At 42.8% G+C, this 125,534-nt stretch overlaps 1 protein-coding gene and 1 non-coding gene across 2 annotated transcripts; one reads left to right on the forward strand and one right to left on the reverse strand.

Annotated features, from left to right (window-relative positions):
- The first annotated feature begins 60,245 nt into the window (after positions 1-60,245).
- ZBTB20 (zinc finger and BTB domain containing 20) lies at positions 60,246-118,618 on the forward strand. Its single transcript, XM_068160587.1, has 3 exons — positions 60,246-60,429; positions 86,343-87,944; positions 92,620-118,618. The coding sequence occupies exons 2-3, from the start codon at positions 86,363-86,365 to the stop codon at positions 93,036-93,038; spliced, it is 2,001 nt and encodes a 666-aa protein (XP_068016688.1). The 5' UTR covers positions 60,246-60,429; positions 86,343-86,362; the 3' UTR covers positions 93,039-118,618.
- Positions 61,119-61,178, reverse strand: LOC137452343 (U6atac minor spliceosomal RNA). The gene has a single exon (XR_010990040.1). It is a non-coding gene; the product is annotated as a U6atac minor spliceosomal RNA (small nuclear RNA).
- Positions 118,619-125,534: the final 6,916 nt, after the last annotated feature.

Consider the following 125,534-nt stretch of genomic DNA (forward strand, 5'->3'; position numbering starts at 1 on the left):
TCATTGATAACTTCATGTGTCTTGGGCCTAACAGCTCTGTGGCTGCTAAGGTCCTCTGAACGTGTAGTAGAAGAAAATGTATTAATCCCAAGCTCTTCAGGATGCTTCTGGGGACCTCAGTGAGCCAAGGAGAACTAGGTCAGTTTTATTGGAAGCAGTCTGGAAGAGCACTGAGCAGAAGCTGGGGCAGTGACTGGACTTGTAAATAAGAAAAAGCTCTTGAAAAGTAAAAGTTGCTCTGTTTTCCTCTCTGAGTACTGGTGCATGGTTGGGGAATACATTTATTGAGGTCCTCACAGTCATTCTTTTTAAGGCAGCCGTGTAGTCCAGGCTTGGAAAAGGGTAGTCCTGCAGAAAGGGAGAGATATCCTTGTAGCCAAAAAGAGGAGGAGTTATCCCAAACTATACATCTACTAGCAGCTGGAGCAACAAGGGAGACTGCCAAACAGAGCTGGAGCCAGGTTGGACACTGGTACCTTTTCATCTCTGGAGATGGTCAAGCAGCAAGAGCCCTTCTGATAGTCCTATCTAGTTTCCTTCACATGATAAACCCCACTGAATTTCTTAAAGCTCCAATCTTCTAGTGAGCTGGAACACATCTTTCAGAAAGACAGGTAATCTTCAAGTCTTTAAGTAAGGGAGTGACCACATATTTAAGGCAATTATTCTGAAGCTTTGCAAAGTCTATTTCACTTCTTTTGAATCTGAATTTGACTAACTTCAGCTCTGCCTTTGTCTGATGTATTAAGGAGCCCTCTGCTGTCAGAAATCTTCTCCCCATGCTTGGTATTAATAAACTTTGATGGTCTGGCTGATAGATGGGAATTTTTGACACCAGGCATACAGCTTGAAGGTATGGGAAGGTGAGTAGTGGAAATTGAAGGGAGATGTGAGGAATTATTGGTGGCAGAAGAAATGGGTGAAGTGGTATGCAGTGAGTTTCTTTTTCTTCCCTAGTAGATGAGACAGAAATGAAAGAAATATATAGGTATTGGTGAAAATCTAGTTATAAAGAGGGAAAAAGATGGTAATACAAGAGAAAAGGTCCTGAGAATACATGCAGAGAGTGGTATGAAAAGAAAAGCATCATAAAGCTATTAAATGATAGAAAAGAGAAACAAATGTAGGCTGCAGTGGTCAATAAGGTCAGGACAAATGGGGAAATACCAGATTATGTTAAGAATGTAAAAAAATGAGGCAGTAATTCACCTCGGGTACTAAGGACCATGCTTCTCAAGCAGTGGGTAGTTTCCTATCTCACAGGAGGCCAGTGGGCTTAGCTCATTATGGCTTTGAAAGTGTACTGCTTAATCTTAAAGTTATAGAGGGGCTGGTACAGTTTTGAAAGGTCTGAACACATTCAGGCTTTTTGAAAAAGACTGGTCAAATTTTCTGCTCAAGGCCTCTCTGTGCTCAGGATTAAATCTCCAATGTTCAGGGCATAACGAAAGGGAGGCCTAATTAGGCGAGAGAAAACTCTTCTGACACACATAGCTGGGTTCTTTTCTACCGACAAAAGAACAAAGAGGGTAAAACCTTCTTAGGGTAAGTGTACTGTTGGTTTTCTCAATTTGTTTCTCTTCCAGTCCTCTCCAGAATGTTTCTTCTCTTTGGAGACTGGGACATTGCAGCTTGGACATGTTCCTCACCCACTGCCCACTAGGGCTGATCACTTAACCCTCTGGCTTCAATCTCTCCAAACAACTCTGAAACCAGCTGGTGGTTTCCTGTCTGAGGGCCAGTTGAGAAGATAGAATCACAAAATCGTTTTGGTTGGAAAAGACCTTTAAGATCATAGAGTCCAGACATTGTCTAACTGCAAAGTCTGGTTCTAAACCATGCCCTTCAGCACTGTATCTATGTGTCTTTAAGTACCTCCAGGGACAGAGAGTCAACCACTTCCCTGGGAAACCTATTCCAGTACTTGATAACATTTTCAGGGAAGACATTTCTTCTCATATCCAATCTGAACATCCTCTGATGCAATTGGAGGCCAAGATGGGATAAATGTGGCACATACAGCACTGCGAAATCACTAGGTTCAAGTGGCAAGGTTGCCTTTATCTTTGGTTTTCACACAGTTCAGTATGATGAATTCTTGCATCTTCACCTCAAATGTTGTGTCATTTCTCTCTCGTCTTTTCGTCTTTATCTCTGAAATAACTCTGATAACGTCACTGATGCTGCAAGAACACTGAGCGTGACTGTAATCAGTTCTTCTCACTTTGAAGGTATCGGGGTTCTCCTCTTAAACCTTGATTAAAAACCTTGTGCCAAGGTACAGTTCTGGTTGGTTTCTGTTAACAAAGTAGAAATAGGGACCTCGACTTTCTTTTCAAAACACATGCCTAGTCCTAACCCATCTGGGAAAATAGAGTGAGACAAAAGGTAATTTCTAAGTTGCCATTGTAGGCCAAGCACTGAAATGCTGTAACTCTGGACCAGTCAGACCAGCTTTTAAGAAGATAGGTGCTTTTAAGAAGATAGGTGCTTTTAAGAAGATGCAAAAAAGAATCAAAAGGTAGCCCAAACTGGCTTTGCATGTCTGACTTGCCTCAATTTGAATGAAACGTGTGGAAGTCAGCTCTGTGACACTCACTGCTTACTAGAAACACTTATTTGGGTGTTCTTGTTGATTGATGGATCATCAAGTGTCATATGCCAGCATCTTTCAAACAAGGCTATTCCCTTGCATTTTGTGCAAGCAAATGGGGGGGAAAAAATTTGCTCAGAAGAAGAAGAAAAAGGCAAAAACTGTTGGAAACATGAAAGTAATTTCTAAAGCCATTTCTCCCTGTCGCTGGTATGAGAAAAATTTTCATTCTCTTTAAGGCTATTTAAAATATACTTTGGGGCTAAAATAACAGAGGAGACAATCCAATCCATTCTCAGCCCTGAAACCACAATGGGGAACAGATCCTTGTTGCCACATCGCATCCAATGAGATAGCTTTACTGGAAGAATTGGTCAGAAAAACCTCATTACTGATTGCAATAAAAGAAAAGTAAAAGAAACAAAAATGTTCTCTTTTGCCTTCCTGTTATGCTGTTTTCAAGGCAGAAAAGAAGAAAAAGGGGGCAAAACACTGGGTTTATTGTTTAATTAAAAGTAACTGGTTTTCAGTGGGCTTAAGTTCTGTGAGTTTTAATTCTCCTTTTTTACATGATGTGAAATACCAGAAAACTGTGAAAGCAGTTAAAATTGTCATGATTTTTTTTTTTCCCTTTTTTTAATTCAGTATAAAAGATTGTTCTCTCACTTTCTGCTGCCCTCCTGCCTCTCTTTTCCATATTCATGCAGGCTCCTGGCTGACTCTGAATGGCACTTAACTGTTTCACTCATTAGAATGAGCAAGTGGCAGCCCCGTAACTTTGTTGATTTAAGGTGAGATCATAGTAGGGACCACTCTGGATTCTGTAAATGGCACAGCTTCTTGAAGATATTCTTTGAGAATCAAGTAAGGAATATGATAGCATCACTTCTAATCAGGATGAGTATCACTGCAGTCAGCAGTAGGTGTCACAAGCTATATGGGTACGCCAGGGATCTGACATGATAACCCTTGTGTTCGTAATGTTTCTGTCACTTACTCAATGCACAATCTCTGATTTCTCTATTTTGGCTTGTTTTCCACCTTAGGGCAGCTTGGCACAGGTAATAAACATGGGGTTTTTCTCATTTGTTTGGGAGATTACTTGAGGTTTTACCTTTTAAGTATGGGACCAGGATTTGGGGTTGTTCCTTTTGAAAGGCCAGTGCTGCTGGCTTGCTCTGAGGTAACATTTATCTCCATGTTGAAGGCATGCTGCTTTTCCAAAACACTGAATAATAGTGAAATTAGGATGCTGTGTGATGGTGGAATTAAACCTCATAATTTTAGAATATATGTTGATATTGTGTTGCTGTCCATCTGTAGCACCTTTCGTATTGCGGTGTATTAAATGTCAGTAGTGTTAAGGAAGAAAACTTAAGTGGGCATTATTGACCAGATGGGTGCAGCTGCTTTGTTACATTCCCACTGTTTTGCATTTGAGCTGCTTATTTTCACTCCCTGGCTGTCAGTCATCACAGGAACTGGAATTGAAAGACTCTTTCCCTGCTATAAGGATTTATAGTTACAGATCCTCTAACCTCTCTGACTGTCTGCACTGTTCTGGCTTCTACAGTTTCTGTCCTTTCCAGGTAGGGTTCTGAGGACTGGCATCACAGTTTAGTCTGCTTCCAAGAAATGCCAGACAAAAGAGAGACAGAAATTTTTCCCAGTAGGATTAGAGGAAATTTTGAGTGATCTGACCCAGTCAAAAACTGTCAGGAAGTATTGCCACTTGAGGAAAAATAAATGCTTCATTATTGCTGCTAGGCAGATGCACCTCCATAAAACACCTGGAAGTGGTCCACAGACCACAGACAGACTGTAACTGGGGTAGATCTTTAAGAAACGGGGAGAGATAGTGAACTTCATGGTTTTTAGACATAAATGGATCATCAGCTACAGGGAGGAAATAATCTATCACATTTCAGTCTCATGTAGAAATCAAGTGTGCTATAAGGTGATGTCCCTTTCATGAGATATTGACCGCAGTAGGGGGAAGGACATCAGACTGCCTGAACCATCACTTTGAAGAGACAAGCTCACAGGAGAGGTATGTTACTTGTGGTGAGGCTGAAGGTGAATGAGGTAACCACAGAATGAGATGCTAAGGATGTGGATTGTGGGAAGCACTACTGATAGGAGGCAGACAGTTGGATTGATTAGGGCAGCACCAGGGACTAGTTGTTTTCTTTCACCATCCTGGGGTGAAGTTAAACCTGCTACTGGTAGTAATGAAGAATAGCTAATACAGATCAGACTGCCAGCATTGGCGTTGGGAGCAGAAAGTTTTGCAGATTTCTCTGTGTGTGCACTTGCTACTGGTGTTCCTGGTGGGTGGCTGAATCATCCTGATGGCATTCAACAGGAACCAGCTGCTGAGAATATTAAAATGCAAGCATTTATTCCTCTAGAGAGACAGTAGCATCTGCAAAGTTTTCCTGTCTTGATAGTACAGATAATCCCAGGGAGTATTCTCTAGTAGTTTTTAACTCTCAATTCATTTATGGGATTTTTATTGTTCCTATTCTGTTGTGGTGGGCTTTTTTTTTGTTGTTTATGGGGGTTTGTTTGTTTTTATTAATTTTTGGTAGGTTTTTCATTTTGTTTTTAAAGCTATGTGTGCTTTCTGTCTGCAGTGAAAGTTGACCCTAGTCTTAGATCTGAAGCCAGAACTGTCCTAGGCAGGTAGTTTGCAAGCCTTGTGCTCAAGGTGAGGTACCTTACTTACCCAGCCACCCCTCCACCTTTTTTCTTTACCTCCCTGTTCTGAGGAATAACTACCTTAGAGGCTGACATTCCCTGGAGCAGGAGTCTTCTGCCAAGCAACAGTTCTCTAACTTCTCTATCTGTGTGAGCTTTGTCTTAAAATTCACAGTGGCAGCAATTGTAAGAAATGATAAAATCTGCAAGGAGGCAGTTTAATGGTTTGATAGAATAGGATGTTGGATGTACCAGTTATTTGTTTTATTTATTATTCCCAAAGTGGAACATATCACTTCATGAGCTCATAAGCAACACTTCTCAGCCCTAAACTGCTTGTCGTCTAGGGGACAACTCCTGGGAGGAAACTGAGCACTGCCAGCCTTTATTAACCTGATCAGGATCGTGGAGCACTTGGACCCCCCCCAGCAGCTGGTGCTTAGTCTAACATGACCATAACACTAAACATCATAACCAGCACAGATAAGGGAAGAGAAAAAGCAGATAGTAACAGCGGTGGGGAAGGGGCGGGAGGGGAAGATGGCAATTTCTTCCTTCAGTATTTTGCTGAGCTCTGTGCATCTCTTTTGCTTTCCTTAGAATGTGTTCTCCTGCTAATAGTGTGTGTATTCACATACTAAAGGTATTTACAGGAAGGGAAAGGCAGAGATTCTGCCCATGACATATGATGTGAGAAGAGGTACAGGATTGTTTTAAGGAGGAGATGCAGAGTTCTTTTGCAGCACGGCTGCGATGTTGGCACCGAGAGGAGAAACGAGCTGGAGGCAGCCAGAGCTACATGGTGAAAGAAGGGGTGAGGATTGTGGGTTTATTTAAAAGGCAGCATAATTCAGTGTGCTCATCACAGTAACATTTTATTAAGGTATTTTAGCCTCAGCTAAATAGCCTTAACATAAAATGCCTGCCTAATACCTGCAAGGCTGTGAATGGTTTGGCTCTTTTTTATTGTTAAGTTGGGATATGAGCATGTGAGATTAAAAGAACAAACTTGCCCAAGGCAGAAAACATCCATTCTGACTTCCACCTTTTGTCATCTCCAGTCATCCTCCGAGCCTGGCAGGGTGCATCAACGAGTCAAGGTTTTGACAGGATCTTACAGACACAAGAAAGACTGTAAACACCACTCTAGAGAGGTTATTGATGGCCTCTCTTGTGATGTGACAGGCCAAGGAAAGCTGTTGCAGGAGAGGCAACAGCAACAGCAGCACTTTTGAGCCCTTCCTGGTTTCAGTGTCTCCTTGGAAAGAGCTGCTGAACCCTCTTAGCAGTGTTAGACATACAGTTTAATCTCAGTGAGGCATCACAGTGATGATGCATACATCAAAGACTCTGTTGTGCTTTTCCCTTTTTGTGTGAGTTATGTTTGCTCATTTGTTTAAAAAAAAAATAGCATAATGATTTCAATTTTAAGAGGCTTAAGCCCAAAGCTTTGGAAAGTCAAAGAATGATTTAATGAACTGCCTATTGTGTTTATTGTTGTGCTCAGCTACTTAAGTATGTGGTAGGCTCTGCAATACAAACAATTAATGGTCAAGCTTCTGAGCTCAAGTGCTAAGGTCTTCTGCTTTCAGAAAAGGAGAAGTAGCATTTGAGGTCTGTTGCCACTTAAGCAGTAGTGCAATAAAACTCCAGTGGATTTAGACTAAATGCTTTGGGGTTGGATTTGTTGTCTGTTTGTTGATACAACAAAACAAAGTAGAACATAATCCTGAATAAGAGCACCACTGGAAAATTTCAGGAGAGTATTGAATAATGCTGAGACATTTTCACCCCGCCATATCCTCTAAGGACACATCTCTCCCTTAAAACAGTCAGAGGGAAGAAAAGATTCTTGAGCTTTGCCTTGACAGTGCTGAGGGTCTTTGCACAGGGAATATTGTACCCACCAAACTTAGGGATGGGTTAATCTGCATTGCATACCCCGAGAAGTCATGCTGTTCAACTACGGGGCATCAAACAGCATACAATGCAGCTCAGCTGATAGTATGAGGTTGGTATCCATCTCAAAAGCCACACAGCATGTATCCTAACAGCTCCTGGGGACTTAGGTTCTCCAGTGCCATGCAGGCTATGAATAATCTTTTAAAAGGATCAACTCACTTTTATTTTTTCCTCTTTTTTCTGAGAATACTTCTGCTTTTCAGCTTTATGATTTCTAGCATGTCAGCTAGCCAGTAGAGAAGGCAGGAAGCATCACTTTAACGCTTCTTTAGTTTGTCATGGGTACTTCATGCCTTCTGTTTTCACCCCTTTGTCTGCAGTTTGTATTTACCACTCCAAGATGATAATGAGGAGGTGGGGGTTAAAGAAAAATAATGAACTTTTAGAATTGCCATGATCCTCTAAGGCAATACCACCCACCTAGTCTAAGCAGACAGCAAAGAGACATTTGGACACAAATTCAGCCACTACGAATGAAGTCAGAGCACAGAGCTATGGTAATAAATTCCATCCTGGGAAGAAAGGAAAGACTGAGGCTGCCAGTGGAGCAACTGAGTATCTGCAGACTTGGTTCTGCCTTTGCCATCCCATGGCTGAAATCAAACTACATCTGTGAGTTATTTGCCTCTCTGGCCACAGGAAAATGGCAAGCTGGAAAATCCTGTCAGTGCTGTCCACATAGCAGGAACTGCCCCTTTTTCACCTCAGACTATTATGTCACACCTGAGTAGTACACTACAGGAACCCTGTTGTAAATATGACAGTGACAGTTACCCCTGCATTATATCTTACTGGGAATGCTTTGTGCAACCATTTTGGCCAAACTCTCCAGTCCAGTCAATGGATGCTTCACCTGACCATTGCCTGTTCTGTCAGGCCTGTAGTGTGGTAAATAAATGTGTAGTGTGCTGCCAACTTCACTCTTCGTCTCTAGTCTGTTTATGTTCAGTGTAATTCTTTGCTTGATGCCAGCTCACTCGCAGTATTCTGTCCTCAGCCTTTTGTTCTTCAACTTTCACTCTCTGGGTGAAAGGAATAAACAGCAGCTGCTGAAACTCAGCGGCCGAAGTAGTTGAGAGTTCACATTTCTTTAAGAACAGGATCTGTGAGGATATTTTTTTTGCTCCAATCTTCTTTTTCTTTCCCTTTTTTTTTTTTTCTTGAAGATTTAGAAAAAGTGTGAAATGTGTGCTCTGATGTGGCAGCTCTTCTTTGTCCCCTGAAACAGCAGTTGTTCCTACTGCTGTTTATAAGAGAAAACTTGAATTCAGCAAATCAACCAGGACCACTGAAAAAGGGCTGGCATAGCTCACAGACTTTCTTGCAGCCTGATAACTCACCAGGCATTATCAGGTTTTTCTTAAACTTTCTTTGTGCCATTACCTTTTCATAGGGAGATTTCCTTCTGTTCTGAAACTTCGCAAGTTCACCATTTCAAGTGGTTATTGTACTGGGGGGAAAAATGTAAACCCCTGGGAAAACACTGTTGCATAAAAGTGGAAGCAAAGGGAAGATAACATTACCCAGCTGGGGATGCAGAAGCCCTTGGATACTACAGAGAAGTGTGTTAGGACTGGAAGAGGGTAGATTACCACTATGGAAAACGTTCTGGACAGTGAGGGTGGTGATATACTGGAACACGTTGCCCAGGGAAGCTGTGTATGCCTTCTCCCTGAAAGTGTTCAAGGTCAGATTGGACAGGACCTTGAGAAACATGGTCTTACGGGAGGTGTCCCTGCCCATGGCAGGGGGGTTGGAACTAGGCGATCATCAAGGTCCCTTACAATCCAAGCCATTCTATGACTTCTTCATGTTCTCTTCCAGAAGAGAAGGGCAGCATGATCTCTGGCACCTCTAGACCATGCTGAACAAATGCACTAACCGAACTGTTGAACTGTTAGTTCCATGCTTTGCACAGGAAGGGAGAAAGACAAGTACCCACAGAGTGCAGGCTCGATAGCATCTTGTCAGGTAACATTGGTAAGGTGATCTTATACTTTGACTGTATTTTCTGGGAGAAAAAGACAAAGATATGGCTGGTGGAAGAGTTTATGGAACAACATTTTTCTTTATGCCCTAGGTAAACAGCATTTTCTTGCATTTTCAGAGGGTGAAGATAAACATTTAGTACCCTTTAAACACATATTTCAGAAGTGACTTCTAAAATTCTGGATAGTGTCTTTAGAAATGTAGGGTTTTGAACCAAGTAAAATTTTATTCTAAGCCCATGGGCAGTTTTATTTCAAACCCATCACAATGGAAATCTGGTTGTGAGCAGGTATCTGAAATTTAGCATATCAGACCAAAACCCCTGTGAAGGTGTGGCAAGGCCTTACACAGGGCAAAGGAGGGTGGATACCCGAGACCAGGACACAATGTTGTCTTTGTCATTAGATATCTGGGGGAAACCTGAGTGATCCTTCAGTGGGGTTTAGAGATTTAAAGGATCCAGGAAGCACAGAAGAGTTTTTGACTTCCTGCAATTCAGATACACTGAACGCTGTGAATAATGAAGAGCAAGTCAAGAGGGACATCTCTTCTCCCACGTTTTCTCTGCAACTCTCAATCATCTTTATAGGGTGACTTCTCCAGTAGTGGCTTTCAGTTCCAGCTACAAGCTACAGTGGTAGACATTCAGTCAAAGATGAGGAAGCCCTCATTGCTTTTAGGAAGTTCATCATAGCACATCTACTTGCATGCTGTAAAGTATTTTCACAAATTAAACCTAAGCAGTTGTCCAAATAAATGAAGAAAAGGGAAAAGCAAGTGTGCTCTGTGACGCTTTATCCTTTATTTATCTGTATTATGCATTGTCTATTCAAGTGTTTGAATTCAAAAATCCAGCTATTTTTGATGGGTCAGCATCCTAGCTGTTAGCTTGAATTAGCAAGATCACATAATTTTTTCTGACCACATAGGCTCCTGACAGCAAAAGTATTAGCTGAAACTCAGTTATGTTTTGGGCTGGAAGAACCCTGGTTGCTACAGATAATCCAAAGGATTATTCCGTGATGGATTATCCCAAATGAAGGTTTTTCCCAAACTGCCTGCCCTCGGAAAGGTCGTGTCACTTCTGTGCCAGACTCAGTGTCAAGCCACATTTCAGTGTTTGCAGGAGGAGGGATTCCAAAAGTAAGGGATGGAGGTGGCAGAACTGGGTGCCATGTGGTAGGCACGTCAGCGAAGGGAACGGCATGCCACACACCTGCTTTGGGTCTCTGCCATGCCACAAGTTAACATTTTGATGAGCAATTTCCATTCTGTTGTTTTCTCTCAACACATGGGGTTCAAAAAACAGTTAAAAGAAAACTGTACCCATTTGCTTATCCCAGAAGCCTGTGATTTCAGAGGAGTCTGCCAGAATAATTTTTGCATATACAGTATTTCAGAGTTGAAACACACAGAGGGCTGTGGTTTATCTTTTGAAATTGTGGTGTGATGGCCAAAGGAAAATAGATGTGCACCGCTCTAGCGACACGGAATGCCACTGGCTGACAGTTTAGAATTGTGTGGGGACACAACAAAAAAAATCTGTCTTTTGCTGTAATCAAAATCTTCAGAGTTTTCTCAAGCCTATATAATAATCATGAACACTCTACAGAAAGGGTCTTTTCCAGTGGCTATATAAAAAAATATTGCAGAAGTGCAACCATCTTTCTGCCAGTTGCACATCTGTGAGGAATTGTTTTCTATAATCACTGCACTGGAGCTAGACTTGCACTAGGATGATAGAATATAATCTAATGATCTGCCATGTTAAAACATTTCATTTTCGTCCCTAACACCCTCTTCGTGGAGGGGACAGGAGGGAAGGGAGGAGAAATACCTGCAGGATTCCGTTGAAGAGATGTGGGTCTCACAGAAATGCTGTTACCCCGACTAGGTATTTTAGTCAGAAATAGGCCAATCCTTTGCTCATTTACCCTGAGAAGCAGCTGTCATGCAGTTGAGGAAAGAATTAGACTTGTATTTCCTGGTTAAACCTCAAATCTGTTATTCATATAACCAATTTGGTCATAAATTTTGGCTACTGGAAATTTTCTGGCTTGCGGTAGGCCGGTATCTGTGTAATTGGAAAACAGAAGAGATTCCCTCACTTTAATCTGACGCTTATCTCCATCCTCCTTAAGGCAGAAGAAAAGCCAAGGGATTTAGCATCTTCTTTCTTTTCTTGCAACCTACTGAGACTAACTGTGGTTAGAAGCTCTTCTTGATGCATTTTATAGCAGGATGTCCATGCTGGTAGAAGCCTTTTATTGCTCAAGTCTGAAGCATTAAATCACTCCATAACCCCTTATTTTTGTCTTCCAGAAGAGCGTCAGCTTGTAAAAAGTGACATGATAACACAAAAGTCAGCCTCTGACATGCCCTTTCACCCACAGATCATGTTCATGTACTCACTGGTAGAGCAGTTTAAAGGTTTCCAGTAACCTTTTAATAGAGATAATTTCTCTGGTCCCTTTCAAGTGGTCTTTTCGATTATATAGCAGCAGAGATGGTATTTGAGAATGGTTGATATGCTCAGAATTTTTGTAAGCAAAGACCTTGACGAGTTCCTCCACAGTCAGTCTCCTTGGGCTAAAATTTCAACCTATTACATGGGGATTTAGCCACTCATTTCCCATAAACATCAATGGGAGTCATGTGGCTAAATCCCTGTGCAACACATTGAAAATGTATTCCCTTATGTTTAAACTCATTTTGATGCAGATGCTTTCTTCTGCAGGAAACAAGTGAAACGAAGAAGCCATTTATTTCTTTCATTTGTCTGCCCCAGATCACCAGACCCCCAAATTATCTTCTCTTCTGCCTAGGTACCAGAGTATCCCACAGGATTTGCTGAATCTGTGTGTGACACTAAGTTAGAGGCCAAGCTTCAAGACATTAGGACAATGGATGCTAATTTGTATTTATTACCTACTCGTGTGTGAGGAAAATTGGGCAGATGACAGGCTGTCCCTTCACCCATGAGAACAAGATTCTCATTTCTCTTCGTTCTCCATCACCTGCTGCATTACATATTAAAGGAGGGACCACATGCTGAGTTTAGTGGATTTTACTAGTGGTCTTTGCCTACAAGTTACAGCATAGGATCGCTGCTTGGCTCTCGGCTGGTATGTGCTTTGTGATACTCTCCCACGAGGTTAATGGATCTGTGATACATTCTACTTCACTAACTTTCTTAGCCAGGAAGAGTGTCCTTCAGACTAATTATTGGAGGGAGGGGAAATGAAAGGCTATCAGGATGTAGGCACAAATGTGAATATACTGTTTCAAAATCACCGGGCATGATTTTCAATAATGGCATATGTGTGCTAAGATGCAATTTTGTGCCTGGGAAGAATTGTGTTCATTATAAATGGCAGGTGCTTTTAAAACGTTTAAATATTGCATTTTCTATTTCCACCTGCACACCAGGTAACGGGGTATTAATATGCTACTAGTTGAGCCCATGATTCATTGCAGGTGCAGTGCTTGGGAAATCAAGGATTGCATTGAGGTCCTGATGAAAATCATGCCCTCAGGCACATCTGAGCTCCATTTTGATCAACAAGCCAAAAATAAGACTTTTATTTCAATTACAGTTCGTCTGATTTTGAACTTAATGATGCAACTTGAAGTCTATTGGCTTAGCTCCTGAGACCCAGGAAGGAGGATATCTGGGACCTTGTCTATTCAGTGGAATAGAGGTTCCCATTAAATTCACTCTGATCTCATTACATGTCTTTTATTTGGTCAGAAGCTCTATTTTTGCTCTTCCTGGCCTTATTGAATCTGTTGTTGATTCATTGTGCAGACTTGGTGTTAATGAAAAAGACTGCCTCACTCAGGTCTCTCTGGAGGGTGAGATTTTCCATAGCCCTGTGTCTGTACCACACGTTGGAAGCACAGACTCCGATGGGTTGCCTTGTGAAACTAGATTCGAGCAGAGCTTTATTAATAGGCTGATGAGATGTATCAGCCTGGCAAGGCTGCCTGCCTCCATAATGAGCCAGGGCTGTATTTTACTTCCCTTAACGAACAGAAAAATCCGCAGCGATGCCTTTCCTGTCCCCCTGCTATCCCTGCTCCACATTCCTCTTTCAAAGACTTCTTTAAAGGTCTCTATTATCCCAGCTGCCTTTAGGTGTCACTCGAAGCTTTGGGTTCCTCCTGTTCACCCGGCCCTTTGTGTGCTGAGCCCTGCCCTGCCATTCAGCTGCCCCAGCAGCCTGGGGACCCACTGATTACCCCCCAGTTACTGCCTCCTTCACTTCTCGATTGCACTGCTTGTCTGCACTAGTTGCACATAGTTATGGTTAAGCACTGAAATAGCATTAAAGATTGCTAATTAATTTTGGTAGTTTTCCCCTTTTAAGCCAAACTGCATGTCAAGGGCTGCACCTACCTCACTGGATTGGAAACTCTGACACAGGACAGCACAGTTGTCCTAAGATATGTTGTGGGCAGAAGACTTGCATTCTTTACTTGCTTAAGAGTGGAAGGGCTGACTTCTGTCCTGCTTTCATCAGACATTTTCAAGCTGTCCTAGCTCCTTTCACTACTTCCAGAACTATTAATCTGGTCTTTTCCTCTTCAAGATGAATCTGAACATTTTTTTGAGTGGGCTAAGTACTTCCTTGGCCTTCTGATGAAGCTTAGGTCGCTCATATGGTAAATCATTAATTTGGAGGCTACATTCCGCCTTTGCTGGGAGTTAAGAGTGGTGCTCTAATAGCTTCCTTCCATCTGGAACAGTCATAAACCAGATGGATAAAGGATTGGCACCACTGATTTTGAGCCCTTACCCAATTCACCCCGTGTAAATGGGCCTTGCAGTGTTTCCCAGACAATTGTTGCATGTATCCAGAATCACAAGCAAATAATACCGGGATCAGATATGTGGGGTGCCAATTGGAGAACACTTTATAGAGGTGAGCAATAAAACCAATACCTTCTTTAAGCAATATTACACTGGCATCCATGATTAGGAACCATAGGCAAGATTGGTTTGTGTCTAAGAATTACCTGAGAATGTAATCGTCTCGCTTGAATTCCAAAGTATATAATACCTTAGGTTAAGGCAGTGCAATATAGGATTTATTTCTTAACTAGAATGGGAAGAGAGAGGTTTTCACAGATGTTGTGTGTAAAGATCTTGGCATCTTGTCTTATAAGATCCATTATCTTCTTCCTTATTTTCATGAAAATAAATTCATCACGCTGCGTTTCTGTACACTCCTTTAATATGGCTTAGTAGGGATGAGAATATTGCCAGAAACCAGAAGTTGCACCTTTATTTATTTATTTAGGTAAATTAGAAATATTAATATTTTCATTAGTGAATGGCTAGAAGGAAGAAGTCAAGTGGTTCTGCCGGGTTGCAAAGAGCATCTGTTATGGAAAGCGTTTTCCTTTGTTGCCTATCTTTGAAGACCTACTCTTTGGCCATGCGGTAGTGTTGAGCAACTTTGAAGGAAATGCTTGTGATGCAGCCCAGAAAGCCAATCACATCCTGGGCTGCATCAAGAGAAGCGTAGCCAGCAGGTCAAGGGAGGTGATTCTCCCCCTCTACTCCGCTCTGGTGAGACTCCACCTGGAGTACTGTGTCCAGTTCTGGAGCCTCTATTACAAGAAAGATCTGGACATGCTGGAACATGTCTAGAGAAGGGCCACAAGGATGACCAGAGGGCTGGAGCTCCTCTCCTATGAGGACAGTCTGAGGGAGTTGGGGCTGTTCAGTCTGGAGAAGAGAAGGCTCCGAGGAGACCTTATTGTGGCCTTCCAGTATCTTAAGAGGGCCCACAAGAAAGCTGGGGAGGGACTCTTTAGGGTGGTCAGGTAGTGATAGGACTATGGGGAATGGAAAAAAAAAATACCAGTGGATAGATTCAGATTGGATGTTAGGAAGAGGTTCTTCACTGTGAGGGTGATGAGATGCTGGAACAGGTTGCCCAGGGAGGTGGTAGAATCCTCATCCCTGGAGGTTTTTAAGGCCAGGCTGGATGTGGCTCTGAGCAACCTGATCTAGTGTGGGGTGTCCCTGTCCATGACATGGATCTTTGTGGTCCCTTCCAACCGTAACAATTCTATGATTCTATGCTGCTGAATACCAGGACATAATTGTAGCCTACTTTATTTTGGCTTAAAGAAATAAATAATTAAAAAAATATGTAAAGACAAAAGAAGATAATTCAGGGAAGACTAAAATTCAAGTGACAAAATTGGAAGTTTCACAAAGACTTGTTGAGTATAGCAGAGGAGACGTGGAGACATGGGACTGCAAAGGAAAGTTTAGGCTTGAGATGAGGAGAAAGTTCTTCACAAAAAGAGTTGTTAGCCATTGGAATGTGCTGCCCAGGGAGGTGGTGGAGTCACCATCCCTGGAGGTGTTCAAGAGGGGATTGAACATGGCAGTTGGTGCCATGGTCTAGTCATGAGGTCTGTGGTGACAAGTTGGACTTGATGATCTTGGAGGTCTCTTCCAACCTTGGTGATTCTGTGATTCTGTGAAAGGAAGCAGGGAGCATGCCTAAATGAGTGAATGTGTAAGACAGTTTCACAGTATCAATGTGGGAGGACATTGTTCAAGCCAAACACAGTATCACAGTATAACTTAGGTTGGAAAGGACCTCGAGGATCATCGAGTCCAACCTAACACATTTCACTGAGCAGAAGTCTAGGCAAAGCAGAGCTCTAAGGAGGGTTTCCAAATCTCAAATAAAAGTTACTGAAAAAGAAAAGAGGATGTAACAGTGGTTGGAAAAGCAAAGAGCAAACCCATAGAAAGAGATTCTGTACTTAAGCTTGAGTCTGAGGAGGAATAGATAAAGCCACTATGGAAGAAGAGAGGAGCAATTTAAGAGTAGGAATACTGTGACATTATGAAGATTTTCTTTCAGTTTGCCATCATTGTATATGTTGGAGGAGACCTTTATGATTTTCAGTTGATTAAGATCCTTTTTAGACCACTTTTGCAGAGGGTGTGTGGAGAAAGACAATAACCTAAGTAGTGACTTTTCATCTGGGATCATGTTGCATATGAATCCTAGAGCATTCAGGGAACTGGAAGCTGTTGGTGCTCCTAGACAAAACCAAAATTCAGCCTGTTCTTTAAAACTAGCTGGAGGAACAAGGAGGTTGAAGGACTGCTCTATTACTTTGAAAGACCAGCTGGTCATCTTATAAAGGAATTTTGCAAACCTTGTTTCAGGAGTTTGCAAATTGTTAAAACTATAAACAATTTGTTGTAAGCTGATTAGCCTTCTCTGGTTTTGAACATGTGCTTGGAAGAATCTGTCTGTGGCTGAGTGCTTCAGTGCCTAATGCCTCCTGTCCTGACCAGGCCATCTCTCTGTTCCTGGCTATCTTCTCTGCAGAAGGGCACTTTTTGAAGCACTGAATGCCAGGAAGTTCTGCCACTCCCCACTACCAGCTAGGCACTGGTCTGTGAAGCAGTAATTGGCAGCTAGCATTGCATATTGCATCCAGAATCCATTTCCTAGGATATCCATGAGGATAGAAGACGTGGGGCAAATGTTATCACTACAGAAGTTGATAAATCAGTCCAGTCTGTCTTTGTGGTTTCACTGCATTAGAAGAGACAGTTCCTTTTAGCAGTTTCTCCCTGAAATGTGCTGGAATGTGAAGTGTTCAGATGAAATCCTTTGTGTTAGCACCTCTCTGTCTCCATCTTGTGCCATTCCTAAATTGAAAGTTTGTCTCAAGAAAGATGCTAAATTGAGGTATCAGGTCAAGAAACGTGTCCCTTAGAATAACTCCTTAGAAAACACTTCAAATACAGCTGTGCCTCTTGTTATAAAATCAAATGAAACCAAACTATAAAAAAACACCCCCAAAAAATTGGTAAGAGAAGCAATAAAGCAATAAGCAGAAACATATTGGCATTCAACATTGGTTCACCTGACCTTCATAATATGAAAATACACAATTCAATCAGTTATTTACAAACTGCAGAAGGGACACAGCCTGTTCAGCAGCAGTAGTCCAGTCTTCCCCTTGCCATGTTTGTTGCACCAGTACAAACCAGAACTAAAATTTAAACTTGCTCTTTGCTACTGTCTCCTTAAATTGGGGCTGGATGAATGCCAAAACCCCTGCTCAAACAAGGGGCAAGCAGGAAATGAACCACTTTTCTCTCTTATAGTGTCAGAGCTATAGAAGCTGCACGCCCAGTACTGCGATTCTCAGCTTTCTGAAGGCACATAGGCAGTTTTTCATTATTCATCCCAATCATTCCCAGTATTAAAATTGCATTAGTCTGGTGACCACCTTGCTTTTTGCCATTTTGGTTCAGTGCACCTTCAGTCATCTCTTGCCATCTAGAAAAATCAGGGGGGAAAAAAGGCTTGATACTGCTCAAAGGGCCAACGTCACTGGTGCCTGTGAGTCAAACAATATCAGAAAGGCCTCTCAGGATTAGGATCTTGGTGTTCACACCAACTGAAAATAGGTGGGGATCCCATTCAAATTGTAAAACTGTGGTGGCAGCTAGAGCTGCTTGATTTTGAAACCTGGCAGCTTCTAACTAATGTGTGTAAGAGGCATTTCTGTGACCCTGTAGTAAACCATTCAGTGCCAGTATCTTGGTTGATCACCAGTCACAGATTATGATTATTTTCTTTAAACCAAGCAGTTCTCTCTGCTGTCATCACAAGCAAACAGTGCAGAAAGAGTCTTGCATCTGCCATTTAGTGGAACAAAAGGCTGAACTGGTAAGGTTTGGCTTTTCTTAATTTGGACAAGCTAGGTCAGTGAGCTGAGGCCAGCTGTATGACATTCAACAAGGACAAGTGCAGGGTCCTGCACTTCAGTCACAACAACCCCATGCAATGCTACAGGCTTGAGGAAGAGCGGCTTGAAAGTTGCTTGGCAGAGAGGGATTTGGGATACTGCTTGACAGCTGCCTGAACATGAGCCAGCACTGTGCTCATGTGGACAAGAAGACCAACAGCATCCCAGACAGGATCAGGAATAATGCACCCAGCAGCAGCAGGGAAGTGATCCTACCCCTGTACTTTGCACTGGTAAGGCTGCACCTTGAGTATTGTGTTTAGTTTTGGGCCTCTCACTACAAGAAGGACATTAAGATGCTGGAGTGTGTTCAAAGAAGAGCAGTGAGGCTGATGAAGGATCTTGAGCACAAGTCCTGTAAGGAGCAGTTAAGGGATTTGGGGTTGTTCAGCTTGGAGAAGAGGAGGGCTGAGGGGAAACCCCATTGCTCTCTACGACTCCCTGAAAGGAGATTGGAGTGAAGTGAGGTGAGACCCAGGTGATAGAAGAAGAGGAAATGGCCTCAGGTTGCCTCAGGGGAGGTTTAGGTTGGATATTTGGGAAAACTTCTTCACCAAAAGAGTCATCAGACACTAGAACAGGCTGCCTAGGGAAGCAGTGGAATCACCATCCCTGGAGGTGTTCATAGGTGTTTGGATGAAGTGCGTAGGGACATGGTCTAAGAGTTGTGTACAGGGAGGTGTTAAGTTATGGTTGGACTCAATGATCTTAAGGTCTTTTCCAACCAGGCAAGTCTGTGGTTCTGTGATTCTTGCTTATGTTTGCCTGATTTCTAACCTTAGCATTAGTATAAACATAGCTCCTTTGCCTATCTGTGACTGTTGGTATCATCTGTAAAGAATTGTTAAAGCCATACAAAAGTGTTTTCATAGCTCACCATCATGATAAGTAGTTTGGAAATAGGGCTCTTTCAATATGGATTACTGGTGGGATCATTTGCCCCAGTTGCAACCTTTCTAGGTAATCTCTAATGCAACAGGCATTAAAGAATACAGCAGGTGATAACAGGAGCTGCTTAGTTACTCCCCAGCAGAGCTATGAAGAACTCTCCATTTTACATTGCAAACCCTGGTAAAGATATAATGCTCTATATGCCAAACTTTCATGAAGGATGAAATCCTGCTTTCATGGCCAAGAATAAAACAGCCTGAGGCACCAACCAAGGTAAGCCTAAGGTACCCCAAGAGCCTTGGATGCTGGGTTGTTTTTGTAATAGACTACAGCAGGACAAGGAGTCCTCTGGACTTTCCACTCTGAGAACTATAAAAATGAGCATCTGAAATTAAATGTAGCAGTAAAAATACCTTATCAGACTGTATCCTGATTTGACAAATTTTGAACTAAAATAAATAACATAGCTGAAATGCCAACCCCTGACAAAAATGGAGATGTTAGGAGGGGAAAAAAATGTCTCATCTAGATTAATAATTGCTCTCTCTCTTACTAAAATTGAAAAGACAAGTCAATTTACCTCCAGATCATTCAGCTGCTGGCTTACTTAATAGACCAACACAGAAGTTTTCCAAATTTCTCTCAATTTTACAAAACATCAGTTCAGTGCTGCAACCTGGAGTGAAGCTGTTTACAGCTCTGTGCTAAGTAGAAAGTTCAAATCAATTCTTGTCCATTAGAGTTAGGTATAACTGATGAAATATCCCCAGAGGACTATTGTAAATGTATCAAGATGTCCTCCCCCATTACAGAAATGGGGAGGCATGGTGAATTACTTACCTTCTCTCTTACACTTAATGTCTCTGAAATGCTGCCAGGCAGAAAAGGCTTATCTTGTCTCACTGGGTTTAAGAGAGGTCTATGCTGTAGTCTGGGATACAAGAGAGAAAAAAAAACTCAAGGTAGTGGTACTGAGGGCAGACCCACACTAAGCTTTATTCACAGCACCAAGAACAGGAAAAATGGAGAAAAGCTACTCAGTAACCACCACTGGATTCAGAATACATGCAGGAAATATCTGATCCAAAGATCAGTGCTTGAGAGTTTTTTATAATGCAATTGAAATTTTTGTGCAGTGAGCTATATAATAAATTCACTCATTAAAATGTACACTGAAATAGCATTGAGGCAGAACATACAAACAATAGAAACCAAGAAATCCATGCTTAAGGACGACTCCAAATGCCAAAGCACAATGAGCATGGCACTGAAAGTAGCTAGCATTCACTGTCTGCCTCCATCAGGAAAAGAGCCTTCAGCCTGCTTCTCATTTGCTATCAATGTGGCTCTAGGACTGTACTTGAAGTTGTGAAGCAATATGGATTGACAAGGGTCTTGCACCAAGGGAGTGTCATTCTGTATAAGGCCTCTGCTAGGGACATAATGAAGCTTATGGCTGCCAGACACAGTACTTTTTACAACACCTGACTGAGAAGTTCTTGGTCTACTGTTGCTTCTGGCATAGAAGATCATGCAGCTATGGGGCTTGAGTGATCTCAGCTGCACTTGATAGTCTGTGCCCCCAAGCACGAGGCCATAAAACCGATGGGGAAAAGCCACACACCGTCTTGAGAGGCTGAATGAAGCAGTGGAACATACTGTCAGAAAAGCAGGAAAAGAGATGCAGGACTGGGGAGCAGCTGTGTGCCTAACTGGTCTGTGACAGTGAATTGGTGTAGGCAAGGACCTCAGATTTGTCAAAGACTCAGTAAATTTCCAGTACTGTCTCTGAGAATCCAGAGTGGCACTCAGAAATACACCATGCAGAAGCATCCATCTCTCCTTAACATGCCCAGAAAATGTTGCCTTCATAAATGATAGCCTGTGCCGCCCACAGAGGAACTAGGCTCAGGCTTTGCATGATGCACGGAATTGTAAGAAATTCAATGAAGAAAAAGGATAAGGCAGGGTCAAAAGTTTCAAAATTGTCTATTAGGCTGCTTACTCTTGGAACTTAACAGCACAGCAGCTTCTGCTAGTCTCAGCTGCAACAAGTGGACACGGGAGGAAATACAGGTTCAGGTAGCTGAGTTCCAAAGCCACCTGCTGTGCATCGTGAATTCCACCCCCAAAATATACATGTGTGTTACAAGATACAAAGGGAAATTTGCATGAAGCTTTTAATTTCTTCAGTCTCCTTTAGAACCCAGTTGAGGAAATAATATGTTTGGGTTTTCCCCTTTAGAAGAGCATCAAAAACTACTTTTCCTTCTGAGAACTGTAGCAGAGGATATTAAAACAAAAACAAGGGGGAAATGAAATTATTAAAAGGGCATTGGCTGGTCTGGCTAAAAGTTAATGCTGGGGGGAAATTTCAACCCACCACAAGGAGGAAAGAGATTGAATCTAAGCACCTGGTGGAAACTAAGAACTGTGAAAGAAGGGGAGGAGAGTAAAAGAAATAGGAAAAGTGGAGGGGAAAACAGGAGTGGTGAAAGTGGGTGATGGGGGGGGGGAAAGTATTCAAAACAAAGTATTTGGTGAGTAAAACCTTGGGAAAAAACCTGATGAGAAATGACAAAGCTTCAAGATCCAGTTTAATAATGTGAGAGGGCAGGAGGAAAGGGTCTTGAGGGGGGACAGCATGGCTATTCCAATAGTTAAATAATTGACTTGGAATTCTAAAGTCTGATTTTCTGTATTCTCCTTACTACTTTCTTCTGTGACCCTGGCAAGAAACTGAAGATCACCAAGCTTTAGTTTCTAGCTCTGTAAGAGAGGAATGCTACCACTTCAGTAATAATCCTTCAGTACCAGGATTTTAAGAGACAATCTCTCTACAACTACCTGAAGGGAGGTTGTAGCCAGGAGTGGGGTGGTCTCTTCTCCCAGGCAACCAGCACCACAAGAGGACACAGTCTCAAGCTGTGCCAGGGGAAGTTTAGGCTGGAGGTGAGGAGAAAGTTCTTCACTGAGAGAGTTGTTAGCCATTGGAATGGGCTTCCCTGGGAGGTGGTGGCATCACCATCCCTGGAGGTTTTCAAGAGGGGATTGGACGTGGCACTTGGTGCCATGGTTTAGTAGTCATGAGGTGTTGGGTGACAGGTTGGACTTGATGATCTTTGAGGTCTTTTCCAACCTTATTGATTCTATGATGCTATGAATTTTATGTAAGGTCTTGAGATGAGCTGATGCTACAGCTGCATGATCTCAATAAGTAGCTATAAAAGGAAGGAAGGTTGGGAATGGAGGTCTGTTGAGTAAGACCTAATTTAAGAACAGCGGAGTGCAGATTTGGTAGCACAAAATGCTCTTCCCTCATTGAAGGATGAGGAGATGTATGGTGGGGTCTAGCTTTCCTACCACTCTTATTGTGCAAAAGAAGTTCATTTTGTGTCTCATATCAGAATGCACTAATCATGGAAGTGAATATTGGCATCTGGGTGGACATTGAGGTACACACAAACTTGTATTAATGTCAGTGGTATACGATCTCAGCACCCCTCAGAAGAAATCATTGTTGACAGCTTGGGGTTCATCTTCTCCATTTTTCTCCATTATTTTGCCTCCAAACCACAGTAGCTACTGTCGAGAATGCTAGTGAGCATGACAGTGGGTGCAATAAATTAATCTCATTGATCTGTATAGCTAAGAAGCAATCAGTTCACATGTATGAGGGACCTGGTGGTGTTCTTCAGCCGGGAAATCCTTTCCTGGCTGCTCTGTCCGTGGTCCTGGGAGGCAGCAGCCACTGCTCCCCTTGTGAGCTGCTCTTGTGTGTACGGCTACAGGCTTTGGGGGAAAGCAGCTGTTTGCCAGCCCTGTTCTTGAAATGCAGAGGGACTGCAGCACAGCTGAGTCCAAAGGCTCCTTCTTGTAGGCCAAGAAATAAGCCTTTATACTCCCTGAACTCCAAGATGTTTTTCCCAGCTGCTGTTACCTGTACAGGTATGAGAGAGCTGTATGTTGCTGTCAACCAACGGTGAGATTATTATCTACAATTCTCTTACTCTTTCTGGAAGGAGAAGGCTCAAGGATCTGAAACAGAATTGCCAGTAAGCAACAAAATTCAGCCACAAGCTAAACTGAATAATTACTAGGAAAGTTTCTGTTCTCTGCACTGTGATGTGGGTAGTCACATGTGGCTTACCCCTGGTGATGTGACTATGATGATAACATCTTTAAAGTCTGGGAGATTCACTTTCATGGAAAGTAAAACAAGTCTGTGATAAGTTAGTGAGATACATCTTCCCATATAAATGTGGAAAAGCCTTGATCCCACTCTGTACCACTCTCTTAATTCATGACATGCAATTCTTTGCAAATTAAAACCATTTATGAAAATGTCAGAGCTCCTTAGGCCACTTATTTGTATTTTGAGTCTTTACTCTTAGGCCTGAAAAAAAAACCACCACCAAATGGTGTCTGCATGCTTTTGTCCAGATTCTGACATATTTCTTCCCTAATGAACATTTCAGAAACGTTCAGGTGAAGACTTTTGTGGTTGTGGGCGCTTAGGAATCTCTCCTCCTGCTTGAAAAGTTTGTCATTCACTTGAAAACAGGAAGTGTATGCTGATGAGATGGCCAGATACATGCTATAAATACCATCTAGTAAAACCAAAATAATATCCTTGTATGTTACCAAAGGGACCTATACCATAGATCTAAGCTGTTCAGCTCGTGCAACTGATTAGCAACATCCCTTGAAAAAATTGAGACTTGGGTACCAAAAGTAAAAAGGGGATAAACTTTGCTGCTCTGAATCATTTGTTCAGTCAATTCTACCAATCCTTCATGATCAGCCTTAGAGATAGGGAGCAACTGGAAACATTTTGTAGAGTAGCTTGAAATTTACATCTATGGCTTTTCTGTACATAGTATTGCTATAAATAGTGCTGCTGATCTCTCAGGACCGTAGAGTAGAGTAGAGTAGAGCGGAGCAGAATAGACTAGGCTAGACTAGACTAGACTAGACTAGACTAGACTAGACCAGACCAGGGTGGAAGAGACCTTTGAGATCATTGCATCCAACCTATCATCCAACACCACCTAATCAGCTAAACCATGCAACCAAGCACCTATCAAGTCTCCTCCTAAACACCTCCAATGATGGTGACTCCACCACCTCCCCAGGCAGCCCATTCCAAGGAACAATCACTCTCTCTGTGTAGAATTTCTTCCTAACCTCCAGCCTAAACCTCCCCTGGCACAGCTTGAGACTGTGTCCTCTAAAAGCCACCTTAAAAGCCACCTCTAACCCTGTTCTGTGTATCCTCTTTGAAAGTGGAAGGAAATGTCATGCCTAGATGCAGAATTCTTATTTCTTGTCATTGCAAAATTCATACCCAGCATTTGTCTTTGCTCCAGGAGTTTTAAAAGTTGACATTCAGGAACTTTGGACCACTTTAGTTTATGGTCATATTCCACATTTAGGGAAAGAGAAAACCAAACCAAAACAAAAACCCCACATAAAGATGAAGGGAAGAAAAAGTAATTAGGGAACAGGAGAAGAGGTTTTTTTCCATGTAAGTTTTAAGAAGCTTGAGATGCTAAAAACTGCACTGTGGAGGTGAAGCTTTTGAGCAGAGCCAGAAGAATCTATCTGCTGTGGCTCCTCTTATGGAGAGTATTGTGGTAGAATTGGCAGACATGTATCAATGTAGCAGTAGCAGTGGATACCATAATCTATGGGTATTCAAGGATGTTTGTCCCTCCATCTTTTGGGCCTCATATCACCTTGGGCAGGTGTGTTCTTGCTGTGATCATGACACAAAAAATGTTCTCACTGATGCATTTCATCAAAGCCTGCTCTAACCCAGTCTGCTCCCTGTTGCCCTTGGAGATCATCTTCACTGGAAGGAGGAGTTTGAAGGGGCTATAGTACGTGTGGCTTTGTAAAAAGTGTAAAGAGGCCCTTTCTGTGTGTTTGGAGGGGAGGCTTGGTAGATCCTTGGGTCATCACTCTATCATTATAAATAGGCTGCTGTAAACAAGAGGACAAATCACTCTGACTTGTTCCAGACAGACATACAGTACGTGCAGCTTAGCAGGCAGCTTTCTGAGTCACTGTATGCAAAATAAGCTTCCCGTGAGACTTTGCGATAAAAGAAGCCACTTGTTGTTATTTCAGTCATTGTGAGCAACTGAGCTAAGTAAACCAAGGCTTCCCATAGAGCTGCTCAGAACCTGAGAGAAGGATTCCTTCTGGCTCGTGCTTTCCCTCAGATCATCACAGGCATGGGGATCCCTAAGAGTTGCTCAGGGCCATCTTGATTTAGTCAGCTTTTGTGTAAGGTTTGACTAGAAAGTGACCTGTTAAGAGATGAGTCTATCCTGTGCAGTCAAATGAAAACTTCACCTCTTCTGAGCTGGCTTCAGAGTCCTGACTAGCTGCTGCTGCTGCATGTTCTCTCTGGATGACATAGGTGCCAAAGCCTGCTTGCTGATTAATTAGCCATTGAAAACAGTGCATGATGCCTTGCAAGGAGCAGTCAGAAGAGTCTCAACAGGCTGATCAGCACCAATAGAGGGCTCCAATCTGATTGTGTAGATAAGGGAACAAGATTTTTCTATGAATCCAAGAGGTAGCCATCCAAGATAGATACCCCTGTAGAGGGGACTTGGTACATGAAATTGCAGGAATTGTTTTGAGAAACAGATCTTAAACAGGTGTTTAAGCCCAGGCTGGATGAGGCTCTGGCCAGCCTGATCTAGTGTGGGGTGTCCCTGCCCATGGCAGGGGGGTTGGAACTAGATGATCCTTGTGGTCCTTTCCAACCCTGAATGATACTATGATACTATGAAAATGTTTGCACAGATAAATGTAATGTATTTCCTCTTCTCTCTTTTCTCTTTGTCATCTTCCCAATCCATAGAAGGACACAGTTTATCTTGCTGTCCTCAAGAACAAGGAAGCTGCCAGGCACAAATTGAAGAGTCCTCACTCGCACAGAATGGAGCAAAACATTCTCCATCATCTGTACAGTTCTGGCCAGCTTGTATTTAAGTTTTCTCTCTGTTCAGGCACAAATGCAATTAGGAAACCTGTGATTTCTCCTGAGCCTTGCCAGTCCGACAGCTTGGGAGAAGAAAGTGAGGAGAATACAGGGAGTCACTGGGCTAACAGTGATCGGCAGCCACACTCAAAAGTGTCTGTTCAATCAAGGAGGGTGTACCAGGCACTAAGGAGGTCTCACTTCACTCTACAAACTGCAGCATCTCAGCACTTGCAGTCACCATGCTCAGTGTCAATCAATCTGTGACAACCAGCACTGCCTCCGCAAGCACGTCATTCTCCCTCCTGCCTTTTCTGGAGTGGTAGGAACTGAAGAGGATAGGAAATCAGAGTTAGACAAAGGTGAGGGTATGAGACAGTGGGAGTTTAGTGTAATAAATGCAAACATACAAATTACAGCCCAGGTGCTGTGGTGGCATGGGACGTAGATGGTGCCAGGAAGAGATAAACAGGAACAGCAGGGAAAATACTGCTATTAGTATTATAAAATATATACCTGAAAGCAGAAAAAAAAGTGGCAGGCTAAAGGTATGACTGGAAATTAGTAAAGAGACACAAAAAAGGGACGGGTAGAAAGAACAGTGTAGAAAGGGAGGAACACAACGCAATGGCTAGACATGACTTACACTACATTCTTTCCTGAGACTTTCTATCCAAAAGTGGTGGATAGGATCTTTGAAACCTTCAGAAGAGATTAAACACACAATTTACATTGAAATAAAATGAGAGTAGTGAGTGTAGCACGTTGAACTGGTCTTAAAAATTCTCTTTATTCATAGCAGCATGCAGTAACATCCCCATGAGCTGCATGACTTAAAGCCCTATAAACTGGGACCTAGCTTAATGGGCATGGTGGTGTTAGGTTGGTGGTTGGACTTGATGGCCTTACAGCTCCTCTCCAACCTTAATGATTCAATGATTCTATAAAATCAAAGTTGGCATGAACCCCTAACAATTCATTAAGTACTAATGTGTGTAGTATGTAATGCCAAGGTGTACCAAAAGGTTGGATACAAAAGCATGTATGCCTGTATGTACATGCTTCCTACATGCTAAAGAGAACTTCACATAGATGAAGTTGCCTCTAGGTGTCCATTCTAAGATTTTTTTATCACTTGCTGACTATTTTGCAGTCTTCTTACAATGGAAACTGTTCTGAACACATACATGCTGCATTCTTGTTTCAAATTTCAACAGAGATTTGCTTTTGAAGTTATATCTATGCCATTCATGGAGACATAAAACAAAGGCACTAATGTATTCCCTGAAGACAGTGTGATATATAAGTTTTTTATTGGAGGAAACAAAGGACTGGATGTGAGTGAACAGGCCTGTAATTTCCACAAGTGAAATTCTTACAACAGAAGTGGCAACAGAAGGCTGGAGGTCAGGAGGAAGTTTTACACAGAGAGAGTGATTGCCCATTGGAATGGGCTGCCTGGGGCGGTGGTGGAGTCGCCATCACTGGAGGTGTTCCGGAGGAGACTTGACAGGGTGCTTGGTTGCATGGTTTAGTTGATTAGGTGGTGTTGGATGATAGGTTGGACACGATGATCTTGAAGGTCTCTTCCAACCTGGTCTATTCTATTCTATTCTATTCTAGTCTAGTCTAGTCTAGTCTAGTCTAGTCTAGTCTAGTCTATTCAAATGGAGCCAACTCAGCTCTCACTTTGCAGAAAGGTTCATTAGGGCTGAGGAGCAGAGTCCAATCAGACATTTCTCTAGAGCCTCCTAACCTGTCCAGGGGAATAGGAAGGTCTTTAAATTGACAGCAGAGCTGTGGTGGTTTTAGGCTTCAATCCACCACAGGAGTTTTGCTCAGTATATTACATATAGCAAGTACCATAACCATGTAACAATACTGAATTATTACTGCTTTTCTTTATGCTGTTATGGGTTTAGGACTACCATAGAGATAAAAAGTCCTTCAAGGGCTACACAGCTCAGGGGGTGGACACAGGATATTGCAAATTTTGTTATCCCATGCCATCATCCTGCAACCTCTACATGAGCAGACATCACAATCTGTTCTCCCTCTTTTCTCCCTGCTCTCTGCTCCCTGCGTGGCAACTCTTATCTTTGTGGTTCATGGTTGAGTTTGTAGCTTTGGCTTGAAAGCTAGTTTCTTGCTGTGCAATTTCTGCCTAGCATGGATAGGCAGTGAAGCCTGGGGGGACACACATACACATTCAGGCCTGGTCAAGGCTTGGTGCATCCAGCCTGGGGGGGTGGCATTTAGGCTTGGTAAGCCTGTCCTGAGAGAAGGGGCAGTCTGGTCTGCTCCTGCGCCTTCTGAGGCTGAGTGGGGTCCTATCGCTCTGGGCAGCTCATGGCTCAAAATGAGGACATGTGCCAAGTGGATCAGTTAGGGCTTTAGGTAGTCAGATATTTCCCTTTCATTTTACATAGCTATCAATAATTTTAAAGGATGTTGGGTTTTTAATGTCCTAAAGGCTGCAGTGCTCCTTCAGGCTGAAGCCTCTTGCTGCAAGATTCAAAGGACAAGGAACTGCAATGACAATTATACTTTTCTGAAATAGAAGGTTTATTGTGTACAGCCAGGGCAGATGCTCACTTAGCTGTTAACTGAGCTGCTAAAACAAAAGCTGTGTTTTACCTGCTGCTGCCCAGCAGATTTGCAGTCTAACAGATCTGTTAGCTGCAGCGTGAGAGGAGGTATGTGCATGCTTTGGGTTTAATGGCACACCTCACGATGGGCCCTGAAATACTGCTCTGGGAGGTGAAAAGGAGGTGAAAATACATTCTGCTCAGTCAAAGAAAGAACACATCTCTGGACCATGAAATACACTTTGGATGGGAAAAGGTGCATGAGAAGAGTGTCACAAGGAGAATTAAAACAGGAGTGAATAAGGAGCCATGGACAAAATCTGGCAGATTTAACAGAACATTAATTCAACCTGCTAGGCTTTAAAACAGAGCTTTTCTTTAATTGGCTTTGTGGGAAGGTTGGTAAAGAAAGTAAATTGGAGCCCAGCTGATATGTCTGGGCATCTGTGACATGATTAATTTTTTTAAATAGTAAAAGGACTGTTTAGTAAAAGCTGACCTGTTACACTCTGCTTTAAAATAGCCTTTTTCAGAACCAGTTACTTTTCTAATATATAGCACATGGATTTCCATTAGCACCATCAGCATGACTTCATGCACATCCCAGGGCAAGTTTTGGCCCCAAATGTTCTAGAAATAAATTCTGGTGGCTCACACAGCAAGCTTGTGTTTTGGATAACTTACTTAAAGTTGTTAGGAGTTAAATGGACACAACTGGGGCCTTAATGTTAATGCCCCATTAATCCCTCTGCTCTGGGAGTCAGGTTTTCCTGCTTTCACATCTGTTGTACTATCAGTAGGTGCACCTGCATCAACAGCAGGCAGAAGGTCAGATACACAAGGGATGGTGTGCAGATCTCTACTAAGGGGACCATTGTCACAGACCACAGTTTGTATTGGGTGGAGCCATGCTCATTGCTTCTGCCTGAAAACCCATCTGCATCTACCGTAGCCAGGCAGGTCTGATAATGGCTAAAGAGCTCCTTGGACTGCCCTAGTCTCTCATTTGCATCTACCAGCATCTCCTGTTTTAGCAGCAGCTGAATCAGACATAAATTAGAGATTTAGGTATTCAAGTACCTAATACTTTCTGAGCCAGGAAAAAAATAAATGAAGAAGTCCTAATGCACCCTTTGGCTGTTAAGGTACCTGTATTTGGAAATAAAGACCTGCTTGTATTTGACTGGCTTTTGTTGCTGTGGTCTCAGAAATCTTAGAAGACTTGTCAGAGACATGGATGCTTTCTGAATATAGAAGCATGGTGTTGTTTACATTAGTATTTGGTGGGAAATTGTAACAGGATCTTTCTCGTTGTGGATCCTACTATGATTATCTCTGTGGGGGACAGTTTGAACACTTCAGCTCATGTGCAGAGTAAGTTCTTGCTTACACAGTATTTTTTTCTGCCATGAAATCTAAGATACTAGTACTCTGTGGATGATGGTGGCTTTCAGGTTGTTTTCAGGGAGATGCTTTTTGACTTTTGAGGGGCTTTGTGGGGTTTAGTCTCTTTCTTGGCAGCCTGATCAGCTCTGCCATTGATTCTCTTTCATGCCTTGTCTCACTAGTTACCCCACTGGTGTACCCTTCCTTAGAGGCAGTCAAAGATTTACAGTGAGGGTGGTGAGACACTGGAACAGGGTGCTGAGGGAAGTTGTAAATGGAAGTGCTCAAGGCCAGGTTGGACAGGGCCTTAAGCAACCTGATCTAGTGGAAAGCAGGGGGGTTGAAACTAGATGATCTTTATGGTCCTTTCCAACCCAAACCATTCTATGATTGTTATAGGGGAGGAGAGAGCCCTGTTTTCCCAGGCTTTGGGGGTAAAGGAGAGTGCAAGAGTGAGCTAAGTGGGAGACTATGTAAACTGAGGGACAGAGGACCAAGCTTGTTCCTGTGAGCTGGGAGGCCTTTCCTAATGCTTGATACGAGGCAAAGTCAGACTGTTCTTTGTATGTGATTTTAAACATCAAATGACATACATACATCAAACTTTTAGGTAAGCTTCTTTTATAAATCTTAGCAAATGTTTAAAATCTCTTTATGCTTAAAGGGAGTTGTCATAAGTATTGTCAAAGTGATAAAAATCACACCATTTTAGGCAGTTTGAGTTGCTAGCGACTGCTGTGCTGTACTTGGCGTTCAGAAAAGCTATCAGCTGTCAGTCATATTAGCAGTGCCCACAGGGCTAGGAGTGCTGGTTTGGAGTGCTGAAGGTAATTAAAGCATCCTATCAATAAGGACTTATAGTATTAACTTTAAAATTAGCTCGCACTTGGGGGAGTGAGCAGCATTGTATTTCCTCCTGATATTGAAGTGTTACCCTAGCCAGAATGGCTGTCAGAAGCGTTCTGTCCGTCAGCTGCTTGGAAGGTCCTCTGTGACGTACATGGGGTTTTAGGATACAGGGCCTGCAGAAGCCCAGCTAAGCAATGAAATATTACACAGATCCTTTAAGTGTAGAGGTCAAGTTATCAATGTACATCAGCTGCAAAATAAACACACAGCCTCAAGCCATGTTTGTGACAGGACTCCACAGCACCAGGCAGGCTCATAGTGGGCTTGTCTCCTGTTAGGCTCAGCAGGGATTCCTTTCTGTTCTTTTAGAAGAAGCTATATTTGGCTCTGCAGATGGACAGGTACAGGCCATTTGTTAGCAGGAAGCTGCAGAAAGCTAATAAGGTGCACAGGCTGTGGTTTGTCCATACAGGGGCTTCAGGAACCGAACCAGTTAAACAGATTTCCCTCTTTGGCCGCCCAGATTTGCCAACACATTCTACAACTCCCTCCACTCATGCCAACACAGAGGTTTCTAGAGTTGGGTTATGAGCAGAGACAACCCACCTTTCTCTAAATCATGGAGTTTTGCAGGGCCTGGGGAGCAATGAGAATACCTCATCTGGTATTGCTTCTGAAATCACTGTTTCAGACTCAGGACATGATTTGCAAGGGAATCAGTGCTGCAGTTAAGTTTACCATCTTGTTCAGGATGTACTATTGCTGGTACAAATAGCTTGTCTTCTCCAAAGACATCTTTTAATGCTGAACTTGAAGTCATGCTCCCCTGAAAGTAGAGCAAAGGGAAGGAGTCTTCTGGGTGTCATACTTGACCAATGAGAAATCCTAGAATGGTAGGGGTTGGAAAGGACCTCTGGAGATCTTGGAGTCCAACCCCCCTGACAAAGCAGGAAGGTTACTAGAAAGAAGGCTATTAGGAGAATAACTCCAAGCAAAGATAAAATTTGTATAATATCACCTGAAACTTCCTGAGATGTTTTCTCTTTACATCATGGAATCATCCCACAGTCAGCAGAACCATACTCATTAGACCTCTGGTTGAGCTAGAAGTGTTAGAAAGGTGCTTGTGGTAGTTTGGCCAGTAGAGAGAGAAAAGGAATGAAAAAAAAAGTGAGATTGTTAGAATACATCCCACACATCTGACCAGTGAAATTCATTTAGAACAAGCTCTTGTTTTCCTTTTTACACCCTACTGTGGATTTGTTTATACTTCTTCACTCTTCTGCTTGAAAATCTGCAGCTAACTTTTAAAGGCATAGCCTAAAACTGTCCCAGTGCTCCATTGTCAGCAGCATTAAATTGGAAGTAGCCCCTCCTAAGTAAGGTCACAGGGGAGTTAAATCACTTAGTGTCTATTGGCCCAAAAGAAGGTCATCTTTTTTCCCCTTTGTTCCAAAAAGTACAAAAACAGGTGCCAGTCAAATATACCACTAACCTCATTTTTCTCTTTCATAACATAACTGCTGTAGAGACAGTTTGTCCTTCTTGCTGAAAACTATCAGTAAAAACAAGCCTATCAGTGAAAACAACTCTATCCCTCTGTCTGTACCTTCCCCTTGCTGCTTCCCCATAAGCTATTTCCTGTTAAAAAAGCTAAGGCTTGTGTCCAGTGCCGGCTGAAATCAGTCAGGATCTGGTTTGCTTTACATAATAACTTTTATGTCTCAGGCGTGCTGGTGGTATTCCTGTCTGCACTTCTTGCTGCTGGGGGGGTCATGGATGGGAAGTGACAGTAGTGTTTCATCTCATCATGTCCAGATGCTGGTGTTCCACTCACTGCCACTCCCTGCACATCTCTGTGATACTTTTTGTCTGTGCATGCAGCCTTTGCCCCCAGTGTTTCCATAATCAAGTAAGAGGAGTTTTACTTTTTCATTTTGGGACTTATATCTACAAGTTCAATAGTATGGAAGAGTGCAAGGCTCATTCTGTCTGTCTGTCATTGACTTTCTTAGGATACTTTGGAGTGAAAGACCAGCTCCCTTTTTGCACACCAAGGTTTACAGATTTGTTGTGCAAGCATTTAAACTTTCCATAGACTAGATGGCCAGTTTATGGTCCAGGACGTCATGTATCCTTTAAAAGTCATTTCTCCCACTCCATTGTCACATTTTGTTTCCTGATCCATACATGCTCCCTTTTTATGCAATGGATTATCCACTCTGCTGTGTGACTGTTCCTCATTATACCATCTGATGCTCAAAGTGCCATTTCCTCAGCCTGCTACATTTTGCTCCTTGCTGGTCTACTCTTTCTTCTTACACAACCTGAGTCACCAGGCTATCCAGTGAACACAAATTTAGTCTCCTGGTTAATCATGATGTAACTTGCCAAAGTGCATGTCTTGGGTTTCCATAATTTTCTGAATGGTTTTTAGGCCAGAAAAACACAGTGTACCTTAGGAGTCGGCAACCTGGAAAAACAATCGAACCCAGCTCAGCCCAGCTCCCCAGGGCCCGTGAAGGATGGTGTGTGCATCATGTGCTTAGTGTTTTGTCTGGGGCAGTTTTAAGTAACTGGTCAACCTTCAGTTCCTCCCCTTAGGAGATTACTCTTCAGGCACACAGAATTTGTTACCTGAAATTCCAGCTTTATGTTACCAGTCTTGATTTCACCTGTACCCTGTTTTCACAGCATCATAAAATCGTCAAGGTTGGAAAAGACCTTTAAGTTCATTGAGTCCAATCATAACTCAGCTACCACGACCACTAAACTATATCCTGAAGGGCCACATCTGCATGCTGCATTAACATCTCCAGGGGTGGTGACTCTACCACCTCCCTGGGCAGCCTGTTCCAATGCCTCACCATTTTGTTATTAGCTACCCTCCTTCAAGCTCCTTCAACGTTCTCTTCTTTCCCCTCCCTTCTTTTTGTATTTGTTTTGAGGGGGATTTGTATGCAGCTTCTTTTCTTGCCTTCCCTTTGTCTGCTAGTCATTAGCATGTAACTATGTAGATGTAGCTCTTCATTTCTTTTCCTAGTAGCTAAGCCTTTCCACCACCCTGGTCATTTATGTGGCTCTTCTCTGAACTCTCTCAATCACTTTGATGGGGATGTGCCCAGAAACAAATGTCACATTCCAGGTGATTTCACCTCAGAGCAGAGACAGAGAGACTATTGCCGTATCTTGCTGTTACATGATGTGATTACTTAGCTTTTAATGGTGCTGATTTGTCTTGACTTTTCTCCCAGTGTGTGTTCAGTCTAGACTGTGGCCATTGTCAGTGGCTCTTAAAAGAGCCTCTTTAGCAGCCTCCAGGCCTGTTCCCATTGATCTGAATTTATTTATTTTCCTTGCAGGCTCCTTCACCCCCTTTTATCCCTCTTTTTCCTAAAGTGTAGTTGCCATAGAACTCAGTATAATCCTCTCATGGTATGTGTGTTTTGGATACTGCAGACAACAGCTCAGCTCCCTGTGCTTTTGGAGCCAGTCTGGTGGACTGAGATTTTGAGGCTGCTTGCTCCAATGTGTAGCAAATACCGACACTCACCTTTAGCTAATGAAGTCTGCCCAAGACTTCTTTGAAAATGTTAGGGTGAGTGCATTGTATTGTCCTGTAATGAGGCTTCATGAGACTAGGTTTTAGAGCAATGTGTACCTGTAGTAAAATGCTCATTCTGGGCACTTCTCCTCCGTCTTTGGGTGACTTGAACACAGATGTTTGACCTTTTGATGTTTATCCACGCAACTATATAAAAAGAACCAGAAAGAAACACCCCATTGAGATACCTTGGAATTTTTGAAGGTGTTTGTATTCCAGTACAAATTCTGCTCTAGCACTTTCTGTCAACAGAACTGAGGTCAGGTTAAAGTAAACAAATAATATGAGCAGCTTCTTAAAATTCATGAAATGTAAAAGGCAAGGCTTCGTTTCTCTCCACGGTGCTCACCACCAGGTAAATCTCTTTTTGTCCATCTGGCAGTTAGGTATTTTGATCACTGTTATGCTTACAGCCGTTGTTTTTCTTGTTCTCATGTTGTTTGTTCCTTAAACATTTACTCCGGGCATGCATATATGCATCCATGGAGGGGGAGGGGAAAAAAAGCTTACACACCTTATACATTTCCATACACAGAGTGCTTTGAGTTCATGATTATCTTTAGTGCAGAAATCCCTGGGTAGCTGTGCTGCTGTGACCTTTGTGCTAACTGCCATGTCATGACCTCCATACTAATTGCAGCTTAGTACTGAAAAGACAATATTTATGTCCTTGTTAGTGAGGCCTGTTGAGGATAAGATAGGAAAAAGATACATACCTTTGCACTGTCTGCTGACTTTGATAGTGCAAGATAAGAAAAACATGCAGAATACAGGGGAAAGAAATATATGCTGTAAACAAGCAGATGTAAATATATTTGCATTGAAGTGTATATTGAGCTCTCTAAGTGGTTTATGTGGCAGATGCAGTCCTTTTGGATTGGTAACATATCATTGCTTGGAGGTTTTGGTAGGAGAGATTCTTGAGTTTGTTTTTTGGGATTAACTCTTACTAGAGACAAGAGTTGTGGCAATGATGGATGCTACCAAAACAACACTGAATAGATTTGATTCTGCAGGTCTGACTCACGGCAGCTTGGTATCTTCTGTTCATCATTTATACCTAAGGGAAATGGTTTAGAAAAGTTGGATCAAATCAGAATAATTCTGGATTGGTTTTGTATTTCTCTTCATGTTAGTGTTCTCATGTTGCATCTCTTTGGTTTTCTTCCTACACTAGTTAACGGGCATAATATATCAAGGCCTTTTCTGCTATCCTTGCTATTACAGTACTCAGAAATTTTGGAAAGCTATATCCATTTTAAAACCAAGGAAAGCAGACTGGTGCCTAGGATTGTGGGCTGGTGGAATAGAGAGACTGGATGGTTGGTCCTCAAAACCTTACAGCAAAACTTGGACATCTTGCCTGAACTGCTGCTGGCAAGACACTGTGCAAGTTGCCAGATGTCCAAGTAGTCACAGCCTTTCCTCATCTCTCTTCCTACCACACCAGCAGCACAGTGTTGTCCTCCTGGGAATGGGCACATGCCCTGCTAGGCAGCATTGCAGTCCAGTAGGGAGTGAGGCTGAGCGAGCTCACAGCAAAGGCTCCTCATTATCACGTACTCACTGATTCTTCAACTGTTTTCAGGGGCAACGTCTTTGCTCATTTGACTGGGAAGCTTTAAGCTTCCTTTGGAAATAATAGCCAGAAAGGGAAATAGTAAGTTCTTTTCTGTGATTCCCAAGAGATGGTAGAGTTGTGGAATCTCTTTTTCGAGTGTTTCCCAAATCTTAACATTCCTTTCTGTATTTCTTTCTGCATAATAGTTTCTACATAAAGACCTGAAAGTGTTTCTCAACACTCACAAATTAAGTTTTGCGAAATGCTTTGAAGTCAGTCTGTTAGTATCTTGATTGGCCCTACAGAGAAGCAGAAGCACAGAGCACTGAAATATCTTTCTCAAGGCCAAGCATAGGTTCCCCCGGTAGAGGTGTAAGTAGGACCCAGATTTCCCCATTCCTAGTGCTGATCTTTAAAACAAACAAAACTCCCTTTTGACTTCTGAAGATGTTCTTTGATGGTGGTGATGGCAGCGTAGCAAGCCTTGCTTCGTATTTGTAGAATTTCTCTTTTCATTTTTGATCTCACATCCTTTAAACCTTCTCATCATCATTATTATTATTATTTTTGTTGATGCCTGCTCTAATCTATTTCTATTTTTATTTTGGCAGCCACGAGTTTTCCGTCAAATTGGTGGAACTGTCACTTACTAAACTTCTTCGTGGTATTAAAATTGATGAGATTGAGTTGAGGCTGCTTTTACTTTTCTTCTTTTTTCTTTTTTTCCAACCCCCCCTCTTTTAATAAAAGCAAATCAAACTGAGATGTTCCACATTTATTCCTGTACCTACCTTTTGCTTGGTATATTCTGATTGATGGCTCCGTTTCTTACTACTCCTTTTCTATTATCACACGTATCCATTTGTAGCAAACTACCTTGCTATCTTCACTGTTTTATTTCCATACTCCAGTCAAAAACTCATTGCCTCTCAGGCACCAATCGCAATCCCTTTTCTTTTCCATCCTTTCCAGGGGATTTGTGCAGCAGCTCAGTCCTGCTGCAGACTAAAACCTTTTGCTTATTTTTTCCTTACTCATGCAATGAAGTCATAGTTGTCTGTGATAGCACACTGGGCTGCTATGGGAAATCTTGTGATATCTGAAGGAGAGGATTATAACTAGGTTAACAAAGCTGTGGCAGGGCTGGAATGATAAAGGTGTTTATCATACCATAAAGCATCTCAGTAATTAGAAATTTAAGCACAGACGTTTCCTGGTTTTTGAGGGAGAGCTGGAATTTTATCTGCTTTTCTCTCTTGTGCTTCATCAAGGAAATTCACATTTTTAAAGCAAGGAGAATTGAGGCTGCACTTTGTTTTTCGCACAGTAAGAGGGAAGGGGGAAATGTGCAGGCAGGCTAGGTCTATAACATTGATTTGTAACCAACAAAGGAAATGTCTACTTATGAGACACAAATCAATGTAACCAGACTGTGAAAGTGCAAACAGAGATGTGAGAAAATTATTTGATCGTTAGTCTTCCTTTGGAAAAGATAGAGGGCCAAATTCAGCTCTCGTTTGCAAGGGTGTGCTGCCATGAAAACCAGAAGGGATTTGCCAGTGTAATGATGAACAAAATTTCAGACCATGTCCTTCTGATGGCTGGAGGTGTAAGGCATTAGAATGAGGAAGGGGGCTAGGTGGCAAGCAGAGGCAGAGGAAGGATGCTGTACCAAGGAGGATATGAACCAGGTTTTGCTATTAATGAATCGGAGATACAGGAAACATATTGATGTTGCTTCCCATGCAGAGGTGACCTGTATGAACTGTGCACCTGCTTAATTCAGCTGAAATCCTAAAAGGGTTCTCATTAACCTGAGATTTTGTTGCCACAGGCTGAGATTTTCTTGGAGAAGGACTGTTCCCCTTAGAATAATCTAGTCCTGTAGATTCTAAACTACAGGGTCTATTTTCTAGGAAACCCCCTGGGTTAAAAACAAAGCCACTGTACTTTGAAGGTAAGAAGAAAATTTGGTGGTCTAAGTCCTTTTGGCTTGTGGGAAGTAGGAGCTACTGATTTGGAAGTCTTGTAGTCTTTACAAGGACAGTTTGCTTCTCATGTGGGTGTGAGTTTGTCTTCCTTGGAGTTGTTTTACCCTGTAGATTGGTAGAATTGGTTGCAAAATCCCTGGGGCAAATAATTTCTGAAGCTGTGGTTTGATGGCACAGTGGATCTGGGTCAATAATACTCTATCAAAACTAGTGTAGCCATAGAACATAAAGTGTTGATCCAGGATAAATTCACATACTGGTTTGAATGTTTTCAGAACAAATGGATTAACTTTATATGGCAGGCTTTATGCCAGATCAGATATCACCTGTCTGCGCCACTCTGACTTCAGGCTAGATTATCTATCGTCTGTTCTTGCGCAGCGACACAAACTCTTGCTAATTTGATAGTAATGTGATCATGTGCCCATGGCCAAACCAGGTCAGATCTATATGGCTGAGTGATCCTCTGGTAGCAGTTATGGGCTGATAGCCTGAGTCTGTTCATTAGCAGGGAAATTCATCTCGACTTCAGCGTCAAAAATCCCCCAAAGTCGAGGCAGGCTGCCTTCCTTTAGCTACACACCCTGCTTCGCTCTAGGTTTCGGTCCCCCTTTGCCTTCAGCAGTTCCCTGTGCTGGCATGGATGCTGAGCTTTTCCCCTGTGTCTCCATTCAAGTCCATTAGTGCAGTGACTGGAAAGAGAAAGAGGCCAACACATACATACGTACGCAGTTGTAAAGGCTTTGAGACTCGTTTGGAGAGGTAGATATTTTTATGCTGCTTAAACTATTCTAATTCCTGTGGATATTGTTTTATTTATGCTGCAATACAAGATTAAATCAGGCCATGGCTTCCCAACAGGCAAACAAAGCGAGGCTAAACAAATGATATTTTTAAAAGCTTTGGGGATAAGAATAATTTTGAATCTAAAATGTGTTAAAGTGACATTAAATAACAACAAAAAGCTTACATTCATTGCAAATTAAACTTCCCTTTACTGAAGGAGATGCAACAAGTTAGAACATAGAACACAGAATCATTAAGGTTGGAAAAGATCTCCAAGATCAAGTCCAACCTTCCACCCAACACTTCCATGACTACTAGACCATGTTCCGAAGTGCCACATCTACTTGGTTTTGAACACCTCCATGGACAGTGACTCCACCACTTCCCTGGGCAGCCTGTTCCAATGCCTGACCACTCTTTCAGTAAAGAAATTCTTCCTAATATACAATCTAAACTTCCCTGCCACAGCACGAGGCCATTACCTCTTTTCTGGTATTGGTTACTTGGGAGAAGAGGCCAATATTGGCTTCACTCCAACCTCCTTTCAGGTAGCTGTAGAGAGCAATAAGATCTTCCCTCAGCCTCCTCTTCTTCAGGCTAAAGAATCCCAGCTCCCTCAGCCTTTCCCCATAAGACATACTCTCCAAACCCCTCACAACCTTCTGTCATGTCATTTTGTAAACCAAAACATGTCCTTTTTTCCCATTTTCTGTCTTCTGAACTGCACTTGGCCTTTCAAGATGGAGGCAAAACTCTCCCTGGCACTTGCCCTCAACTCTGTAGCTCTTATTTCCCCTTGAGTGCTCTTTGTGTCGTGATAGCTTAAAATAAGTGTCTTTCTGTCAGGCATTGCTCTTATATAATACATGTTGTCATCTGGAGTGAGGCACAGTTGTGCATATTTAGCTGGTTTGCTTTGTAATGCGTCATTACAAGTGACCAAAAACATGGTACAGGAAGTTGTTTGTGTGCTTTTTTTTCATTGCTTATGCAACTCCCAAGCAGAAAATGTTCTTGAGAGCAGATGGTACAGAACAGTCAATTGCAAGCTCCATTTTCCAGATGCATAGATGTTTCATGTCTACTTGAAGCCAGTTCAGATGGCTTTATAAACTTGAGTCCAACTTTGGCTTAACCCTTTACTGGGCCCCCAGTGAAAGTGTATGCTTCAGGAGTTTCAGTCCTCATCGAAATAATCTGAATGCACAAGATGTGTTGTGTTCTCAGATGCTTAGCCAGAATCTGGGACATAGTGTTATGATCAGCAATTAAAATATTAATACTGTTTTTCTAGCAGGAATGTTGCAAGTTCAGTAAGTGATGCATGATCTGTGGCTTCCATTTGTTTCTCTCTTTCAGCTTTCTAAATAGTATGTTGCAGCACAGAGTGGCCAATATCTGAATTTTGTACTGTTTGACAAGGGGATTACTAGATAGCAAAGGCAAATTAATTTGACTTTCTACAGAGAAGGTAAGAACTTCTTACCCTAGGGCAGTAACACAGTCAGCTCATGACTGCATGATACTGATAAACTACAGTTTACAACTCAGTGGGTTTCTTGTTTGATTTGTTTTTTTCACTTGCTTGGGTCTTTGGACTTTTCACAGTAGGCTTATTGCTGCTATACCACAGGCTTTTATTTGATAACAAATAAAAGTACCAGTCCAATTTTTTCCCCTGTTGCACCCACAGAAATCTGCCCGAGTTTATATGAGTGTTGTGGACTTACTTAGTGGGAGGGCATCCATGAAAGCTGGCCTGCAGCTGTTGGCCAGACCAGTCAGTTTGTGAGTTCAAACACAATTTAGGTTTAGTATGGTTCTAACTTTATTGTAAGGTGATGAGTGGATACAGGGACTCAAAATAAGTAAGAAGCTTGATCCCATAATAACCATACCAAGTTGTGAGCTATCACTCTTGGATCCTGAGAAACAGGCAAGTAACAACTTCTCCAAGGATACTGCCTGGTTATACAGTGCAGCTTGGTCAGAAGGAGGCATAGTACCAGAGTCTGACATCTCATCCACTAAGTTTTATTGTGTTGAAGTACTTCCAACAAACTTTCAAGATGAAAAAGATAATAGAAATAAAAGCTGAAGGAGAACATGTTTTATTATGTCATCAGTTAAGTTTTTAACTGTTTATTACATTCCCACAATGTGAAGAGATGAACCTACACTGAGCTCCCAAAGCTGAACAAATCCAGAAGTCAAATTGGCTTTCCAAATCCCTGGCTTAAATCCAGCTCTTAAACTGAGAGAATATAAAAATTTGGAGGAGCTGCAGTTTGGCTTTTGTGTAGGTAGTCAAATAATCCAAGCTTAGATGCCCAGGTATGCTGATTGATGATAAGAGAGGTTAGAAGAAACTAGTTTCTCTGGCTTCTGCCTCACAAGAAAGTGATCACAGCAACAAGGGATGTCACAGTTCAAGGAGCATCTGGATGATACTTAGTCATATGATTCAGTTTTAGCTAGTCATGCAAGGAGCAGGGAGTTGGATTTTATAATCCTAATGAGTCCCTTCCAACTTGAGATCTTGTATGATTCTTTCTCTTTGAAGCATTCTGTGTTTGTCAGAATCAGGGTACCAAAGCTGATGGACTTGATAGCGTGTTTCTCTGCAGCAAAATTTTGTCCCATTTGGCAAGAGGACAGGTAGTTCAATGCCTTGCAGAACACCAGCAGCATTACCAGCAAGAATTTCTTCTGTGACATCCTACTGAATTAAAGTTCAGAACTTTTGTGACATTATCATAATCTTCAGAAACTCTTCTTTCTGTGGGCAACTCATGGGTTACAATAGAAGTAATAGCTTCCATTTATGAGGAAATTTCATTTGAAACAGCACTATCTATCAGCCTTGCAGTAATGATGGAGTTGTCCTTTACTTTTCCAAGGTGGAAGCTGAGGGGTGGAAAAATAAAGGGGTTGTCAGAACTGTGAGAATTACCAACTGTGTCAATATGTGAGCCTTCTCTAAGAGACAGAAGTTAACATCTAGAAAGGGTCAAGCTTTAAGGTCAGGATCCAAAGAGGTCCTTTGCCATTCAGTGCTCTCTCAAAACCACACAGTGCTGTCAGGTTTTCTTTTTGCTGCCTCTTGCTGCTTGGGCTGTGAAGTAAATTCCACGTATTGGACTGGCTTCTGGAGAGAATAAGTGTTTAAAAAAAAAGGGCATTTTAAAATAATAGTTTCCAGGTCCTGCAGCTCAGAATTGTCATCTTGCACATTAAAAGCTCACTCCTTCCCTAAAGTGAGGCGTAAAGGGTAATTATGAAGATGCGTATGTGTTTGTGCATGTGCATGTGTCTGGGTCTGGGACACAGACAGATTCCCTACCTGGAAATGGCTTGCTATTATTAGACATGCAGTTACCAGGGGTTATGTAAGACAATTGAAGCTCTGTTTTTTAACAGAGACATGATTCATGCTACTTGTAGTAACAGTAACCACCTCCAAACCAGACAGAAAGCAGACACAGACAAAAGGCTGAAGAAATCAATGCTCGCTGAATGCAGCCACCTCCTGATACCTTCTGCCTAGCAGACAGCCATCGGGTCATCAGCAGCAGAGGTTGATGCTAATTCTGAACACTTTGTGGCGTTACTGAGCTGGTGCATCTGTGTCGGTGGCGGCGTTTGCCGGGTGCGGCTGAGGCTGCAGGGAGCTGCGAGGGGGGACAGCATTGGGCATACTTTGTCGTGTTCGCGGCAACGTCTCTGGTGTTCTGCAGGAGGCTGAGGGAGCTGTGAGCAGAACTAGCACTCCTACTCTATTTTCTCAGTTACTCCTGCTGGGAAAGGCTGGAACCAAAACAACTTTTGGCTCCTCTGTAGTTAACACTTTTACAGTCATTTTTATAGTAATGTGGAGAGAGAGTCGAGACCTGGAGTAGCTTTGAACTTCTGCCAGCAGTCTTCATTAGAGCAAATTGTGAAATCTGATTGAACTAGAATAGCTCTGAGCTCCCCTACAGCTAAGATTCCTGATCCATCTCCTATGGTACTTCTTGCCGGTCATGGCAGAGATCAGAGTATCTGCAAGAGCCTTCGTGATTGTGTTCATCTGGGCCATTTTCTTTATAACAATTTCTGTTGGGAGATAGCAGGAGTAAGGTATCTGCCAGATTGTCTACAGTCAAAGATCCAACCTCCTCCTCACAGAATTTCTTTCCTGATAGGAAAAAAGGTTATGTTCAGAATACTAAAGTGAACACAGGTTGGGAGCTAACTTCCAGAAATAAAAGTTGGGGAAGTTGCTATCAGGTCCCCTCAAGTTGCTGCCAGTCCCTACTGTGTTTCCTCTGGGAAGACTGTGGATCTCCTGTAAAATTTCATTTTAGCATCATCTAAACCATTCTGCATAGTAACTTGTGCTGTCAAGAAAGAAGATGCTGAAAATTTGGAAATGGTCTTTTTAGCACTCAGAAGACAGCCCTCCTACATTAGCAGAGCTTCTCCAAAAACCATAGCCAACTGCCTTCAGTTTCATTCAAGAAACTTCTGAAATGGTCAGAGAAATAGCCTCTAAGAGGCACAGAAGAGAGCTGAACACTGAACTCCAGGAAATCACGAGAGTTTATCACTTGCTAACACTGGAGTAAGATTAGCAATTATTACTATGTCATTTTCCTTGATGCATCATGCTGAAACACCCTGTATGGCATAGAAATCAGTTCCCTACTCATAATATTAGTAATCATTCTCCATCAGCCACACTGCATACAGTTTTAAGAGAAAAGAATGAAAAATAGCTCCAAAATGGCATTGTAGTCATTACCTGACTCTGTGCCTCCCTGGCACAGAGCATTTCAAACCCAAATCTGAACAACGCAGCCGGCACTGACATCTCTACATTTCAGGCACACTTAAGGAAAATCCTGTTTTGATGTGGATGATACATAACTTAAAAAAAAAAAACCAACAAATAATTATCACAAATATACATCACACCTCAGGACACGTTGCTGTCAGGGACTTGACATTTCAAATGACGAGCCTCACAAACGTGCACAGCCATTAGATTTGATGGAACAGTGTTTTAGAATAACTGACATGCTCATCTAGAACTTTTTTTTTCATTGTGTTTTGGCACTGAAGCATGAAACGGGAAATCTACAGTGGGTTTCTCTTTGCTTGTGAGGAAGCAAACGCTTTGATCAGTTCTGCAGACTCCAAGGCTGTAGTCAGTTATTCCTCAATGGGTAATGAAACCAAAGCCCAGAGTGACTCTGTTTCTCTGTGGATCCTGTGTGATATTTTATATATAGTTTTTGACATAAATCAAACAAGCTTTCATTTGTACAGTTTGAGGCCAGAGGCAGCAAGCACATGGGAAGAATGGTGTGGGAAAACATGTTTGTGGTCCTTTTTACCTTGCCTTTTCACTGTATTGGTTGCTGACTCTTTAATGATTGACTTGCAAAGGAAATCTTTGGAGACGGGAGAACAGTCATCCAAAGCAAACCAAAAATATTCAGAATCATTTGAGTGTTTTTTCCTGACTGTCAGTAACATGAGTGTTTAGCTCAGCATTCGGCCAGTGGTGTTATGAATTCCTTGTCTCAGGCCTTGCCCCACAGAATGATTCAGACATGATTTTTAATACACATTTTCCTCCAGCAAAGGCAGGTAAAAATCTCGCAAGCAAGTCACATCATAAAAGCTCAGTGAGAGACAGGCATTTGATCAGATGATATAAAATTTTGGGGGGGAGAAGGGTGTTCAATTTATCTGTTTGGGAACCTGGCTGTTGATGCTTGGGAAAACCAGATGTATGAGTGAAGGATTCATTTCCTTGTTTACCTTGAGGCGTGCAGTTCCGTGACAAATGGATCAAATCCATTGAAATTTGTAGCTGGTGGTATTCCGTTGTCCTACATGGAATTATACTTCATGTAAACAGTATCTCGTGGCAACAAGCCATGGGGAAAAAACCCACAGGATTTCATGACTTCTACTAGGTACCATTTTGTATCATAGAATCACCAGGGTTGGAAGAGACCTCAAAGCATGCATGACAATGTCCTTCAGACGAGTGACTGAGATCAGCTTTCAGCATAAGAACTACGAATTTGATGGTCAGACACCGATGCATCAGGTGCTGTACCATGGTGCCCAGGAGGGAGGGATGTATGGCAGAACCAGTGCCAGTAGTGTAAATCATCATTAAACTGTGTTATCTAGTGAGATTATACAGTCCCTGCACCTAGGTGAAAATACATTATCAGCTTGCAAACCTGGCTGCTGAAACATGGAAACACGTTCTCTGAGGACATTCAGTACTTACTGTCTTTGATTCACCAACACTTCTGGGACTGAGGGTTTCAGGGTTGATGCCAAAGTATTTGCAGGGATGGCATTCAGTGAAACCAAAGGGATGTGTAAGGGAGGAGGGAAAAACTCAGCTCGTTCTCTTCATATGCTTTCATTGTTTTTGTTCTTCCTGAAAAATAATGTCCTTTCAGATTTCGTTTGACATCTCCATGATGTTGAACAGATTCGGAGAAATCACCAATATTTTGACAGGGTTCTTTGGCAATGAAACGTTCATGAAGCTCATCTGTCATGAGCTAATCTGGCTCATCTAGCCAAAGCAGTATCTTAGGCAGATATATTGCTGTAACAATTTAATTTCTACACATTTTCTTCATCTCTCGTGATTGCAGTGATGGCAACTCACACTTCAGTTGCAGAAACACTGGTGGTAATTGCAGCACAGCTATACTTTTAGGCTTGTGAGAACCTTGCTTAAGGTAGCAAGGCAGTGTCATGTCATCTTCTTGGCAAAAGGCAGGACTTTGATTGCACTGGTGATTTTCAGTGTTCATGGCTTCAAACCCATAACCTCTTACCTTGTTCTTCTCCCATGACCCCCTTGAGTTTCATACTATAATGCTGATGCTTTGTAACCTACAACATCAGCAGAGGAATGCCTGAGGCTGTTTATACTCACAAACTGCTTCTATTAATACTAAGTATCTGTGGAAAGCTCGCACTCAAGACTACAACATTAGCAGCACTACCCACAGCTCTGTTCCCTGGAAAGCTGCTGTAGGTGAAATCCCACTAAGCACAGATTTACTCCATGTTTGACACCAGCATCAGTAAAATCATGGCTCTATGCATTTGCCTCAGTCACACCCAGCTTAAGGGAAGTGAAATTCTATAGTACTAGATAAAAGGCAGTGAAAGAAGGGGGGGAAAAAAAGAGATATAGAGGAGTAACAGAGGGTTTGTGAGACAAAAAGTGGGAGCATGATATAGACTTTATTACAAACTACATTGCTATTCATGATTTCAGTAAGCAACCCTGGGGGCTTCAGGGAGAGAGATTTTTTTTCGCTAGTACTTTTGCAAAGATGTCCATGTGGGGAATTGGCCTTTACCAGGCTCGAGCAGTCCAGCCTCTTTAAACAGTCTTGCTGCAAATGTCTAATCCATTAACAAATTAATTTCTGAATTTCAGACCCAATTACTGGTAGTGGACAGACAGTGCTCCCAAAAGAATACAGAAATGAGAAGTTTCCTCTCCTAGATGAAGCCCTGACTACTGTGAAAAATTCATGCTTATGGCCTTCTAATAGCATGTCCTGTGCTGCTGAATTTTTATGTTTTCTATGGCACAAGTTCCGGCATGTCTTGGAAAGGTGTGTTTTTATCACAGAATCAACCAGGTTGGGAGAGACCTCCAAGATCATCAAGTCCAACCCATCACCCAACCCTAACTAATCAACCAGACCATAGCACTAAGTGCCTCATTCAGGCTTTTCTGAAACACCTCCAGGGATGTTGACCCCACCACCTTGTCAATAAATTATCCAAGAGTAGTGGAACCTCCTGAAATTAGCCATATTAAGCATCTAGCAATCACTAAAAGTCAGTAATTCATATTTTAATATTATTTTAATATTCTTTTTCCACCCCATTTCCCTCCTTTTTCCCCTCAAACCCAGAGCACCTGGGCTCTGTTGGAGTCTCCTCCCACCCCAGGTGTGGCCACTTGGCCCTCCCCACCCACTTCCCTATTTAATGCCTCAAGGGAAAGGCAGTAGCCCCAAGCTGAGCCCATCTGGGCTGGAGGATCCTCCTCTCATCACTGGTGAGTGCCCCTGGTGCACACTGGGTGATGGTGGTGGTGACAACAAAGGCCGGGGGGCCTGGTGGCCCCCCGGCTGGGTAGGAAGAGTGTTGATGGTAAATGTGACATCACACAGAGCTGCTGTGGAGTGCACAGCCTGGAGCATGGGTTGGTGACTGATTCACAACCAGCTGGCAGTACTCAGAAGCGCTGAGCTTAATGGAGCTATGCTGATTTGGGGAATCCAGGCAGAGCATTAGGACAAGAAATGCCAAATGGAATTCCCTAGAAAGACTTGTCTGGGAAATTTTTATTAAAGGTCCTGAGTACTACATCAGCCTCACACATATTTTAGAATAAACCTTTATTAGAATAAACCAAACCAGGTTGGAAGAGACCTTCAAGATCATCGCGTTCAACCCATCAACCAATCCAACCCACCCAAACAGCTAACCCATGGCACCAAGCACCCCATCAAGTCTCCTTCTGAACACCTTCAATGACGGCAACTCCACCACCTCCCCGGGCAGCCCATTCCAATGTGCAATCACTGTTTCTGTATAGAACTTCTTCCTAACATCCAACCTGAACCTCCCCTGGCGCAGCCTGAGACTGTGTCCTCTTGTTCTGGTACTGAGTGCCTGGGAGAAGAGACCAACCTCTGCCTGTCTACAACCTCCCTTCAGGTAGTTGTAGAGAGTGATAAGGTCATCCCTGAGTCTCCTCTTCTCCAGGCTGAGCAACCCCAGCTCCCTCAGTCTTTCCTCATAGGGCTTGTGTTCCAATATATCACAGTCCATCCTGTTCTCTGTTTAAGAGACTGTGATTGGATATATACCTTTAGGTAGCCAATGACCTAACCTTGTTCCTGTAACATAAATCACACCATCATTGAGGTTGGAAAAGACCATTAAGATAATCAAGTCCAATCATAACCCAACCGCCATGACCACTAATCTCTATGCTGAAGTGCCATACCTACATGCTTCTTGAACACCTCCAGGGATGGCAACTCTACCACCTGCCCGTGCAGCCTGTTCTAACACCTCACCACTCTTTCAATAAAGAATTTTTTCCTAATATCCAATCTAAACCTCCCCTGGCACAAGTGAAGCCCATGCCACAGTGTGCCCTGGTCAGAGGATCTACCTGCTTTTGACAAAAGAAACAGTAAAATATATCTGGAATAACCCACTTAATGCAGCAAGTGGACTCTTGAATCACATTTGTTGATGGCTAATTCTGCTGTTCTCATCTTCTTGTGGCTGCTTTAACAATTTCACTCAACATGCTAGGGAGTAAAAGTGACCAAAAAAGAGCTGCACTTAACCTAGACAGTTCAGTCTGAAAATACATTGTGACTGTGAAAGCATCAATTAAAACTGACCCTACCTCACTTGAGAGACCTGTACAATATGTGGATTAAGATCAGGCATGCTAACTCTGTGGCACTAGCAAGTTCTTATTTTCCATTGCCTCATGATAACAGACAGCACTGTGCCAGCACAGCAAATAAGAATAATCAGAAATAAGCTCAGAAGAAGCTCATCTTTTAATTTTTTCATTACTAGAGATCACACGAAAGGCAGAAGGAAGCAGACTTCTGAAGATATGAGGGAAAAGAGACTTGCAGGGATAAAATAAATAGCAATTAACTAAAAAATTGAGTCCCCTTGATCAGGGCTCTCTAAGAGAAAGTAACAGAAGACTGTGGTACCAGGTCTCAAGCAAAGAGAAAAAGCTGTTCCGCAGATTGTCTCATGCAGGTCAGACATATGAGTCCCTTAACAGGGAATACAGAAGGTGTCGACGGTGTTTCTGAGCAGAATCAAGTACAGTCAGGAGGAGAGAGAGAAATGTCCTGTGGGGAACCAGCCTAAAAAAAAGCAAATTTGAGGAACCAGGCACCAGGAGGAAATTGATGGTTATAGTATTTAAATCATCTGTAAAGGAAATATTGTGATGATGTGTTGCGCAAAGAGCAGAGTCAGGCCAACGCTTGCTTCTGTGTGTTTTAAGTCATATGAAATGACAGACCACATCAGATCAATGTTGATTAATGAACAGCTCCAGAAAGGTAGCTAACAAGAGATGAAAAGGTCAAGACAGATTTCAGGAGGGAGGAGAAGGAGGATCAGTTCCTCACAACATGGAGTTATAGTCCATTAAACATTAGCATTATTATTTAAAGTACTACATTTTCTCCTGACTTTATGCCCCCTGCAACTCCACTGAAGCCAGCATAGACCTGACCTACACTGTGTATCTTAAATCACAATCTGTAGTGCATCACTGCTATCATAAACAGACCTTCCTTAATGAAGGAAGGTTTCTTACACCCGCTAAATTACCAGATAAAGCTTGGGAAGACCAAGGTGGAATAAAAGTGAGCATATATAAAATGCCCAAGTTACTGTAATTAGTGGAAATATTTAAGTCTGAATTTCTGGGATGCATTCATGCAGAAAATTTATCCTCCAAAATCTTAATTAAGCACACAGTACCTCATGGAGCAGAAACTTAATGCATTCCTTTTCTAGCTTGAGGATGCCAGGTAGAGAGGGGAGAAGTTATCTAATCCAGTGTTACACATCCCATTCCCCTATTGTCCTGCTTGTCTCTCTCTTTGCCCAATCCTCTCACAGTCAAAGATGATTTCCTTTTATTTTTTCCAAGTTAGATTAAGGCTTTTAGAATAATTCAGAGTGTTTTCTTCACTGTTGCACTCCCCATGTCTTCTGAAGAACCATCAAACGTGTTGCTTTTATGTACTTGAAATGTACCTATCGACTACAGATGATCTCAGTGCTTTATGCTCATCACACGGGGGGAAAAGAGAGGGGTCTTCCCAGGCCATAGCCAAAATGAAGGAGAAAAATGAAGATATTTTAAGTGTTGCCTTTCACAGAGATTTCAGTGCCCAGATTTTGTAGAAGTCTTTGAACAGCCCATCTTTAACAACTTGTCTGCCTGACCCTTGATGTGAAGCCAGATTGAGTGCTAGGCGGTGCTACAAGAGAGAGCCACTTGGATTGGGATCCCAGAGATTGGAAGAGCAATAATGACACAAAAAGAGAGGTGACAAAATATGCAGGATTAGTACATGCAGTTCTTAGGTTTCTCTTGTGTGAAATTAGGAGTGAAGTGAGCAGGAGTTCTGCTGAAATAAAGACTAAAGACCCGATCTTGTGATTTTTCTGCTTCTAGTGCAAGTTAAAAATGCAAGTTAACTGAAGTACTGGGTAGTCTTTAAGGCACACAGGATTTATGCCTTAAAAAAGATGAGCAATAGCCAGATAAAAGACAGATTGATGTGTGCAAAGTGGATATAAGGAGCAAGGTCGGCGTGAACAGAACAGGTTGGGCACAAATGGAAGGGGAAGGAGAGCTTGAAAGCTAAGTCACACTGAGTGCTAGCAAGGACTTAACTCTACAGAATCCTTGGGTGTTATTGAACCTTTGAAATTCAACCCCTGGTAGTGGTCAAAGGTGTCACTGTTTTATGCAGTTCCTTTGAGCTAACCTGGATGCTGGCATGCAGTTCTTCTCCCGAGCTCTGGTGAAACGCAGAGGTACAGGCTAAGTTGAGGATTTGTGTGTGTGTGTGTGTTTAAATTTACTCAATTTGCAATTCAAAGCAGACTGCAAGAGGGGAGAACCCACAAAACCTGGAATCAAAGAAAATGTTTGCTTGAGCCGCTGTGAAGTGTAGCTGCCAAATTGTATGTAGCCTGTTGAAATCAGTATGTAGCATATACCCCAGCCAGCAATAAACATCATGGTTACGAAATGTATCAATTGAACACAAACCCAAATGTATATGTTTTTTTGAAGTACGTTGTAAGTGTGTCATCTAAAATCCTTCACTGTGTCTGCTGGTGCTCATTCCAGTGTTCCTACTGCATGAGCAGTGGGGGCTTTTTATCGTGTTGCATGCACAGATGTAAATCCCAACTTGCATAGTAGCATTAACTACCTGTGAAATAGCAGTTACATCTATTATCATTTCTTGTTCACCTTAATTTCTTCAATAAAGGAAATATTTGCTTTTCTTTTCTGGTCAGAATAGGCATAATCATTTATTCATCACCACTGGCTTCACTATGGGTAGGACTGAATATTTCAAAGTCCCAGTAGGTGTTTGCATAAGTGAAGTGCGCAGGATTTTAGTTCTGTCCCTCGATGTTAGCTTCAGACATACTTCCAACAAACACAATTAGCCACCCAAAGATCAAAAGTTAGCAAAGGAGGAGTTCTGTTAACGTGGAGAGGGATTCAGGTCCCCCCCAAATGTAAGTACTCCCAAAAATATAAGTCTGAGTAGTGAAATCACCCTCAGATATTGGAGCTGAGGCTTTTCTTTGGATCCCTTTCTCTATTAGTCCATCAAGTCCAACTCTTTTTAGCTCAGGAGATTTCAGACATAAAACTTCCGCTGAGATGAATGCTTCTTGGAGGCTGACAATCATTTCACTGGTCTCACCACAGTAGATCTGATGGCTGATGGGAGATAAGTGGAATTTCTGCTTTGAGCCATCATTTTTGTAATGTAAAGATGGCAAAAGAAGCAAAGAAGGATTTTTCCTTCCTTATCCTGCCTTTCAGTTCTGAGGAAAATGCTTCTTGATGCTCTGAACAGGACTAGCCTTGTTTCTCTGATGAGATGCACTTGAGTGCCAAGTTTGTGCTAGCCCTCCATCACTGCTCTGTGCTCATGCCATTAGAGTGAGCAACTTCTCAGGATGAATCCTACTGATAACGCTCTGCTGGCTAATCCTTTCTCTCCTCCTCACTCCTTCAGAATAGGCTGCATGGACAGACTGGGGCAACGCGGGACTGTGGTGTTGTTTGCAGCCAGGGCTGGAGGGATTGAAGCAGGAAGAATTTGGCCTTACCAGGCTGCAGCCAGCTGCACTGATGGCAGAGAATGCCAGTTAGCATTGCAACAAGTTTTCTTGCTCTCTGTAAATAATTATTATTTCTCCCTGACCTTTCCTTTTGCTTCTTTCTGCTACAGACACAGCCTCTCTCTGTTCCCTGCCCCAATGAACGTCTGCACTAGGTCCAAGGCTTGGAGTAATTTACCTGAAGAGTGATACCATTTGGAAACCACTGTAAGTACATTTTATCTCTTATAAAAGACTTCTTGTTCCAGGAAAAAAAAAAAACACCAAGAATTTGTTAAAAAACAGAAAACAAACTGCAGCACCTGTGAGCATTACTGATGTGAGGGCAAGCTAAGTTTTGCTTTTGAATTTGCAAGGAAATATGTGAGCAAAAAATATGTCAATAAAAACTGTTAAATATTTGAGCCATAGCCTCGCAGCATAGTTCAGCAGTGGCTGGTTTGATCTCCTTCTGTCTTTTCATTTGGCAGGTTCTCCCTGCTTGCCACTCTAGTTCATGCTGTTCTAGTTGGTTCACCCAGGTTTGTCTTTGGAGAGTTGATCTTCTTTTTTTTTTATTCTTAATACTTTTTAATGAGACACCTCTTCTTTCCTTGGTGTTTCATGCAATACAGACTGAATTTACTGCAGCTCCTTAAAGGTTTATGCTGCTGTTTCCAGGCCTTGAGTCATATATGATTTAAGGCCATGATGTTTGGCTGGATTACATAGGTAAAGCTGCTGAGAGAATCTTGACTCTGTGTTGTGTTTTTGTTAGGCTCGGAAATGATCAATTGTCTGTTGTCTGCACTTTATTTTCCCCCTGTCGATCTCATAGTTTTTATTACTTATGATCAATCACAGAATCACCAAGGTTGGAAGAGACCTCAAAGATCATCAAGTCCAACCTGTCACCATAGACCTTGTGAATACACCATGGCACTAAGTGCCACGTCCAATCCCCACTTGAACACCTCCAGGGATGGTGACTCCACCACCTCCCTGGGCAGCACACTCCAATGGCTAACAACTCTCTCAGTGAAGAACTTTCTCCTCATCTCGAGCCTAAACCTCCCCTGGTGCAGCTTGAGACTGTGTCCTCTTGTTCTGGTGCTGGTTGCCTGGGAGAAGAGACCAACCCCCTCCTGGCTACAACCACCCTTTAGGTAGCTGTAGACAGCAATAAAGTCTCCCCTGAGCCTCCTCTTCTCCAGGCTAAACAACCCCAGCTCCCTCAGCCTCTCCTCATAGGGCTTGTGCTCAAGACCTCTCCCAGCCTTGTTGCCCTTCTCTGGACACATTCAAGTGTCTCAATGACCTTCTTAAACTGAGGGGCCCAGAACTGGACATCCTCAGTGCTTGCCAGTATTGTTGCAGTGTTGCTGTAGCTGTCACGCTCTGAAGCTATAGGCCAGGCAAGTTTTGTATGCAGGGCTTAACTTTTCATAAGACTTCTGGTTTGGATGAAGGAAAAAATGGACAAATTTGGGGGCATATAAACCCCACTTCAGGCATGAATCAGCCCCAGCAAATTTCAATCTGAGTTTTACTTAATCTCTGAGTTTAATTTAATTATGTTAATCAGTCTCCTGTAAGGGATTTTGGAGTTTATTTTACTTTTCTGTGTTGATTAAATTTTTCAGGCTTTTATTGCACTAGAACATTGAGACTCTCTTGTCAGTTCTCTCTCTGTGCCTCCCATTCTTGCTCAGCAGCGTTCTGCTGGGATTTCTCTTTCGTATTACATTTTATGGTGATGTTTTCAGGAGTTTGTGTTTTCCATTGTATGACACAAACTTGCAGTCAGAGATTTAAAACAAACTGCCAGTCATGTAGCTGTGACAGCATGAAGATCAATGTGGCTGCAAAATCATCAGAGAAGCTGTTTGAATATTCAGGCAGTCAGCCTGTGCAGGACTTTTAGCTACTGAAGCAACACTTCTGGCAGGAAAACTGGGATGGCTCAGGTGGTTTAAAGCAAGCTTGTCTTGCAAAGCTTCACTCTCAGCTGTGGTGTTCAGTGTGCTCTGAATTTTGAGGCAAGGTCTCTGGGCAGATTTTGGTGCTTTTTTTTTCTGCTATTTCAGGCTTTTATATATTTTCTTTACATATGATATATTTATATATAAATATATTTTTTATGATATATATTCAATGATTGTACTCATCTCTGTCTCTCACTTTCTCAGTTTCTAAATGTGTATTGTCGATGTCACGTCTGGAAGAGACACAACACTGGCAGTGATAAGCACTGATATCAGGAGCTGTGTTAGTCGCACACAGGCAGAGGAAGAAAGTGCAGCAATACACTCAGGAAAAATGTCACTGAAAATCCAGTGTGAACTGTTCTCACACTCTTTTAGTTTAGGATCTGAACAGCCAGGAGTTTTTGTTGGTTGGTTTGTTTGTTTTTTTCATTCACTAAGGTTACAAAAGAACTGTATACCAGTGAGTTAATTGCAGTGCTTGGACACTGCAGGCATCTCTGACCTGAGGGCACTTACTAGAAGGTGATGCTCTATCTGTGAGGAGGATGAATAATATGTGGAACACGGGTGGGCAGACTCATCCAGCAGCAGCACTTGTAACGACATCAGCAACCCTGTGGCTTGTTCCCTCTGTGCTGTTTAATATGCACTGAACAAAGGTCTGGTTGGTGACCCAGCCCTCCCTGCATTCAGAGGCTGAAACCTGCCTCATTATTGTTCATTATGTGGTATTATTTTCATACAGTCACATTATCATAGCTTCCCCTGAGAGCCAGGATGCTACTCTGGGTTCTGTGCAGCTACACTGGTTCCTATACTCAAGCTAATTTGTTCGTTGCCTGCTTGGTGTCTCTGCAGGATGGAGAGCTGTTCCCTGTTGTAAGGGAAGGTTCAAGCGTTAGTTATAGCTGCTGTGTAAGAAGTACAACAATGTACATTGCCTGATTTTGATATTCCTGGTTTGATGCCCCCACTGTAAGAACACATTTACTGATTGAGGGGAAATTCATTCCACACTCAAGTGATACTTACAAGGGAGATACATGCAAAGAAATCACATCTGGAGAGCAAGTGGAGGGCTGGGGGAGTCTGAATTTGAAAGTGGTAGCAAGAAGAAGGAAGTGCAGCAGGGATTTTCATAGAATCCTAGAATTGCCTGGTTGGAAAGGACCTTAAGATCACTGAGTCCAACCATAACCTCACATCTCCCTGAATGCAACTTTTATTTCATCTCTCTAAGCACCTTATCCAAATATCTCTTAAACACCTCCAGGGATGGCAACTCCACCACATCCCAATGACCCTCTCAGTGAAGAAATTTTTCCTAATACATAATCTAAGCCTTCTGTGGTACAGCTTTGAGGCTGTTTTCTCTCATCCCTTGCACCAGGAGCACATTCACAAGTCTTTTGCAAATAAGTTGCAACTTCTGTTGATCTTACTGACGAGCAAATAGCAAATTTCTTGTTTCCAGGATTAATCTGTAGAGAAGAACGTAACCACAGGAAATAAAACAGCGAGGCAGGCTGACCTTTACTCCTGAAAATAATCACACAGAACTGCCAATCAGTGAAGCCCAGGGATGGTACAGGAAGAGGTATCATTTGGGAAGGTTCTACAAGCAGTATTTATGACTTGTTTCATTCTTGCTTCTACTCCTGTGCTTTCAGGGTTTTGACATAGCTACGGCAAGTCATACTCTTCCACATTTAGAGTGTCATTTTTACCTTCTGGAACATGGAGATATAATATTAGAGAGCTTGCTTGATGGAAGTGTTCATAGAAAAAGTGTACAATTGGGGGGGGGAAAAAAATTAGGTTGGAAGAGTTCTCTGGAGGTCTGTAGCCCAATTCCCTGCTCAGAGCAGGGCTGACTTCCAAGCTGGATTAGGTTACTCAGGGCCTTGTTCAATTAAGTTTTGAAAATCTCCAAGGATGGAGATGCTGCACCTGATCCAGCACTTAGCAGCTCTTCCTGTGAAGACTATAGCAGTAAGATAGTAATAGAAGCAGACTGTGTAAATGAAGGTAAGAATATTTAATTAGAATATATAGGTGAATATCATAGAAATGGGAGCTTTCTATATGGGTGATAAGGTAGAGCAAAAGAATAGCAATATCCTTAGAGCAATAGAAGGATTTTTGTGGCTTTGCCCATTGTTTCTTCGTGGCAACAGCAGCCAGACATTGCAGAGTGGAGAAGAACCTGGTTAGGGTTTCTTGGCAGGTAGCTTTGATCACAGTGTCCCCAGGATTTTTCTTCTCTGAAGTTTTTCTTTGGATCCTTAACTGACTAGGCAGTTCCCTTTACTCAACCTTCCTCATGTGGAAGCCTGCATTCCTTTGAGGTGATACCAAAATGCAGGGCATGTATAAACAGTTTTAAGAGAAATGAACTGCTGTGAGGGGGTATCACCTCTAGTGCCAGCCAGCACCATTGCTTCTCTTCCCATCCTAGTGAGCACAGTCACCGAGCTGTGATGACACAAGAGCATCTTGATAACATAGTGTCAGTTTTAAGAGCAAAGTAGGAAATAAACAGGCTTGGAAAGGAGGAAGCAGGAGGCACTGTGCACAGCCTTGTTGGTGTCACAACCTGTTGGTAAAGTATTTTTTTAACCTGTCCCTCTAATGAGTTTTGTAGGCCTGGGAGGCACACGTGGATTCAGCCACACAATGAAGCATCATTCAGTGCTTGGTCTAACAACACAACTGTGGCTGTGCTAGCAGCCAACAAGTTGTGATTACTCAGACTGAGCCTCTAACAACAGTATCCTACCCAGGGAAGGTGGCTTTGTCTGTGGGCAGAACTAGTGTGTAACTTGGGTTAACTCTGAAATGAAAACAATGCTTAAATACAGTGATTCAGCTTCCAGGTGCCAGAGACCTCATTGTTCTGGGCACCTGAAGTCTAGTCTTATATATATCCTTCACTGCCTGGCCAAAAAGCCATGCTATCTGAAAGCTTCTTGGGTGGCAATGCTGTAAAAACCCACTATTTTACACATAGGTTCCCCACAGCATAGCATGTGCTGGCTGCACATGGGAAAATCATGGGATCTGCAAATGATGCTTACGGAAGTGCGCCAGAGTTTGTACATCAAGGAGAAATGCAGGCTGTTACAAATAAAACAGACTCAGAATGGTGGAGGTTGGATAGGACTTGTGGAGAACATCTAGTCCAACTCCAGTGTATGCAGTCCACATGCTTTACAGAATCACAGAATCAACCAGGCTGGAAAAGACCTCAGATCATCAAGTCCAGCCTAACACCACCTGACAACTAAACCATGGCTTCAAGTGCCACACCAGTTTAATTTTTTTTAACACCTCCAGGGATGGTGACTCCACCACTTCCCTGGGCAGCACATTTCCAATAGCAAATTACTCTTTCTGTGAAGAACTTTCTCCTCACCTGAAGCCTAAACTTCCCCTGGCTCAGCTTGAGACTGTGTCCTCTTGTTCTGGTGCTGGTTGCCTGGGAGAAGAGACCAACTCCCACCTGGCTACAACCTCCCTTCAGGTAGTTGTAGAGAGCAATAAGGTCTCCCCTGAGCCTCCTCTTCTCCAGGCTAAACAACCCCAGCTCCCTCTACCTCTCCTTATAGGGCTTGTGCTCAAGACCTCACAACAAGTATCTCAATGTCCTTCTGAAACTGAGGAGCCCCGAACTCGACACAGCACTCAAGTTGTAGTCTAACCAGTGCTGAGTATATATGTATGTGCCCATGCACAAGCTCTGTGTCGTCTGCATTCTCATCTACATAGCCTGAGATGGATCCTGATGACAGAGTAGGGAGCAGACAGGAGGATGCCCGGAGCTTGGAGCGATGAGATGCTCTGTTAACTCTTCAAGCTGAAAATAAAGGCTTTTAGTTTGATTTTTCCTTCCCTTTAAAATTGATTAAATTACTTCAGCACTCTACTATACCTCTGCACCTTTAAGTAAGGTCCATTTAGTCAACTGCTATTGATTTAGATCAGATTAGACTTTAGAGCAGTGTATTTTGAGGATGTTGGTTATATATGTGGGGTACCATCTGCCCGTCGGGTCTGGTGATTTTTAGCCCTGTTAATCAAAACACATCAGATCTGCCTGAGGGATATCAGCGTGACCCTCCATCGGCAGTGGTTCACCTGGGACAGAGCACGTTTGTTAGCCCAAGGCAGGTGGAAGTGGCTGACCGGCTCCAACACATCCTAAGGATCCTTTGTAGAAGGGAGGGGTGGGAAGATTTGGTTTATTTATCATCTTTTTTTTTTTCCCCGTTGAACTTATTTTTATTAGAATTACAATTTTTATTCCCTCCTTTCCCGGATTTTTCACGTTTTGACCTAGGAAGCAGCTTAACCCGGGTGCGGTGGGCAGCAGGTCGGCCCTCGGCTGAGGTCGGACCTCGCCGGGTCCAGGCGGCTGCTGCCCCCCGACGGCGGCAGCCGGTAAATGGCGTCGGGTCTCGGCCCTGCCCCCGGCCGGGCGTGCCGCTCTTATATAATGGCTTTATGTAACCGGGACCAGGGGTTCTGCTGCTTCTTGTCCTTCGCACCCCCGTGCGAATGGGGATTTTCTTGCTGGAAGAGCGAGTTGTTTAAAAACTAAGAGGCCAGTCAAGTCTTCAGAACTCCTGTTTGGGTGTGTCAGCTGCATGCCGTCCTAGGCGGACTACAGAAGAGCAGGTCCCTCGATACCAGTGCAGACTGGGGCATGATGAGATCAAGAGCAGCCCTGTAGAAAAGGACTTGGGGTACTGGTGGATGAGAAACTGGACATGAGCCAGCAATGTACACTCGGAGCCCAGAAGACTAATTGCATCCTGGGCGGAAGCAAAAGGAGCATGGCCAGCAGGTCCAGAGAGGTGGATTTCACCTGGAGTTCTCTTTCCAGCTCTGAAGTCTTTAACACAGGAAGAGCATGGACCTGCTTGAGTAGGTCCAGAGTAGGGCCACCAAGATGACATGCTGTGAGCGTTGGGGTTGTTCAGCCTGGAGAAAAGGCAGCTCCAGGGAGAGTTTACAGCAGCATTTCAATGTCTGAAGGAGACCTACAAGAAAGCTGGGGAGAGACTGTTTAGAAGCACATGTAGCAATATGACAAGGGACAACAGTTTTAAACTAGAGCAGGGTAGATTTAGATTGGACATTAGGAAGAAGGTCTCCACAGTGAAAAAGGTTGCCTGGAGATGTGGTGGAAGCCCCATCCCTGGAGACAATCAAGATCAAACTTGATAGTGCCCTGAGCAACCTGATCTAGTTAAAGAAGTCCCCACTTACTGCAGTGGGATTGGATGAGATAACCTTCAAGTGTCCCTTCCATCTCAATGCATTTTATGATTCTATGGGGGGAAAAAGAGGGTTCTACCTTGGCTTCTCAGGAGAAAAGCTTATACCTGTTGAGAGGGGCATTGCCAGGAAAGGGGGAGTCAGGACCATGTGCATGGGGTCTGGGTACATGCAGGGCAAGGCTGCCTTGGTGCCAGCAGGTACTCCATACTCTCTGGGACTACCTGCACTTGGGTGAGACATTGTTCTGAAACCATGGTCGCCTGGCAGTGCAAGGTGCTGCCTCCACAAAGGCATGCTCTCATGGTGACTGGCCACTGCTCACGCCTGAGGTGCCAGCAGGAGATAACCACATTTAATTTGGCCGGGTCTGGCATCCCTGGCTTCTGGTGCACTCTCACAAGCATGGCCACAATCCCCTCCAGCAGTGGGAGATGCTGGATGTTTACCTGGGCACCATGGCTTTGTGCTGAGTCAGAGTTGGCTGGGCAGCTACTTGCCTCCCGAAGCAGAGGAGGGAGCACCTTCCCTTTTAAAATGTAGAGGGAACAGTGAGATGTGAGTGCTTGCTTCCCTGCACAGAGCACTCACTGCCCGATTCAAAGCCTGCTGCTTCTCTTTGTGCCTTAGTTTCTCCATTTGGGAAACAAAAGTGGTGATTAACCACCTGCGTAATATTCCTCCAAGGTTTCATTCCTAGTATGTCAAAATGCTCAGAGACCCTGGGTGGAGTGATGGATACATTGAGAGCCTGCATGTGCTGTACTTAACAGCTTCTTGTTTCAGTATCCAGGTCTTCATGCTTTACTTCTATGACCTCTGTAACTCAAAATTACTTCAGTGCTTTTCCTTATAAAACAAGTCTCTGCACTGATTTGCTTTGAACTGGAAACTTGCATATTTGTTTGCTTTTCAGACAATTCTGTTACATTTCTGTGTAACTCTCTCTATTCAGAATGCTACAGCCGTGGTTAATATTTGTCAAATGAAGCTCCAACTGTCTAAACTGCTGGGACGAGTTTCATTTTATATGTCATCAGTAGGGGCAGAATGAGGAGCTTCATGCTTGGCCTATTTGCTGTACGCAGTCTCAGGGCCATTGCATCAGAGTCAAAACAAGGAGCGGCTTATTTCCAAACAAGAATCATGGAGGAAAGTCTTCTCTGTCGCTTTCCCTGTAAGGGAAAAGAGAGGAGAGAGGGGGGTGGTGAGGAGGAAGAAAGTTATCTTTAACAGATTCTAAAAATGCTTTTTCCCAAATATGCAGTCAGTCCCTTCAAAGGTCTCTTTGTTTATTTTCAGGAAGAAACCCAAGACAGCTGAAAACCAGAAGGCGTCTGAGGAGAATGAGATTACTCAGACGGGTGCATGCAGCGCCAAGCCGGGCCTTCCCTGCCTGAACCTTGAAGCTGTTCCGTCTTTGGGCCCGGCCCTCATCCACTCACCACATTCACCAACAAACCTGCACACACACACAGGGTCATCTGATTGTGAGTACACCAACATGCTGCTGGGTTATACCAGGGTTCTTGAAAACACGCTCCTTATTGTGGACCAGGTTTTCCAGTTGGATGCTCTTTTCATAATGGCACGAGCAGGAGTTCCTCAGGGCTTACCTTTTTCCTTCTTTGGTAATTACCACTGAAACACAGTGTTTTCTTTTAATGTCATGATAATGCAATCAGCCAGAGGAAGCTGAGAGCATGTTGTTGGGTCAGGTTGCTGCTTCATAGGAATTAAAAAGGGAAGACCCCCTCAAGCATGTCTCTTTCCAACTAGAGCTGTAATTATTCTTCTCCAGGTAGTCACATGCTTCTCATGCTTCTTGTTACCCAAGCATATCTAGGACTGGGGATTTTCAGCCTAGGCTCTATTATCATGGAAGAAAACAAGTGTCTGGCTCTGACCCTCAGGACTGTGACAGATTTCCACAAAGAAAGGGGAGAATATTTTGTAGAGAGGCTCAGTCTGTGAGACCTTGGCAAATCGTAGACCTGGGTGGTTGTACTAGTGTCATAGTATCATAGTATCATTCAGGGTTGGAAGAGACCACAAGGATCATCTAGTTCCAACCCCCCTGCCATGGGCAGGGACACCCCACACTAGATCAGGCTGCCCAGAGCCTCATCCAGCCTGGGCTTAAACACCTCCAGGGATGGGGCCTCGACCACCTCCCTGGACAACACCTCTTCCATCCTTATCAAGGGGAGTGCTAACCTTCTCTCCTTTCATACATCAGGCCCTTGTTTTGAGTGCATTTACTTTCAGATTACTCAGCATGGGTTAACTGGCCTTTAAAAAAACAAATGTTCTTTTCCACTTTGCCAAAATATACAAAACTAAGGGAGGGAATGATTAAAAGTGGATTTGGGGAAGTCAGAATTTACCCTGTCAGAATTTACCCTGTCACCTCTTTAAAGCGTTGTCATTTCACGGTGGTCCCCGCCTGGAAAACTCTTGGGCAAGGCTGTGCGGAGTGATATGAGCCTGATCACTCACTAGTTTTAGAATACATAGTTTCTTTTCTGTGGCAGTTTAAGGTTGCTGTAAAACTTAAAAGGGGGGGAGGGGGGGGAGGTGAAGGGCGAAAGAACGATGATGACGCCAGGTTTCAAGAACTCAAAGCCAGCCACGCTTTGCAAAGGCCTATAAAAAACCCAAACGTAAATCAGGGCGTGAGGCAGTTGGAAGAAAAAAACATCAGATTAGAAAGTGTGTATATGCTTTTTCTTATTTTAATTTAAAAATCCTGCCTGGGGGCCAAAGTTGTAAGCAATGGGTTATATAGGGATCATCACTCTCAAAATCACTTTAGCTGCAGTTCATTCCTGTTGGCTTCTGACTTGATTCATTATGAGCTTCTTCGAGAGATCTTGATTTTAACAGCGCTGGTAAACATTGGGAAGACTTTGCTGAATCTCACCTGGCAATTTGAGGAGAAGAAAGATGTGAAACAACTGCACAGCAGGCAGCGTGCAATTTAGTATATACAAGTATTCTCTTCAAATTGGAAATGTCAGACTCTTTGTTAAAACTGGGGTACAGTTTTGTCTTGCAGTGTTTTCTGAAAACAAAAAGCTTGTGAAAAGATGCAAAAGGAAAAAAAATGAGCAGAGCAACAAGACAAAAAATAATCCTTATTTTCAAACAAAGGATCTCTTTATCCCATTCACAAAGATGAAAGACTTCATCAGTAAATGGGATTTGAAACCTCACACTGATGTTTTTTGACAGTACAAATGGAAACCCATGAAAGCAACCTTAGGACAGAGGCCAGCAGGGATTGTAAGGATCCTGGAGAATGAACTCCTGCTTTTGCTTTCTGAGGTGGCCAAGTTCTGGGGTGAGGAATATTGGCAGAGGTCAGCAGAGAGTCTTTTAGACCCCAAAGTTTTCAGTGTCCCCAAATCACCTTCCATTCTTGCTAAATTCTCAATATCAATATGAATAAACTGCAAACCCAGGTTAGATTTCTCTGTTCACACTGAAGTTGTTTGGGGTTTTGTCTTGTGGAGGTTGGGGTTTTGTCTTGTGGAGGTTGGGGTTTTGTCTTGTGGAGGTTGGGGTTTTGTCTTGTGGAGGTTGTTTTTGTTGTTGTTGGTTTTGGTATGGGTTTTTTCCCCAGAAAAGAAGCTTAATAATAATTTTAACATTAATATTGTCCTACCTCAAAACCTGTTGAAATTTAGTTCGTGAAATACAGTTAGACTCATTAAAAAAGTCAAGAAATAGTAAGACATCTTGTGGTGTTCATCTCTGTTAGATGATCCCACGTGCTTTGAAACCTATAGAAAAATCCTCATTCTTTATGTTGAGTTATAACATTTGTCAGCCTGGGTTTGTTCAGGGTGGCATGCAGATGATTAATGTTTTGGCAATGCCAATTTCTCACACGAACTAAAAATGAGGCACAGGAATATTTGCTGTGTATTTCATAGAATCAATAAGGTTGGAAAAGACCTCAGAGATCATCAAGTCCAACCTGTCACCCAACACCTCGTGACTAACTAAACCATGGCTTCAAGTGCCATGTTTCCTGTAGTTATCTCCTGTTATTTGTTACTGCTTCCAGTTCTGGGCAACCTCATTTAGTGTGAGGTGTCTCTGCCCATGTTAGGGGGGTTGGAACTGGATGATCTTTGAGGTCCCTTCCAACCCTGACAATTCTGTGATTCTGTTATGTGGTTATTGGTTGGGGGCTTTTTTATATACTGTCTCAATCCTTAGTGCTGGAATACAAGAGATTAATATTTGTGGCTCCCAACATTTAAAACCAGGCTTCTCTGTCATTACAAACTCCTTGTCTTTACCTCTTCCTTTCCCTGCTTTTTTCACTATTCTTTCCCCTCACCCTACAGTCCCTCTTTTTGTCCTCTCTTCCCCCCAGAGCTACATTGTGACATCTTTCTTCCTCACAACTTTTGGACCTGTGGTGGTGCTTTATTTCTTTGGGCCAGCAGCACCTCCTGTCCTTCTCTCTAACTTCTAGACACTACAACATTGCTTCTCCTCCCTTGCCCAAACTACCATACTACCTCTGCCCCAAGAACAGGGCAGATTACACTTAATTTTCAAAGGGCATTCTTTCATCCTTATGAGGAGTTTTCTAGTGGATAGTAAATAATTTAACAATACTAAAAAATTAGGATTAGACAGAAAATTTGAGAGGATTTTTTGTTGAAAACATCATAAAAAAAAACCAGAAAGAGTGAGTGTGGTAGAGTGTATCATCACAGAATTATTGAGGCTGTAAAAGACCTCTGAGATCAAGTCAAGCCTATGACCTAACAGCACACCATCAGCTAAACCATGCCACCAAGTGCCACATCAATCTTTTCTTAAAGATCCCCAGTGATGGCAACTCCATCACCTCCCTGGGCAGTCCATTCCAGTGCCCAATCAGTCTTCCTGTGAGGAAATGCTTCCTGATATCTAACCTGAACTTCCCCTGGTGCAGCTTCATACCATGCCCTCTTGTCCTGTCACTAGTTGCCTGGGAGAAGAGCCTGACAGCCGCCAGACTACAACTTCCTTTTGGGGAGTTTTAGAGAGTGATGAGGTCTCCTCTTCTCCAGGCTGAACACCTCCAGCTCCCTCAGCCTTTTCTCATACTACTTTCTCTCCAGCCCACTCACCAGTCTCATCTCTCCTCTGGACGTGCACCAGCACCACAATATCTCTTCTGAATGAGGGGGCGAGAACTGCACATGGTACTCGAGGTGAAGCTTCACCAGTGCTGAGTACAGGGGCAGAATTATATCCCTAGTCCTGCTGGCCACACTATTCCTGATACAGGCCAGGTTGCCATTGGTCTTCCATGCCACCTGGGCACACTGCTGGCTCATGTTCAGCCAGCTGTCAACCAGCACTCCCAGGTCCCTCTCAGCCAGGCTGCTCTTCAGCCACTCATCCTCCAGTCAATAACTCTGCATGGGTTTATTGTGGCCAAAGTGTAGGACTCTGCACTTGGCCTTGTTGAATCTCATACCACTGGCCTCAGCCCATTGGCCCAGCCTGTCCAGGTCCCTTTGCAGCATTTCCCCTACCCTCCAGGAGATCCACACTCTCTCCCAGCTTGGTGTCCAGGTCCCTCTGCAGCAGTCCCCTACCGTCCAGGAGATCCACTCCCTCCCAACTTGGTGTCCTCCACAAATTTACTAACAGTTGACTCAGTCCCCTCATCCAGGTCATCAGTAAAGATGTTGAATAGAACTGGGCCCAGTACTGATCCCTGGGTCACTGGACACCAACTGGACGCGGCACCATTCACAACCACTCTCTGTGCCCAGTCATCCAGCCACCTTTTAACCCAGTGAAAGGTGCACCTGTCCAAGCCATGGGCTGACAGCTTTTTCAGGGGGCTGCTGTGGGAGACTGTGGCAAAGGCTTTGCTGAAGTCTGGGTAGACCACATCCACAGCCTTCCCATCACCTACCAGGCGGGTCACCCAGTCACAGAATGAGATTATATCAATTCTTGTATGTGGGGGAAAAAAGACTGGGATTTTATGGGCCACTTATTCAAATCAGTGTGAAATCTTCACTGACCATTTTGCATGCACAGTCACTAGTGCTTGGCAGAAAACACCACCACATATTTATTATGAGAAATCTTCAGAAGCCAATCTACTTGAAAATATCAGGGTGCTTTTTCCAAGCATAGGAAAAAAACAAACCAGCCACCTCTGTGATATCCATCTGCTCCTCAGCTGTGAAAGGCAGAGGTAAAGAAAGCTTAAGCAGCAGCCTGAATGCCATTCTTACAGAAATGAGTACTCAGCAAAGAAATCTGAGTGAAGGTATATGTGATGCACAATTTAATTTAGTGCTTCATTCTATAGTGTAATATATTCCATGTGCTGCTTCTGGTGCCACTTATTCCCCATGGATCTGCATTTCTTCTGATCCTTGTGGGACTGGGTCCTAGATTTCTGGATTTGAACATGGGATCAGTGCTGGGCCCCATCCTCTTTAACATCTTTATTGATGATCTGGATGAGGGCATTGAGTCTATCATCAGTAAATTTGCTGATGACACCAAGCTGGGGACAGGAGTTGATCTGCTAGAGGGTAGAGAGGCTTTGCAGAGAGACCTCGACAGGCTGGGCAGATGGGCAGAGTCCAAGGGCAGGAGATTTAACACATCTGCACATTGGCCACAACAACCCCATGCAGTGCTACAGGCTGGGGTCAGAGTGGCTGGAGAGCAGCCAGGCAGAGAGGGACCTGGGGGTGCTGGTTGATGGTAGGATGAACATGAGCCTGCAGTGTGCCCAGGCGGCCAGGAGGGCCAATGGCATCCTGGCCTGCATTATGAACAGTGTGGCCAGCAGGAGCAGGGAGGTCATTCTGCCCCTGTACACTGCACTGGTTAGGCCACACCTCGAGTCCTGTGTCCAGTTCTGGGCCCCTCAGTTTAGGAAGGAGGTTGACTTGCTGGAACGAGTCCAGAGAAGGGCAACAAAGTTGGTGAGGGGCTTGGAACACAGCCCTGTGAGGAGAGGCTGAGGGAGCTGGGGCTGTTTAGCCTGGAGAAGAGGAGACTCAGGGGTGACCTTATTGCTGTCTACAACTACCTGAAGGGGGGTTGTAGACAGGCAGAGGTTGGTCTCTTCTCCCAGGCTGCCAGCACCAGAACAAGAGGACACAGTCTCAGGCTGCACCAGGGGAAGTTCAGGCTGGAGGTCAGGAGGAAGTTTTACACAGAGAGAGTGATTGCCCACTGGAATGGGCTGCCTGGGGAGGTGGTGGAGTCACCATCCCTGGAGGTGTTCAGGAGGAGACTTGACAGGGTGCTTGGTTGCATGGGTTAGTTGATTAGGTGGTGTTGGATGATAGGTTGGACGTGATGATATTGAAGGTCTCTTCCAAACTGGTCTATTCTATTCTATTCTATTCTATTCTATTCTATTCTATTCTATTCTATTCTATTCTATTCTATTCTATTCTATTCTATTCTATTTCCAGTGCAGGTGACTGCTTGAAGCAAAGCCCAGTTCCCATCTCTTCCAGTCTTGGGAACTGCTATCTGTGTTCACATAGTTTCATGCAGTGCAATTGGAGAAACAAGTGAGAGAAAGAGGTGCTTCCTGAGATAACTTTTCACGTAGGGCTTGGCAGATAACAAGCACCACGTTGAATTAATTTGGAATTAAGTCATGGAATGATCTGATAGAGCTCCAAATGAGTTACACCTCTAGCTACTCAGCTGTCACAAACAGATGTAGGTGCATACCCAGAAGAAAGTTGTTGGTGTAAAAAGCTACAAGGACAAGCATGGAGGCACAGGTTCTGCAAAAGTTATGAAGGAGGAAAGGAAAGCTTGTGAGATTGGTACTGTTTGCTGTTTTCCACATGCTTTCTTGCTCGTGGGTAGAGAATGCATAGTCAGTAGGGTCCTAGTTTGAAGGATAAACTGCCTCAGGTAAAACTTCTAAAGATTTTGCTAAGAGGAAAGGCGTCAGAACTTGGCTGTGGTCAAACTGATTTGGTTTATATAGGCCACTTACTTCAGGAGCCATCCAGAAAGCATCTATAACTATATATGTCTTGCAAGTACCAAGAGAGAAGATACTTTTGGCAGAAACTTTCATGAGTTCTCAGCGATACGATCAGGACAAAAACTTCATTCAACTTCTGATGTATATATCCTAACAGATGTGTCCAAACTCACAGGAATCCCATGGGAACGGTACAACTGAATCTCTTTGTCTCTATTGGTAGTTTACAAAGTTATTCTTAGACATTGGATGGTCCATCTGTGAAGGAATTCGTTCCAGACAAGGGAAAAGCAACAGCTTTGGAAGGAGTTTCCAGGGGACTGAGGGGCAGGTTGGACAATCGTTGGAAGAATTGCTAAAGCAGTACTTTTTATTTTAGAGAACATGAAATTCTTGCAGAGAACTGAAATTCTGGCAGGGAGTGAAAGCTGAGGAGGAAAGTGAGGCATGGATAATCCTTGAAAAATCCATGGCATAATAACTGGCAAGTTGTTGAGGTGGGGGAGGACTTTCTAAAGTTATATTTCATCAAGGGACAAGGGATGTTTTATGCATTAAATAGGATGCACTTTATAAATGCTGTTGGTGATGGCCCATATCTGAACACTTGGTCCATGTGTGCTCAAACAAGGTGGCTCACTTGGTCCAATTCCATCATTTTGTAGCTTTCACAGGATGGGAATGTGGAGGCAGTCTGTTTGGGTTTCCTCTTAAGGTCTGATCTTTGTAGTCTGAAAGTCTTCCAGCATAATGGGGAAAGGCACAGAAGTTTTTGAACTCCACAGAGCATTTGGAATGGATGTGGCAACTCTGGATTTTCATTTTCTTGAACAGTTAGAGGGATCCACTATTCCTTTCCCATGAATCAACAAGTTTGATTTGCCTGGGGCTAATACAGGGGCTAGATGGATCTAAAGATGGTTTGGCCTCATCTTTATGGTTTAGGCTTCCTGTGCTTCTCTCTGAGGTTCTGTGGCAGGAAGAGAATGGTTACATGCCTTTATGCTCTTCCCTCTGCCTCTGGAAATTTGTGGCTATGATTCCTTAGAAACTGCTCTGGAGATTTTGAATGATTTCCACTCTGAGAGGGGAGAAGGGTTCTGATTCTACCACCTGCCTTGTCTTCAGAGGCAGGCAGCATGTCAATAGTCATTTCACCTGTATATTTGCTCATCTGTGTATGGCATGTGTTAGCTAATGCTGAATATTTTAAGGTTGGTTTTGGTGACCTAAGAAATTTTGCATGTAAAAGTATCTATTTTAGATGATGGAGTAATAATAATCATAGAATGGTTTGGGCTGGAAGGGACCTCCAAAGGTCATCTAGTCCACTCCCCCTGCAGTGAGTAGGGGCATCCTCCATTTGATCAGATTTCTCAGAGCCCTGTCAAGCCTGACCTTGAATAGCTCCAAGGATAGGGCCTCAACCACCTCCCTGGACAATCTGTTCCAGTGTTCCACTATCCTCATAGTAAAGAACTTGTTCCTAACATCCAACCTAAATGTAGTTTTCTCTAATTTAAAACCATTGCCCCTCGTCCTATTACTACAGGCCTTTGTAAACAGTCCCTTTCTAGCCTTCTTGTAGGCCCCCTTCAGGAACTGGAAGACTGTTATTAGATATCTCTGGAGCCTTTCTCCTTCTCCAGGCTGAACAACCCCAGCTCCCTCATCCTGGCCTTGTAGGAGTGGTGTTCCAGCCCCATGATGATTTTCTTGGCACTTCTATGGACCCACTCCATCAGGTCCATGTCCTCCTTATGTTGAGGGCACCAAATGATACATAATGATACAGAGCTTTTCTGTAGCAAGCTACACTGAATGCAAGGACATCCGTAGCTCTGCAAGTCTGATGCCACAAGATTTAATTATACTTCTGTCTTGCAGAACACTTGAAATTTGGTTTATAAATCCTCATCTTTTTTAAGAGTCTGAAGTGGTTTCCGTGTCCTCTAGATTTCCATTTCTATTTGTAAGATTATGAAAGAAATGCCAGCCAGCAATGACATGTCTTCTCATAGAAACAAATATATGTTGCTCACCTCTGTGCCTGGAAAGATCATGGAGCAGATCCTCCTGGAGTCACTACTCGCTCAAAAGAATAGTGAAGAGGTGATTGGGAACAGTCAGCATGGCTTTGCCAAGGGCAAATCCTGCCTGACCAACCTGGTGGCCTTCTATGAGCAGGTGACAAAACTAATAGATGAGGGGCGAGCAACTGATGTCGTTTACCTGGACCTGGGCAAAGCCTTCGACACTGTCCCGCACCACATCCTGGTCTACAAACTGGTGACACATGGGTTTGATGGGTGGACCACTGGATGGATGAGGAACTGGCTTGATGGCCGCACCCAAAGAGTGGCTGTCAATGGCTCCATGTCCCAGTGGAGGCCAGGGGCAAGTGGAGTCCCTCAGGGATCAGTCCTGGGACCTGTCTTATTCAACATCTTTGTGGGTGCCATGGACAGTGGCATTGAGTGCACCCTCAGCAAGTTTGCTGATGACACCAAGCTGTGTGGTGCAGCAGACACACTGGAGGGAAGGGAGGCCATCCAGAGGGACCTTGACAGGCTGGAGAGGTGGGCACAAGCCAACCTCATGAAGTTCAATAAGAGCAAGTGCAGGGTCCTGCATCTGGGTCAAGGCAATCCCAGGCACAAATAAAGGCTGGGCAGTGACTGGCTGGAAAGTAGCCCTGAGGAGAGAGACTTGGGGGTGCTGGTGGACAAAAAGCTCAACATGAGCTCTCAATGTGCACTTGCAGCCCACAAAGCCAATCAGATCCTGGGCTGCATCAGGAGAAGTGTGGCCAGCAGGTCGAGGGAGGTGATCCTCCCCCTCTACTCAGCCCTGGTGAGACCCCACCTGGAGTACTGTGTCCAGTTCTGGAGCCCCTATTACAAGAGGGATGTGGAGGTGCTGGAACATGTCCAGAGAAGGGCCACAAGGATGATCAGAGGGCTGGAGCACCTCTGCAATAAGGACAGACTGAAGGAGTTGGGGCTGTTCAGTCTGCAGAAGAGAAGGCTCCAAGGTGACCTAATTGTGGCCTTCCAGTATCTGAAGGGGGCCTACAGGAAGGCTGGGGAAGGACTTCTCAGGATCTCAGGTAGTGATAGGACTAGGGGGAATGGAATGAAGCTGGAGGTGGGGAGATTCAGGCTAGATGTGAGGAGGAGGTTCTTCACCATGAGAGTGGTGAAACCCTGGAATGTGTTGTCCAGGGAGGTGGTCGAGGCCCCGTCCCTGGAGGTGTTTAAGCCCAGGCTGGATGAGGCTCTGGCCAGCCTGATCTAGTGTAGGGTGTCCCTGCCCATGGCAGGGGGGCTGGAACTAGATGATCCCTGTGGTCCCTTCCAACCCTGAATGAAACTATGAAACTATGAATTGTATTGGGACAGAAGAAAGTACAGGTATGTGAAACTGTAAACTGACCTCACCCCACCTCTGCTGAAAAAGCCATCAGCTTACACTGAAGGTTTGGCAGTGTAAAATATCGTACCACTGATAGGAACTGGTCTCTATATTCCTAATCAGCACACTAAGTGAGTTTTGTCAGGTTGCTCTCTCGGGCTTTTCTTCTCCTGAGGAATGTCTAACAGCATATGGTGCTTCAGTTTTGAAGTCAGCAAGTATGTTTTCAGAAGCAACTGTGATGCTGGAGCCTAAGTTTCATTGATGCATAAATCACTTACATTTATAACACATTTGAAACTTTGCCTAATTATCCTAAATGGTGATTCTCTTCCTTGATGGCCTTCTGATATTGGCATGATGCTAGGTTGTCAGTTCTTGAGCTATTCTTAAATGAACATTTAGAGAGCTCTCAGCATGCATCATTTCAGCATTGGTTTAAAATGGCCATGGCAACTTTCTGGCTTTCATGATTTCAGGGGAGAGTCGAAGATATATCCCCAGAGTCTCTCTTCTTTCTAAGCACCAGGAAAAAGGATAAAAAGTTTTAGTGCTCTTTACATTTCAGTAGCTTCTTGTCTTAAGATTTTGAGCTGTCTTAAGGTGATAATTCTGTGATATTTCTGTTTGTAAGTCATGCTGCAGCCACTGAGATGTAAGATATCTGTAGTCTGTTTCTGAGTTTACCTCATGTCATCAGAGTTATCCCCACACAGATCTTTATTGCCATTCTTCAGGTCATAATTCTTCTAGTAAACCCTTCCTTTATACATTGAATGAGTGTTTCAACTGCTTCACTCATTTATGAGTGACTGATGAATACTGTACACCTATCTATCACATATTAAGATCTTCTAGTACTCTTTAGTTGTTCTGGATTCTTTTGTTTCATTGCTTTTGTATGAAGTTGCATTTTTTCAATGTCAGTCTCCAGAACAATGATTTCCTCTTCTACCCCTTGAGCTAGCTTACCTTCTTCCATTATCTGCATTCTGAAAATGCCACATCCTTAGAATAGATTAGAATAGAATAGAATTAACCAGGACCTGGGGGTGCTGGTTGATGGTAGGCTGAACATGAACATGAGCCTGCAGTGTGCTCAGGCGGCCAGGAGGGCCAATGGCATCCTGGCCTGCATCAGGAACAGTGTGGCCAGCAGGAACAGGGAGGTCGTTCTGCCCCTGTACACTGCACTGGTTAGGCCACACCTCGAGTCCTGTGTCCAGTTCTGGGCCCCTCAGTTTAGGAAGGAGGTTGACTTGCTGGAACGAGTCCAGAGAAGGGCAACAAAGTTGGTGAGGGGCTTGGAACACAAGCCCTATGAGGAGAGGCTGAGGGAGCTGGGGCTGCTTAGCCTGGAGAAGAGCAGACTCAGGGGTGACCTTATTGCTGTCTACAACTACCTGAAGGGGGGTTGTAGACAGGCAGAGGTTGGTCTCTTCTCCCAGGCAGCCAGCACCAGAACAAGAGGACACAGTCTCAGGCTGCGCCAGGGGAGGTTTAGGCTGGAGGTCAGGAGGAAGTTTTACACAGAGAGAGTGATTGCCCACTGGAATGGGCTGCCTGGGGAGGTGGTGGAATCGCCATCACTGGAGGTGTTCAGGAGGAGACTTGACAGGATGCTTGGTTGCATGGGTTAGTTGATTAGGTGGTGTTGGATGATAGGTTGGACGCGATGATCTTGAAGGTCTCTTCCAACCTGGTTTATTCTATTCTATTTTATTCTGAACCATGGCACTAATGTCAGTTCCACTGTGGAATTTCTGCAACCTCTTAGCTTTACTGCTTTCATAGATCAGTAGTTTAGTTAACTCCCTGAAGTTTACTACTAGCCTACTTTATCAATCCACGTAATCTACATCACTTCCTAGGTAGTGGTCACTGCCTTGCAAGCTTTCTTTGTCTGATGTGTTTACACAATTTTTTATTACAGTATTTGTCTTTATACCCTTAGTGTTTTGGGCTTTTTTTTCTTTAAGTGTCCTCTTCAACCTACCTAATCTTTGACTTGCATCTAGCCTGCTACCTTCTGTTCCTTGTCAGCACTGTAATCTGTCTAGCACTGTATCTTTCTGTCCCTTTCATCCAAGCTTCCATAGTCACTTTCTCCTCTTCTCTGTTGTTTACCTGTGGTAGAGTAGCCATGTAATCTTTGCATTGGGGTCCCACTCAACAACTTCAGAGCAAGCTATAGCCAGGGCAGTATTCAAATGAGAGAAAAAACAATCCTTGTATTGTTCTCAGCTGAACAAAGAGAGTTCTTTTTTCAGAACACTTCTGAAGCAAAACCATAACATGCTACTGGGAGAGACCCTGAGACATAAAACCCGGGTACTGTTTAATGCCACCTGCTAATGTTTATGAGGTGTGCTAGGGCATGTTGTGAGGGAAATTAATTGCATTTCCCCAAAAAATGTGGTGTTTGATCTACCCCATGGATCAACTGAAGTTCAGCTGTAAGCCATCAGAGTGCCACTAAACCCCTTCATTTGCATCAGGGTATTTGCCTTACAGCCTGACGCATGGTGGACCACAGCGACATGTTCTGCCTGGCACTTTGTGTTTGGATTCCTGAGGATGCCAATTATTATCATTTCTAGAGGGAATGTGATTGCACCATCTTTTCATTTAAGTTTTCTCTGACCCTTTTTTTGTTGTCCATGGAATAATTTACAAGGCTAAAATAACGTGAGATCTAGTCTTGTATATCTGGAACTGTAATCTGTAACAGAAGAGAATAGAAAAGAATAAACCAGGTTGGAAGAGACCTTCAAGATCATTGCGTCCAACCTATCATCCAACACCACCCAACTAACCCATGCAACCAAGCACCCTGTCAAGTCTCCTCCTGAACACCTCCAGTGATGGTGATTCCACCACCTCCCCAGGCAGCCCATTCCAATGGGCAATCACTCTCTCTGTGTAAAACTTCCTCCTGACCTCCAGCCTGAACCTCCCCTGGTGCAGCCTGGGACTGTGTCCTCTTGTTCTGGTGCTGGCTGCCTGGGAGAAGAGACCAACCTCTGCCTGTCTACAACCCCCCTTCAGGTAGTTGTAGACAGCAGTAAGGTCACCCCTGAGTCTCCTCTTCTCCAGGCTAAGGAACTGTAATAAACAGAAAATTCAAGATCCCTAGTTAATCTGTCAACACAAATACCTCTTGATGAAAGGAAAGAAAAGAAAAGAGGAAAAGAAAAGGAAAACAAAAAGAAAAGAAAAGGTAAACAAATCCTAGAGCCCCTACTTGTCCCAGCTTTGTTGTATTAAACACTGAAAGGATCTCTGCCCGGCTGGGATGCACAATATATACTCTGTATCAATCTGTGACATGTGGTGAAATGCTGCTTCTTGAGAGCCCACCAGAGAGAAGTAGTATAAATTAAGAGTAATCTCACAACAGCTATTTTTGAGTTCTTAACCAGTGAAAATGTAAGTGTGGCAATATTGTGCATCTATTAAAAATCTTGAAAGGCTCTTTATAACGAGATGATAGGAGCGATAACGTGTAATTTATGGATGCTACACGGATAAAAAACCCCACAAAGTAGCAATTTTGGTGTGAAAAGGTGTATGATAGAGGAAATAGAAGCAGAGCAAGGGACTTCTCCTCACAGCATCGTGCCCATGCGTGCAACCATGTCACCTTTAACAAAAATACCTTGTGCTCTAATCCTGTGCGGTGTTTCAAAGCAGGACATACTCCCTGTATTCAAAAGTTACACTCCCAGATGCTATCTCTAATTTTTTGGCTGAGTAGAGGGTAGAATGTGCCTGAAGGCAGATGGGAGAAATAACTCTTGTGCTCAGTATTAGTATCACCTGTTAGTGTCTGTATGCTTGTGTATACATGCAATTCCAGGGCCTTTTCCCTGTAGGGGAAGAAGAATAATCATTGGAACTGACAATGTACATTTAATGCTACAGAACCATCTGATGATATCAAGCCACCCATGAATGCTGTGTTCTTGTTTATTGCCTTCATTTATTAGTTTAAGGCATTTTGCCATACCTTTCTCTTCCTATCAAAGCTAAGGAGGTGATTTTGGAAATAAATCTGCTCCTAGGGATTGCAGAGGTCTCACTGAGGACAGACATTTTCCCTGTGGCCTTCAGCATCATCAACATGAGCATGTGCTGATTCTCACTGATACTAAAATCTGAATTAGAAGCAGGCCTGAACATTCATCCCATAAACTAAAAATAAAGAACCCACAGTCCAAAACAGTGTGAATATGTCTTGCAATATTTCTAAGATGAAATAGTCACCAAAGCTCCCAGTTGTGCTAGTTATCTTTTTAATCTGTTAGTGAAAGGGTAATTGTTATATGGGAAAAATAACCAAATAAAACTCAGCATTTTCATGTGATAACTTTCCTCTACTCAGGGGTGAGAAGAGATGAAAGAATCCTTTTCCCAGCCCTGAGAACTGGCATTCCTTGTTTCCCTCATCAACCAGAAGTTCTGTGTCCCTAATGAAATTTCCTACATTGAAAGGCCTTTCTCTGGAAACAGGGAGGGTATAAGCAGTGCCCTGCTACAGGCAGCAGCTCTCCCACGAAAGTCAACCATTTCTGGCTGCACCCTTTTCCTAATAGACTGCTACAAACACTCCCTGCAGAGGATTCTAGCTTGAATAGAAACCTTCTAAACAGGTAATTATCTTAAGAGGTTTTAATCTATATTTTCCTTTTAACTAAAGCCCACAGGCTTTCAGGCTTACTGTATTTAACCACACTCAAACTGATAAGCTTTTCCTCCTTGTCTTTTCTGCCTGGGGGAAAAAAACCTAACAATACAGGGCAAGCGTGAAAGAGTTCATGGAATAGCAATTGTCTCTTTTGGAGACATGTTTTAATATATTTGCACCTATTATCCTTCTAATTCATTCCTCCTCCAGACTGAGCTCCCACCTCCAACTCCAGCCTCTTCTCCCTAAACAATGCTCCTGGGCGAGGATGTAAGTTGGTGGAGCTCACAACAGCAAGATGACCAAAAGCTATCCCTCTTCACTTTCATTATGGCTGTTCATCCTGAAATACACTAGTAAGACTTCTTTTTTAAGCCCTTAAAGCAGGTGAAGGCATAAGCTTTTGATCAAGACCGTGGAAGTATGAAACAAATCACTGTTGGCCTACATTTTCCAAAACATTTGTTCCTTTTTTGTTGTTTTCTTTGTTTTTTCCACCCAAGAAGCACCACCCCTGTGCTTTCCCTTGAGTGGTTCACACCGTAACTTACAGCTGGCCCATCTCACCTCTTGCCTTGTTCAGTGGCTTCCTTGCTGCACGTCCTCTGGTGCAGCACGCCCCCTGAGTAACAGCATCTCCACTGGGAAGGAAAACTAGCAATAGATGCCCCCAGATTTTTGGAAGGAGCCAAACTGCCTTAAACTTGTAGCCAGTTAAAACAGTTGGGCCGTGCTGGGGTTTGGCAGGATCGTGCCTGAGCTCTCTGGGAACAAACGAGCGTGGCTGAAACAGTTTTCATGGAGAACATGAAAAATGCTCCCTTCCGAAGGAGGGATGAGCACGGCCTCGTTTCTCTGCCTAGGAAATGGTGCCATCATGCGGTCACCTTGTGTTCTCTGCTCCCATTTACAAGAGGGCAGCTTTCTCACTTCGCGTTTCAAAACCGCGTCAAAATGCTGTTCGATGACCCTATCTTTTGCTAAAAAGTAAAGGGGGTTACAGCTGTTTGGGGCTCAGGAGTTAACATGCTTGTGATGATATGGTCAATCTGTGGAAAACCCCATTCTTCTGTTAAAGTAGTATGAGTTGCTTGAAGGTGATGTAGATAGCTACAGGAGAGGCATCTCCCATCGACATAGTCCACGTCTGTGTTAGGGGGATATGAGAAACAGAGTGTTTACAGAGGAGATATGTTGGACTGCACCTCAAATATATGTCTGGGAATAAAAATGGCTTTCGGGTATAGCCTCTTTACTCTGAATTATCTTTGGAGTTCCTAAAATAGCAAAAATACAAACTAGAGTGGGAGTGGGGAAAGTAAATACCCTGGCTAAAAATGGAGTCTTTATTTAACTTTAAAATAGCTGAAAATGCTACAACACCTCAAAGCCCTTGGTCACCAGACTGCTATGAATTGGAGCTGTTTTTTACCTGGTGTTTTACAGTTGTAAGCAGTACGCTCACTATAAAGAGGTATAAAGCAATAAGGCACTAGAGTATTGTGAAAGTTCCTGAGGAACAATATTTGAAGAGACCTATGAAGTTGTTTCTTCATCTTTCTGTGGTGTTTTTCATTCAAGGAATGCATAACAGTTTCTTAAGGACTGCTCACCTTAATTAATCTTATGTAGAGTTGGTTGTGTGATGCTATTCTTGTTCCACCTATGAAGCAAACTGAGGCATAGATATTGCCACCTGCAGATTGTAGAGCAAACAGTATGAGGGCTGTCAGGGTCCTCCTGCAGTCTTTGAGGCAAAGCATAGGAGGGTGATCACAATATCACCAAGGTTGGAAGAGACCTCAAAGATCATCGAGTCCAACCTGTCACCACAGTCCTCATGACTAGACCATGGCACCAAGTGCCACGTCCAATCCCCTCTTGAACATTTCCAGGGACGGTGACTCCACCACCTCCCTGGGCAGCACATTCCAATGATGAACAACTCTCTCAGTGAAGAATTTTCTCCTCACCTGGAGCCTACACTTCCCCTGGTGCAGCTTGAGATTGTGTCCTCTTGTTCTGGTGCTGATTGCCTGGGAGAAGAGACCAACCCCCTCCTGGCTACAACCACCTTTCAGGTAGTTGTAGAGAGCAATGAGGTCTCCCCTGAGCCTCCTCTTCTCCAATGATTCACTGCCTGTTCCCCAAGCATGTCGGCTGAAATAGAGGCTTTTATCCTTGGCATTGGGGATTATCCCCACTGAATATAGAAGCAATTTTATGTACAGGACACCTATGGGTTAGCCTCCAGTTTTATATAAAATTGCTATCTCATCATTAGGTAGATGCTAAAAAGGAGAGAGCAATTATAACTGAATAAATTGTCCCTAGGAAATTTGCTGAACATTCTCTAGTCTGCAGAAAAAAACCCAAACCACCCTGTCTCCTGAACAAAGTTTAAGCAAACTCTGTCTTATTAGTTGTCTGCTTGATATGTTTGCTCCTTAGAGAATAAGGTGGTGTTTCTGTCTGCATGCATTTCTGTCCTTCAAATAAACGTAGCTATTAGACTATGAAATGTGGAGAAGTTTGACAGCATCCACAACACAGCGATTCTTCCTTCCATAGAGTGTATTACTGACACATTAATAGATGTTGTGCTGGTAAAAATACAGTACTTCCTGTTAAATGTAGACTGCTACATATTTTGATTCTAACAACAATCTGGTAGGGTTAGGGCAATTCGTGTAGTGTCATCTGGTGTTTGTTTTGGATAGATATTATAGAAGGAGATACTGATTTTCAAGATGTTCAAGCAGATGATTGGGTGAAAACTCCAGCAAACCTTTAAAGCAACAGAAAGCAAGAGCTGCTCCTGGTCAGATCTCCTGTGGAGGGTACAAATGTTCTTCTGTGTTCCTGAAACATCATGAAAGCTTTTCCTCCTGAAATCCCCTGCTCAGAATGAGCAGGCCAAGTATTCAGGAGAATCAGTCTGAGCAGGACTGGCTTAATCAGCCTCTCAAGCGTCATTGAGACAGACTGAGAAGTCAGCCGCTTCTGGGTTTTCAGGCCTGAAATTCAGGTCACTTCCTTGAGTGGAAGAAATGCTGCTTTACCAAATTTGGTCCCAGAATGTTGGAACCTGATGCAGGACTAATTTTGTGTATGAAAGCACCAGATATGATTTTGTTTGGTTTGCTAATCCAGTTTTATTTTAGTGTAACTAACTTGAGAACAGCATTTTTTTTAAAAGCTTTCATCATGAGGGCTAAATTGAGTCACTGAAATTGAAGAAAGCCCTCATGGTTATGGTGCTGAGTATGGAACAGGAGACAGTAATGTATGGAAATGGAAGAACTTCCTACAGAAACCGTGGGGCTTTCATATGTTGTGGTGGAAATGCTGCATTTCCACATAACTGTCATGTTTATGCAAGAATTGAGATCTTCATTCCAAATCAAGGATTCTTTACTGAGATGTGCCTTGCTTAAGGAAAATCTTCAGAGGTGTTTGGGGGGGAGGAATTTGTTTGGTTGGTTTTTTGTTTGTTTGGCTTTGTTTGTTTTACAACAAGGCTTCATTTTCTTGGTTTTATTTATTTTGTAAGGTCTTTAAAGAGTATGCTACGTGGAGTGTCTCAACTCAGCTAGCATACTGTATCCATTTTAGGGCACTGCATTTTAAGTCAAAGAAGGGACAAGTATGAGGAGAGGAGAATAGAATAGAATAGAGTGGAATAGAATAGAGTAGAATAGAGTAGAATAGAATAGAATAGAATAGAATAGAATAGAATAGAATAGAATAGAATAGAATAGAATAGAATAGAATAGAATAGAATAGAATAGAATAGAATAGAATAGACCAGACCAGGTTGGAAGAGACCTTCAAGATCATCGCGTCCAACCTATCACCCAACACCACCTAATCAACTAACCCATGTAACCAAGCACCCTGTCAAGTCTCCGAATGGAATGGAATGGAATGGAATGGAATGGAATGGAATGGAATAGAATAGAATAGAATAGAATAGAATAGAATAGAATAGAATAGAATAGAATAGAATAGAATAGAATAGAATAGAATAGAATAGAATAGAATAGGTTGGAAATTATCTTTGAGATCATAAAGTCCAACCTATCATCCCACACCATCTAATCAACTAAACCATGGCACCAAGCACCCCATCCAGTCTCTTCCTAAACACCTCCAGTGAGCACCTGTGGTTATAACCAGTGAGTGTGATTGGGTGACCTGAGTTTGTATTTGCTAGAAAAGATAAGTCTGAAAAAGAAAAGTGCAACACTTTCCAGTATATGAGTGAGTGTTATAAAGAGGAAAGTGGTCAATAGTCCTGTGTCTGCTGTAGGAAAGCATGAGTAATTGGTTTCAAACTTAAATACAAGGAGAATTTTCTTGCTGTAAGGATAGCAGACAGTCTGTCTGAGGAGAGAGTGGAAAACCCTCACACTGTGTTTTTTTTTGCAAACATGCTAGACAGATTTCTAAAGAGATAGTGTGGGTAAATTGTTCCCACCACCAGGAAAAGGAGTAGACTAGATGACTGTCTGAAGAACCTAATGCATCCTTTTGATACAGCTGGGAGGCTGTGGTCATTTAGCACTTGGTGTGGAGTCCAAGGATTAGAGATAACTGAAACTATGTATGATAGAGGAAGAAAGTAAAGAGTGCATGGCAGTGTTTGTCTCCAGCAGCAGCGGATTGCTTAGGTTGGTAGCATTCCCAAGAACTAGTAGATGGATTACAGATGCAGAGTGAGACAGTTTCAGAACCAGGAAGAAAGCCTACAAATCCTAACTCCTACATCTATGTTTCAACCCAGAGTGTTTTTCCAACCTGGGGACATACTTTGACATTTTTATGATAAGAATATAAAGATACCATATTCTGTAGGAGATACAGAATGCCTCCAACTCTTCTACTGTCTCTTCTTCTCAGTGCAAGACCTGAGAAGCTTGTCAGAAAGACAAACTAGGCAACAATATCAAAGTAATTCTAGTTAATCCTACTTGTGTAAGTATCAGTGAGATGGTTTGATGATTTCTAAATGCTGCTACAGAAAACTCTGGCAAAAACTCAATCCGTGTCTGTCTCAGCAAGCCTACCAATTCTTAAGGCTAATATAAGATGATTGTTCTCTTCACCACAAGACAGCAAGCGAGCAAGACAGCAAACAAGAAAGGAAGACAGAGCCTTTGAGGTTCACTCTCCTCGTTATTGCTAGGAACAACCAAACAATACGTTTCTAAAACGAGCTTGGATTCCAGCATCCTGGGCAGTCTTGCTTCAGGTGAAGGCTATGCACTGAGCTCCTGCTGAGTAACAGTAGCTGTGCTGGTTTCATCATCACTGTGTTTCTAGAAATGGTAGTCATTAGTGTGCAGTGAGCTTTGAGATACTGTGATTTTAGAAGACACTAGAGAAAACAAAATTCTGTGGTGTCTTTCAGTTATGAGCATTAAAGCTGTAAGCATTGGCTTTGCAGAAAGGGACATCTAGTGGCTGTATGAAAGAAAGCCTTTACTAAATACAATCCCAGCTCCCTCAGCCTCTCCGCACAGGGCTTGTGTTCAAGGCCTCTCCCCAGCCTTGTTGCCCTTCTCTGGACACGCTCAAGTGTTTCGATGTCCTTCTTAAACTGAGGGGCCCAGAACTGGACACAGTATTCCACACATCTTTGTAGCCCTACCACAATCACGTGTTTGCTGAGAGTATTTGTTATGCTTTTGGCAAATGAGGCAAATGACAAGATCACCTTTGCACGCCAGACCTTTCTAAGCTTTATGTAAAGCCATATATGGTAGCATTGGCACATAGAAAACTGCCTTCAAGGCATGCTTGAGGTGCCTCACTGCTGCACTTTCACATTTTCTGTAGCATCTTCCAGGATTTCACTGCCTGCTGCTTCCCTCTGCCATCGCCTTCCCCTTTGGTACTGTATTCGGAGAGGTTGTCATTGTTATTGTCATGGTAAAATCCGCTTTCTTTTGAACGCCCTTAGCATAAAAGTCAGCAGGAGGGGTGGATGAGATTCAGGGAAACACTAATCTAAGCACTCAGTCATGTATTACACAAAAGTTTTTTTTCCTTTCCCATCCGAGTTGTGCTCCTTCTTACTAGTTGAGGTTGAATTCCATGCGTGTCTCCCTGAATAGCCTGACAGTTTAATCGCTGCATTTGCATATGGGCAAATGGAGCTTTTTTCAAAGTTGCACAGTAATATGTTTCACCTTTATGCCATGCCAGCTTCAAATTGCATCCCAGGAGGATTGCAAATGTGCATAATCTGTGCAGTTGTCTGGGCTTTGCTTTTTTTTTTTTTGCCTTTTTTTTTTTTCCCCTCCCCTTTTATTTTATTTTCTTTTTTCCTGTGGTTTCTTTTTTTCCTTTTCTTCCTTCTTTCTTTTTTTTTTTTAACTGGCAAATGCCTATTCATTGCCCATCTGGGTAAGAATGGCTTTTGCATTTTCACACCCATTCTTTCCTATATGGTTTGTGAATGCCCCTCCAATCAGAACTTGCTGCACAGAAAGGGGACAAAACCATTTTACAGGAGTTTCTCAGAATAAGTCCATTGGGACCTCTACATCGTGTTTACTGGAAAAAAAAACCCACCATAAAAAAAGGCAGGGGGGGGACACTTAACAAAGACCACTTGAATTTCACAGAAAGGTTCCCACTGCCTCGAGTTTAAAAGAGTGGCAGGCCTAAGGAGAACCTGAGACAGCAGTCTTTTTCCTGAGCCAGGCATTTGTCCAGTGCTGACTGTGTGAGTGTGCACATGTGTAGCAAGGGCTTGTGAAGAGCTGACATGCTTTCTGGCCTGTCCAAGGCTCTAGCAGTCTTCGTGAGAATGTGGCATTTACTTCAGAATCAAACCTACGTTGGCAATTCCACCTTCTATGGGAAGTGTCACTTTTGGACTTTCAGCTTAGCACAGCATACAAACCACAAAACTTGGATCTGAACTCTGTTTCCTGCAAAGAGGGGGAGGAACTGGATGGGACACCAGGATTTGCTACAGACCAATCTCTGGAATTTGTTAAATCTACTCTTTTATGCTGTTCTGATTTCTGTGGCAGCAGCTCTGACACTCTTCCAAATCATTCAGTTGCTTGTGCTTTGGATAGGTATGGTTTTCAGTGCTGAATGTCAAGGAAGATGGCCTAGAAGAAACGTCTTCAAAATCTGTATGAGCTTTGTAAACTGTTTCTTATGTTTTACACCCACCCCTCCTGTTTTATTCTTAAGGAGTGAATTTCAGTTGTTTCTCAGTTGAGGTAGATGTTCCAATTTCATTGGAAGAAGTAAGGGAATGATGAAAGGATTTATTTTTTTTTAAGTTTTAAACTTAAGTTTAAACTTAAGTTTTAAACTTAAACTTAAGTTTAAGTTTTTTAAGGGAAAACTCTGTTATGCCAATAGCAACCAAAATGTACTCTGTGTCTTTTATGAAGTGACTCAATTCACTTTTGGACCAGTTCCTGCGATACACAGTGCATCCTTGATCAGTTCCTATAGGAGAGCTATTCACACCTTACAGGACTTTTCCAGCTGAAACAGTTCTATGATTCCATGACAAATGCATACAGAGAGAGTGATTGCCCATTGGAGTGGGCTGCCCAGGGAGGTGGTGGAGTCGCCGTCATTGGAGGTGTTCAGGAGGAGACTTGATGGGGTGCTTGGTGCCATGGATTAGCTGTTTGGGTGGGTTGGATTGGTTGATGGGTTGGACACGATGATCTTGAAGGTCTCTTCCAACCTGGTTTGGTTTATTCTAAATAAAGGTTTTTTCTATTCTAAACCTCTCGATTCACCCCAGCTGGCTGTTTACATCAAGTTAGTTAATGACCAAATACATTTTGGCTGCAGAACTCTTGCTTCTGACAGCCAGGACCAGAAGAAGGCTGCTGAAACTTCAGATGAACCTTGCCTTCCCTCGTTTCTGCACGTGGTTTGTGGATGGGTGACAGAATTCACCTTCCAAAGAAGTCAGCCAGTCTCATGGTACATATCACACATTTCTGGAAAACACTTGTCCTGAAGAGGCATTTCTCAGAGTTCTGTTCACAAAATTAATTTTGTCTGCTAAGGTGCAGAGGAAAAAAGGTAGACCTCTGCACCTGCTCAGGTTCATAGCAAGTGAGTTATTATTACACCTTATGCCTGCACAAGGCAGAAGTTTTGGTTTCTCGAGTTAAGACTGCTGCATATTTCTTCTCATTAGCAATAACCTCATTTGACAAAGCAGAATATAAACAGAGGTCATTCATTTTACAGAGGCACATCTCAAAGACGTGTTTATGAGAAAATGGAGCCCTAGGGTCAAAACAAGTAGCAATCAGTACTTATTGATTAAAAGATTTCTAGCATACCCATGGACAAATACTCAAAAGGAGATACAGATAAATGGGTAGCTATGCAATCACTTGCCATGGCCTATAGGAGGTCTTGAAAAGAGGTGTCATTGATTTATCATTAATTTTCTACCCTTCTGTTTCACAATCATTACAAAGCTTTTACCAGATTCTCTTCAGATCAAGGATTGTGATTTTTTTATGTTAATACATTTTGAATCTTTGTGTAATGTGACATGTTGGGAAAGGAAGCATCTGGAACTGCCCTGGAGGCCTCTGGAGAATTACTGTATCTGGAAGGAGGAGAGAATACATCTCTTCTCTACATTATTTTGTGTAATAATAATTGCAATGCCCTTGAATGAAAGTCTCCCAGTTTCTAAGATATTTCTCCAGTCCTATGATCAGTCTCATCAGAGGAGGAAACTCAAATTTCCAGCAGAGCTTATGAACAGGACAGAGATGATTCACAACCTCCACAACAGTGGTTTCCTCCTTGTTCCTGTGATGTGAGCATCCCCCCAATCTCACATGGGAATTAGTATCCTTCTGAAACTAGCTGGTTTACATCTGTTAACATCAGGCTTCTTCAGATAGCTTGGCCCTCATCAGGATTTCCAGTATCTGACCTTTGTGCTTCCCTTTTATCATTCAGCTACTTCAGAGAAATAAAATTACCACCTGTGTGCAAGATGGTTTCTCTTTGAACCACCAGAGCAGAGGGTACTTGAGATGTCAGGACTGGGTAAATGAGAAGGAAAAGGCAGAGCAGGGAGGGCAACACATTTTCCTGCAAATTGCAGTGAGCAGTGCTCTACTGCCTGTGCATGAGATGTAAAGCAGCCCTTGGGCTGGAACAGAAGGCCCATGTATGAAACCACTTTCAATGCTATCTTTTTTGCTCAGTGTATTTCTATGAAAGCAGACAGTGGCACTAATTTACTCCTGCTTCCCTACCAAATTTCACTCTTGCATTCTCACACATTAACAAGTGACTGTGGCAAGAGGGGTTGTAGCTTGGGTAGGAACATTCAGGATGGAATGCCTGTAAAACTAGTAGTGATTTTTTGCATCACTTCTCTCTCTATAAATGCTAAGAGAAAGAAGTTCTTAATAATATTTTATTTGTTTCCCATCCAAAGGGCAGCTGAATTTTCAGAGTCAAATGTTGAAACCATAGTTTCTGCCCACGAGAATCTAAATGGATTAAAAATGAGTAAAGAACAGGAGAGGAAACAAAAAGATGAGGCTGAGGGGAGACCAGGAGACCTCATTGACCTCTACAACTCCCTGAAAGGAGGTTGTAGTTAGGTTGGGGTAGTCTCTTCTCCTTAGTATCAACTGATAGAACAAGAGGAAATGGACTGAAATTGTGCTGGCGGGGAGCTAGATTGGATAGTAAGAAAAATTCTGTACTGAAAGGGTGGTCAGGCATTGGCACAGGCTACCCAGAGAGGTGGTGGAGTCACCATCCCTGAAGGTGTTCAAGAAATGTGTGGACATGGCACTTGGGGATGTGGTTTAATGGCTATGGTGGTCTTAGGTTGACAGTTGGATTCAATCATCTTTGAGGTCTTTTCCAACTGAAAAAAAATTCTATGGTGATGACAAAAAAAAGTGTTAGAACCAAAGCAAGCAGAATGGACATAGGGAGAAGTGTATTGAGTGTGTTTCCACAAGAAGTATATTGAGAAGTGTATCCACAGTCTCAGGCTGTGCCAGGGGAGGTTTAGGTTGGATGTTAGGAAGAAGTTCTATACAGAGAGAGTGATTGCCCATTGGAATGGGCTGTCCGGGGAGGTGGTGGAGTCACCATCATTGGAGGTGTTCAGGAGGAGACTTGATGGGGTGCTTGGTGCCATGGGTTAGTTGTTTAGGTGGGTTGGATTGGTTGATGGGTTGGACGCGATGATCTTGAAGGTCTCTTCCAACCTGGTTAACTATTCTATTCTATTCTATTCTATTCTATTCTATTCTATTCTATCCTATCCTATCCTACCCTATCCTATCCTATGAACAAGTTATATTTTAGTCATTTACATAAAAGTTAATTTTGAAGAGATGTTGGCTGTGTACCCAAACTGGCTAGGTGCTTTTCCAAACTCTTCTCTATTTAGATTATTCAGCCCAACTAAGACAAAGTCTTCCTTAGAGTAAACGTCTGTAATTTTCCAGTTTCCATCAAGTAAATAACAGTAGGAAAACATTTGTTTTCATATGATGGCATTCTGGTGCCAGTCAGAACTTGGAATGTGCTAAAAATGAAGGAGACAGCTCATGTTAACTTTTGGCTTTGAGTGCTTACAGAGGACTATTTGTCACTATTGGGTAGCAAATGTTCTAAACCACAACCCCAGACAAAACTGTGCGTAGGATTTGAGGAACATTCACCACCTAAATCTTGAACCAGATTTGGATTTTACAAAGTGGCTGCCAGGTTTCTTGGTTTTATGCAAGTAACTGCACTGCAGAACACAGAATCCACATTCCTTAAAATGCCAATCTAGACAGAAATCACATTCTCGAACAGACTCTTTGCATTAAAAACTTGGTGTAAGGAGTCTTTAAGGAAGAATCTGATCTCGTCTGGAACGGATCCAAGTCCAAACAGATCAAAATCCAACTTTAATCCATGTGCTTGGTGTTTACAGTTGGCTGCCACTAGGCTTTTTAAAGCCAGATAAACTGATAGGAAATCCAAAGCCCAGGAATGTGGCTGGAATTTTGGCCCAGCTACACCTATCTTGCTAAGCTTTTAGCCAAAAATTCAGGCCCCGAGCTCCTGCAAACGAGTAGGGAAGTTTATTTCTAGCCTTACAGAGATGATGCATTCTTACTGGTGCCTTCAACATGATTTTTACAGCATGATGTTTTGTTTACACAGTGGGCAGTTGCCTTCGCCAGTGCCCTGTCTGTGGCTCTGCAGAGGACAAGAGTCAATCTGTTATTTTTGTGTTTTCTTTGTCACCTGCTTTGCTACAGGTAACATCAGTTGCAAGGGGATGACAGAGCGCATTCATAGCATCAACCTTCACAACTTTAGCAATTCTGTGCTCGAGACCCTCAACGAGCAGCGCAACCGTGGCCACTTCTGTGACGTGACGGTCCGCATCCACGGGAGCATGCTACGCGCCCACCGTTGCGTGCTGGCGGCTGGCAGCCCCTTCTTCCAGGACAAGCTGCTGCTGGGCTACAGCGACATAGAGATCCCCTCGGTGGTGTCAGTCCAGTCTGTCCAAAAGCTCATTGACTTCATGTACAGCGGGGTGCTGCGGGTCTCGCAGTCAGAGGCCCTCCAGATCCTCACAGCTGCCAGCATCCTACAGATCAAGACTGTGATCGATGAGTGCACAAGGATCGTCTCGCAAAATGTGGGAGAAGTCTACCCAGTGATTCAGGATTCTGGCCAGGAGACACCCAGAGGAACACCCGAATCAGGCACCTCGGGTCAGAGCACCGACACAGAGTCTGGCTACCTGCAGAGCCATTCACAGCACAGTGTGGACAGGATCTATTCGGCTCTCTATGCCTGTTCCATGCAAAATGGCAGCGGGGAACGTTCCTTTTACAGTGGAGCTGTGGTCAGCCACCATGAAACTGCACTGGGGCTCCCTAGGGACCATCACATGGAAGACCCCAGCTGGATTACCCGGATCCATGAAAGGTCACAGCAAATGGAGCGGTACCTCTCTACCACTCCTGAGACCACACACTGCCGCAAGCAACCACGCCCTGTTCGAATTCAAACCCTGATGGGCAACATCCACATTAAGCAGGAAATGGAGGATGACTATGACTACTATGGCCAACAGAGGGTGCAGATCCTTGAGCGCAATGAGTCTGAGGAATGCACTGAGGACACTGACCAAGCAGAAGGCACTGAGAGTGAGCCAAAAGGGGAGAGTTTTGACTCGGGAGTCAGTTCCTCTATTGGCACTGAGCCCGATTCCATGGAGCAGCAGTTTATGGCTGGTCCGGGCCGGGATGGGCAGCAAGAATCTTCTCAAGCAGATCAAACTGATGTCCCTGCTGATGGCACTCAGCAGCAGCAGCAGCATATAGATGCCAACTCTTCCTCGCCAGAGAGAAGCAATGACATTGAAATGGACAGCAAAGTGCTCACAGTCAATAACAGCACCGAAAAGGGGGCTTTGCAGCCTTCTGTCAACACAACTGTTGCCCAACCATTGCCAACCACACAGATCTACTTACGCCAGACAGAAACCCTCACCAGCAATCTGAGGATGCCACTGACTCTGACCAGCAACACTCAGGTCATTGGCACAGCTGGCAACACCTACCTGCCTGCCCTTTTCACCACACAGTCTGCTGGCAGTGGCCCTAAGCCTTTTCTCTTCAGCCTGCCCCAGCCTTTAGCTGGCCAACAGACACAGTTTGTGACAGTGTCCCAGCCTGGCCTGTCAACCTTTACTGCTCAGCTGCCAGCCCCACAGCCTTTGGCCCCATCTGCAGGCCACAGTACAGCAGGTGGGCAAGGCGAAAAAAAGCCTTACGAGTGCACTCTCTGTAACAAGACTTTCACCGCCAAACAGAACTACGTCAAGCACATGTTTGTACACACAGGTAAGAGCACGTCCCTTTGGCTTAGGCACGAAGCCAGAGAAAGTGCTTGACAAACGTGGACTTAAATCCTGTTTCCCAATCTGCCAACCCCTATCACAAACAGGATGGAGAGGTTATCCAGGTAGCTGGTATCACTGAATACTTTCTGGGCCAACTGCATTGAAGTTGAGCCCCTGCAGAAATGTATAGGTCCATTGTGATCTTTAACGTCCCTTCCAAACCAAACCACTCTATGATTCTCCGATTGTAGGGGTAGAACTACATGGTACAGACACAAACTCATTTTCTTGGAGTAACCTGTGTTGTGCACCCATCCAAGAAAATGGTGAACATTTGTTGTCCCCTGCAAGCTGACCATGCAACATTAAGTAGAAGTGGAAGAAGAAAAATAAAACAAATATATATATATCTACTAAGAAATTACATCCCTCTTAAGTTTTACCGCTATGAGGATTTAAGATCAAGTGATGATGATTGGCATGAGTTTGGGGCAAGTTCCTGGTGGAACTGTAGCAGTAGGTCCAGGCCTGGGTATTACACAGACTGCCACATGTTTTCTAGATCTCATGTATGCCTATAAGAAAGTGAATCTGGAGGGTTTTGGAAGTTTTTCCATATTTCCCTGAAGCTGATTGGTATAATCTTCTGTCTCTTAGTAAGTTAGATGTTTCACTAGCTATGAGTACAGAAACATTGTCCTCAATAAGAATAACTTAAAATAATACATGTGGAACACTACACCAGCACTCTTTTTGTCTAGAAGTGCAATTACTTTAATATAGGGACTTCTGAGATTATATAGGTAATCATATTTACTACTGAGCCCAAACTGCCTTTTCTAGCTTTGTCAAGTTATGAGACTTCAAATCAAGGAGGTTGACGTGTTTTACGTGGAGAGACTGTTCTGAGTTCAGGTCTAAATTTCGCTTGCTTTAGCCTTCAGCTCATTCTGACGTTGGAGAGAGATTCTAGTTTAGAGAAAGAGTAAATATTTCTCTCACCAGGCAGTGGTTTTGTTAACGTCAGGTCTTAAAATAAATGCTGGGTTTGTGATACATGGGATAGAATCTGGAGAAATTGCCCAAGGTATGTCAGGAATGCAAGTCATGCCTCCCTGTCGTATCCAGTAGATTTCATTTCCATGTGCGTATGTAAACTTCTAACTTCTGTTTACCTGTAATTATCACTTAAATGAATAATTCCTCTAGACATCTAAGGCAGACATTGCCATGGGTTAGCTGTTTGGGTGGGTTGGATTGGTTGATGGGTTGGACACGATGATCTTGAAGGTCTCTTCCAACCTGGTTTGGTTTATTCTAATAAAGGTTTATTCTAATAAACCAAAAAGGTCAATTTCTCAGGACTGGGACAAAATCTACGCTTGCAAGGATCAAGAATCCTAAATCCCAAGGTTACTCTTTGTGTCTAATTATGTTCTCCATCTCTCTGTTTTGGATGAGTAACTAAAATGCTGTGTCCATAGTATTGTGTTAGTCAGAAGAATATTCCCTTCAGAACACAGTCAAATATTATCTGCCAGCATCCTTGTTCCAAGAGCTGGAAAGGCTTTTTCACAAATTACTTCACTGAGATTTGGTGCTTTATTTCCCCCACTCCAAACTGTGCACTACATTAGGTATTTGGAGTCAGAGAAAGAATTAATACTGGAAGAGCCACCCTGAAATATTCCTAACTGATACACATGAAGTCAAACAGGAAATTGATAGACATCACCAATCTTGAATGAATATTTTATTTGTCTGCAAATGCCTAAAAGAAATTGTATTTGTCTGAGAATACCTAAAATAATTAACTGTGGTGGGAAGGAGAGATTTGGGTCGATACATTATTTCATCGTTCATTTAGGAACAAACTGGCTCCTGGAGTGACTGGGAGAATAATTGCACCTTAACCAATAGAGGGTAGGGTTTCAGAAAACCCTTCTGAAAATAACCTTTACATGTACAGCCTCAGAGAAGATGTCTGCTGTCTTGTCTAGTGCAGGACAGGGTCATTATGAAAAGTGAGAGGAGGCAGCTGTTCCTGCTGTCAGGGTGATATTCCTCAGCCCTGCTAAAAGAAGCCAGGCATAGTGGCTCTGGAAAAGACCCACAGGAAAAGGGAAAGATACGGGAGATGCAAATGTTTAAATTAGTCTTGCTGTTTGGAGGGCTCACAGGAGAAGCCATGGAGGAATCCAATCGTAAACCAAAATTCAACAACTTAAAGGCTTCCCCAGCGTTATATGATTTTATGCTTCCTATAACTACACTGTGATGTAGCTTTCCATGCAATGGAAACCACCCTCCCTTTCCTCATTCATGTGGACACACATGGACACAATCATGCTAGAGATAGACGTACTTCTGTGCTCCCTGAGGACTGACTTTTGTGTATGTCACAGTGTTTTTCTCTTAAGACTTGCAGTGTTGTGGAAGAACAGTGTCTGTGCACCTTATAAGCCATCATTGCCGTCTCCTCCATGTCACCCTGTGATTGATATTCATTAGCTGTCCCACATTGCTGTCCAAAACCAGTCAAATATGAAATAAAGAGCCACAAGGAGGAATATGCACATTTAATACACTGAGCGTAGTTTTCTCTGACTTCAAGATGGAAGAATCATGGGAATAAAGAATCTACAGTGCTCACGTAGGAAGTGCATACATTTGCATACAAAAAAATAGAACCTAAACATTTCTGAGATTCTTAGGAGATAAGAAATCCCAGGAAGGTTTGGAGGCTAAGATTAGAAAGCCAGAACTCAGTGCATCTTAGAAACATGTGCAGGCAAAAATGAGGGTGTTTTTATAGCATAGTCTTAACAGGGTCTATAGCAGACTAATTACAAACTCTGGGACATATATTGCCTGAGGCAAAAATGAACATTGTAAATATAATCAGTCTCTTGTAAGTTAATCAGACATTATTAGAAGTGCCACACTATAATCTTCCACATAACACGTGTCAAGCATATTGGCCTGTCTACACTCAACACGCTACTATGTTGGGCAGAGCCAGCAGGAAACTAAGGACTGAATGTGTTTTGACCAAGTGTCTTTCACCAAGTAGGGACAAACTCATCATCAGTGCAAGGAAGAGCAGCATGTGGATTTCATTCACAGATGTCACCATCATATGTGCAAACTGTGAAATAAAAAGAAACAGAGACTCAGGGAAGATAAAATAGTAGGTCCTTCCTGTCCAACCCATATTAATTAGTTCCCCTTAAAATTGAATGCAAGTAGCATGTAGTAATCTCACTATACAAGGAGTGAACGGTGTATTACCACACGTGTGTGATGATCGCTGTAGACTCTTCAGGATTTAAATCAGTGCCAGACAAGATTGTAAAAAGGAGGAAGGAGGATGTCTGTGAAAACAGAACAGAAAGCATCTCTGCTAGAGGGGGAATTGTGGAATGACCAAAGGAAGATAATTTTTCAGTTACTGAAACAGGGGAACGTTTTATTGTCACAAAGCTGCGGTACTGTCTCTCTCCCTGATAGCATTGGGGATGATCAATTACCACAGGGGGAATATGCCGTGAGTGATTCAGAAAACAAATTAAAAAGCAGCTTTTGATGGGAAATTCAGGGTGTTGGCTATCATTTGCATTATCAATACAGCAGGATATCATGAAAATGTCGCCTGACACTATGAAACATGAGGCCGCGGCATTGTCTCCCAAAAGAACTCTGAACGTGAGAAGGAATGAAGAGCAGTCTGAACAAACCAATTGTGTGTGCTCAGCTACATATTTTCTTCAGGTCATTCTTGTAGTCACCATTTTGTTGGGATATGGTCAAGGTTCACTTAAAAGAATTGCCACAATCAGTTATACAGCAGGCCTGAGCACACAGGGCAACATGGTAGACAACATGAGTATTTTATCTCTCTGGTTTACCCAATACGGTGTTTTATTTAGTTGGCAGTCAAATAATTTGCATTTTATGTCTGTTACACTGGAAGTCTTTCTCTTAGGTTGCCATTTGCATGATACTGACTGGCCTGGGCAATTCTGTGTTCCCTTTTCAGCTCTTGTCCATGCTTCAGCTATGAGATTTGACCAGAAAAAAGGCCAATAAATGTAAACCTGGAGGCCTTTAGCAATCTCTAGCATTTCTCTTCTGAGAAATTTAAAGCAATCAAACAAAACTGAGTATGTTACTGTTGCACTAACTTGTAATTGCGAACTTTTTCCGCGGGTTTAGTACATACAAGTAGGGAGATGGAGGCACTGAAAGGTAAAGTAACTCGAATAAGACCTATCTAGAGATGAGCACGAGGAGAAAAGTAGAAACATAGGCAGGAGAGGCTCTGCCATTGAAACTGGGGGTAGATACCAGAACCTTTTAACTCTAGTCCTGTCTTTGTCAGGGCTTACTATGTGAACTTGAAATCAACTGAGCTCCTTTTTTACTGTATGTGGATTGGGAATACCTACAGCACGTGAAACATTTGAAACCTCTGGTTGCAAAAAATGTTGTGTATCGAAACACACTTATTAACAGAATTACTCTTTCTTAGCCAAAGCACCTTTCCAAAAGCCCCCTGAGACACTGATCATTATTTTATTGCAAAGAGTTGCATGGAGCTGATTTAATTTTATTATCTTGTTTTCTTGTCTGTTTTTTCTTTCTCTCTCTCTCTCTCTCTCATTGGTAATGGGCAGGTGAGAAACCCCACCAATGCAGCATCTGCTGGCGCTCCTTCTCATTAAAGGATTACCTAATTAAACACATGGTGACGCACACTGGCGTGAGGGCATACCAGTGCAGTATCTGCAACAAGCGCTTCACCCAGAAGAGCTCCCTTAATGTGCACATGCGCCTCCACCGCGGGGAGAAGTCCTACGAGTGCTACATCTGCAAAAAGAAGTTCTCCCACAAGACCCTGCTGGAGAGGCATGTGGCTCTGCACAGTGCCACCAATGGCACACCTGGAGCCACCGGCACCGGCGCGAGGGCTGTCCCAGCCGGGGTGGTGGCCTGCACGGAGGGGACCACATACGTCTGCTCTGTCTGTCCAGCTAAGTTTGACCAAATCGAGCATTTCAACGACCACATGAGGATGCATGTGTCAGATGGATAAGTAGAATATCTCTCTCTCTTTGTTATGAACAAAAAAAAAATAGAAACAACAACAACAAAAAAAAAAAAAGCTATGGCACTAGAATTTAAGAAATGATTTTTGTTTCATTTTTACCTTTATTATTTTCCTCCTTCTTTTTGGTTTGTTTTTTTTTTTGGGTTCATTTTGTTTTGTTGTTTTTGTACTACATGAAGAACTGGTTTTTTGCCTGCTGGTACATTACATTTCCGGAGGCTGGGTGAATAATGATTTTCCCAACCTCCCTCAGATGGTGGCCTTAAGGCCAGGTAGTGCTTCATGAGCTCCACTGGTTGGATCTCTAGCTACTGGCCTCTAAATACAACCCTTCTTTACTACAAAAGAGAAAAAAAAAAAAAGCAAAAAAAAGAAAAAAAAAAAGCCCAAACAAAAAAAAAAACACACCACACACACACACACAAAAAAATAATCAATAAAACAGACAGAAAAATTAAAAAAAATAATAAAAATTCTTTTTTCTCACTTGTGAAGAGCACTACAAAAAAAAAAGAAAGAAAGAAACAAAGCAAAGTATATTACAAAATCTACAAGGCCTACTGTCGTTATAAGTACACCGCTCGCAGTGTTTCAATGGACATTATTCACAATGCTGACCGCTTTTGGACTTCACAGTATCCAGATAGAACTGTGGAATATTTTGCTTCTGGTTGAGCAGCAACCAGAGGAAACAAGGCCCTGCTGGTTTCCACCACGTGTCTGCTTTCTCGCACACACGCACGCGCGCGTGCGCGCCCGCAAACGCACGGAAAGGGCTGAGGGGAGCGCGAGGCAGTGTGGCTTGGATAGTGTGGAGTCCTGGCAGAGTGAGGAAAAAAGAATCAGAGGTTCCTCACCTGGATTCTCCTCCATCCCACGCTCTCTGGCGCACCCTCCCCGCTGCTTTTCCCGTACCACCACCACCACCTTACAGCAGAAACCAAGAAGATTCAGACAACGAGCAACGGTGGCTTTTTGTAATTTATTCAGTGTCTTCGCTGAGCCCAGGGCCTCAGCACAATCCAGAGGGACTTTTCACAGAAGGCAAAGAGAAACACAGAGGAGAAAAAAAAAACAACAACAAAAAAAAAAAACCACAAAACAACAAAAATCAAAGCTATCAGAGGTTGCAACCTATGGATCTAGGTACAAGAGGAGGGTTAGTTCCCACAATCTTTGCAAAAAAACACAAACACAAACAAAAATGTTGCATCAGGATTTATTCTTGCGGAGGAAAGAGGAATAAAGGGGCGGAGCGGGGAGGGGAAGGATAAGTTCAAAAAAGAAAAAAAAGAAAAAAACAACAAAAAAAAAAGAGTTCTTGGGACTTTTTTAATTCAAAATTTTATAGAGGGGAGGTGGGGTGGGGGGGGGACACAAAAGTGACGTTTACCAGATAGAATGCTGATTTTTTTAATATATTTACAACAGTATTTGTGTACAAAAACAAAAAAGATGAAGAAAAAAAAAAAGAAAAAAAAAAAGGTGAGATTGTTAAAAGTAAATTTTTGGGGTTTTTTTTTTTTCTTCTTTGTTTTCTTTTTATTTTTGGGTTGGTTTTTTTTTTGCCTACACTGCCACTAATATCTTCTCTTTTATTATATATATGAATATATGAAAAGAAAAATATATATATTTTATTTTAAATTGAGACTGTTAAGGTTAGCTAACCTGCTTCCAGATTGGGAGGGGGGGGGGTGTGGGGAGGGGAGATGATCTTGTGTTTTATTTTAACAACAGAGGAAGGATGTTTCTTAATTTTCTAGTTTGGGGGTTTGTTTTTTCTCTCTCTCTCTCTCTCTTTTCTATTGGAATCAAGAATTACCTGGGTCGATGAGGGGCTCTGTGGAAGTCATCTGTGAGATTTATCTGCTAGAGTTTGTGCATCCTGCAGTATCATTTGAAATGCTACTTTGGGTTTGAATCACGTGGTTCATCTTTTTTGGCTCTTACCAAGGTTCTGTTGTTTCTTTTAGTTCCATCTCAGAAGTTTCTTTCTGCTGAAGGGCAGTTCCTTTTGAGAAAGTTTTTTTTTCTAGCAGTGTTCCCATGGTTTGGGGGATGATAGAATCTGTAGTCTTTTTCTTTAATTATTATTATTTTCAGTTGAAAACGTTTTGGAAGTGTGTGATAAATAGGATTTCCCTTCTTTTTGGTCACTGGACGAGAATTAATCTGCTGTATTGTTCTCTCATCCCTGCCTTGCTCGCTAGAGAGCTTCCATATTTGGGGGGGGGGGGGGGGGAGTCTGCTCCTGCCCCTGGTGATCTGTGCTGATGCCAAAACAATTTCAAATGTTACCATTGCAAATAATCTTCCCTTCTCCGTTTGGGAAAAAAAAACATCTGACTGAAGGGCCACATCCCGCATTCTCTGCATGAGCAAAGCTATGCAAGGAATGTAGGATCAGTGTGAAAGATTGATTCCTGATCTGCATATATATGTTGATGGTTTGTATTTTGTTTTGTTGTGTTTGGGCTGGTGTTCTCCCTAGCTGTCTTTGGTGTGTCCTTGTGAGTACTTTTTCCCCCAAAGCCAACTCCCAAAGTACATGGGTCCTTAGTTCAGTTGGATCAGTGTCTGACATTATCTTTGTCTTGCTTGAAATCCATAGCTAGGATTTGCACCAGCTGCACTCTGGACTTTATATTTTAGGCAGAGAAGAAGCACCTAACAAAAATATGCAAAAAGAATTAAAAAAAAAGTAAGAAAAATTGCTAGTTTAGCTTTTACTTGTGTCTATATTTAAATTATGCTTTCTTAAGTTTACAAAATTTTGCTTGTGAACACCGAGCATTTCACATGAGACACTCTTTTATGCTGGACAACTTTCTAACTGTTGACTCTCTAGATCTCCACATACAATTGTGTGTGTTCTTTACACCTGCAGCTTCTATATCAGATGTCTGTGATTCAGCACAGGTAACCTCATTGCTATGTTCTACACCTGTTCCATTACTGATTTACTTTGGGGGAAAAAAACCTTGACAGTTCAGTTTCAGAATCTTTCTGTACCCTTCAAAGTAATGTTCAGCAGATCCCGAAGTTTAAAGTCCTGATTCTCAGCTGCAGTAGGCAGCATAAAGAGACTTTGAGGCGAGTACCAGAGCAAATTAATCTCTTATATGGTAACATCTGGTTTTTTTAACCAGTTAGTTTGGGTAGTTCAAGGAGGCTGGAGAAGGAGCACAAGTTATTTAACAAATATTGTTCTCATAACCACACCTGTAAAAGCAATGCTGGAATGTAAACCAAGAAGTGAAATGAGAAAGACTAAGACACAGAGAGGGAGAACTCACATCTTCCTTGTAAAGATGCACTTAATCTGTGCAGAAAAGAAAGATTCTAGAGACAAGGGTACAAAACAAAATGGGGTGAGCTGGTACAAAAAGATTGAAGGTCTTTCTCTGAGGAAAAGAGGTTTTTTTTCCCAAGATCTTTAGTATCAAAGAGTTTGGTGTTCGCCCATATAAGGAATTAATGAAGAATTTTACCCAGCTTGAAAATCTGTCACTGCTCATTTGTCATCTGAGGTCTGGGGAAAAGCTGTTCAAATTGCCATTGTTAAATCTGGTGAACTATAGTCAAGATGTAGCATATTCTTGAATATGTTTCAGATACCAGAAGAGATATGCCAGCACATAGGAAATGTGAGTCAGGGTGTGCATCCACCAAAATCTGAATAGTATGGCATTTAGAGAGAAAAACCTATCCAAACTTTCATTCTTCAGTTTTCAAGCCTCCCTAAATCAAAGAAGGATCATCTTTGAAATACATATTTATTATGGGGCCTAATAAATTAGAAGTGAATTAAAGATCAGTTGAGAATGACTAAAACAGGCCAATTAAAAAATAAATAAATACATTCTTAAAGTAAAGCTAAGGCACACTACTATGAGTTCTAAATCACTTGTCAAAGAGTTTAGGCCAAGGTCTTTGCAGATGACTTCCTGAAATATAAACTGATTCTGTGAACTTCCAGGTTCCAAATTTAGTGACTTCATATTGTACAACATGGAGCAAATTGCAGCATGACTTGAAATGTAGCTGAAAGTGCTTATCAAGTCACTTAAATAAGTGCCCTTCCGTGATCTTAGTAGCTCAAACACAGACCCCTTTGCCTTTTAAATTGTTAAATTCCTTTTACTAATGCAGTCTCCCTTTTGTTCAAATAGTTATTTACTGCTTGGAAACAACTATGGTATCTGAATGTTACAGGTTCAGATACAGCTTTTTGTATTGCTGCAATCTTCCTTAGCAGAAAGAATACCTGTTGCAATTGCAACCAGCTGCACAGTGCTGTTGACAGTGTTTGAGCACATCCATCTCAGTATGCTTGAAAGGCTTCCTTCAAAACTCCTGAAAAAGTGATACAGATGAGGAAGAGCAGACTGTAGCACACATCCCTCTGATGGAGCAGAGAATATCCTGCATTCCTTGAGCCTGATTCTCATTTTCCCTAAAGCTCTCTTTATATTGCTTTGGCAATGGAAAAGGGCATTAAATAGGACATCAATTCAAGCATACAAATCAAAACCTCTCTGCAAGGCAAAAGTGCAATAAAGGAAGCCTTAGAGTAAATGAGAGTTAAGTGCCTTCTCTGACTGCTGCTGAGGCTGATGAAGTCAGTTGAAAACATACGATTGATCTGCCCCATGGTCCACCTTGCTAAGTATTCTGTCTCTGACATGTGGCCAGTTATGGATGATTTGGATGAAGATGAAAGACCCATGTTGGATAATTACAAAGTAATAAGCCTAAGAGAGACGACTTATTATAATCCTCATTAGCTAGGTATCTGCTTATAACCTAAAGACATAATAATTTATGGCCTTAACTTTTAATCCCATATAAAAATTATATATTGTGGCAGATAATTATCATTATCCTTTAAAGATCTAGCCTATTAATTGCTAGGTGGCCCCAGTGCTATCCTGTGGAAGTGAGTTCCTCAGGTTAATTACCACCTTGTTGAAATGATTCCTTTTCAGGTTAATTTTGTTGTTGTTCATTGAAAAAACACGCTTGTTCTTTAATTATCTGAAGTCATAAATCAGAGAGCCAAAATTTAACTTGTCTTGCCCATTCCACTGAGGTCTCTCTTTCTCTGGGAAATCTGAATCCACAAGGAATGCAAAACCACAATGTCAGTGTCTGCTGGTCAGGAGAGAACAGCTACTGAATGAGTATGTGTGTGTGTGTCTGGGCTGTGTGAATTAGTGAGGTTCTCCTACAGTGGTCTATTGCAGAGGGCTAGCAAGTGTTGCTCATAAACAGTGGGCCCACACCAGCAGAGTACACCAGTCTAGGAACTGTAATAAGATAGTTCAGTCCAGTCCCTCCTCTCACAAAGCACCTACTAGTAATCTCTCATAATGGAAATAGGTATGCAGGTGCTGCTCTGGGTATACTTTCTCAGCAGCTGCCATACTTCCATTATGCCCACTTCTGGCCCATAATGTTGGTTGCTTTCAAAACCAGCTCAAATTCACAGTAAGCTACCAGGGAGGAGTTGCATTTACTTTAATTAATGAGATTTCCTTTTGCTCTAAGATCAAAGTGGCCAAGGGGTACCCATTTTTGTTCTTCTGATTTCTTTTTCATCCAAAAGCAAGTTGAGTAATAACCCACATAAACATCAGCACCCTCACTTCTCACCAACCTAAAACTGATTGATTTCATTTGACCTTGAGCTACTCAATTAATGCTGGATCATGCACATGGCAAAGGAAGAAATCTATTGTTGTTAGTGAGTATGTCCTACCATTCTTAGTAATGAAAACAAGTCCCATATGGAGAAGGTACAAAGCATGCTATTTGCAGGGCTGTTGAGTCCAGTCTAAAACCAGAAGCACCCAAACCACTTCAAGCATAATCAGACCTTCAGGATGCCTGGAACTGTAGATCTGTCACCCTTCTGACAATCTTATGCTAAGTAAATTGTCCAGTATAATGGCCACGGCGGTCTTAGGTTGACAGTTGGACTTGACAATCTTAGAGGTCTTTTCCAACCAAAACAATTCTATAATATCAAATTAGCATCTAGTGGCTATTCTGTCAAGGAAAACTAGCCCTTGGTAATCCAACCCTTTCAATTCAGCACCCAGCTCCTCTGAACTACTGAAATAAACCTCACAGCATTGAATCTGCTGGTAGCCTGACTGAAGCAGCATCTGATCAGCTTTAAGTAAAACAGTTGCTTGTCACATCCCCTTAATTGTTTCTATGCTGGCTGTGAAAATTGATGAAGGATGTATAAAAACATGAAAACTTGGCCCTAAGAAGTTCTGAGACTCTTCTGTTCCCAGGAGGCCTGTCACTCAGTAGAATCTTGCCCCTATGAGATTACAACTATGCTGAAGAAAGGCTTATGAGAGAAATTACAGATAATATAAATCCTAAGTCCTGAATTTGTGAATGCCATGGGAACCTTTCCCAGCACTTGGGTGTCCCATTTAGAGACCTAAATCAAGTAGGAAGGCCTTGCAGAGCAACAGATAGTGGAAGTACCAAATTTCTGTATCATGTCCCATAAGACAGACAAGTGAATGAAGATGACTTAATGCTAAATTTATGTCCAGCAAGGCCTTATTCTGACCATGTCAAGTCAGTGTCTTCTGCTGGAAGTAACAAAGTCTCAGCTGAAACTTCTCAGTGATCCAGTTAATTTCTGCAGGAGCAAAGGAGTCCCCAGATTTCAACAGATAACTGAGATGGGAAATTTGGAGAGAATTTTAGATACAGGCACATTCTTCTAAACTAACTCCAATGAAACAAAAAGGCAGGTTATGTTTTCTTTAGCACAGAACAGAGAAACTTGGTCCACTGACTTGGTCCTAGACCCTATTGTTTTGAAGCACAAAGAGGGATCTGCGTGTTGTTTGTCTAAGAAAACATGCAAATGAGAAACAAGGTGTGTTAGGTAATAGTATATATCCATCTAATTATTCCCAGTGCTGATAACTAATCAACCAGATTAGTGCCTCTAGGAACAGGGGAAATGTTATGCATTAAATGTTTCCATTTCTGACCTCCCTCAATTGTAAATAAAAAAGGAAAACAATAGAGTTACAGAAATGCAAAGTTTGGGGGAATGAAAGATTTGTTTCCCTGTATATGGCTGTCAGTATCTGGACAAATATTCACTTTGTACTAGTAATTGCTAGGATACAATTAGGTAATTGACTGTAACATTGAGGTAAGCATACCAAGAAGGTCTTCCAAACACTCTCTTAACTGTATTTTAATCCCTCAATTTACACATTTGTCCACAACTGTTTTTCAAAGAGCAAAGAGCAGAAAGAAACTTCTTGACGAAGCCAGTACACTGCAGCCTCATCCAAATTGCTGCCTTAAAATAGAAACATATCTGAGCAGCAGGGAGTGTACTTAATTTTGTATCTCTAGCAAAGTTCTATCAAAACCATTTGCTTCATATCAAATGTGCTCTATTGTGTTTTCCTGTTTGAGAGGGTAGGGAAGGAGTAAAGAAGTATTGGCGAGATACAATAGTCTCTTCATATTGGATGGTGCTTCTCAGCTATTTCTTGCCTTCAGTTACACCTCCAAGTTTTGGTCCTCTTACAAAGTGATCTCCCTCCTCTTGATTAGATTGGTTGGCATCAGCTCCCTGTAAATCACTTGGAGGGAAAATCCTCCTTCTAAACCAAATGAATGAGAGTAAAGCTGTGCCACTTGACTAGTGACTCCACACTTGTCAATGGCAGTGGAATTCATGAGAGAGAAATCCAGGGAAGAGGTACTTCCAAGTGACAAATTCTGTTCTTCATTTCTATCAGTGCAACCTATATTGGCACTTTTGGGATTGCATGCATGTCACTGGAGATCATTGTAGGCCCTTTGATTGGTTTACCTATGGTTTCCTTGAAGAAAAACGTATTCTAACAGTATCCTTTGGCTGCAGCCCTTTCAGTATACAAACAAATGAACTGCCAGTATCCCATCATGTCTGAAAGCTTTTAAGGAGTTCAGCCCTCCAGACATTCTTATTTCAACTTCTCATAGACAAATTATTAGCACTTGAGCCCTCTTTGTGCTGCAAAATTTCATACATATTCATGCAGCCACACCCCAAGCATCCCTTCTAAATGCTCCATGTCAGGTTGGCCTTAGATATGACGGTAGCTCATCTGCTTTCATAAGGTCCCTACCAGGACTTCTGCTGGAAAATCTGGTGGTAGTGTGCCAAAGCTTTCCTTGCTGTAAGTATTTTCCAGGCAGAACTGCAGAGTTCTGCAGTGTGCACACTTCCTACAGTTAACTTGGTGATTTTTTGCCAAGTTCACAGTACTGTGATGCTTGAGGAGAGTGCAGAGCTTGATGAGATACTTATTATTGTGCTCAACTGTCCAGTGTTGCAGTGTTTCTTTCCTACCAAATGGCCAGGTATCTTTCTGAGATTGATGTAGTTAATTAGGCACCTGTTCTCTTTCATTTTTCTCCTGTTCTTTTTGCCACCTGGATATTGTCATGCTCTTTGTTGAACCTTATAAAGCCCCCTAAAAGTGCAACACCCATGTTGAAGATACAGTGTTTGACTAGAGAGGGCCATCCCATTCTGGAAGCATTCACCCCACTGCCCTGAAATACACCACAACTTTCTTCCTCTTGCCTTTTCCATGACGTCTTCTACTTTCGTTTTGTCACATAATCTGTTGGTACCTATGGGATCTTTAAAGAAAACCAAATTATATGGCCTTCATGTGTGTGTGCAGATGTATGTGTGAGCATGCATGTGTATGTCTGTGTGCATAGGCATGTAGCTAGCTTGTTCCTTCCAGCTTTGCAGACAGGTTGCTAATAGAGTGTGTGGACATGCATGGTTCAGGAGAGGGTTTAGATGAAACATCAATGGCAACACTAATTGTGGAGCATTTACATTAATCCATATGAATCTTAAACAGCATATATGCACACAGATATGCAGTACTATGCACATGTAAAACACATTCTTTCGGCCACGTGCTCTTAACTGGATGTTTGCCCTCATGCAAAACATGACACACAGATTTGGTCCAGGGTCAGTTTTTGAGTACTCATTTTGAAGGGAAGGCTAAAGTGTGCCTCTCAGAGTGTTCTGTGGCCTTTCAGACACTAAATAAAACAGTCCAATTCAGCAGGCTTCACTAGCAGAGATCAGTATCCATGGTGGGCTGACAGCTCTGGAATGATACTGTTGAGCTCAGTCATTTCCATTGAATTTCAACATGTTCACCTGGTAAAGGAATAAAATCCAAACAAAATAGTCTAACTTATCTGCTGACTCCCTTTTTAAAAGAACAGTAAAATAATTACCAAGTCTTTAAAGAGTTAACAATACAGTATATGGATAGGCTCTAAAATACTCCAGGTCTGGAGACTCCAGAATCCAAAGTGCCATTTCAAACAGCTCTTTCCCCACCTCACTTACTCTGAAACACGTTGACTATGAGTATCTTTGCAAGTAATCTGAATAATCCATTCTAAATGTGTCATCACTAACAATTAACAATCAGCTTTCTCTACCTTGGTCTTGGCCAAAATCTTTTAAAGAACATGGTTAATGTGTCCAGAAGATCAATTAGTTGTCAAGATGAGAAGAAATTAGCCAGTGAGACTATTCAGTATATAATCCATGAGAACTGCAGGATTTCTAGTAAGCATTTTGCACCCTTTTAGTTAGTGGGATGGATAAGTACATTTAGCTACAGCTGCCTATCTTGGTATCATGTTTGCCCTGAAAGTAGCATTTTATTCTTTCAACTCTTTTGCCCAATTGGGAGATTCTCTTGGTCCCAGGAAGGGTAATTTGAGATATAAGGGGTTATTTTTCCTTTCATTTTCACTCACACAAAGTGGAGTGACTGTTATTCCTCTTCTTGGATGGGTGGTATTTCCCTTCCCCTTCCGAATAAGTCGGTAAATGCAACAACTTTGGCTGATTGATTTTGGGGTGAGGTTTTTGGTTTTGGTTTGGGGTTTTTCTTTGGTTAAATGTACATTGTCTCTCTATAGTCAAACTGTCTGTGACTGTAACAGTATGTATTTCTTTTACTGGAGAAAATAGACTTTTTGGGTTTCATTAACAGTACTAGTGACTTTGTGGAAAATGACAAGTTGCTATTTAGATCTGCTTAGTTAAGTACAGTACACTACAATACAGTATTTCTGAAAGCTAGAACATACAGTACACAATATATATAGCAATTCTATATCAATATATATACATAGTATAACCATTTAACTTTTGCATCTGCCTGTGATCATAGAAAAATAATTTTTCACATGTATCATTCACAACCCAATCAACTGCTGCAGCTATTGGAAGCATTTAACAATCATTATTACCGTTCTAGTGTGGGGTTGTTTGTTTTTTTTCATATTATTGGCTTCTTTATTGTCTTTACAAGTTGTTGTTTTGGTTTGGTTTTTGTTTGTTTTGGTTCTTTCAGCCTTTTAAAAATCTCTAATGTAGCAAGATGTAGGAAAGTAATTCTTTTTTTTTAAAGAAAAACAGTATTAGGGCTCTACAAAAAGTTAGAGATTGTTCCCTGCTGCCCTTTCATATCAGAAGAACAATTGATCATGACAACTAAGGTTATCTATTAGTTCTCTTCTAAGATGCCCCTGTTATTTCGGTTGCAAAAGTGTAGGTCAGACTTTCTTCTTCCATTCCTAGCCTTGGAGAAAGATCCCACAGGTGGTCTTTGACACTTTCCAAGTTCCACTTCATTGAAGTTTTAAGATTTCCTGAAGTTATCCTCTGCAGTAATGTGGGGTAGAAGAAATAGTATTCTCTGTACAACTACGCTAAATGTGGCCAGAGGATTTTGCCAGGAATTGGATTAAAAATGCCTCCATCCACCGCTCTTAATATATTTCAACTGCATCTTTATTCATCCACTTGATCCCCGCTTTTTTCAAGTGAAAACAGCCTCTGAAAGCTTGAGTATCAGTTCAGAAGTTTTCCAGGGTGAGTGGTGCCTTTATTATCTTCAGGCCACATTCCTGTTGCTTCTGAATTTTGCATCAGGCCCACTAGATTTTGTCACCGCAGAGCTGCTGAAGAAAGTGTCGCTAGGGATATGTCAGCATCTAGATCCAGACAGCCCAGGCTTGTGTCTTGGGGTGTCCTTTCTGTATTCTCATCTTGCAACAGATGGTCCAGGAAGCTAGTCTAGACTAAATCTTCACAAGAGTGCAAACTTACAAGAACATGGGAATTTGTTTGCTTTTCTAATTCAGGTGCATCTCAGCTGACCTTCATTCCTTTGCTCAATAACATAGCACTCCCAAATGAAAACGTGCAATATCAAGTGGATGAAGGGCTGTGGAGGAGGTATTTATTATATTTCATTTTTCCTAACTGTGAAGACTGAAAGAAATGAGAGGAGGTCACATCAATTACAAACACTGCTTTTACTGAGAATGAGGAAATCTGTGTCACTGCAAATCAGTGAACTTGAAAGTGATTTTGGAGTGGGAAAAGATAACCTATGCCACATCTTGGGGTAATAAAACAAGAACTTCAAGAATGGGAATCATCAAGTGCTGGCATTCCTTACAGACTCCTGTCATCTGCCATTTGCACTTACGTGGAGGCCACTACCGCACCTTTTTTCTTTCTACTTTCAGCTCAAAAGTTGTGGTCTTCAAGCAGTGATTTCTAAGTCTGGCTTTTTATTCTGTATATATATCCATTTGCAAGGGAAGGAAGAGGCTGTTCTCTTGATACAAATTACGCAGGTAACAACGCTAGATTCCCCTATTACATAAAGGATGGGCTTTGTCTCATCAAGCCAAATAGGTGCCATTTCCCACATTGATTCCAGTTAGCTGCTGCAACAGAGTGCTGATTCAGTGGTCCACGTTTTCTGACCATAGTCTTTGCCTTTCCCTTTGACTGAATGCTGAATCACATATTTTTGTAGAGAGTGTTCTCACTTCACTGAGAATGCCTGATCATTTAAATGGCTGCTTACCCATTCCATGCTTCCCCTGCTAATCCTTTGTAAGGTTCAGTAATTAATTTAGGACAACTGCTAGTTTTAATGGGTTTCTTGATTTAACTTCTTTGTTGCCTTTTAATTTTTATTTTCCTGATGCTTTTTTTAAACACCTCAGTTCATTTTGCATCTTATACAGTTTACAGTTTATATTTTTAGGCTAAGAAGTGGTTTTACAAACAGGATGGTACCAAACAGGTAGATTATCCACACTAGAGATTGTACTTTTAGAACGCAGTGTGTACAGATACAATTGCCTAAGGGAAAGTGAAACTAACAAAATAATCAGCTGGTGAACACTGTTTTAACATATCTTTTACATAAAAGACAGTCAGTCATTTGTCAATCCAGAAATCTTGCCTTTTTGTTTGTTTGTTTGGACATGTATCCTTTCTTTTTCATTCTCTGAAGAAATACTAATCCTGGGAATTGTGACGTTTCTAAGGCGCTTGTTTCACGTGTGCGTACTGTCTGCTTTTCTGAGGGGAAAGAAAACAGAGGGTGATACTGGCTTTACAGTTTTATAGATTCTTGCATGGGAGGCTTTCCTTGAGTGATACACACATCAAGGGCAGACTGTCCAAATATTAGCTTTACTCAAGTGTATGGTTTTCATTATTACTTTTGTTTTCCATCTCCTCGTTGACCAAGTGGACCTCCAAGACTAATGCCAGCCACGGTCTCACATTTCTGCGGTCAACAGCATTTGCATTCAGCTCCTTTTTTGCACTTCTTTTCTGTGTTATACAGCTTTTGAGGCACACAACAGTTGAAGTAGGTAACACTGTCACCACGAGAGGGAGAGCCTTGTACTAAGAGAATGTTGCTTTATGCTACTGTGCAGGGACAGAAAGGGATTTTAGAGCTCTTTGCTGCAAGGTTGAATAAGGGGAGAGTCCCCTGCCTTGGGGGTGCTTACACCAAAGACTGGGGGGCCTCCCAGGAGAGAGGAATGCTTGAACTCCATACAAGGGACTTGCTCTTCACCCATGCCGCTTAGAGGAAAAGATGAATCTCCAATATCTACTGCTGCTCTTTTTTTAATGTATGAATATCTTCTTTTAATGTTATTGTTCCTATTTATTGGTGGAAGAGGTGTCATTCTTACATTTACTGGCGTCAGAACTACTTATTCACAAGCATCTTCAACAAGTTTAGTTGTCTTTCGGGGTGCCCTGTTTCCTTTGTGTTAATGCCAGGATGTAGCTTGGACTGCTGTGAAACTCATTGGGGTCCTTCAAATCTGGTTTTTTTTCCCAGTTTCCTATCTGCTGAACATTCAGTCCCTTAGATCCTTGCTCCAAAGTTCAGCTTCAAAGAAATTCTCACAATGAAATGAAGCAGAAAATGGGTGGTTTCCCAGAAGTTCCACCCACAGTGAGCTTTTGTTGTCAAACAGGCTGCTCAGTTCAGGCAGGATGTATTGTGTGACCTTTCTTGCCAGCATCGCTGAGGTCCGTGCCTTATTCTGTAAATGGATTGGACCAATACTCTGTGGGCCAAATTCTGCAGGCAGGACCCACATGCTCTTTTATTGACTTAAGTGCATTTTTACTGACAGGGAAAACGTAGTCCTAAAGAGAGCTACAGTCCTAAAGATAACTTTCACATGCCACCTTTAAGATGTGGCAGGACTGTTCCCCATAACTCATGGTGCTTTGGCCCAAACTTTCTATTCTTCATAAAACTGTCTCAAGATTTGATTTCACCCCACCACACAGATTTTGCCTGTGTTATGGGCTCTGTGATTAAACACTTTCTCCTTCTTCCTGAGTGGTTCCATTCAGAAGAACTATACAAAGCAGGGCATTTGCTTCCCTTTTAACATGACATGGCACAATTTTGTACAGAGAGTCATAGCTAGGCTTGAGTCTTTCATTCCACAAGTATGTAGACTCTTTGGTCTTGGTTGGCAATGGCATGTTTATCTTAATTAAATACTGAGCCACAAGAGCTAATGGAGGTATAGGATACACAGCAATCTTTCTTTAACTAATTGACACCCATGCTGAGTCACTTTGCTGTGGCCAGAAAACTGTAAAAGCACTGGGGTGTTTGGATATTTGGAGTTACTTGACTCTAAGATTTCTGGCTGCTTTACCCAGAAGTGCTCTGTCATGGTGATCACATATTCATGTGGCTGAAATAAAGTGGTTTCTTTGTAATGTCTGATTGTATCACCTTAAAATCAGACTATACATCAAGCCTTTCTGTGGACTCCTTTATTAAAAAAACCTGCTACTGCATTGGATATACAGAGGACTGGAAGGGTGCCCATGTAGTCTAGTGTGAACCTAGCATTTTGGCAAACAGGTAGGACATGCTCAAAATACACACAACTGAACAGCGAGAAACTTCATCACTGCTGCTTATGCTGGCTAAATGTTTATAAGAAGAGCTAGCAAGCATTGGGTTTGTATCTCATGTATGCTCTGGCATGGGACACACCATTATAGCTCTGTCATAGAATCATAGAATGTTAGGGGTTGGAAGGAACCTCTGGAGATCATTGAGTCTGACCCCCATGCCAAAACATGATCACCTAAGGCAGGCCTCACAGGAGCACATCCAGGCAGGTTTTGAAAGTCTCCAGAAAAGGAGATTCCACAACTTCTCTGGGCAGCCTGTTAAAGTGCTCTGGCACCCTCACAGCAAAGAAGTTTCTCCTCGTTTTGAGGTGGAACTTCCTGGGTTCCACCTTATACCCATTGTTCCTTGTCCTATTACTGGGCACCACCAAAAAGAGACTGGCACCTTCATCTTGACACCCACTCCTCAGATATTTATAGACAAGATGCTCTTCCAACATTCTCAAGACTAAAGAGCCCCAGTTCTCCCACTCTTTCTCCAGAGGTACTGGCCTCTTGCCATGGCCAGTGATTCCATTGTGCCCTCTTTATTTTTCTTAATCAGCTCCTTGGTGAAGATGCAAAGGGTTGAAACTAGATAATCTTTAAGGTCCCTTCCAACCCAAACCATTCTATAATCCTGAGATGAACAGCAGAAGTCCATACAGCCTGGCATTTTTCTGTTTTGAAGGTGAATATTCAGGATCCCTGCAATCTTACTTAGATTCTTTTAGGTTCTTTCCTCGTTTCTATGCATGTGAAACACTGTTAATCTTTTCTGCACTAAGATGAAGTAGAGTGTCCCTGTGTGCCAAGGCACAAGTCTGTCTTTGCGAGAGTAAAAGGAGGAACCTGCTTCTTGGTTATCATTTGGGATATTTGTTGCTATTTGCTTTTGTTTACATACTAGGATGGCTGCCATCTTCAACAAGGGATTTGGAGTGGGAGAAGAGGCAGAAGGCACGAGGAAGTATGTGCCTGAGCCTAAATGAAGCAGCATGCCATATTCCTCTATATACTGAGCAATTACAGTGAGATTAGCGTAGCAGCAACAATATTGCCCTAACGTGTTCCTTTTCCATACATTTGCTTCTTGCTTCTCCTTCTCTGTTGTGGCCTCTTAACACTGTTCTAGTGGTTCCCCACGCTCCTTTCTTGTAGTTGTGAGGGTTAGATGGAGGCTTTTGTGGCTGCCCAAACTAAAATTAATCTCCAAACCAGTGAGTACCCCAAAGTCCTTGTTGTGTTTTCCCAAGTGGTATCTTAATGAGTGGCAAGCCCTGACAGATGTTTTGTTTTGTTAAAAGAGATGAGACAGGTAGGCTAGGGGAGGTATGGGCTGACTGGGATTCAGTAACCTGCTTGCCTTTGTTGTTTAGTGAGCTTTATCTTTTTTCTTACATGTTTTCATTTTGAGGTACTTAAAAGTTTATATGCCTGTCATTAAAATTCCTGCTTTTCCCACCCTAGCCCTAGAAAGGCCATGAAACAAAGAAAATCCTTTCTCTATGTACTAATGTATTTGAAGGATGGGGGAGGGAGCTGTCCATATGTGTCTGCATGAGGGAGGAAATTAAAGTTGGTGTTGATCTGTCCATTTGTTTTATGGTGGCCACAGAGGGCTGCCCCATTGAAGAGTTGATTGCACTACAGAACTTTAGCTCGGGCACTGTTGAAATAAGGACTGTATATTGGGAACAAGGAAGCTTTTTAGATGTATTTCTTTTGTTTAATCTACGCTTACACATGGTCCTTGCAAGGTGTACCCTTGCAAAGTTTGCATCTGACAACTTTGTGTAAAACCACTACTGACCTTTGTGCTCCATTTAGTTCTCTCTCCTTTCAGCAGCCCCCGAACAATAGCTTGTCTCCTTTCCGATTTCTGTCCTTTGACTTGCTGTGTTTTCAGTACATGTCCTATCTGCTAATGAGATCTCTGCATGGAGTGGGAGGAGAGAAAAATGAGGCATGTGAAAGTGGGGCTGGGAGACTGCAAGTCCCCCTTTGTTTTGGGGCATTCGTAATACTTTAACTGAGAGCTGATTTCTTGGGGGCGGGGTGGGGTGGGGAGGGAGTTTGTGCTTTTTTGGTCTGGATAAGGCTTTTTATTTTTGCACTAAGTATGACTGCACTGCACTGCATTGCACTACTGAAACGTATTTACATGTGGTGGGATTGGAAGGGGCCAATTAAGCAGCAGGGGAGAAAAGAAAGGGGTAGGCACAGAAAAGAGGATGTACCATAAACTTGACCAGGTTGGAAGAGAGCTAGGGTTACCTTTATTTTAAGCAACTAGTCAGACACTGAGATAGCTGCATTGGATAGCTTCACTTAAAAATAAAAATGAAAGAAAAATAATAATAAACAGCACTATAAAAGAAACTGAAGAGGCATCACAGATTTCAAGGTGCTACAGAACTTTTCCCCCCCTTTTCCTAGAGACTGTTCTTTGGGGCTGTGAGGGAGTTAAGAGAACTGCTCAGCGTGAAAACCAATGTAAGGCTTCACTGTCAAGACACCATTTCCTAGTTCAGATGTCAAAACTTGCGTTGTCAGATCGCATCTCTTCAGAGAGTTTTGACTGTGATTAGCATTCCTTCAGTATAATCATCATCTCTCAGCTCAAGAAGTGAAGCTACTAAGCAGGCTTACCAAAGGGGAAAGTCACTGAGAAAAAAAAACAAAAAAGAAGGAATTAAAGCAAAAAATAAGGCACTTCTTTCTGAGGCTGTTATGGGAACAGTGCAATAAACAGTCGTCCTGAAGATTCAGTTAAAGGTATTCCAGTCAAGCCCTTGGGACAGAGGGAACAGGAGGGGCATTTGGACAAGAAAGGATGATGTGGAATTCAGCACAATAAGGAGTATTGCTGCGCAGGCAAAGATGCTGTCTAGCATTTTAAGATCTTCAGTCTGATTTCCCTCCTCAAACAGGAGGAGCATTATGAAGGCTTTTGGCTGGAACCAGACAGAATCCTAAGCTGGAAAGTATTTTTACAGTCAAGATGCATGCTGGTCTATGCCTTGGTCATCAACATTGTAACAAGAATAATAGAAGAAAGAAAACAGTAGTAATGTGCAGCAAGATCCATCTCTGTTGTAGCGCTTTGTTGTCTGTAGATTCTCAAGGCTTTGTGTTGAGTCTCTTCAGTAAAACTATCATTACAAATTCAGCCAGAAGATAAAACAGGATCATCAAAAAAAGAATCTCTGTGTAGCAACTGGGAGAATGTAAAACATGAGTGCGTCTGCTTTGGTCCTGTAGTGAAGGGAACACCTGTGTAATGTACACAGAGCATCGTGGACATCAAGGGGGAGATAGTTGTCCAATTGCTAAGGGAAGCCTAGAGTAATTAGTGGTCAGAAATCTGATAATGGCCTGAATTTCTCCTTAGACCAAGGAATAGGTAGGACAGACCTTACACAGAGCTGCACAGTGCAAAGCAGATTTTTGCGGGTGAGTCTGTTGGGCTTCCTCATCTGAGAAAGTATCAGCTAGAGGAGGAATAATATGCAAGAGGTAAGTCCAGTGTGGGAAGGAACAAGTCTGTCTGAAACCAGGATAGACTTTGCAGCTACAGATACGGGGGTTTTGGCAAGCTCTGAGATTTCCACTCTTAGATTTCATCCATCCTGGCCTGAAAGGATTAGAAGAGAACTGGAGATATCCCCTGGCGTAGTGTTAGATGAACTACTGAATGACTCCTTCCTTGAAAGCAGGCTGGGCAGTAGAACATGCAATCTTTTTCTGAGCCGTCTGCAGGAATCCTATAAGATGAAGACCACTGGAAGGACATCTTCCAGTAATCAGGCAGTGGATGCCCAACAAAAGCACAGTTCATTTGAGAGCCAGCCTTACACAGTGGCAGGAGAGCACCTTTAATTTATAAAGTGACATTTGCTTCTGTAAGAGTAGTGACAGCTACAGAGTCATGATGTGGGAGGAAGTGAAGTTTGTCTGCTGAAGCTCATTTGGGTTATGAGCCAATACTCCCCTGTTTTGTTTAGATGAGTTTTTGTTGTTTTCTTTTCTTTTTTGTTTGTTTGTTTAAGGCAGCTGCATATTTTGCTGCTGTCAGAATGGATTTGCATTGTGAAAGAGGAGTAGTGGACTCTCCAGAAAAAAAAAGTGAAGCTGAGGGTTTACTGAGCCTGCTGTGTCCAGAGTGCCTTTCCTGCTGTGGTAAAATAAAGAACTTCTGTAGTTTGAGCTGTTCTGGCTGATTGCTGCATATTCCTCTCTGGTGGTGTGACCTGATGGCCACCACATTTGAACAAGGAGAGGAACCCTGCATGCTCGTAATGCTGTGATAAGATGTCATTTGCACTAGTTTTTTGAAAAGTACTGCAACCTGAAGAAGAGGGCTTTGATCCATGCTCCAAACCTGGTTTGAATTCCGCCTGTTTAAACCTGATTACAGCTGATTCAGTTCCAAGAAAAACCAGTCTACTCCATGTAAACAGGAACCCAACCTTTCTTTTTTGAAAAGCCAAATTCCAACCTTCATTCCCAACTCAGTGACAGTGCTTGACCAGATCGGTTCCTGGGTGTTAAGTGTGATCGTACAGTTTGAATGGCTTTTAAATGAGCTGTTCCTTTTTACATGGCCGGTTGGAAACTACTTTAACTGGAACAGCATTTAAATACAGCACAAACTATTTGGGTGTTTTTTTAGCATGGTACTAAAGCCCCGTGTAGTGCTTGACTGAGAAACCAAGGATAACTTGAGGTTTATTTTAAGAAGCCAAAACATATGTTGCTGACTAGAGATGCCGCATAACTTAATGCCCTATTTTTTTTTCTCCAGATGGAGAAACACTAACTTCCATAATCCTCCTCCATTTGTCATCCTGCTTCATTGTTGCACCTTTTTTTTTTTCCTTCTTCTTCTTTTCTTTTTTTCCTCTTGAATGAAAATCACTTTGGCTAATGGGCCAGATCCAAAACAGAACTTCCCTGTACTGCTTGATCATCTGGTTTCTGTACGTTCCTTGCCTTGACGCTGACAAGCGCCGCTGAGGATCAGCTTGAGTTTTTGCTGGGACTGTGTGGTGTAGTTATAGTTCAGCGAGATGCTAGTGGTATTTTCAACATTACAGTAATTATAGATCTTACCCTTGAGGAAAATGTTACGTTTCAGAAGTTCCACAGGAAAAAAAAAGAGAGAAAGAAAGAAAGAAAGGAAAAGAAAATGCCAGGAATCACGATGGAGCTTGAGTCACAGTGCTATAGCCAAGCGTGTAGGGAATGCGTTTCTGGTGGCTGCTGATGCTGACATTTGCAAAGGCAATTTGAAAGCAATAGACAGTGTATGCTTTCTCATCCCTGCTGAACTAAGAGAATTTACACTAACAGAATGATCCCAGAGTAACCTGTCAGTATTCATTATTTTTTCCCTAGTGGAGGAGGCTAAATAATCTATCACATCACCTTAGACAGTCTGAATTTGCTTCAAACCTGGTCCCAAAGGACCTGCCATCCAGGTGCCCCTCCTCGTTGATCCTAGTATTGCTCTGGCTTGTGATTTGTCACATCAGCCAAGGTGACTAAGAGATAGCCTTGGCCCCACCTAAGAGTGTTTTACCTTTCCTTTTCCTTTTGGGTTTCCATCAAACCAGGAGTGCAATTAGTGGTGATAGATGGCAGGTCAGCTGTTGCTCCAGATGACAGGAACATCAAAGCCACATGGCAGCTGAGCTACTGTTGTCCTCAAGGATACTGGTAAAGGTAAAAGACCAGGCTCTGGTTGCTGGTGTCACCGTAAACCTACACCTTCTGCTGCCTGCGCCTTCAAACTTGTTTTGGTCAGCTGTGCTGTTGCCCTCGAGTATGCTTTGCTTGTGAAAAACTGACTGCAGTTGTTCTGTTGTCTGTCTTTCTTCTGCATCACGGATGTGGCACCAACCTACTCTCACAACAAGCCTGAGTTGTGTTTTGCTGTTGTTATTAACATGTAATTCTACTGTAGACCAAAAAAAAAGTACGAAAAGGAAAAGAGATCAGTTTCAAGACGTAAAAGATCAGTGAGTGAAAGGTAAAAAATGGAGGAAGCAAAAGTGTGAGAGATGCTGTGGTTAACTGTGTTGAGTTAGAAATCTCAGAATAGCCTTACCTATTTCTTAACCAATGCTTACCAATCATCTGGTAGTGGGGTTAGATAGCTTTCTTGGCTCATTCATACTTGTATCCTAATATATATATAAATATATTTTATTTTTGTTTCTTTGGTATTGCTGTTGCACATCATGTTGTCTTTTATAATGCCTAATTTTTATTGTATTGTACTTTTATCGGTCTGTTTTGGGGTTGTTTTCCTTTTGAAGGACGGGAAAAGTAACGTTTCCTTTTTTGCTTTGTATTTTTGAGTTAAAAGAAAAAGAATGCACTGGAAGTAAACACAAACACATTTTGCCATTTGGGAGAATAGAAACAACAACAAGGAAAACACACAGCCACACAGTGGAAAAGGCTAAGAAAAAAGCTCCCCTCTTCTTCCTTATTATGGAAGTGTCCTTTAAAAGATGTGCTGCAAGGAAAACAAACAAACAATCTCAAACAAAAGAAGAGAGAAGCATCTTTGATCCTAGCCCTGCAATCTGGATTATTTTAGCACAGTGTTTTGCGGGGTTAGGCTCCTAAATGGCCAATAGACATAACATCCAGACCCACATGGGGCAGATTCATCCCTGGTGCAAGCAGGTGTCACTGCAATGAAGTCAAAGGAGGTACACAAAGGATGGATTTCGCCACATGCGTGCAAGATAGAGCTGCCTTCCCTGTAGTACCTAAGTCCCCACTGCTAGATTTTATTGCTGTCGAAATGGTTGGTCTTTTGGCTGTGTTAATTGCATAAAACCCTTTGAACCTTGTTCAAAGTGTGCAAAACACTTTCCCACTGAATAAATCAGTTCTGAATGCACCTTGGTGTGACACTTTCTGCCTACCAGCTTTCAGCTGTTACCCACTCCCAGACGTGAACTGATCCAATCTAACTCTGGTCGATGAGCCTGCCTTTGCCAGAAAAATGGACTTGACTATTAAGCATAGTAAAAGTTTTGTGTGTTTAACTATTATCATCCAGAAAGAGCCCTTGCACTTTTAAGGCATACAGAAACATCTTCCCTGTCTTTCAAAATGGCAGCAGTTCCTTTGCAAGTCAGACCCGTGGTCCCTGGGTGTCTCACCCCACCTTCTTCCCGGACCTTTCTGTCTCCTGTCTCCACGGTGCCCGGTCGTTCGAGTACAGTGGGTCAGAGACTTGTGTTGAGATAAGTGCAAAGAGCGTGCCTTTTAAAAGGCAGATGGTTTTCCTGTTATATGCCAGCATCTTCGAATCCCCATATCAGCTGATGGGTTTTCCTAGCCTGATGACTTTCAATCAGCCGTCGAAACATTGGCTTTTCTCTGCTTCCTTTTCTAAGGAGGGAACCGTGGGGTGGGGAGAATTAAAGAGGTGTTGTTCGTCACTTCACAGTCCTGCTAGTTGGGTTTTATCTTCCACATTTTATGCAAAAAAAAAAAAACAAACAAACAACAGACATTAGAAGTCAATAAATAATTGTGCCCTAGGTTGAAAGTTTTAAGTGTTCAGGAAAGGAAAAAAAAATAAAACTAAATAAAAAAGAAGTGGTTGACATTTTTCTACAGGTTGTTTTTTTTTTTTTTGGTGAAGACTCTTATGGAAAGGAAAGGAAGGGTACATATTTTTGTTGTGTCGTAGTATTTTCTATTTTTGAATGCATTTTCTTGGTACCAGACTGTTTTGTGGAATTTATTATTATTATTATTATTATTATTATTTTTTCTTTTTGTTTTTTTCCAGTTTGGTGAACATGTCGTTAAATAAATAAAAAAGGAAGAAAAAAACACACACACAGACACACAAAAAAAGTTAATAAAAAACCACAAAAAAAAAATATATATATACCCTAATTGAAAAGTTTGCCCTTAAGGATATGCTGCAGTTTTGAGGTTTAAAAAAAAAAATAATTTTAAAAAAAAGACAAAAAAAAAATGGAAAAAAAAATAATAAAACAAACACTAAACACAAAAAAACATTCAAGGAGCGCGTTGAAAAAGTTGGGGGATTGTACTGTTGGGAGTGTTTTTCGTTGTCGTTGTTGCAAGAAGAAGTTTGTAGCCACTGCTGTTTATTTTGTTGCAGATGAGTAAGCAAAGGGATTGTTCTTGTGTTATCCTTTTCTTTTTTTTTTGTGTTTAAAGAGTAAAAAGAAAAAAATAGTTATTTATGAAATGTCACAAACACTGGACTGTGAGTTTGTGTAGAAGCGTTTTGCGCCACCCTGTGTCTTCATAGAGCTGTTGGTGATCCTCCTTCTCGTCGCTCTTGCCTCGTGATTTCCTGAGCAGATCTGGGGGTTCGGGGATGGTGGGAGGGGGGTGAGAAACGAGATGAATTTTTGAGGCCGAGACTGGCAAAAATATGAAGCATGTTTTGGAATCCCAAAGGGCCGTTGGCTTTACTTCTTCTCCCATCTGCCACAGGAATGAGAAACACAGCGTCACTGGTGCTCATGGTACCTACACGTGGCAATGAACAAGGGGTTAAGTTACTGAGAGCTGAGATGCTCATAGAGATCTCTGTAAATGACACCCCAGATTCTCAGTCAACAGCTCCCTTTGTTTGCCCACCATCCAGCCAGTGGCTTTTGTGACCAACTAACCAACCCAACTGAAACCATGAGGATGGTTTGCATTTTCAGTTGCTAACCAAGCCTTTCTGGCACCCTAACAGTGGGAGTGATGAATGGGGAACACTACTCAGTTTGATCACTGGTTCTGGATTTGAGGAGAAGTAGAGGCCGAGGGCAACCAAAGAGGTGTGCCAGGTTCTTGATTTTTGAAGAACTGGCTTGAAAAAGCTAAAGCAGTGCTCCAGGCACTCATGAAACCAGAGAAAAGGGAAGGAGGAAAACACCAACAGCCATAACAAAAACTGGAGATATGTAACTGGGCTATATTTGAGACCAACCAGACTATTTTCCTTCCTGGACAATAATGCAGCCAAATCTCGAGACTGTCAAGCAGACAGAAAGCTGAATGTGGCCTTCATTTCTCCTGCCTTTCCTTTTTTATTCTCCCTCTTCCTTTGCCCTGAGATTTCTTCTCAGTGAACACCCGCTCCACTGAGCACTTTTTTGCCCTCCACCTAAACTGCCCTTGCTTTCAAAATGTGGGTTCAGTCAGGACTGAGTAAAATCATGTGCCTTCTTTTTCCCCTTTTGTAATTATACCAACCTCCTCCCCTTCCCCACCTTACTTGTGAGAGATGCAGGAGGAGGCTCTTTAGAAGTGCTATTTGTCTATAGGTGTCCAGCAAAACAGTAAGGTGGTGGTGAGGGGAGGGGGAGTGGAGAGTTGCTATTAGCTCCTTTCCCTTTCCACATGTAGCAGATCTTCCCAAGGAGACACCCTCTACCACCACGTCCTCAAATGCTCCTCTGTCCTACAAAGCAGTCATAGTGGGCACGGGGTGGATCTTCCCTCCAATTCTTATCCTAGCTGAGTGAAGCACTCAATTTCAGTCCGTGCCGTTTGCAAGCAGTTACACTGACAAGACAAATGCAGTTTGTGGCCTTATCAAGATGACTTTAAACCACTAAAAGGAAGAGGAAAAAAAAACAGAAAAAAAAAAGAAAGGGCAAAAGTCATTGCCCACTCAAGGTTTGTGTCACTTGTAAAAACCCAGTGCATAGAAGTTTAGACTTCTTTAATCTCAGTCCATTCTGATGATGGTGGTTAAACTGACCCGCTCAAATGCTAGACCGCCCGGTCTTGTGCTTTCTCTGCTGTAACTCCTACTGTCTGCTTGATTTTCTAACTTTCTACTGTGTGCTCTGCTCTACACAGCAGCCCTAGCCTTTGGTGAAGGGTGAGAGGAGCCAGTGGTATCCTGACTTAGGGAGGGTAGTTGATGGATCATTTTCTGGGTTCTAACAGAAGGATACAGCAGCTGCCACAGCAAAGGCATATGGTGATGGTCTGACTGCAGTGTTTTTAGGGCAAATGAACCCCATCCATTTACTGGAAAATGGCTTGTTCCCAGATCAAAGCTATGGAGAGAAAAGAGCACATTGGCATAACAGAACAGCAGTTTGCAGTCCACAGCTCCTCATGGGTGGACAGGGACCCAACTGCTGCCTGGCTTTTCTGCAGGCTTGCCCACTGCACAGTCATTGTCCCTGACTCCATGGGGGAGCCAGCTGCACTGCAGAGGCCTTCCTGATAATAACAACCAGTGCAAAACAGCCCCTGAGCAGTGTCCACCTGGCAGGCAAGTGCAAGGGTGGGCACCTACCCATGCCGTTCCTCTGCACAGCAGGAAGCTCCACACAGGCTTTCCAGGAGCATAACTTTTCAGAAATCCACCTGTAAAACCTGTAGCACTGGTGCAATGGGAATGAAAAATCCCTTGATCACTTCCATAAATGATCCAGAAAATGGAAATGTTGTGGACATGGGAACAGAAATTGATTCTTTAGGCTGGATTCTAGAGCCAGGGAGGAGCATCAGGGGAAAAGAATAGTTATTTCCCCCTCCCAATTAATGGTCTGCATGTGTGCACATATGTACAAGAGAGAGGGTGTATTCCTACTCATCTTTGGTGCTGATGGACTTAAGACATTGTCCAAGACCTACTTTTGACACACTAGAGAACATGAGAATAAACTCTCATCACATGCAATATTTCCACACACACCCTGAAAAAAGGGAGAGAGGGGAGGAGAGCAATGTGGGCAGTTGGGATTGTTTGGGTTGGATTATTTTGCATCTTTTGTAAAACTGTAATTTCAGCAGTGCCTTATTCCTAATAGATGCTGGCACTTGGGAACACACACGATGAAAGACAGAGCTAGGGAGAGTCAGACATGTACATCTGTAAGACAGAGGTTATTAACCGTCACAAAGGAAGCTGTGCTGGGAACGGCACAGCTACGTCAGAATTGAAAACAGTTCAAGCATTCAACTTCTAAAGCAATTTCCCTTCCACCACCTCCTGCCTTCCCTCCTTGCCAATGGTGCTGCCCAAAAAAATAGCTGCCTACACCAAGGCCTGTCACTGCCCCGTTTGCTTTTTGGCGTTGTCAAGTCCAAGGAGTTTAGCATAGTCGAGCTTTCCACTGCTGTCGTGTTTTCCGTGGGGTATGTGAACGCCAGTTATTTTGCTTTAAATGCACTTTAAAAAAGAAAACTTTAAAAAAAAAAAAAATAAATCAAAGCTCCAGACTGTTTCAGATACATAGGGGAAGATAGTGCATATGTGTTTGAACCCAGTTCGCTGTATCTCCAGTTCAAATGTTGTCCACGCGGTGTGTATGTATAGGACAATGTGTATGCGTACAAACACACACGTCAACCTTAAGCATCAGCAGACTAACCTTTCTCCTTAAAGCTCATGAAACCAGATGCTACACAACCACAGCAGCAGCAGAGGAATTACGGTCGGGCTCTCGAAACAGATCACAAAACAACCAAAAACAACTCCTTGGTCCTCCCTGTATGTTCAATAATTACAGGAGGCATTGGGCTGTAACCGGAATAAAAAGGAACAGTGCTAACTGAGTGAACGGGCAAAAGAAATAAAAGAGAAAAGAAAGGGAAGAAGGAAAAAAAACAAAACCAACCAACAACAATAAAAGACACACAAAAAAAAAACCCTCAGCCCAATAACACAGTTTGACTTTTGTGCTAAGTCTCACATTGGGTTGGTTTGTTACTTGTTTGTTTGTTTTATATGGGACAAAACCAGAAATTGCATCTAAGTTGATCCACCATTAACACCACCAACAACAACAAAAAAGAAGCAGCAAACAAACAAAAAGAAAATGCATCCTGCCCTGAGGAAGCTCTTGTTTATGGAGGATGTCAGAAGTCTCAAAACTCTCGGCCTTGCTCTCACGTACCACATGCTCAATCAGTCCTTTTTTTAAAGTGTCCAAAACTGACAGAAAAGAAAAAAAAAGAGGAAAAAAAAAAAAAAAAAGGAAAAAAAAAAAGAAAAAAAAACTTTTTGAAGCACCTTACGTGGCTTCCCATTCCAGGAGTGGGAGCCACCTTTTTTTCTTTGAGCACCTTACTGATGTGTTAATGCTATCTGCTGTCTTTTTGTTACCCGTGGGCCACGTGGCTGGCTGTTGGCCCCTACACGCGGGTGGGCGCCGGGGGCTCGGCCCTTCCGCTCAGCACCGCACACGCACCCCTGAGCGCGCAGCCCTGTGGCGGAGGTGGGCGTCCCTTCACCTCCCCCATCCTCCTGGCACCGGCTTGAACCCAGCTGGAAATTTCTTGGTCGGCCTTTGTTCTGTTGCATGGAGGGATGGCTAAGTGGCGGATGAGAGCGCACACACTCGTGTGTGCAGGTGTAAACGCAAAACCAACGACAGTAGATTTTCCGCCTGGGGACGAAGAAATTCCTAGCAGTCGTTCGGTGCTGAGCGGATGGGAAGCTGCACCCAGGCCTAAATCCTGGAGCCCTTATGCAGACAGCCATTACTGTCTTGCCGGCATAGAGGCTTCAGGGTTTGGCCCCAGAGTGAGGGAGGTCCTCTGCGGGAAGCGGGTCTCCACCGGTACTGATGCACGCTGCGGTGGTTAGACGCCCACCCACCCACCCACCCACCGGCCCTGGCGCATACGCCACCGCCTGCACACACACACACCCCCACACCCCACCGCTGTACAGGCATCTCTTGAGAAACACGGTTTGTGACGATGTGATGAGCAGGTCAAAAGTTTTGAGGGGTTAAGTTCCTTTTTTTTTCCTCTCTCTCTCATTAATACTCTGTAAATGGTATGTCAGTTAACAACAACAACAACACCACCACCACGAAGAAGAAACAGAAAACAAACCAAGCAAAATGGTTTAAAAAATAAAACTTTAAAAACAACAAAAAAAAAGATACCTTGCATACGCCTTTTTCTATCAAGTGCTTTAAAAATATAGAATAAATACACACATCCTGCCAGTTTTTTCTTACAGTGAGAGTATCCTTTACCTGCCATTTAATATTAGCCTCGTATTTTTTCTCACGTATATTTACCTGTGACTCGTATTTGTTATTTAAAAAACAAGGAAAAAAAAAAACACACACACACAAAAAAAAAAGAAACAAAAAAAAAAAAAGGAAAAAAAGGCAACAACAATAAAAAAAAGGCAGAAAAAAAAAAAGGCAAAAAAAGGCCAAAAAAAAAAAATAAAGGAAAAAAAAAAAAACAAAAAGAAAATTAACTGTAGCGCTTCATTATACTATATTATTATTATTATTATTATTATTATTATTATTATTATTGTGACATTTTTGGAATACTGTGAAGTTTTATCTCTTGCATATACTTTATACGGAAGTATTACGCCTTAAAAGAAGAAAAAACAAAAAAGAAATAACGGAAATAAATTTTACAAGGTTTCTGTTTTGTGTGGAAGAGTAATTGATGTTGCTAAGAATGATGTTTTTTGGGGGGAGGGGTGTTTTGGTTTTGGGGGGGTTTGGTTTGTTGTTTGTTTTTTTTTTGGGGGGGGGTTGTGTTTTTTGGTTGGTTCTTTCTTTTTCGTCGTTTCGGTTTCGTTTCGTTTCGGGGTGGGGTTTGGTTTTCTTTTTTGTTTCTTTGGTTTTGTTTTGGGGGTTTTTATTTTTTAATGTTACCAGCACTTTTTTTGTAAGTTTCACTTTCTGAGGTATTGTACAAGTTCACACTGTTTGTGAAGTTTGAATATGAAGGAATAATTAAAAAAAAAAAAAAAAAAGGATAAAAAAAAAAAAAAAGACCAAAAAAAAAAAAGACAAAAGAACGTGGCGGTTGTGTTTGTGCTTTTCTTGGTTTCTTTCTGTTTTTAACCCTCTGGAGGACGCAGAAGGCAGAGGGCAAGCGTCCCCGCAAGAGCCATGCGAGCTCGGATGCTGCGTGTCGCGGGCCCTGCTGGCAACTGGGGTGGTTTGACCTTATTGCTCTCTACAGCTGGAGAGCGGCCAGGCAGAGAGGGACCTGGGGGTGCTGGTCGATGGTAGGCTGAACATGAGCCTGCAGTGTGCCCAGGCGGCCAGGAGGGCCAAGGGCATCCTGGCCTGCATCAGGAACAGTGTGGCCAGCAGGAGCAGGGAGGTCGTTCTGCCCCTCTACGCTGCACTGGTTAGGCCACACCTCGAGTACTGTGTCCAGTTCTGGGCCCCTCAGTTTAGGAAGGAGGTTGACTTGCTGGAACGTATCCAGAGAAGGGCAACAAAGTTGGTGAGGGGCTTGGAACACAGCCCTGTGAGGAGAGGCTGAGGGAGCTGGCGTTGCTTAGCCTGGAGAAGAGGAGACTCAGGGGTGACCTTATCACTCTCTACAACTACCTTAAGGAAGGTTGTAGACAGGCAGAGGTTGGTCTCTTCTCCCAAGCAGCCAGCACCAGAACAAGAGGACACAGTCTCAGGCTGCACCAGGGGAGGTTCAGGCTGGAGGTTAGGAGGAAGTTTTACACAGAGAGAGTGATTGCCCATTGGAATGGGCTGCCCGAGGAGGTGGTGGAGTCACCATCACTGGAGGTGTTCAGGAGGAGACTTGATAGGGTGCTTGGTTGCATGGGTTAGTTGATTAGGTGGTGTTAGATGATGGGTTGGACACAATGATCTTGAGGGTCTCTTCCAACCTGGTTTATTCTATTCTGCCTGAAAGACTGTAGATGGGTGGGGGTTGGTCTCTTCTCCCAGGCAACCAGCACCAGAACAAGAGGACACAAACTGCACCGGGGGAGGTTTAGGCTGGCTATTAGGAAGAAGTTCTTCCCAGAAAGAGAGATTGGCCATTAGAATGGGCTGCCCAGGGAGGTGGTGGAGTCACCGTCCCTGGAGGTGTTCAAGGGGGCCTTCTTTGTATCCTCGTTGTATCCCCTGTCACCAAGGCGCCCACCTGATTCAGCAGTAGGCCTACGTTGCCTCTAGTCTTAGTTTTTCCTTCAGTGTATCTAGTACTAGCCATATCCCATGTTCAGTTTTGAGCTCCTCACTGAAAGGACATTGAGGTGCTGGAGCATGTTCAGAGAAGGGCAACAAAGCTGGTGAAGGATCTAGAAAACAAGCCTTAAGAGGAGCAGTTGAGGGAACTGGGATTGTTGAGTCTGGAGAAGAGGAAGCTGAAGGGAGACCTCATTGCTCTCTACAGCTACCTGAAAGGGGGTTGTAGTGAGGTGGGAGTTGGTCTCTTCTCCATGGTATCAAGTGAGAGAATGAGAAGAAATGGCCTGAAGTTGTGCCAGGGGAGGTTTAGGTTAGATGTTATGAAAAATTTCTTTATTGCGAGAGTGGTCAGGCATTGGAACAGGCTGCCCAGGGAGCTGGTGGAGTCACTGCCCCTGGAGGCCATGCTGGTCTTAGGTCAACAGTTGGACTCGGTGATCTCAAGAGGTCTTGTCCAACTGAAACAATGCTATGATTCCTTGACTGTCTTGCACAATCAGCAAAAAACTTTATCTTGTGGCAATCACTGTCAGGTTTGAACATCAAGAGTGTCTGATGTGGGGCCAGCCGCCTGGGGCACTTGTGCCTGAGACATTGCTGAGATAAAATGAAAGACTTCCCATTCTTTGACTTTTAAAGCAGCTCTGCAAAGAGAATATGAAAGCAAGGCACCTCACTTGCTCAGCCCTTGTCAGCCACCTCCAAATATCAGAAACATATTCTGCCTGTCGGTTCAGGCTCCACAAGAGCGAGGTACTCCTTGGGAGCAGTGGGATCTACCCTCTGCAGGGTCTTACTGCCCCAAGATTTTCCTTATTTGACTATGACTAGGCCTCAGTCCCCTAGTTTCACATTTTTCCCCTCGATCATGCCAACAAGCACATTAAAAAGACAGCCCTAAATGCTACTAACCACTGCACTGAACAATGGCAAAGAACACTGGGTGACGGTTCATACGGGTTCATGGTGTTCACTAGCAAGTTTTCCTGCAGATCCAGAGTTGAAATGGTCACATCCCCCAGGCATTGTGTGCAACAGAGACATTGCTGAATTGAAGAGGCAGTGCTACACTTCACTAGCTTTAAAAAGCAAACCTTTAAAATGGAGAAGATTTTGTTCACTATGGGATTTTAAAAGCTACCAAAGATGTAAGCAGTTCTACCCTTCAGCTTTGTCCTTTCAGCCCCACCATTTTCATAGTGGATGCCCCTCACAACTTTCCATACCTTCACTGTATTTTTCACTCCAGTATCAATTCAATATTGAGGTGCAATATCCTATGTTTGATGGTTTTCATTAAAAACATTGAATAATCAAACCCCACCAAACTCACTCCCAGGTCACAGAGTCCCCTGCGGATTCTCTAGGGAGCTGGGGCACAGCTAGCACACTTAGACATAGGAGATAAGACTAAAATGAGGATTCTGACATGAGGCTGCAGTAGCTGAGAGTGGGAAAACCAGGAAATTGCCTAGAAAGAGCCTTCTGGGGACCCACTGCATGTCCTCAGTAAGCACTTAGGAGAACATGAGGGCATCTCACACATACACACACAGGCATGCACTACTATCACACAGCTCAGAGGAGTTTTGTCACCCTGAGCCTCAGGGGACCCTGAGTCACAGCCTCAGCTCAGCTCTCCTGGGCACTTGAAATTCAGGTTCAAGATGCAGTGTTTCTATGGGCATAAGCATGATGGGAAGATCCTTTGGCCCCACCAGCACACACAGCCTGTGGCACTCACATCACTCCCCACCTCCTTTCCCCATCCTAACAGTGCACCAAAACTTCACCTGGCTCTGATTTCTTCTTTTCTCCTGTTTTTGAAGCCCAGCAGGCTCCCTCCAAGAGGATTTACCATCCAGCAGCATGAGGTCAACAGCTTGACTTTGCAGCTGCTCGTGGCTTTCAGGATGCTTTGTGGCCTTCGCAGGCACAGCAGTGTGACAGCTCAGGGCTGTGGGTCTCCTACTCAGAACTGCATTAGTGACCTGAGATGGTCATAAATACAAGCTGCTGAGTTTAAGATCTGTGCATAAGGAGCTTCAAGGCATTTTAATCCTGTTTCCTTCCCCCTTTCCTCTAGGTTTTAGATGACATCTACCAGAATCTGTATATCATCCCACCCACCTCTTTTCATCAGACTTTTGTTTGGTCCATTTGCAATCTGCTTATGTGGATTTGGGGAAGATATTTCAGTGACTGCATTTCATCACAGTGCCCAGGCTTGTTTGGGTTTATGTCTTTGGACATCCTCCAAAGGACTTCATCCAAGGGACTTAATTAGCTAACATTAATAAAGTGTATAAACAGCTGCTTAGGAGAAAAACAGCTCATAAACTCAAGTGTTTTAACAAGGCCAGTAGCCTGCAATTATATGTGAAACAGAAAAATGTTACCAGAGCATCCTGCACCAGATTCGGGTGATGCTTGAAAAAATGCCAAAGAAATTTAGGTGTTGGCATCCTTCTAAGTTCCTGGCAGCAATGACAGCACTGTGAAGCAGTTGCACTCCTCAGTACCCTCTGCAGCTTCTCTCTCTTGAGTGTCTGGGAGTTAGGATGTCTGTAGGAACTCAAAGTTGGCAAGCACACATATGTCCCCCCCACACAAGTGGTTCATAAGTCATGGGGTTTGTAGGGCCTGATCCTGAAATATGGGCCTGATCCCCAAAAATATGACTAGCTGAACATGCTCTTGAGTGGCATTCTTTGAAGGATCACCAGGAAACACCTTTTGTGTCTATGCTTGAAGTATCCCCTAGCCAAACCAGCCGTAGACCTGTACAGCCAAACTTTAGCAGTGACATTTGTCTGTTACTCACAAAGAAACCAGAGTTTTAATCCCCTAGTTGTCCATGTGATGTGTATGCTGGCTGGACGTCCTATGAGAGCCAGCAAGTTGCCCTTCCAGCACAAAAACCACAGGGCAGCAGCAAAGTCCCATGAGCTAAGTCACACCACAACAGTGCCATCGTAAAACACTGACTGTATGCTCAGTGCCACATTGCGGGGACCCCTGCTTTAGGTTTGGAGAGACAACCCCAGCCTGGGCTGCAGAACAGCTCCACAGTCCAGCTGTGGCCCAGGTCTCCTGTCTTGACAGCAGAGCTACAGAGGGCTGGTGCAAAAGCTGTATCAACAGTGTGTGCTAGCACACTCCATGCACCAT

This window comes from Melanerpes formicivorus, unplaced genomic scaffold (assembly GCF_026170545.1).
Source record: "Melanerpes formicivorus ecotype bairdi unplaced genomic scaffold, bMelFor1.0.p_v2 SCAF_51, whole genome shotgun sequence".
In the NCBI taxonomy this organism is placed as follows: domain Eukaryota; kingdom Metazoa; phylum Chordata; class Aves; order Piciformes; family Picidae; genus Melanerpes; species Melanerpes formicivorus.

Excerpts from the sequence above, each read along its gene's own strand:
- ZBTB20 (XM_068160587.1), top strand. The coding sequence starts at position 86,363 with ATGACAGAGCGCATTCATAGCATCAACCTTCACAACTTTAGCAATTCT. Across the intron at positions 87,945-92,619 it reads GCACATGTTTGTACACACAG|GTGAGAAACCCCACCAATGC; the intron begins GTAAGAGCACGT and ends GGTAATGGGCAG.